We start from the raw sequence: 143,544 nt of genomic DNA, 5'->3' as shown, positions 1-143,544 counted from the left end.
GAATGACCTAAAACAACAGAGATTCACGGCCTCTTATTCGATATCCCTCCTCTTTTGGGCACTGCTGCCCGTGTGAAGCCAGAGACCCCCACACAGAAGGAAAATGCTCTACCAGAGAGCGCCCTCACCAGCCCTCTGTCTTTGTTGGGTTGTTTGTCTTTTTTATAGGTTATTTTATTTGTGTTTATATGTATGTGTTTTATGACTGTATGCCATGTATACAGGTACTCATGGAGGCCAGAGAGGGCATCAGATGCCCCATAGCTGGAGTTATAGGCAGTTGTGAGCCACTTGATATGGATACTGGAAGGTAGGAAGCACTCTTCTTTTTTCTTTTCTTTTTCTTTTTCTTTTTTTTTTTGTTTTGTTTTGTTTTGTTTTGTTTTTTTCCGTGTAGTTTTGGCACCTTTTCTGGAACTCACTCTGTAGCCCAGGCTGGCCTCGAACTCACAGATATCTGCCTGCCTCTGCCTCCCACGTGCTGGGATTAAAGGCGTGCGCCACTACCACGGGGCTCAAAGAGCACTCTTAAATAACTAAGCCACTCCCCTCCCCCACTCCCGCCCCTAGCCCCATACTTTTCGTTTGCTTTTTTTTAACCTTTCTAGAGCTTTATTGGGAGAGGGAGGGAGAGAGGGGAGGAGAGAGGGAGGGGGAGAGGGAGAGGGAGAGGGAGGGAGGGAGGGAGGGGAAGAGAGAGAGACAGAGACAGAGAGAGAGACCTTGCAGAGTTGAGAGAGTTCATTTGCTTTTTATTTACAATTTTATTATTACTGTGTGTATCGTGTGTGTCTGTGTGCGTGTGTCCAATCTCCTCTGAGATTAAAATCTTTCATTTTGGAGGGAAGCTCATTAAGACACACGATGTTGATGCCAAGGAGAAAGCATGGTCCTGTCCCTTGCCATGACGGACTGAGCCGGACAAGGGCACCCAAACGCATGCCGGGCAAGGAGAAAACACAGGCCCACCTGGTGCCTCGGGTAGTCAGGCACTGTTATGGTGAACAAATATATGGAGTGGTGTGGGAGAGAGGGAGACAGACAGACAGAATGGTTCATGTCCTGTGGACAGAGGCTTATCTGAAGAGGTGAAAGTGGTGAGGAGCGGGCTGAGGGAGGTGACTTGATTGCCACCTGGGGCCATGGTGATGTCTGGGCCTGGACTGCTGCGAGGCCCATGCCTGGGATCACAGCTGTGGTCTGTGTTGATGTCCAGGGCTCCTGATACACCGAAGGCCCAGAGGATGGGGTGGACAGAGTTGGCCCCGCCCCCTCCCTGGCTGCAACTCTAGGGAAAACTAGTCCTGCTGCTCACCGGCTGAAACACTCAGGAGAGAGGGTCCTTGTTGGTGGAGGTGCGGGTGAGTCGGCCCTCAGAGCGTGAGAGTGGGATAGCTGGCCACGACCCCCTCATCTGCCCTGTGGTGGTGAGGGCAAGGGAAAGATATCCTGCCCACCTCGCCCCTGCAGCCTCGGGAAAGCAGGTCCTGACCCTATTAACGGGGTGAATCCACCCTGAGAACATGAGCTGGGAAGATCTGGTCCCGCCATATGGTAGTGTTGGAAGGGGGAACTCCCCACCCCCCGCCCCTGCCCCTGACCCCCTGCCCGCTCACCCCTTGCTATCTGTGGTGGATGGGAAAGCTGGCCCTGAGGTCATGAGAGTTGTTCCTGCCCCTCACCAGCTGCAGCACTTGAGAACACAGTAGAGCTGACCCTGAGGGCATGAATGCTGGAGGAACAGGTTCATCCTTGCTCATTACTGCAAGGGGTGATCTAACCAGGCAATGCCCGAGGGGAGTTGGGGGAGACACTGGTGAGCTGACCAACCCTGCAACGATCCAGGCCCAGAACCAGGCTTATGAGTTGGCCCACACATCTGTGATCTGCTGGAGCATGTGAAAGGTCTGGTCCTGAGGATTTAAAGCTGCAGGATCCACGACACAGGGCAACAACAGGATATCCAAGAGGAGCAAGCCCCGGAGAGGACCCAGCATCCATAGTGAGGCAGAAACCAGAGGCCTCGAACCAGACCAATGACTTTTTAATGAACACTGCCGAGTACAGATAGATGGATAAAAGGGTTCACTGCGTGACTCACTGTGTCACACTGCAGCTTCAGTGACGAGATCTTTCTTTCTTTTCTCTTAACTTTTATTTTATTTTGGGGGAGGGGGGGTGGAGTGCAAGGCCAGAGGGTGGATACAAAGGGATGGGGAGATGAATGGAATCGAGATGCATGATGTGAAAGACACAAAGAGTAAATAAAAAAGTAAGTAAAGAAAAATCAAGGACATTAAATTAAGACTATTTTCTGAAAGTCATGTACATTCACAAGCTTAAAAATAACAACAAAATAAATATGGTTAAAAAAAAGACACAAGGTGTTAAAGGGGAGGTAAAACAACAGGCAAGCTAAGGGAAGCGAAACAGACCATCCTGCAGTGACTGATGATCCTCAAGCTCTGAAAGTAAACAACTCAGAACAGCCTCAGGAAGTCCCTGAAACTGAACAGACTGACTAGGCCTGTCCTGTCCCAAGCCTACCTAAATAGTCAGGACTGCGGAGAGACTTCCTCAAACAAGACACGCTGCCAGGCAGAGGCTCTGGTCAGCTGAGCTGCCTGGCAGAGCTAGTCTCCAGTATGTCAGCAAGCTGTGCAGTGTGCGCCAGGTCTCCAGCTTCTGAGAGCTGTCACTCATGCTAGGGGTGGGCTTTCGGTGATGCAGCTATGTGTGAGTCATCTGTGCTCCTGTAAGTAGCCCTAATACAACTCACTGGTTCACCAGGTTGGACTTGGATAGGATCCTCATTTTGGTCTTCTGTTGTTTCCCTATCTGGGGTGAGTAGACCCTGTTTCTCTAGGGATAGTGTCACAACAGTGTGGGTGCTTTATGGAGTCCGTTCTTCTACTGTAGTGTCTTAGTTAGGGTGCTGATGTGCTGAAACACCATGACCAAAAGCAAGCTGGGGAGGAAAGGGTTCATTTGGCTTGCACTTCAGCATTGCTGTTCATCATTGAAGGAAGTCAGGACAAGAGCTCAAACAGGGCAGGATCCTGGAGGCAAGAGCTGATGCACAGGCCTTGGAGGGGTGCTGCTCACTGGCTTGTTTGTCCATGGCTTGTTCAGACTGTTTTTTTATGGAGCCCAGGACCACCAGCCCAGGGATGGCACCACCCACCATGGGGTGTGCTATAGTAGGACTTTTCTATCAGACTTTCTTTGGGGACCACCAGCTCCCAAATAATGACACAGAGACTTTTTTAAAAAATAATTTATTTATTTTCATTTCATTTGCATTAGTGTTTTGCCTACATGTATGGCTGTCTGTGTGAGGGTGTCAGATCTTGGAGTTACAGACAGTTGTTAGCTGCCATGTGGGTGCTGGGAATTGAACTCTGGTTGTCTAGAAGAGTAGTCAGTGCTCTGAACTGCTGAGCTACCTCTCCAGCCCCTGAGACTTCTTATTAATTATGAAAGTTTGTCCTTAGCTTAGGCTTGTTCCCAACTAGCTCTTACAACTTAAATTAACCTGTTTCTATTCATCTACACTCTGCCATGTGGCTCTTTACCTCTCCTCCATTCTGTATGTCCTGGCCCCCATAGGCTTGTAGTCATATCATAAAGCAGAAATGCATTAAGTACAACTTCAAAAGTCCCCATCATCTTTAACAGGCTCGGGACAGTTTAAAATGTCCAAGTTCAATGTCTCATGCAATCTCATGCAATCTCTTAACTGTAATGCTCTGTAAAATAAAAATAAAAACACAGATCACATACTTGAAACATATGCCAGCACTAGGATATACATACCACTCCAAAAGGAAGCATAGTGAGGGAATACTGGACCAAAGCAAGAACAAAAACCAGCTGGGCAAACTCCAAACTCTGGGTCTCCATGTCTGATGTCAAAACGCTCTTCAGATCTCCAACTCCTTCCAGCACTGTTGACTGCAGCACACTTCTTTCCCTTGGGCTGGTTCCACTCCCTGTTAGCAGCTTTCCTAGGCAGGTATCCCATGACTCCGGTATCTCCAACATTTTGGGGTTTCCAAGGCAATCCAGGTTTCACCTTCACAGCTTCATACAATGGCCTCTCTAAGAAAGACTCCATGCAGGGACACCTCTGACACGTGCCTGGCCTCAGCAGCTTTCCTTAGTCCTGGAGGGAAATTCCATAGCCCCTTTCTTCTGTCCTTGCTGCTAAAGCTAGAACCACGTGGTCAAAGTTGCCAAGTTCTGCTGCTTGCTGGGGCTGGAACATGGCCTCTCTTTCAATTACATCTTCACCAGCTTTCTGTTTTCTGTTTCCTTCACTGCCTAAGCTGGTCTGTCCTGAAACTCAATCTGTAGATCAGGCTGGCCTCAAATTCAGAGATCTGCTAGCATGTGCTTCTGGAATGCTGAGATTAAAGGTGAGTTTCACCACACCCTGATCTTAGCTTTTCTTTAATTCCTTTTCACAAGTTGGAAGCTTAGCCAGGTGGGATCTTGCCCTGAGGTCACCGCTCCCTTAATTCCATTTAACTTCAGGTGTTTTCTTTTTATCTTCTCAACCCAGGACTTAGCTCCCTCCACTTACTGGTGCCCTTTTCTCCTTGAACTGTACATTTTGTATTTTTCCTTGCTCAGCTTGCTCCTTTTCATCATAGATCTTCATAGAGTGAACACTAATAACCACACAACTGAGTCTACACTAGGCTGTTTTGACATTTCCTCTGCCAACTCTACTTATCCAAAACTCTTCAGTTTAGCCTCAGGCAGATTTTTTTGGACAAGGGTAGAAAGCCACATTCTTCACCAAAATATCACAAGAATAGTCTCTAAACCACACACTAATATTCTTCTCCTCTGGAACCTCTTAAGCCAGGTCCCCACAGTTGAAATCACCCTTAGTACCACAGTCTTCCATCTTCCTACTAGGATGGCCCATTAAACGGCACATAAAATGTTCAACTACGTTTCTAACCCAAAGTCCCAAACTCTATACATTTCTACAAACAAAAGAATGGTCAGACCTATTACAGCAATACCCCAGTCCCTGGTACCAATTTCTGTCTTAGTTAGGGTTTCCGTTGCTGTGGAGACACCATGACCACGGCAACTCTTATAAAGGAAAACACTTAATTGGGGCTGGCTTACAGTTCAGAGGTTTAGTCCATTATCATTGTGATGCCTGTGTCTCAAGCCCTCCAACCAGACCACCAAGGAGCTGACTTTCGATGCAAAACCAAAAGATTTCTTTATTCAAGCCCAGGCAGGGACCTCTTCCAACACCCAGTTAGAGTGGGTGAGGGGAAAAGGTGCTGAGCACTCACTTCAAGGGGTTTATATAGGGAAGGTTTATGTGCGAAGGGTTACATATCTTGGGATTGGACAAGGAGGCTAGGAGTGAGGTAGTTCTTTGAAGTTACTGGCTGAACTATAAGCATGAGGTTACGAATGGCTAACAGGATGCAGGGTATCTACAGAGACATAAATTTTTTGCTCCCTATATCCTGTTTTTGCTGAGCCCAGGATATATACATTCAGATTTGTTGTTCCAGTCCTATTTTCCCATGAGTTCAATCTCTGGTCAGTTGAGTCCATTAACTCCCCATATCCTGTTTTGCCGAGTCCAGGATATATAGATTTATTGTTCCAGCCTTATCTTCACACCAATTCAATCTCTGGTCAGCTCTAAAACTGCTGGTCAGCAAATACCTTTTTTGCAGGGAAAGCATCTCTCAAGAGGGTTACTGATTTTTCCCTTTCAATCATTATGGCAGGATTCATGGTGGCACACAGGCAGACATGGTGCTGGAGAGGTAGCTGAGAGTTCTATACCTTCGTCTGCAAGCAGCAGGAAGTGACTGAGACACTGGGTGTGGCTTGAACATCTGAAACCTCAAAGCCTGCCCCCAGTGAGTACCTCCTCCAACAAGGCCACACCTCCTCCAACAAGGCCACACCTACTCCAACAAGGCCACACCTACTCCAACAAGGCCACACCTCCTAACAGTGTCATTCTCTATGGACCTACATGGGCCATTTACTTTCAAACCACCATGTAACCTCAACCTGTAATTTTTAGGTTAGACATAAAACAATCCATGTCAAAGAGAAAAGAGAAAGTGGAGGCAGGGGGGTCAGGAGTTCAAAGCTAACCTTGGCTATGTAGTCAGTCTGAGGCCTTCATCCTCTGCACCCTACCCCCCCAAAAAGAAATAATGAAAGAAAGTGAAAAAACAATCCATAGAATGGGATATCATGTTTGAAAAATATGTATCTGATAAAGAATTTATGTTAGTCTAGAATATGTAAAGAACTCTCAGAACCCAGTAACAATAGTGTTGATAATTGGGCTGGAGTGTATTCATTGGTAGAGTGTGTGTAGTGTGCAGAGTCAATCCCAACACCAGAGTTGGGTGGACAGTCAACCTAACTTAAAATGAGTCAAAGAGAGGAAGAAGATACATAAGTGGCCCTAAAAGATAAGAAAATATGATTAATATCATCAGCCATTAGGAAAATCCAAATCTAAACCACAATGAGAAACCAGTACACTTCCACTTGGATATCTATAATCAAAGGCAGATCATAATCATAACAAATGCTGGTAAAGATATGAAGAAACAGAAACCCTCATACCTCAAGCCTGGAAATCTGATGGTACACTTGGTTTGGAAAACAATCTGACTTTTCTTCTAAAGGTTGAGCATTGAGTTACCTACTAGCCTGCAATTCCTAGATACATATACAAGGTTTAACAATAACTACAGATATGTCTGGGGTTAGAGAGATGACTCAGATGTTCAGAGTCCTTGCTGCTCTTCCAGAGGACCAGAATTCAGTTCCAGAACCCATGTCAGGCAGCTCATAACCACTGTTATCCCAAGAGATCCAATTCCCTCTTTTGGTCTCAGCAGGCATACATGTAGAATACACAAAAATTAAAAAAAAAAAAACCCTAAAAATAAATATTTTAAAAATTGAGACTAGAGGGTTGGTTTCACAATTAAGAGCACTGGCTACTCTTGTTAGAGGAAGTGTGTCACTAGGGGTGGGCTTTGGAGTTACAAATGCTCATATGAAGCCCATTCTCTCTCTGTCTCTGTCTCTCTGTCTGTCTGTCTGCTTGTCTGTCTGTCTGTCTGTCTGTCTGTCTGTCTCTCTCTCTCTCTCTCTCTCTCTCTCTCTCTCTCTCTCTCTCTCTCCTGCTGCCTGTGGATCTGGATGTGGAACTCTCAACTTCTCCAGCACCAAGTCTGCCTACATGCCACCATGCTCCCCACCATGATGATAATGGACTAAACCTCTGAAACCGTAAGCCAGCCCCATGGTCTTGATGTATCTTCACAGCAATAGAACACTGAGTAAGTAAGACAGAGGTTCATACCTAATCCCAGAACTCCAAGGCTGAGACAGGGTTATCAGTGCATTTTCTTAAGCTAGCCTGTGCTGTGGGATGTTCTGTATGTGCTGTGGGAGCCCGTTCTTGGGTTCCTTGTGACTTTACCCAGCAGGTCCGCATAGAGGATGATTAGGACCACGGGCCTGAGTGCAGGTGTCTGAGATGGTCTGCACTTGGCTGTGCTGTGGGATGGTCTGTATGTCAAATTGCTCGGATTGGTCAATAAATAAAACCTGATTGGCCAGTAGCTAGGCAGGAAGTATAGGCGGGACTAACAGAGAGGAGAAAAGAAAGAACAGGAAGGCAGAAGGAGTCACTGCCAGCCACCACCAGGACAAGTAGCATGTGAAGATGTTGGTAAGCCATGAGCCATGTGGCAAGGTATAGATTTATGGAAATGGATTAATTTAAGATGTAAGAACAGTATAGCAAGAAGCCTGCCATGGCCATACAGTCTGTAAGCAATTAGTCTCTGTGTTTACTTGGTTGGGTCTGAGCGGCTGTGGGACTGGCGGGTGACAGAGATTGGTCCTGACTGTGGGTAAGGCAGGAAAACTCTAGCTACAAGCCTGGGTTACAGAGTGAAATTCTGTCTCAAATCAAACAGGCTGGAAAGATGACTCAGTGGTTAAGAGCACTTACTGTTCTTGCAGAGGTCAAGAGTTCAGTTCTCGCCGGGCAGTGGTGGCGCATGCCTTTAATCCCAGCACTCGGGAGGCAGAGCCAGGCGGATCTCTGTGAGTTCAAGGCCAGCCTGGGCTATGGAGTGAGTTCCAGGAAAGGCGCAAAGCTTACACAGAGAAACCCTGTCTCGAAAAACCAAAAAAAAAAAAAAAAAAAAAAGAGTTCAGTTCTCAGTACCACACCACGCAGCTCAGAATCACTTGTATGTCCATCTCCTGAGGAGCCAATGCCTTCTTCTGGACTAGTCAGGTACCTACACCTCATATGTATGAAAAGACACATGAACATAATATTTAAAAAAACAAAACCAGGGCTGAAAACGTGGAGGCTCAGAACTCGAGGTCACTGGCTGCTCCTGCAGAGGACCCTGGTTCAGTTCTCAGGACCCACATGGTGCCTTACAACCACCCTTAACTCCAGTTCCAGGAGATACAACCCCTCTTCTGACCTCCTTGGGCATCAGGCATGCACGTGGTGCACATACATGCACATGGACAAAACACTCACATACGTAAACAAATGAATAAAAAAAAAAAGAAATAAAAAAAAAACCAACAAAGTACAGCCAGGTGGTGGCGCACACCTTTGATCCCAGCACTCAGGAGGCAGAGGCAGGTGCATCTCTGTGAGTTTGAGGCCAGCCTGGTCTACAAAGCGAGTTCCAGGACATCTAGGGCTACACAGAGAAATCCTGTCTCAAGCAACAACATCAGAAAAAGAAATAACAACAAATTTAAGCTTGGATGGAGATGGCTCAGTAGTTAAGAGCACATACTGCTATTGCAGAAGACCTGAGTTCAGTTCCCAGCCCCTATGTCAGGCCGCTCACAACTTCACAACTGCCTGAAATTTCAGCTCCAGGGGATCCAAAAAGTGTGCGCACACAGTATACTCTCTCTGTCTCTGTCTCTGTCTCTCTGTCTCTCCGTCTCTGTCTCTCTCTGTCTCTGTCTCTCTTTCTCTCTCTCTCTCTCTCTCTCTCTCTCTCTCTCTCTCTCTCTCACACACACACACACACACACACACACTCACACTCACACAGATAAATAAATTACAAAACAAAACAAGCCAGGCAGTGATGGCGCACGCCTTTGATCCCAGCACTCGGGAGGCAGAGGCAGGCAGATCTATGTGAGTGTACACACACACACACACACACACACACACACACCCCACATGTGCCTGGTGCCTGCAGAGGCCAGAAGAGGGATTAGATCCCCTGGAACTGGAGTTACAGATAATAATTAGGAGTCGGCTGTGACGTCGGGAACCTGGGTCCTCTAGAAGAGAGCAGCCAGTGCTCTTAACTCTGAGCCATCGCTCCAGCCTGGGTGTATTTTAAAGTACATTCTCACAATTGTAGGTAGGTAGTCCTGGGAGATGGGTAGTACTAAGGGTTTTTGTGAGGGTCAAAGAGATGGTGGGTTATGAAATATGAAGTTGCATGTTGTGGTACGGTTGTCACCAGGAGGGAACGAACAAGTAAATAGTCTCATTTTATACACAAGAGAACACAGACCCCAGGAAAGGAGTAACCCCTCCAGAATCACACAGGCAGTTGGTGACAGAGCTGGGGCTCCCGCTTCTTGTCCTGTTTCCACTCGACTAGCCTCAGACGTGGAATCTGCTCGGCTTCCGTGTGTCCCATGGCTCTCCCTTGCTGGACCCACTCTGCCTTCACACTGTTTCCAGTCTCCCTGACCACACCTGTAATGATTCATCCCGACGGTTAACTTGATTGGATTGAGAGATACCCAAGAGGTTAGTGGGGAACTGTGGCAGGTCAACGGGTCTGTTCCTTTGACCCCAACCCCTTCTTGTCATCCTCTCCACTTCCTGGCTGCCACGAGGTGACTGGAGCAAGCTCCTCTTCCATGATGCTTTTGCCTTGCCCCAGACCTAAACGCAATGGAACTTGCTGACTGTGGACTAAAAACCTCTGAAGCCATTAGCCAAAATAAATCTTGCTGCCTTTAAATTGTGTCTCTTGGGTATTTGTCAGTAAGGACAAATCTAATGCATGGCCCTCACACAAAGGGCGATCATGAGGGCTGGTTTTGTTCCTAGATGAACAACAATGAACTTGATCAGCCTCAACCCTTTACCACCAACTCCCTTAATGATATATGAACTGGAACCCGGGTTGGGTCTGGCCCTGCAGATGTGGCTGGCTGGGTCCTGTCCCTCCCCAGTGCTGCAGCAGGACTGTCACATGGGGACAGGCAGGACAGCTGTAGCTGCTCCAAACCCTCTGGCATGGTGTCTCTCCACCCTGGACCCAACTGAAAGCTGGATCCTGTGCCCAGTCTATGTCTGCCTCTCTCGCTGCCCTTCTTCCTGCTGGTAGGGGTTTTTACAGCCCATGGTGATAGACACTCGGACTAAAGACTTATGTGATGAGTCACCCTTGCTCACAATGCAGCAGTCACTGTGGATGGCATTTGTTCTGGCTTCTTGGCTGCAGTGACTAACGCCTCCAATCCAAACACCTAAGCATAACATTGAACTGGCTGTTCCTCAGACTGGACCCTTCACCCCCACTGCTCGCCAGAGCCGCATTTCTCCAATCAGTGTGATGCCCAGACACTGCCAGACTCTCTCAGTGAGCAGCATCCACTTTGGGTAGGCCTCTCATACAAGGTGAGAGGAAGGACCCACATCTAACCTCTCATCTCTCATCAGCCCAGGAGAGGAGGGTGCTAGGGCTGAGCAACGAAGAAGGAAAAAGGGTGGAAAGGGGGAGGAAGGAGTTGATATGGAATCATGGTGCCAACACATTAATGGGCCTAACATGTAAGGGTGGGAGGAAGTTTATCCCCCTTCATTAGACAGATGTAGAACTGAGGCCCTGACAAAGGAACCTTTGCAAGATTCTGTAATGACTCTGGAGCAAAAGAAAGGTCTAGTGAGGGGGAACCAGCGCTGAAGGATGGCTTTGGGGCAACGGGAGCAGGCTGTGCAGAACCAGAGGAAGACCCTCCAGACTGGGTCAGGGAGACAGAGGCTAGACCTTTTTCCTAATTCCCAAGTATCCAGCCTGGACTTTGGGTTGGAAGAGGTAGAGAGTCCCCATGTCCTCATCACAGATGCCCAGCAAGTGGATTAGGGCTGGGAGGGGGATGACGTCCAGCCTCACAGAGGCTAGAGATTGAGATCCCTTAGGTGGGGATGAAGTTCAAGGGGGTCATTCACAATACAGGGGTTCCTTTGGTTAACATGATTCTGTGGTGATTTGAATGAGAACAGCCCCCATAGACTCATATATTTGACTGCTTGATCCCCAGTTGGTGGAACACTGGGGATTAGGAGGCGTGGCCTTGTTGGAGGAGGCGTGGCCTTGTTGGAGGAGGTGTGGCCTTGTTGGAGGAGGTGTGGCCTTGTTGGAGGAGGTGTGGCCTTGTTGGAGGAGGTGTGTCATGGGGGTGGCCTTTGAGGTCTCCAAGCCCACACCATTCCCAGCATCACTGTCTCTGCTTCTCCTTTTGGGTGTGAGCACTTGGCTACTGCTCTAGCGCCCTGCCTCTGTGCTGCCATACCCCCCACCATGATGGTGAAGGACTCTAACCCCCTGTAACCGTGAGCTCCAAATTAAACACTATTTTTGTAAGATGCCTTGGTCCCGGTGTCTTAGCACAGCAGTAGAACAGTGGTTAGGACAGGTCCACTCTCCTTCCTGAGTCTTCGTACCCAAAGCAGCTCCCTTGAGTCACCGAATTCTGCAGCAGCCTCCAGCAGGCCATAGTCACTCAGAACGCAGAGGCAACTGTTTCCGGTCAGCATTTGAGTCTGGGAAGAAAGCCAGGAAGAGTGCCACCTTGCTGGGCCACTTATGAGAACCAATGGGTCCAAGTCAATCATGACGGACAGGCGGAAGACTGCTCTTCCTCCAAGCCGAGGGCGATGGGCTGCAGGGTCCAGGTGTAAAGAGGCCCACAGCCTCTTGCATTGGTGCTATTCCCCAATGCTAAGATCTCTGACTCACCCACACCACGAGACAGAGCTTTCTTTGGGAAACTCTAGTGGTCTCTGTCACCCCGGGCCCAGTCTCTCCTCTTTTGGGTTGTTTATGCACCTCTCTGCCACAGTTGGGGCTGGCAGGTCTTTGGACACCAAGGCTGAGAGGGTTGGTTCTCTCAGAAGCCAACTCACTCAGTGGTAGCATGCAGGAAGGCCGTCAGGCAGAGAGGAACTTGGCGTCAAAGCCTGAAGAGAGAAAGAGAGAAAAGGAGGCAGAGGGAGACGGTAAGCTTCATGGGCAGCCCATCTCGAGGCCCAGCTCTTGGCCTCATTGAGAACTATAGATGGGAACTAACCTGTCATGGCCTCCCATGGAGCCTCGACATGCCAGCTAGATTAGGCCTCGGATATGTACTCCCTAGAGAAGAGTGTGAGCTTGAGTCAGACAGGTCCCCTTGCTCAGGCACTCGTGGAGAACTGAGAACTCTTGTTGCCTGGAGGACCAGTCTTCAGCTTTTGAGGAATACACGTAAATGAGCAAATAAGTTACCCCGAAGGAAATATGCTGCCTCACTTCATCTCTCTCCCTCCTCCCCCACACCCTGCCTGTGGCTGTGTAGGGGGTGGGTGGGTGGTGGGGATCAAACATATGCAGGGGTAGGCAAGCACTCTACCACCGAGCTGCATCCTCAGCCCACTCTCCCTACCTATTAAACGAGGAGGGAACCCTCCACTCGCATGCATAATACCAAGTCCACACACATTAAAAAAAAACACCTCCCTATTTCTTTTTCGGTTGACAGCCCGGGGCCGGGACTGGGACCCTAGGGTGGGGAGTGGAGGAGGGGTGAGGTGGGCTTGGCAGTTTGTGGTTGTTGCTTCAGAGAAACCACAGCCACCTCTTACTCAGAGCAGTTAGCCAGGATAGGGGGAAATGGCATGCAGGCGAGGCTGTGGGCACTGACTCACCACCCAGAGGAAAACCACAGCTTTAGGAGCTCAAGACCCAAAGAAGGGAGGCAGGTGTGTTGGGCCTAGAGCTAGTCTGAAGAGTGAAGATTTGGTCAGCCTCCTCATCTCAAGATCCACCCACCCCTCCCTGATCCTCCACTCTACGCACTGGGAAGATGGAGGGCAATCTATTGTTATTTTTAAGAATTTTGCAGTGGCCAGGATCAAATCCACACAGGGCAAATGCTCTACTACTGAGCTGTATTCCTCAGGCTTCTTTCTCTACTTTTCCCTTTGGGACACTGACTTGCTCAAGTTGGCCTTGAACTCACTCTGGAGTCCAGGTAGGGCTTGAAGTTGGGATCCTTCTGCCTCAGCCTCCTGAGTAGCAGGAATTACAGTCTTTGACCACTGGGTTTGGCTCAAGGATGCTTCTTCTATTAAGAAAATGCATGTATAAAAACCCTGGTTGGAATTTGATTTAGAAAACACACATAATGATACCATGATTGAAATCTGACTTAGAAAAAACATGTATGATACTGTCTTAGTTAGGGATTTTATTGCTGTGAAGAGACACCATGGCCATGGCAACTCCTATAGGGGAAACATTTAATTGAGGGGGCTTACAGTTTCAGAGGTTCAGTCCATTATCATCATGACAGAGGGCAGGCATGGCAGCATGCAGGCAGACATGATGCTGGAGGAATAGCTGAGAGTCCTACCGCTTACAGGCAACAGGAAGTTGACTGAGACACTGGGCAGCATCCGGAGCACAGGACACCTCAAAGCCCACCTCCACAGTGACACACTTCCTCCAACGAAGCCACACCTCCCAATGGTGCCACTCCCTGAGGCCAGTGGGGGCCAATGACACTCAAACTACCACAGATGCCATGATGGGAAGACTCAGCTGTGAGATTGCTTATCTCACACCTCAGCCTCCATCCCTTGGAACTGGAGGCAGAAGGCCGTCTCTCTCACTCTGCAGTGCCCCGTTCATCCCGCCAACAATGGTGGAATGTCTTCTTCTGTCACCTCTCTCCTTTCACCTCTGTGGGAAAATGAAAAATTCTGAATTACCAGCTAAATACAATCAATTTTTTTTTTAAAAAAAGTCTCTAAGCTTATTTTACACCTTCTTTTGAAAGACGGTCTCCAGCTTTGGACAACAACAGGAAACAACAATAACAACCCAAGGATGGTAAACCAGTGTGAATTTATACTGTCGTTGCATCGTTCATCCAAGAGGTCTATCCTTCTCACTGTCTGACGATGAGACCCCACTCAAATAACCAGTGATATGCAAAAGGATGTAAATATGAGTGAGTGAGAGAGGCCTTGAAGAACCTGGCTCCCCTGCACACACATGGGATACCAGCTGCTCTCCTGGAGGTACCTTGGCCTCCTCTTAGCATCTCCTCCAGCTGGGGGACCCAGGCCCAAAGGCTGCCTTGCTTCTTTCTAGACACCTACAGAAGTCCTTATCACTGGATCCTCCAGGCTTGGCAGCCACCACCACCCTGCCTCTGTGTAGCCACTTGGCTGTCCCTTATGTAGGCCGGGGACCTCCTAGTGACCACCATGGCCCTGTGGAATCATCCCAGGACAATGCCAATGGGCAGGCCCTGGGCTGCTGGACACCTGGGGCCCCCAGGCCCGTGGCCCACATGAGTTTCTCAGCCAGTCACAATAGGCTTGCAGGCAGGCATGTGGAGAAAGTAAAACTCAAAGCAATACAGCGACATGCCTAAGGAAATCACCAACAGAGCAGGGACCCTAACCCTGCCTGCTGCTCCCCTAGTCAGATTTCTCCTTCCATGTTCAGCCCCTAGGAAACCATGTCTTTCAGAGACAACCTGTGGGGCTGAGTCCAGGAGGCAGCTTACCAGAAGAGATGGCCACGGTACGTGTTCTGTGAGGAAGGAGACACCTGGATGATGGGAGATGCTGTAGCTGAGAGCTCAGGCTTTGGAGTTAGACTGCCTAGGCTCTCGTCTTGGCTTTAAAGCTTGTTACTGTACAGCCCTAGAATGTACCCTAATGTCACTGAGCCTTGGTGTCTTCACCCGTTGGGACAATGGGACGTCGAATCTGTTTTAATTCAAAGGCTTCCACTGGCTCCTTAGGCCCCGAGGGTTTATGGTCAGCGTGGGAGACAGGCACAGAATGTTGAGTGACAGCTGTACTTTTCCAGGCGTGAAGCCTGGGCTGGTGAGTGGCATGGAGTGTCGGGCATTGTGGGGGCCCGGATAATAGGACCTGGAAGTCAGCTGTGCAGCCGGCGCCTCCTGTATTTCCTCAGGATCTGTCCCGTTTTCTCACCCTCCCTCCTCACATCTCGGTTTTTCTCTTCCTCACAGATCCCGCAAACTCATTGTTTCCATTTCCTCAGCTCTGGCTTGCCGGTCATGACCTCAGAGTCCAGACATCCCCAGACCTCCCGGAGCCACACCCTTTCAACTTGGCTCCTACTTCATAAATCTCTCAGAGAGGAACTTGACTCAGTCATGATGGAGTCACCAACTCTAGGTTTCCCTTTCCACGTGAACAACTATAAATCCTGGGCAAATATATAAAATATATACAACATATTCAAAAATATATTGTTTGTAGGTGCTGGCCAGCAGTGAAGACAGCACCATGATCCTTGGGAAGAGGGCTGCACCAGGGCTGAGAAACCACCCAGATTTCTCTCTCAAGACATTTTCTACACTGAGGTACAGGAAGGTGTACCGAGCAGGAAGTGACTGTAGTCTTGTGGGAGGAAAATGAAAAAAGATAGCTGCGATTGGGTTGAAATGCAGGCTATAAATATCTGTGCAAAGGTTGGGTGTGGTGCCCCATGGCTTTAATCCCGGCACTCCCGAAGCAGAGGCAGGCGGATCTCTTTAAATTCTAGGCCAGCCTGGTCTCCAAATCAAGTCACTGACCAACAGGGATTATATAGTGAGACTGTCTCAAAATAAAACCACACACACACACACACACACACACACACACACACACACACACACGTCTTTATTTAATTCCTTACCAGATCACTAATCCATGAACAGCTATTGAGTATCTGGGGAGCTGGGTACAGCCTTCAGAAACCAAGCAGTACAGAAGTATGCAGGGAGGACCTGGAGGTCAGACCCTGAGTGAGACAGAGTTTTACAGATAGCCCTGGGGTTTAGTTCTGAGGCCAAAAGGACAACACCCTAGAAATACAGTTGGCTTTCCATTTCTGCAAATTGTGCATCCAAGGATTCAACCTCCTATGAATAAAAACTTCAGGGGTTGTGTGAGGGCTGGTTATGTTTTAAATTTAAATTACTGTGCTTAAGGGATCTATAAAACAAAATGCCTCCAACCTGTCAGCCCCATTTGCCAAAGGACAGATAACTTCCTGGAATGTTGGGGGCTGTTCACGTAAGATAACAAGCCACAGGTTTTCACTTTTGTAAACAAGATAGGTCGCACCAACTGCATAGGATGTGCTTGTCACTTGTAGGCAGGAAGTATGTCAGGATGTATGCTTGCCCCCGATTGGATGAAGACAGGAAGTACTTGTGGGCTTTGTCTTTATAGTTGCCTTTATAAACACCTGACTAATATAATTCATGGCCATTCTCTGGAGATCCCGGGCATGGACCTGGCCAGAGTCCATCATCCTGGCTAGAGTCTATCATCCTGGCCAGTATTTAATAAAGCTTGCTTCAAATTTGGCTCAAAAATTGTGGTAGAGGTCTTATTCTTGCCCAGTGAGATTAACAGCTGAAAAGATGGCTCACTGGTTAAGAAGTATTTGCTGTGCAGCATGAGGGCCTGAGTTCAAATCCCAGCCAGGGATAATCTCTGGTACATCTTTAACTCTAGCATTGTGTAAGGCAGAAAGAAGAGAATCTCTAGGGTTTACTAACTACCCATGTAGCCAAAGAATGTGAGCTCCAGGTTCAAGGAGAAACCTTGCCTCAAAGGAATAAGGAGAGCAATAGGGAAGAATTCTTAACACCTTCTTCTGGTCTCCATATTTGTTTTTTTGTTTTTTTTCTCGAGACAGGGTTTCTCTGTGTAGCTTTGCGCCTTTCCTGGGACTCGCTTTGTAGCCCAGGCTGGCCTTGAACTCACAGAGATCCACCTGGCTCTGCCTCCCGAGTGCTGGGACTAAAGGCGTGCGCCACCACTGGTCTCCATATTTGTACACACAGGCACACTCATACACACACACACACACACACACACACACACACACACACACACTTTTTTTTTTTAAACAAGGTATCACTGTGTAGCTCCCACTGGCCTAGAACTCAGGGATCTGCCTACCTCTACCTCCTAAGTGCTGGGGTGGAAGATTTGTGCCACCATGCCAGGTTAACAATTTTTTTAATGTAGAAAGTAGGAGCTGAGTGTGGTGGTGCACATCTCCAAATCCAGCACCCAGGAGACATAAAAATTATGAGTTCTAGGCCAATCTGGAATACAGAGTGAGACTGTCTCAGAACAGAACAAAACAAAACTAAAGATGTGTTGACGTTAATGATATTGCATGCAGAGGACCCTGGCTGGTTGGGCCAGAGTATCCCACGGGTGCAGGGAAAGCATGCTGGGCAAATGCAGTGGCGGACAGTCACTCACACCCCGGGTACTACATCCACGTGGAAATAAGTTGATTATAATAGAGAGATGAAGAGTAAGCTAGGGAAAGAGGGAGACAAAAAGAAAGAGAGAGGGAGAGAGAAGGGCAGGAGGAGAGGGGTCAAGGGTGCACACCTTGTGGGAATGGAGAGAGAGAGAGAGTGGGGGGCAGCTTTCTTTTTTAAAGGGGACTTTATGTCAGGACGCTGGGTGGATCTCCAAGGGGCTGGTTTCCAAGAGGCAGGTCAGAATACTAACAATTGGGGTCTATAATGTACATATGCACTGTAATTGTATAGAAGTCTTTATTGTCATTATTACCTAAGCATAGCATAACAATCATATACATAGTGTAAATGAGGGCTCAGTGAAACCACTGAACTAGACTGCTGCATGGGGTAGAAAGATATTTCTCTACTGACACAGTAAGCCTGATCAAGTCTAATTGGAAAAGCATAACAACAGGTTTATTTGAGCAAAGCAACTCCTGGATGGGGTCTCCAGCCCCAGAGATTGAAGCCAGAGAAGCCACACTCAGAAATGAAGCAGGGAGATTTTATAGGTTGTAGGCGAAGGGTGATGACATGTCCACTACAAGCTGGGCCCCCCACATTGATGCCTTTCCTTTGTTTGGAAACTCTCTGAGCACTCAGGGTTTGGGGGGGGGGGAATGGGTCTTCCCTGATCATGTAGGGGTGAGTTGGTGGTTCCAACTAAATAAACGGTTTACCAGGGAACCAAACTGCTAAGGCCATGAGGTAGGGGCAGAAAGGAGAGCAAAATGGTGGGAAAGCAAGCAAATTCTATGTGAGTCAATGGGGCAGGGGTCTTTAAGCTATTGGGATTGCCCAGGAACTAGATACCCTTGTCTGAGGTAGCTGACTTTTGGGGCTGGTTAAGAGAGGTTCCTGGTAAACAGAAACCCACCTTTAGGCTTATTTATCCAATAACAATCCTGTTTGCCAAAGCCCTCTTGTTTAGGACAATGTCACCAGCACTGCCATTTGGAGGGACAGGTTTGAACCTAACATATAGTGTTTAGATTGTGTTAGATATTATAGGGATCTAGAGAGGAGTTACAAGTATACAGGAAGCAGGCTAGATGCCAATACTGCACCGCTTTAGATAAGTAACTCGAGCATCCATAAAACTTGTTATCTTTAGGGATTTCAAACCAATCCCTCGGTGATACTGAGGGGCAATTAAAAAGGCCCTCCCTTGGGAGAAAGAGTAAATGACAATGGTGCTCTCTTCTGTCATCCATGGGTACTGCACACACATGGTACACAGCATACATGCAGGCAAAACAGACGTACATAAAATTAATTGATTAAAAAAATTTAAAGTTCAAATCCAAGCCAGGCGGTGGTGGCACACACCTTTAATCCCAGCACTCAGGAGGCAGAGTCAGGCGGGTCTTTGTGAGTTCAAGGTCAGCCTGGTCTACAGAGCGAGATCCAGGAAAGGCACAAAGCTACACAGAGAAACCCTGTCTTGAAAAAACCAAAAAAAGAAAAAAGAAAAAAAAAAAGAAAGAAAAAAGGAAAAAGTTCTAAAAATCCAAGACCTCAAAAGCCTTAAAATATTATTTCAAGATAGTAAGGGGAAAACTCAGAGGACTCAAGGGGAGTTGGCAGCCCTCGCTGGGCCTAGAAGCAGCAACAGTATTTACACATATACAGAGCAAAGAGGAACAGTTTGAATTGAAGGCTGAATTTAACTAACTTCTAATGGATACCTTCCACATATCCATCAGACTTTATCTTCCTGTTTTGCTCAGCCATCTTCAAAGAAAAGAAAAGACCATAAACACTCTTCCTCTTCCTACATAGTACTCTCCAACCTGCAGAACACAGACAAAGATTCAGTTGCTGCAGCACACCTTTGTTGGCCTTTCTGTTTTTATATTGATCTGAATCTTCCATACTGTCTTCAAGACAAGGACCCAAACACTCGTTTTGTCCATGTGCCACAACAGTACTCTAATCTCAGTACAAGAAGGTCTACTAGCAGCAAGTGCAGAGCATACTGCCGTTTGGATGGCAAGAATTGACTCCTTTGTGGTGCAGGGTCTGAGGATGAGGGTTTACAGCTTTAGTCTTTAGTCTGGCTGGTGCATCCCTTTCCTTACCTGGTGTGTGTACTCAGTGCTCAGTCACCAGCACAGGACAGCCATCTCCCAATACCGTCGTCAGTGTGTCTAATGCCTTCCTATTTTGTAAGACTATTTTCCACATCTGGGTGATATGATAGTTCATCTTCATTGTCAAGGTAACTAGATTTAGAATCACCTAGGAGATGCTTCTGGGTGTGTCCGCGAGAGCATTTCCAGAGAGCTTCACTGAGGATGGAAGATCCAACCTGAATGTGGGGGGCACATCTTGTCGACTGGGGGCCAACTGACTAAAAGGAGAAAGTGGAGCTCAGCATTCATTTCTCTCTGTTTCCTAACTGCAGACACAATGAGGCCAGATGTCTAAGTTAGGGTTTCTATTGCTATGATAAACATCACAACTGTGATAGTTTGAATGTAATTGGTCCCCATAATCTCATAGGGAGTGGCACTATTAGGAGGTGTGGCTTTGTTGGTGTGGGTATGGCCTTGTTGGAAGAAAGTGTGTCACTGTGGGGGTGGGCTTTGAGGTTTCCTACGCTCAGGCTACCACCCAGTGTTTCAGTCGATTTCCTGATGCCTGCAAGATATAGGACTCTCAGCTACTCTTCCAGCACCCATCTGCCTGCACACCACCATGATCCCCACCATGATGATAATGGATTTGAACCTCTGAAACTGTAAGCAAGCCACCCCAATTAAATGTTTTCCTTTATAAGAGTTGCTGTAGTCATGGCGTCTCTTCACAGCAATAGAAACCCTAACTGAGGCAATGACCAAAAACCAACTTAGGGAAGAAAAAACTTAATTCACTTACACGTCCAGGTGAGAGTCCATCAGGACCTCAAACATAGTGTGAATTCAAACAGGCCAATGCAGGGGGCCCCTGCAAGCATCACATCTGAATTCAAAATGAGCCAGGTGAGGTTAAGAATGAAACTCAAGTCAACATGACTTAGCTGGTGCTGGGCCAAAACTTCTGGAGTCTAGCGTTAAGCAATTTCTTACACATCTGAACAGAGTAAAACTTTGGGGGAAAGTTTTCATGTGACAGTTATCACAACAAAGCTTTAGGCAGGGTGACATCAAAACTTCTTTGCAAAGTGCATCTCTATAGCAAAGCACCTGTGACTTTTCCCAGAAGAATGGGTTCTATTGACTGAGAACCAGTGCTCAGGAGTCTGGGCCTAGGGAGGAATAAGAATAATAGCAAACTCTTCTACAAAGTAATGGGACCTACTTCATGAAGATGGGTTCTATTGACTGAAAGACACTGCTCCGGATTCTAGGGGGTTGGGTGAGGGCTGGCTTTATAGAATAGCAAAGATTACCAGGTATTAATACATCCATTCACAGTCTTCTAGATGGAAAACAGGCATCAATTTCTTCTGTTGAAGAAAGAAGTCTGCACGTTTAGCAACTCTGGTTTCTCTGGTGATATCTGTAAGCTATGTCCTCCACAGGGCAGGGACCTGAGGGCACAGACCCGAGGCGGTGGCCATGGAGAAGTGCTGCTTACTTCCTTGGTCCTCATGGCTTGTTCAATCTGCTTACTTATACACCCCAGTACCACCTGCCCAGGGGTGAGACCACCCACAATGGGCTGGGCCCTTCTACATCAATCACTAATTAAGAAAATGCCCTTCAGGCTTGCCTACAGGCCAGTCTGGTGGGAGAATTTTTCAACTGAGGTTCCCTCTTCCCAAATGGCTCTACCTTGTATCAAATTGACACGAAACTAGCCAGCACACCGACTATCTCACATTCCGGCTGTCACACCTTTTCCTCATGATAGACTGATGTCCACTTTCAAACTGAACCAAAATAAACCCTTGATTCTGCTAGTTGCCTTTTGTAAGGTGTTTTGTAATAGTGACGGAAAAAGAGACTGACGCAGAAGACTGTTACTGAGGAGCAGGCCTTTGAAACCGGTCTAGAGGAGGGGTTTGGCAGAGCCTGCATGTGCAGGCAAGAGAAAACCTAGAATGCTGACAGCAGCGTTTAACAGGCCACTCTGGTGGTGGTTTGAAACACAGAATGCTAAGAGAAATGCAAACAAGTTGAGGTTTTGCTCTTGAGGTTTCAGGGAAGAATAAAGATTCCTCTAGAGGCTATAGTCTGACCCCCTAAAAATCTGGCTGTATTCTTCCCACATCCTGCAAATTTGAATGAGGCCAAATTAAAAAGTCATAGACTAAGATGTTTGGCCAAGGAAGTTTCAAGACCACATAATATCCAGGATGTGGCATGGCTATTGCTTGTTGCCATTCATCAGGCTCATATGAGAGAGAATGGGAATATATGAAAAATGTGCTCTTTGGTGAGGAAAGTACAGACAAGTTCAAAGGCAAAGATGAGTGCATAGGGAGCCATGGGTGGAGTTTTCTGTCCCACCAGCCCAGTCCCAAATAACCACACTTACTATTAATTATAAATGCTTGGCTGATAGCCTAGGCTTGTTACTAATTAGCTCTTATAGCTTAAATTAACTCATATTTATTTTTCTACACTCTACCATGTGTCAGTACCTTTTTTTCAGTGTGGCATATTGATCACCTGCTTCCTCTGCATCTGCTGGCAACTCTGCCCTCCTTGTTCCCCAAGCTCTCTCTTTGTCTGCAAGTTCCGCCTAACCTCTACCTGCTCGCTATTGTCCATTTAGCCCTTTATTAAACAAATCTGAGTGACAAATCTTCACATCATACAAAAGGATTATTCCACATCGAGAGCAGCTGGAATTGTTGAAGAGATTAGTACCATTAAAGAGCGACCTTGAACTCCACACTGGGAAAGGAGGGGAGGCTGAGATCTACAACCCACCCATGAAAGACTCCAACTTGTAAAAATGTAAATTAATTTAAAAGGAGAGAACCTGAACAGAGAATGCTGCTAAAAGGGTTCGCTAATTTTTTTAAGGCCTCCTAGGGAGGTGATTTTCCAGGTTAAGCCACCAAAGTGCACAAAGGCCAGACTATACCTCCAGTTGGCAGCAGAACCTGGTAGTACTGTCCATATGGTGTGCAGGCATGCAAAATTCAGGAGTCACAGGTCATGGAGCCTTGCATAGAGGTTCCAGAAAGCCACTGAAGCCTGACGATGCTTGACAGGGTCACATTCCCTGAAAGGAGGAATGGGGTCCCTGAGACCCACTGTATGAAACTGTGAAAGTAAATCTTAAGTTGCAGTGGATGTTGGAGATGTCAGGGCTACTGGGCATACATAAAGAAACCTCCAGAAATAGCGTGGTGCCAGCCCCAGAGAGAGAGGCTGCAGGCAGAAGAACGGAAAGGGAGGGGCCGCCCAAAGCCTTTGGAGCCCAGAGGATGTTATCTGGAGTCCCAGACGGCAGACATGGAGCTTTAGGGTTAGGGTTTTCTGGCTGGGATCCCATCTTGCCTTGGCTTTAATCTTTCCTTGCTCTGCCCCATTCTTTTCCATTGGGATGGAAATGTTCATTCAGGCCGGTTCATAATCAAAGCATGTAACTTTTTTTTTTTATTATTTCATAGTGGATCTCAGTTAAGAGTTTTGTCTTGGGCCATAAAAGAGAGCTTGGATTTAGGACTTCTGCATAGTTTTCAAGTTGTTCAGATTTAGCCGAGTGGTGGTGGTGCACACCTATAATCCCAGCACTTGGGAGGCAGAGGCAGGTGGGTCTCTGTGACTTTGAGGCCAGCATGGGCTACAGAGTGAGTTCCGGGACAGCCAGGGCTACACAGAAAAAACCCTGTCTCGAAAAAAAAAAGTTGTTCAGATCTGAGGGACTCTTGCAGATAAACTAAATGTATTATGAGAGGTCCATGAGCTTTCTTTTTAAGATTTGTTTTTATTTTATGTATATGGGTATTTTGCCTGTATGTATGTCTGTGTACCACATGTGTGCAGGGCCTGCAGAGGCCAGACGAGGACACTGGATTCTGTGGCACTGGAGTTACAGATGGTTGTTAGCCACCATGTGGGTGCTGGGGAATCAAACCTGGGCCCTCTAGAGAAGCAATCAGTGCTCTTAACCACTGAGTAATCTTTTCAGGCCTCTCCCTTACCCTGTCCCAGAACTTTTGAGGACCCGGGATGGAATGCTACTATTTAAAAGGTAAGTGTTTAAGCCAGCCGTAGTGGTACACACCTTTAATACCAGCACTTGGGAGGCAGAGGCAGGCAGATCTCTGTGAGTTCAGGGCTAGCCTGGTCTACAAAGTGAGTTCCAGGACAGCCAGGGCTACACAGTGAAACCCTGTCTCAAAAAAAAAAAAAGAACAAAATGAAACAAAAAGATGTGCTTGGGTGTCAAGCTGACAAGGAGTAGACGCTTCAGTCTTCAATGTAACCTAACTAGATTCCAAATCTCCTAGGAAATAAACTCTGAGGCTCTGAGGGAGTTTCCAGAGAGGGTTGTCAGGGTAAAGACAGACTCGTTCTGAAGGTGGACAGCACCCTTTCAGGGTTGTGTTCCCAGGACGAATGAAAAGGAAAAGTGAAGGGACCAGCATTCTCTGTCTCAGCTTAGACTAAAGACTGACTAAAGACACTGTGTGGCCCGCTGCCTCACACCCCTGCTAACAGGCCCTCTCATAATTAGCACCCTAAAACCATAGCCAAAACAAACGTTTCCCTCCCTTAGTATCCTTTTTGTCAGGCATTCGGTCACAGTGGCAAGAAAAGCAAGCTGCACGGGCAGCTTTTTTGTTCTGAGAGATGTTGCTCTTTGGGTGTTGTTTAAAGCCATTATGGTGTGTGATGCTCAAGTGGACACTCCTGTTTCTACATCTATTATTGCAAGTCGGGGGAAATACAGGTAATGGATAGAACCACCAAGAAGCTTTCTTCCATGAGGAATGTAGTGCTTTAACTGTCCAGATGCTTAGGATATAAGGCAACGTGTCTAAAACATGTGCAGGGATGTATGAGCAAACCCAAGTGCTGTGGGAAGGTCTGTATGTTAAATTGCTCTGATTGGTCAATAAATAAAACACTGATTGGCCAGTGGCTAGGCAGGAAGTATAGGCAGGACAAGGAGAGAGGAGAACTGAGAGAACAGGAAGGCCGAAGGAGACACTGCCAGCTGCCGCCATGACAAGTAGCATGTGAAGATGCCGGTAAGCCATGAGCCACGTGGCAAGGTATAGATTTATAGAAATGGATTAATATAAGATATAAGAACAGTTAGCAAGAAGCCTGCCATGGCCATACAGTCTGTAAGCAGTATAAGTCTCTGTGTGTTTACTTGGTTGGGTCTGAGCTGCTGTGGGACTGGCGGGTTAGAGAGATTTGTCCTGACTATGGGCCAGGCAGGACCAGAAAAACTCTAGCTACAACGTTGTCCTGTCCAGTTACAAGGTAGGTAAGGCCAGCCATGCTGGTCTCAGATCTATGGAGAACCTCATGGTAGAGGGTATATGCCCTTGGTTTGGCTTGGGTTAAAGTAGAATAAAGTAGAAAAGGACCAGTTATTAGACACTGATTTATTGATTTATTTCGTGATCACTTAAAGCACTGCCTGTACTGCCGGTCGGCCAAGCGTGACTTCCCTTGCTCCCTGGAACAGAATGACCTGGAGACATAGTTGAAACAATGGGTCGTTGCCCTTAACAACCGCTGACTGCCACATACGCTTCTGAAAATCTCACTGGCTTGTTCACCACACCCTGTGGTCTGTGAGGACAAAATAAGAATGCAAACTGGACTGAAGCTTTTCAGATCAGCCTTCCAGGTGCTGCTGTCCAGGCTCCGGCTCACCAGTGGCATCGCCTCTCTCCTATCTCACTGGTCACATAGCGCTCATCATGATTTTATGACACAAGATCATAACATGGGATGAGGCAACTCTGTGCAAGGGACCAGGCATGAACTCCACAGTCTTATTAGGTTGACCCACTTACCCTCTACACAATGGGACAGATCCCCATGTTATTCCTTTCCAAACACAGTTATGCCCTAATGGGCAGTATGTATTTATGGATTTCTCTCTCTTTTTATTCAAAGTTTATTTTTTTATTAATTTATCCATGTGTGTGTGCATGGAGATACCACAGCATGCATGAAGAAGTCAGAGGACAACTTGTTGGAGTCAGTTCTTTCCCTGGAGTCAGGTCATCAGGCTTGACCACAAGCACCTTCACCTATTGAACCAGCTCACTGGCCCAGGTTTCTCTTATGATTTGGAAGACTTGCTTCCTGGTAGCGCTTATATGGGCCAGGTACTCTTTTCGGCTCTTCCTCTGTGGGAAGTGACTGGGACCTCTTCTCCTCAGGGGGCTGTTTCCGGAAGTACAGCATTTAACTGTTGGTCCCTTCCCTGTCTTCTCCCATCTTCACCTCTTCACCAAGTCCATTTGCACTTGTTTTCCCGAGATTTGTTTTGAGACAGGATCTTGTGTAGCTCAGGCTAGCATCAAACATGCTGTGTAGCCAAGGATAACCTTGAACTTGTGATCCTCTCACATGCTTGGGTTACAAGCATGCGTCACCATTTCCAGCTCAGGAGAATTTTATTATTATTATTACTTTATGTGTATGTGTGCATAATGCATATATAAAGGGTGGAAGTTAGCATGTTTCCTTGGCAGATGCCTCAGTTTCCCTCAGGAGAGAGGTTGCTCCTTGCTGTGCGTGCTAATAAGTACAGTCTCATCTGTTGACGTCAGACTGGTCTCTTCTGCTTTCTGTCCCTTTACACTACTTCAGAAATCGAACACTCTCAGCTGCTGAGCAGTCTCTCCAACTGATTTCCTTCTGTCCTTCCTTCCTTCCTTCCTTCCTTCCTTCCTTCCTTCCTTCCTTCCTTCCTTCCTTCCTTCCTTCCTTCCTTCCTTTCTCCCTCCCTCCCTCCCTCCCTCCCTCCCTGCCTCCCTTCCTGCCTGTCTTCCTTCTTTCCTTCCTCTCTCTTTCTCTTCTTTTTTGAGACAGGGTCTCACTATGTAACCCTGACTGGCCTGGAAATGGCATGTAGTTCAGGCTAGTCAAGATTTTACAGAGATTTTCCTGCCTCTGCCTACTGAGTGCTAAAATTAAAGGCATGTGTGCCTTAATGGGCCTCTTTCTTTTACATTCTGAGCAAGGCACAGCTCTGCCTTTGGTCTCATTCCTTTCATTCCCGCTCCCCTAAATCTGCTACCATTTGAGCTGTTCTTTAAGCCTGTTGCCCCACCACAGGAAACAGCACAATACCAGAGTCTCACACAGTCAGGGATGTTTTAAGTAAGACAAACTGGAGCCGCTGCCGTCAGGGGAGCACATATAAGACAGTATCTCTCATACCTTGCCGTAAAAGTCATGTTTATTGGGGCAAGGAGGCTGAACATACATTGCATATTTCATATCAATTTCCCTCAGCTGTAACTGTAACTCCTCCATAGATGACCATGTACTCCACCCCTCCCCCACCCTGCCACCCAGCATGGGGATGTCTCCAGCGTAGAGCCAAATCAAATATACCTAACAGTGACAACTAGACATACTAGCAGTGACCCCATGCTTTCCTTACAGCCACCAAGGATAGCCACTGTCTGCCACAGTGGGTTTTGATGGGTTCCAGCCTAATAGCTCCATCCCATTGTGGTGGTATGAATAAGAATGGCCCCTCTAGGCTCATGTATTTGAATGCTTGGTCACCAGGGAGTAGTACTTATTCTGATGGAAGCTCCACCTCAGCCCCTGGCCCCCTGCATCCATGTAGCTGGAGTTTTCTCCAGTCCTGCCTGACCCACGGTCAGGACCAATCTCTCTCACCCCCTAGTCTTGCAGCCACTTAGACCCAACCAAGTAAACACGCAGAGACTTATATTGCTTACAAACTGTATGGCTGCAGCAGGCTTCTTATTATCTAGTTCTTATTTCTTAAATTAACCCATATCTATTAGTCTATAAGTTGCCATGTGGCTCGTGACTTTCTGTTACCTTACATCTTGCTTTTCATGGCAGCAGCTGGCATCGTCTCTCTGACTCAGCCTTCCACTTCCCAGAATTCTCCTCTCTCCTTGGTCCCACCTATACTTCCTGCCAGGCTACTAGCCAATCAGCATTTTATTTATCAATCAATCATCCACAGCACTTCCTCTTTTTCTTTTTTTCAAAAAGGAAGGTTTTAACTTTAACAAAGAGTCTGGCCGGTGGTGGCGCACGCCTTTAATCCCAGCACTCGGGAGGCAGAGCCAGGCGGATCTCTGTGAGTTCCAGGCCAGCCTGGGCTACCAAGTGAGTTCCAGGAAAGGTGCAAAGCTACACAGAGAAACCCTGTCTTGAAAAAACCAAAAAAAAAAAAAAAAAAAAAAAAAGTCTGGAATGTTCTGGTGGATGATCTGCCTCAACTCCCTCCCCCATCTCTTTTCCCAAACCCACACCCTCAAAGCCCGCCAAACATGGCTCCTCCCCCAGAGAGGCTCAAGAACACTCCCACAGAGTATTTAAACTGCACCCCAGAAAACAGACACGTGGTTTTCTTGTCTTTTGTCCCTGTCTCCTCTCTGGGAGGCTGAAGAATCACCCAGGAACGCTTTACCCATTAAACCATGGCTTTTCTAATTCGGTCTGATTTGGTTTGATTTGTTTTGCTGCATCAGAGGAGAGGCTTATTGGGGTGCAAAAACATTTCAGTACTATTTGAAAAGATTAGGAGGCATGGCCTTGTCGGAGGAAATATGTCACTGAGGGTGGGCTTTGAGATCTCAAAAGCTCATGCCAAGCCCAGAGTCTTTCTTTTCCTGCTGCCTACAGACCCAGATACAGAATTCTCAGCTACTTCTCCAGCTGCCTGCTTCCTGCCATACTGACAACGGACTAAACCTCTGAAACTCTAAGCAAGCCCCAATTAAATGTTTGCCTTTATAAGAGTTGTCATGGTAAGCCGGGCGGTGGTGGCGCACGCCTTTAATCCCAGCACTCGGGAGGCAGAGCCAGGTGGATCTCTGTGAGTTCGAGGCCAGCCTGGTCTCCAAATTGAGTTCCAGGAAAGGCGCAAAGCTACACAGAGAAACCCTGTCTCAAAAAAACCAAGAGAGAGAGAGAGAGAGAAAAGAGTTGTCATGGTGTCTCTTCACAGCAATAGAACACTGGGGCTCTAGGCAGCTCAGCGAGGTGTGTAGGACATCAGTCTGGTTGCTGTTCAGGCTTAACCTCTCTGGGCATTCTTTCTGGGTCTTTTACACCATAATGGAAAGGCCCATTTGACCTCTTCTTCAGCCTCTACCTCAGTCTCAATCTGTGGACCCCACCTCCCACACAACCCAACCACAACCTTTACTCTTGGGCTGGATTTAGGTTTTTGTCAGTGTATCTTGCTGTCCCCTGGCACCTCTTTCTAACTCCAGTTCTTTCTGTCGTAATCTATTAGCTCATGAGGAGTGGCCATCTTCGGGTGGGTGGCTCCTCCTCTGAGTCCACACAATAGAGGCTTCGCCACACTTCAGCCGCCATTTTTGTTTTGTTTTGTTTTGTTTTTCCTCTCATTTTCCCATGACCAGTTTATTAGCTGCCTCCATTATGGCTAGCACACTCTCAGGCACTCTTAGGGCATCGCAATAGTCACACATTGGTCCCCCCCACTCACACAGGTCACACAAAACCACACAGTCATCTTAGGTTTGCCTGGAATTTTCCCAACAGAAGCTAGGTGCAGACTGAGTCTGCCAACTTGCTTTATACCGACTGTTCTGACAACCCAAGGTCTCAAAAGCCTTGGGGCCCTCTCTAGTCAGAGGACATTTTGTTACTCATCCAATCTTCAGAGGCCTTCAGCTGGGGGATGCCTACAAATAGCAGTGTTTATACCCATATAGGACAAAGAAAAGCAGGGTCCTAATGCTCAAGTGATGTTAAATAGCTTCTATTGAGTACATTCCACATATCTATCAGACCTATCCTCTTTCTTTGCCCAACCATCTTCAGAGGGAAATGGCCAGTAACCATGCTTCCACATCAGTACTTACAGTCTACAGAATACCTGCCAAGGATAAGGTCCATATGACGGCCACAAACATTGACCCTGGAGTGTCCCACACAGCCTAAAGCCAAGACTCTAGAGATGACAGCAATTCACTGTGGTTCAGATGACTATCACGACAAAACCTCAAGCCAGGTGGTACACTGTATAATTCCAGCTCCTTGAGAGACTGAGGCAGGAGGATTGTAAGTTCTAGGCAAGTCTGGGCTACAGAGTGAGTTCAAGACCAGTCTAGACAACTTGGTGAAATCCTGTCTTGAAATAAAATATAAAAAGAGGGCTGTCATGGGAAGGGGGTGGTAAGATGGCTCATAGGATACAGACACTTGTATGCATCATACACATACCACACACATACAAGCACTCTTACCCACTGAACTATCTCCCCAGTTCCCTAGGTTCCTCTCCTATCTGTTATGTAGCTGATGCTGGCCTTGAACTCCTGAACTCCTGGTCTTCCTACCTTTACATCCCTATTTTTTTCATTATTATTATTATTATTTTTTACATTTTATTTGTGCGGGAATATATCTGTGTGGTAGTTTGTAAGAAAATAGTCCCCAAAGGAAGTGGTATTATTAGGAGGTGTGGCTTTGTTGGAGTGGGTGTGGCCTTGTTGGAGATAGGGCGTCACTGTGGAAACAAGCTTTGAGGTGTCATATATGCTCAAGCCATACCCAATGAGTCAGTCCACTTCCTGTTGCCTTCTAATCAAGATATAGCCAGCACCATGTCTGCCTGCATGCCACCATGCTCCCCGCCATGATGACAATGGACTGAACGTCTGAAACTCTAAGCCACCACCTCAATTAAGTGCTTTCATTTATAAGAGTTGCTATGGTCATGGTGTCTCTTCACAGCAGTAGAAACCATGACTAAGACAGTGTGCTACACATGCTCACATGCTCCAGCATATATGTGGAGGTCAGAGGACCACTTGCAGGGCTTGGTTCTTGCCTTCCATCATGTGAACTCTGGGGATCTTAAGTCATGAGGCTTGGTCACAAGCACTTTTAATGGCTGAGCCATCTAAATGGCCCATCTTTGAGATAGAGCATCAATAAGTTACCCAGGCTGGCTTTGAACTCTCTTCTCTCTTCAGTCCAGGTAGGCCTTAACTTTGTGATCCTCCTACTTCAACTTCCCAAGTAGTGGGATTTCAGGCCCGTACCAACAGGCCTGGCACATCTCTAAGTTCTTTTTTCTTTTTCTTTTTTAATGCATGTTGGTGTTTTGCCTGCATGTATGTCTGTGTACCACACGCATGCCTGGTGTTCATGGAGACCAAGAGAGAGAGTTAGATTTTTCTGGAGCTGGATTACAGGTGATTGTAGCCACCTGTTGTGAGTGCTAGGTACTGGCTCTGGTCCCCTACAGTCATTAATTCTCTAGCTCTTGATCTAGGAGATCCTAGAGGATACATCTATAGCACAACCCCTATACCTAACGCTCAGGGGACACTGCAGAAGAGAGGGCAGGAAGACTCGAAGACCCAGAAGTCTGCTGCAAGAGTGTGTCTTCTAGATATGACAGGGAAGCTATACCCATAAAATCTCAGTAAGACGGCTGCTTAAACAAGACCTGACAAATGACAATACCCGTTAACATGCCCACTTGCCTGGATTTTTATGAGGGGCTGGACATCCAAAGTCAGAGCCTCATGCTTGCACTGAAAGCTTTTTACCAGCTCAGCCTTTTCCCCAGCCTCTGTTTGTTTCTTCTAAGACAGTGTTCTGCTATGTGGCTCCGGCTCACCTTGAACTCATTATGTAGTCTTGTCTAGCCTGGAATTTGTGATCCTCCAGCCTCCCTGCTCAGCACGTGCTGAGATTGTGAGTGCCTATGTCTATGTTCAGTTTAAGTCTCTCTTTGAAAAAGTGAAAGGTTATACAACAGGAAGAGAAATCAGAGTATTTAGTCTCTTTTAGAGAGCAAGGAAACTTTCTTCAAAGTCTCTTTCATGGTTTGAATGTCTGTGTCTCTTCTAAAATATGTGCTGAAACTTAATTCCCCATGCAGCAGTACAGAGGGGTGGGCCCGGAGGAGTGGCGAGGCCACAGGGCTCCACCCACACGGATAGGCCCAGAGTCTGATAAAGGACTAGAGGACATGAGCTACCCTTCTGTCTTCCCATACCTTCTACCCTGTGAGAGCAATGTTCTTCCCCTTCGCAAGCGGCAGTGACAGGTGCCGTCTTGGAAGCACAGATTCAGTCTTGATCAGAAACAAAGCTGTTAATGCCTTGATCTTGGACTCCATAACTTTGAACCATAAACACATCCATTCATAAATGACTCACTCTAAGGTATTTTGTTATAGCATCGAGAACACCTAGACGGTCTCCCTTCCCAACCTTTGTTCAAATTTCATTAACTCATACATGCCAAGTCTTTATTTATTTATTTCACAATGTAGCCTGGCCTGGCCTTGAATTTGCTGCTTTTTTTCCACCTCAACCTCCAGAGTACTAGGATTACAGTTGTGAGTCATCACGGTCATGCGCAGCACATACCAACTCTTTTTATTTATTTCTCTTTTCAGACGGGGTCTCACTATGTGGAACTCACTCTGTAGCCCAGGCTGGCTTCAAACTCACAGAAATCTGCCTGCCTCTGCCTCCCAAATGCTGAGATTAAAGGTGTGCATCACCAAATCGGGGCATGGTGGTGTGCGTCTTTAATCCCAGCACTCGGGAGGCAGAAACAGTCGGATCTCTGTGAGTTTGAGGCCATCCTAGTATACAAAACGAGTTCCAGGACAGCCAGGGCTGTTACATAGAGAAATCCTGTCTCAGGAAAAAAAAAAAAAAAAGTGTGCATCACTACAGCAGGCCACATACCAACTCGAAAGGCAACCTCTGCAAAGTCTAGCCAAATCACCCACGATTTATCCTTTGAGCTGTGTAGGATGAAGTAACTTTCCCAAGTCTTTAGGATGAGTGAGATAATCAAGTAAAGACCTCTACAGCAAGGAATAAACAAGGTATGGACTGGTATTCAACCCTGCAACAACAGATGGTGACTGCCTCCCAGCCAAGATCACCAGAGCATTACAAATGACTGGCATGCAGCCCCTATTCAGGAGGAGAAGCAGTGAGTGAGTCACGATACATGATGTTGCCAGGCTCTAAGGGCACTTTTAGGGAAGGCAAAGGACTGGAAGCTTTGATCTTCATGTTTCCAAGAAGACTGGGCTGGACATATTGGAGGCCTGCAGGTTTAGAGTATGGTCCTTAGACGGCTGTAATGGAAGCTACTAGACAAAGAACAACGTATAGCGCCCACTCTGAGCTCAGGAACCCTTCTCATATTTGTTTAAATATAGTTTTCATTAATCATTTGGAATTTGCATATGTGCATGCAATGTATTTTGGTCGCAGTCACCCCCATACTCCTCTCCACCACTCCCCTCAGATCCACTCTCCATCCCCTCACCCCATCACAACTTCATGACCTCTTTTTTTTTTAATAGCTCACAAAATCCAGTTTTTGCTCCTTGTTTACTCCTGGGTGCCGGGGTCATCAAATGGAGCATGGTTGACATACCAGAGGTCACACTCACTCTTGAAGAAAACTGACTTTCCCTCCCCCAGAAGCTGTCAGCTGTCAGTGGCTCCTCAGCTAGAGCTCGTGAGCTCCTCCTCACTCCATGTGGTAATGTGGACGGGCTTGACCGTATCCTGGCCTCGAGCAGGCAACCACAGAGCTGCGGTGAGTTCATGGACGCAGTCGTCCTGCCCTGATCCGAAGACACTGCTTCACTCCAGTCCTTCCCACCCTTTGGCTCTTACATTCTTTCTGACCCCTCTTCTGTGATGGACCCTGAACCTCGGAGGAGTGTATGTGTGGCACAGATGTCCCATTTGTCACTTACAGACACTTACTCTCTGCACTTTGACCCATTACGAGTTTCTTCAACTAACCACCATCCACCATAAACTTCTCTGAAGAAATCGGAGAGCTGCACTAATCTGTGGGTGTCGATACACACAGTGAGGTGGCAGTTTACAACTATATCCCTTTAGCAAATTAATAGTAGTAGGTTCACCCCTGCAGCCTATGAGTTCCCCAACCATGGGTTCTTAGCCGTGTTACAGTACCAGGACTGTTTCCTTCTGTGGAATAGGCCTTCAGTCCTCCTGGAAAGCACTTGGTTATTCCCCATAACATTTACCCCATGTTGTGCACACAGACATATCTTGGCACACCTGAGTCACGATCACAGCTCGCATGGTTTACAGATGGTTAAACACTGATGACGTTTCTCCCATAGTAGTCTGCACAGTGTCTTCCAGTGCTGTGTGAGGTAGGCAGCAGAGAGGATGATCCCGGTCAGCACCAACTTGACTTCCTCAGGTCCTCTGACTAAAGCTCTAAAAGGTCTTACTAACATGTTCTGGTGGACAAGCGAGAACAGTGGCGATGGACGACTGTTTGAAGTTTCTCTGGAACACCCCAATCCCCATAGTTTTTGAAGTTCTGGTTATTGGGGTTGTCCCCTGGTGCCGAGGGTTGAACCCCGTCCTTGCACAAGTCAGGCAAACACTGCCACTGAGCTCCACGCCCAGCATTCTCAGTTTTTAAATATCTCCTTACATTTTCACAGTGAGCCAATTTAGAAACAATTTTTGAACATCTAGAAAATTTCATTTATAGTTGCTTTATTAAGAATATGATCTAGCCTTTAATCACAGCACTTGGAAGGCAGAGCCAGGTGGATCTCTGTGAGTTCCAGGCCAGCCTGGGCTACAGAGCGAGATCCAGGACATGGAGAAAGCCTGTCTCAAAAAACCTAAATAAATAAATAAAATATGATTCAATCTCTGAGTTTGAGGCCAGCCCGGTCTACAGAGAAAGTTCCAGGCCAGCCAGAGCTACATAGAAAAAACACCTAGCTCAAAAAAAAAAAAAAAAATCTACTTAGGTGAGATAACTCACATTTGTAATCTCAGCACTCAGGAGGCTGAAGCAGGAGGGATGCTGTGAATTTAAGGTCAGCATGGTCTACAGAATAAAACCCTGTTTCAAATAAATAAACAAAGTGACTGATCCAATCTAAGGTATGCATCCTTTTAAAAACAGCTCTAGTGAATTATAATTGACACACAATAAACTGAACAAGAGGCTGGCAGATGGCGCAGTGGGTGAATCCCCTAGACCACACGGTGGGGGAGGACAACACACCCTGGCAAGTTGCTCTCCAATTCCCACACAAATGCACACTGCCAGTGGCCATGTCAGAGGAAACAGCAGGCGGCAATTGACGTTCAAGGTGCCAGCCCACCAGGAGGCGGCCCCGTGATGGATGAATCTTGCCAAGACCCCAGATCCCAGAATGTCTTTGCTTTTGTTGTGCCTTTACCTGTCAGGTGGATGATCAAAGATGGTTAATTCCTTATACCTATTTCTGCCCTCAATCTCCCTATATAAAAAAAAACTACTGATGGATGGGTATGTACCCTAAAGATCTAAAGTACAGCTGACTATTTGCTTTTTATATATAAAAGTTTAGGTTTGTGATTCCTTTAAGATTCCTTATAAGATTAACTTTCAGGCTGGAGAGATGGCTCAGAGGTTAAGAGCACTGACTGCTCTTCCAGAGGTCCTGAGTTCAATTCCCAGCAACCACATGGTGGCTCACAACCATCTGTTATGAGATCTGGTGCCCTCTTCTGGCCTGCAGTCATATATACTGTATACGTGATAAATAAATCTTTGGAAAAAAAAAAGATTAACTTTCAAGATAAATAGTAAAATGATTGATTCTTTCTTTGTAACTGCAATATGCATCCTGCCAACAAAAGAGTTGGATGTGAACAAATACATGTTTTTATCTGTACTCTGTAGGAATTTAGCAGAATCACTGTGTAGGGTAGATATTAGAATGAACAGCTGTTTTTTAGAAGTACCTTGACCTTGAAGAATCCTTGTGGAAAACAATGATTGTTTTGCTGAAGAAGCTTTACAGCCATCCCATAACTTTGGTCACAAGACACCTCAGGCACACCTAAGGCGCTTGTATTATTGTGTATTGCACAGGACACATAATAAAGGACCAGAGTCATGGAGGCATGTGATGCTCTCCTCCAGTAAGACATGAAAATTAAGAGTAGGGACCTTGGTATGAGGAAATACTTTGTGTAACAACCAATAAATATGCCTTTGTACAGCTGTTTGAGGTCCAGTTCAGTTCAGTCAGTCCATCAGAAGAGTCTGGACCTTCCTACTGTCACATAAGCCTTAAAATTTCATCTTGGAGTACCTTCTTTTTTCAACTGACAATGAAGGAACATGAAAAAATAGAGACTAAAAAGAAAACCATTAAGAGAGAGCGTGAGTGTCTTTTCCCCTGAACTCCTCAGAGAGAACAGTCTAGTACCCACTGCCGCTGTGGATTTCCCGTTGAGAATGTGCTGCTTGGAGGCTGGTTCCCCCAGGCAGTGATAGTGCCCACACACAAATAAATAAGATTAGAAAACTTTACCAACCATCAACTAAAGAATTTCAAGTATACAATTTGGTAATTTTGACATATGTGTACATATCATCACAGAGAAGATGATGATCATATTCAGTACCCTTTATCCTCCCTTATGCACTTACTGATTCTTCCTGTTCCCCACAAACCACTGGTTTACATTCCACCAGCACAGTTTGGTCTGCGTTTACTAGAATTTTGTATAATTTGAGTCATATATTACATGGTGTTGGTCTGGCTTCTGGCCTCCTTTGTTTCGACAAGGTCTCACCGTGGAGTGCCATCTGGCCTCAAACTCATGCTCCCCCTACCTCTACCTCTTAAGTGCTGGGATTCTAGGTATGTACATCATGTCCGAACTTTATATCATTTTAGTGAAATTTTAACCAAAGTCCACAGCCAGTGGTCTGACTGATTCCAACAAGTCAGGTTTGGCCACTTGTCCCCAAGAAAGCAAACAAAAGTAATGTTGCGGGCAGTGGTGGCGCACGCCTTTAATCCCAGCACCTGGGAGGCAGAGACAGGTGGATCTCTGTGAGTTCGAGGCCAGCCTGGTCTACAGAGTGAGATCCAGGAAAGGTGCAAAGCTACACAGAGAAACCCTGTCTTGAAAAACCAAAAATAAATAAATAAATAATTTTTTTTAAAAAAAAGTAATGTTGGCAGAAGAGACTTTCAATCAGCATGACTGAATGTTTCAGTCATCTTTGGGACACTGACATGAGCTTTACATTTAAGTAGAAAATGGAGGCATGAGGCCAAAAGTTTGTATGATGAAGCAGTCTTGGTCAAACTGTGGTCTGGCTGACTGGGATCTCAGTTCCTGTTTTGGAAGGTGGCTCCAAGCAGTTCTTGTAGCCTAAGGGGACCATCCAGTTTCCATGAGAAGACTGTATTTATGAGACAGCCAAAACTTCTGTCTTGGTCCCATTCCTAAAGTGATTGGGTCATGGATGATCTTTTGTGAGGCTCTGATGTTTGTGCAGTCTTAGGGTCTGTGGGTCTAAGGCTATGACTCGAAGTGAACTTTCAAGGCTTTAGGAAAGGTTGTGAGGGCGACAGTGAGATGCTTTAGGTAGTTTTATCTTTCTTTACACCTTCAAGCAGTTAGATGAATGTAGAGCGCCTCAAGCTGGAATCACCAGTTTTCAGGCAGACACACACACACACACACACACACACACACACACACACACACACACACACACACGTGGTTAACACACCTACACAGAGTTAAGCAGGAATCTAACTCAAAGGGACAGACTGACGGACGGACGGACGGACGGACGGACGGAGACAAGGCAGAGACGCCTGCTGTTATCTCACTGTGGTTACCCTGCGGGACCAAGTAAGGGGCCCCTGCTTTTTAGCAGAGGCAGCTTCTGAATTTGTGTTATAAAATGTCAATTTATCTCATTTTTATTGGACAATTTTAATTTTTTTTTTCTGTTTTAGTTTTTTTGAGACAGGGTTTCTCTATGTCATCCTGGCTGTTCTGGAACTTGCTCTGTAGACCAGGCTGGCCTCAAACCCAGAGATCCACCTGCCTCTAACTCCTGAGTGCTGGGATTAAAGGCGTGCACCACCACCGCCCAGCTATAAATGTTTTCTTAATGTCCCTGTCTACTGTTCTATCATTTCTGTCCTTTCCCAATCTGCCTCTGTTGATTTATTTCTTCATTAACACGTCATATTTTCCCACTTTTTTTGTATCTTTCAGCTAGACACCAGACACTATAACTTTGTATTTCTCTGGAGGTTTGGGTTTTGGTTAAGTTTTTTTTTTTTTTTTTTAAATTTTATTTTTTGTATGTGTTCGTCTGTATGTATATTTTTAGACCACGAGAATTCTGGTGCCCTTGAAAGTCAGAAGAGGGCATCAGATTTCCAGGAACTGGTTAGTGATGGTTGTGAGCTGCCTTGTGGGTACTTAGAACTGACTCCAGGTCCTCTGCAAGAGCAGCGAATACTTTAACTGCTGAACCATCTCTTCAAGGCCTGTAGAGCTTTTTGTTTTTGAATTTTTGAATTCATTTTGTTTTGTGTTTTGGTCTCGTATTTCGTTTAGTAACTACAGTCTAGGCTGCACTGGGCAACTCCCTTTGGAAATGCATCGCTTGTTTTTCTTGTCACGGTGACTGAATACCTGAGAGAAGCAGCTTTCTCTTGGCTCACTGTTCAGAGTATCTTCTACTATGACAGGGAAGCCACTGTAACCCAACTCAATGAGTTTGTGTCTTGGTGACTGTGAAGCCAAAATATGTTCAGCCAAGACACAAAGGTAGAGAAAGACTCCTCACCTGTACTAGGTGCTGTGTGACTAGATTTTACCTGGGGAGACACAGCATATGCCTTCTCAGCCCAGAGAGGACACCCACGACAGACCAAAGAAAAGATCCACCAAAGCCCAACTTGGTGAATCAATGAGTTTTATTGGGGTTACTTACAGGAATGTGGGTGAGGGATGAAGAGGTTTGAAAGAAAATGGCCCCCATAGGTGTGACTTTGTTGGAGTAGGTGTGGCCTTAATGGAGGAAGTGTGTCACTATGAAGGTGGGCCTTGAGGTCTCCTTTGCTCAAGCTACACCCAGTGACACAGTTCACTTCCTGTTGTCTGCGGATCAAGATGTGGAACTCTCAGCTCCTTCTCCAGCACCATGTCTGCCTGCATGCTGCCATGCTTCCCACCATGATGATAATGGACTAAACTTCTGAAACTGTAAGTCAGCCCCAATGAAATGTTTTCCTTTATAAGAGTTGCCATGGTCATGCTATCTTTTCACAGCAACAGAAACCCCCACTAAGACAGAAATTGGTACCAAGGACTGGGGTATTGCTGTGATAGACCTGACTGGGACAATAAAAGTCATAGAGCCAGCACAGCTGCTTGACAAAGATCCAGCAAAGCTGAGCCACATGATCACTGCCATTCATTTTTGGTTTTGATCTCTACATGTTGCATGCTTGGGAGACTTTTAATATTTATACAACTTGGAGATATTGGATTGATGGGAAATTTCTCATGAATCATTTATGCCTTCTCCTGGGACTACTGCTTCTAAGCTTCCCCAGGAAAGTCCTGAACATACGAATCCTTTCACTTTTAGGGAGATATCCTTATCACTTGAATGTCTTCCTTATGCTTTGGAGGTTGTAACATACATAAAGAAGCCAGAGACTTCTTTATGAGGCTCTGAGATATTCTTGGAATGTCTGTCCCTGTAGTTAACCAGGAATAAGATCATCAGAACAAAGTAAAAGCCTCTTCCTACTATATGCTCAGTCGATTATGTGGCACATTCATCAGCAAAGTTAGATTGGCTGGAGTTACCTCTGTCCTACACAGGGTCGTATATTGATGGGCAAAGAATGGTGTGGAAAGATGATAAAAAGAATGAGGTGTCATTCTTAGAAAAGTTAGCTCATGCAGAGCCACTGTGGTGTCATATGATCAAGGAACAACAGAATGCCAGGGTTAGACATAAATAAATCCTATAAATATATAAAATATAACCATTGTATTACACCAGAAATTGAATAATAACTGCAACAGCTTTGGCCTGTTTTTTCTTGGGTCAACTGGCACTCTGACCATTAAGAGTTAATAAGACACTGCTCAGGACGTGGCACTATATCATCCCAGGCTGACTTGGAGATTTTCTTTCTAGCTTCTTTGAAGCCACAAAAGCTGCCAGCCTGAGAATAGGCTGTCATATGCCTTTAGATTCTTAAAAATTGGGTTATGGAGTTGATGAGTAAAAATGACCGTAAAAGATAACTCTGTTCTGTCATGGTATATCAATGATGACAAAAAGATGAAGTTAAACATGTGTCTGGGAACAAAAAATGATATGATCTATGTTTTGGAACAACATGAATCTATCCCTGCTTACTGACTTTTGTGTAAATAAAGAAGTATTCTGGCTGCCAGTCAGTAAAGCTGCACGATTCTCCAGACCAATGGCCTGACTCAATCCTCCCTTACCTATTCCTTGCCTCCTTTCTGGAACCTGTCAACCATAAGGGCTTCCCCCCCACCCCCCAGCACTTGACTATCCTTTTGATTGAAGGAATATGGACCCTGGGACTGTGAATTAGAAAAGCAATTGAAGTGGGGCAGTGGTGGTACACGCCTTTAATCCCAGCACTCGGGAGGCAGAGTCAGGCAGATCTCTGTGAGTTCGAGGCCAGCCTGGTCTACAGAGCAAGATCCAGGACAGGCACCAAAACTACACAGAGAAACCCTATCTCAAAAAAAAAAAAAAAAAAAAAAAAAAAAAAAACAAAAACAAGAAAGGAAAAGAAAAGCAGTGGACTGCTTTAAGTGCTGCTTTACGGCCCTCCTAGTAGGAGCATGGAAGGCAGTGGTGCTGAGTGTGATCTGATGAAGTGTGGGGCCCTGGCTCAAGAGGTTTCAGAGGAGAAGAATTTTAGTATGTTGTCTAGAGGTCATTCTTGTGATATGTAGAACTCTCAGAGTTGGTACCAGGTACTGAGGTATTTCTGTGATAGGCTTGACCATGTTTTTGTTTAGAGGAATTTGGACTTTGTTACTTTGGGTTAGGAAGGCAGTGGAATGCTTTAAACACTGCTTAATGGGCCATACTAGTAGGAACATGGAAGATTTGAACTGTAGGGGCCTGGGTCAAGAAGTTTCAGAGAAGAAGAATATTAATTTGTGGCCTAGAGATCATTTTTGTGATATTTTGGTGAAGAATGTGGCTGCTTTTTGCCCTTGTTCTAAAAATCTGCCTGAGGCTAAATTGAAGATTTTTTGGATTAATTCTATTGGCAGAGGAAATCTCAAAACAGACTCTGTTATGTGTTTACTAGTGTTAACTCCAATGAAAATTTATAAAGAAAAGGAGTAATCTGAGCAAGGAAAAATACAACATGTAGAGCAATTTGAGGAGAAAAGAAGCACCCAGAAGTGGAATGGAGCTAAATCCTGTGATTAAGATAAACAGATTAAGAATTAATAAAGGGAGTGGTGACTTCAGGGCAAGATCCTACCCAGCTAAGTTTCCAACTTGTGAAAAGGAATTAAAGAAAAGCTTAGAGCCAGGTGTGGTGGTTCACATCTTCAATCCCAGCACTCCAGAGGCAGAGGCAGGCAGAGCTCTGAGGTTGAGGCTAGCCTGGTCTACAGATCCAATTTCAGGACAGCCAAGCTTAGACAGTGAAGGAAGCTGCTGTGGAATAATCCTCTGTACACTGTGGGAATATATGTGGCTATGACTGGTTTAATAAACAAGCTGACTGGCCAATAGCTGAACAGGATAAAGTTAGGCAGGAAAGCCAAACTGAGAATGATGGGATGAGGAAGGGCAGAGTCAGAGGAGTTGCCAGCCAGATACAGAGGAAGGAGGAGTTGAGCTTGCTGTACTGAGAAAAGGTACCAACATATTACAGAGGGTAGATAAGAAATATGGGTTAATTTAGTTGTAAGAGCTAGTTAGCAACAAGCCTAAGCTATTGGTTGAGCATTTATAAGTAATCTTAAGTCTCCATGTTGGCTATTTGGAAACAGGCAGTCAGGACAGAAAAACTTTGCCTACAGGAAACCATTGAAAAAAGAAAGCTGGTGAAGATGTAATTGAATGAGGGGGCATGTTCCAGCCCCAGCAAGCAGCAGAACTTGGCAGCTTTAGCCACATGATTCTGGCTTTAGAGTCAAGGATAGAAGAAGGAAGTTATGGAATCTGCCTCCATGACTAAGGAAAGTCACTGAAGCTAGGTATGTGTCAGGGGTGTCCCTGAATGGAGGCCTAAAGAAGTCATTGCATGAAGCTGTGAAGTTGAAGCCTGGATTATTTGGAGACCCTAAGATGTTGGAGATGTCAGAGCCATGAGATACCTGCTGAGGAGAGCTACTAACAGGGAGTGGAATCAGCCCAAGAGAAAGAAGTGTGTTGCAGCCAACAAAGCTGAACAGAGTTGGAGATCTGAAGAGTGTTTTGACATAAGACATGGAGATGTAGAATTTGGAGTTTGCCCATCTAGTTTTGAACTTGCTTTGTTCCTGTATTTCCTCACTATGCTTCCTTTTGGAATGGTAATGTATATAATGTGACAAAATATGTTGGAAGTATGTGATCTGCTTTTTGATTTTGATTTTACAGGAGATTGCATGCTTCTCAGAAGAAAATTTAGAGTTTTAAATAAGTTTGAGACTGTTAAAGACTCTGAGGACTTTTGAAGTTAGATTGAATGCATTTTTGCATTATGATACGGCTCTAAGCCTTTAGAGGCCAGGGAGTGGAATGTAGTGGTCTGAAAGAAAATGGTCTTTATAGGGAGTGGCACTATTAGAAGGCGTGCCTTTGTTAGAGGAAGTGTGTCACTGTGGGAGTGGGCTTTGAGGACTCCTTTGCTCAAGCTACACTCAGTGTGGTACACAGTTCACTTTCTGTTGCCTGAGGATCAAGATGCGGAACTCTCAGCTCCTTCTCCAGCACCATGTCTGCCTGCATGCTGCCATGCTTCCCACCATGATGACAATGGACTAAACCTCTGAATCTGTGAGCTAGCCCCAACTAAATGTTCTCATTATGAGAGTTGCCAAGAGTGTCTCTTCACAGCAATAGAAACCCAAGACAGAGGCTGAGGAAGGTTTATCTGGGGCCGTGGGCCTGTGCCATGCTGCTTTCTCTTGGTGCCTCAGGAAGCAGAGAGCATTAGTTGAACCAGAAGCAGATATCACCTTCATCCCTGCCTCCTGAGACTCACTTTGGCTAGGCAGGTCATCTTCCCAAAGGGTCCAAAACTTAGCAAAAGAACGTCAGGTGAAGACTTGTAGTTTCCACAAGAACACTTTAGTCAAACACAGGAACACTTTACATTCAGCCACAAGAGAGGGCATCTTTCTACTCTGTTACCAGAAAAAGGAGACATTCCCAGCTCTGTAAATTCAACCTGTCTTCCCTTCCCTAGCATTTTGGGGGGAAATACAGATGTGATGAGGAGTCATCTGACCACTGCAGACTCCTAGGGCTCTCGTCACATCCTCACATCCTTTGCGACTTCAGATTTTTCCAGAATTTGAAAACTTTAGTTACCTTCTTCCTAATTTTTGTTTCCTCAGTTCTGGTATCCATATGTAGACTTTTGTGTAATTAAATTATTTTATTTCTTATGAGTAAATGAGTCAGATTTCTGGATCATATAGTAAATGTATTTTACTTTTTAATTCTTGCCTGGATTTTTATTATTTTGTAATTATAGGTGTTTTACTCTATGTACCATGTGCATGTTGTACCCTTGGAGGCCGGAAGAGAGCATTGGATCCTCTGGGACTGGAGTTACAGATGGTTATGAGCCACAATGTGGGTGCTGAAGATCAAACTTGGTCCTCTGGAAGAGCAGCCAGTGCTCTTAACCACTCAGCCATCTCTCCAGCCCCTGATTTTATGTTATAAGAAACTTCTAAATTGCCTTTCGAGTGGTCACGGTGCAGTTTGGATCCACTCAGCACACTGGCTGCACTCCTGATCAACAATCTCAGTAATATTTAAGGGGTCCAGATCCCACATTTGCTTTCTCTCTACCCCTCCCCCTTGCTCTTCTATTCTTCAGAGGCACGTAGCCCAGGCTGGCCTCAAACTTGCTATATGGTTGAGGCTGATCAGAAACTCCTGATTCTCCTGCCTCAAGCTCCCAAGAGCTTGTGTTACAGCTGTTTGCCATCACACCTGGTTTATGGAGTGTGGGGATCAAACCCAGGACTCTATGCATGTTAGGCAATTACTCTACCTGTTAAGCTACATTCCTAGCTCCCACCCCACTTTTCTTTTCTTTTCTTCTTTGGAGACAAGGCTTTGTTGTATAGACTGGTGTCTCACTCACTGTTCTATTGCTGTGAAGAGACACTGTGACCAAGGCAACTCTCATAAAAGGAAGCTTTTAATTGGGGGCTTGCTTACAGTTTTCAGAGGTCCATTATCATCGCGCCCAGGGAGCATGGCGGCATGCAAGCAAGTGCTGGAGCAGTGACTGAGAGCGACATCTTGATCCTTAGGCAGAGAGGCAGAAAGAGAGAGACTGGGCCTGGCAATGGCCTTTTGAAATCTCAAAGCCCACCCCCAGTGACACACTTCCTCCAACAAAGCCACGCCCCTTAATCCTTCTAAGCCTATGGAAGAGTGACAAAGCATTCCAATGTGTGAGCCTGTGGGGGCCATTCTTATTTAAACCACCACAACTGGGCTCTTCTGAAACTCTCTGCATAGACTGGGCTTGCTTCAGACTTGCATCCCAGCACTTGGGGGACGGTGGCAAGAACTTGACCAATTGCTTTGACCTTGAGGTCAGCCCGAACTATATAATGAGTTTCAACTCAGCCTGGGCTACAAAATAAGATCACCACCACCACCACCACAAAAGAAATGTATTTACTGTCATTCCTATAATTTATGTTTTTCTTGACACTAAAATATTTCGGACACTTTAAACTAGGGTTTTCTCTATCATCACCATTTCTGCTGAGTTCTTTGCAATGTACTAAATAAGCTTGTTTTTTTCTCTTTAGTAAAAAGGGGCAAGGACCAGAAAGATGATTCAGTGGTAAAGAACACTGACTGTTATTGCAGAGGACCAGGGTTTGACCCCTGCACTCACATTGTGGCTCACAAGCATCTCCAGCTCCAGTTCCGTTGATCCAGAGGATCCAACACCCTCTTCTGACTTTGCTGGGCATTGGGCACACACATGGTGCACAGACGGACACACAGGCAGAACACTCTTCACATAAAATGAGATCAATCTGAAAAGAAGGCGGGGCACTGCAAGATGACTCATTAGGCGACAAGTACCTGCCACCAGGCCTGACAACCTGAGTTTGATTTCTGGGACCCACACAAGGAAGGAGAAAACTGACTCCTTCAAGTTGTCCTCTGACCTCCACATGTGTGCCATGACACGAGTGCCCACACATGCCTCCTCCTCCTCCTTCTACTACCACACACACACACACACACACACACACACACACACACACACAATATGTACAATTTAAAGACCTGTTGGAGACAGGCCACATGTAGCTGACCTCAGACCACTACAGGACAAGGCCAGCCTTGAACTGCTTCCATCCTTAAAGCTGAGATTACAAGTATGCACCATCAAAAAAGCCTGGCTTATTCCTGTTCATTATCTTTTGGGTTGTTACCAACTTTAAGTCATTATGAATAATGTTTCTTGATTGTGGGAATCAAGTATTTGTAGAAACACATGTTTTCATTCCTCTGGGGCTGATAACTAGGCATGAGATTGTTGGGTTACTAGGTAAGTGTATATTTAATTTTCCTTGGTTATATAGCTATTTGCCCTTTTACCTACTTTTAAATTGGGTCATTTGGAGAGTGAGCGATGTCATGCACGTGCTGAGTATTGAACTCATGGCTTTGAGCATGCTAAACCTACACTATCACTGAGCTACACCTCATCCTCCTTGCTTTACTATTGAGCTGTAGCAGTTCATTTTCACTTTCTCTCCTGTTTTTTTCCCCCCCCCCCCTTGAGACAGGGTTTCTCTGTGTAGTTTTGGTTCCTGTCCTGAATCTCACTCTGTAGACCAGGCTGGACTCAAACTCACAGAGATCCCAAGTGCTGGGATTAAAGGCATACTCCACTGCTGCCCGGTGCTTTCTTTCTCTCTCTCTCTCTCTCTCTCTCTCTCTCTCTCTCTCTCTCTCTCTCTCTCTCTCGGAAGGTTCTACATTTTATTACTGGACAAACTACTCCCCCAACTTAAAACACAACCGAGTCTTCAGGTTAAAATGTTGAACTCCACGTGGTAGGATTGCTTGATGACCTACAATTCATCATAAACCGTCTTGCCATTGTGTGAATCCTTACAGACCCAGCTTTGTTCTCTTCCAGTGTCTTCTCTTGGAGTTGTACCTTATTTTGTTACCAGTTTTCATCTGAATCCACTGAAGAATAGGACGATTTTGCTCTTGTTTCTTGGCCAGGAATTGCTTGATTCCAAAAGTCTTGTGAGAAGACATGGTGAGAAGCCAAGTCAGGAGTCCACCGCATGATGGAGGAGGGAAGGAGAAGAGCAGGTGCTTTCTCCCTTTTTAAGTCAGGGTTTTATTATGCAAACCAGGCTGGCCATGAGCCTACAGAAATCCTTCTGATCTGGCCTTTCTAGTGCTGGGATTGTAGGCATGAACCGCCACACCCAACTTTAAGACTCAATCCACGTTCTACATAACAGTCCATTAACGGATACAAGATGTGCCAATGTTTTCTTTCAGCTTGGGATTAATATTTCATTTCTTCCTGAAGATCTTTTTAAGTTTTTTGAGACAGTGTCTTGCTGTGTAGCCAAGGCTGGCCTGAAATTTGTGACAATCCTTCTGCTTCAGCCACGTAAGTGCTGGGATTATAGCTGTGAATCATCACATCTGCTGGATCTCTCTCTCTCTCTCTCTTTTTTTTTTGTCATATCTAAGATATATTTGATCAAAACTAATTTTCCTAATTTTTTAGGTGATTTGTTATACTGATTATTTACTTCAGATCTGTGATTTTTTTTTTTTTTTATCTCATTGCTGTACACAATGAGAGGGGGACTGTCTACATTTAAAGATTGGTATGAGGCTATTTCTTAGTATATTTATTTATTATTTTTGGTATATAGATAAGTTGTCCTGATACTATTTGTTTAAAAAAAAAAAAAAAAAAAAAAAAAAAAAAAGGACTTTCAGGGCTGAGGAGACGGCTCAGCCGGCAGAAGTCTTTATTGTGTGAGTCTGTTGCCTGTGTGCAATCCTTGGAATCCAGGTAAAGCCAGATGAGTGAGTACTCATCTACAACCACCTCATGCCTACAGTGAGATGGGAGGGAGGGACGGGCATCTACAACCACATCATGCCTACAGTGAGATGGGAGGGAGGGGCGGGGGAGTCAGATAGAAGGTCTAGAGACAACTAAGCTGTATGCATCACAACAGACACAGGAGAAGAGAGACCCTGCCTCAAAAGCAAGGTGGAAGAAAGAATAGGCTTGTCTTCTGACCTCCACAGAGTGTCCTGACATACAGGCACCCTCCCCCATCTCACACACACACACACACACACACACACACACACACACACACACACGATTTTAAAGGAATTTCTCCTCACTCATTAAATTGCCATTTCCAGCCCCAACCCTCCGAGGAGGAAAAGTTGAAGTGTGGCATCATGATTTATTGTTATTCTGGCTTCCATTTCCCCTTTTTCACGAGTTTGTGCTTTAACATACAAGGTTTTTCTGGACTTGGTGGCACAAGCTTGTCACACCAGCACCGAGAAGGCTGGGACAGGAGGGTCAAAAGTTCAAGGCCAGCCGTGGCAATGGCACAAGCCTTTAATCCCAGCACTCAGGAAACAGAGGCAGGTAGATCTCTATGAGTTCAAGGCCAGCTCAGACTACAGAGTGAGTTCCAGGATAGGCTCCAAAGCTACACAGAGAAACTCTGCCTCGAAAAACAAAAACAAAAACAAAACAAAACAAAAAAAAAAAAAAAAAAAAAAAGGAAGTTCTAAGCTACCTAATGAGACATCCTCTCTCATATAGTAACACACATTTTTTTTTTTCGGGGGTGGGGTGGGGAGGAGACCAAACTTGGAGCCTCACACATGATAGGCAAGTGCTCTACTACTGAATTATATCTCCAGATCAAAGTTTTGCTATTTTATTCAGTATTTGTAAGGAAACTTTTCTCTATTCAGTGAATCTGCCTATTGGTAGATGAAAAACAAGTGACCGTTCTTTTCTGTTTTTTTATTTTATACAATTCCTTATTGACTCTGGAAATTTCATATCATGCACCCCAATCCCACTCACCTCCTAGTCCCTCCATATCTGCCCCACATTCCTACAGCATGTCCACCCCAAATTAATTAAAAACAAAACAAAAAAAAATCCCACCTCAATCCTCCACTTTCTAAAACCTCTTTATTAATCTTAGTGGCTTCAGAGTGTCACTCAGTAGACCCTTTTGTCCAATCAGCTCCACCCACAATATGTCCATTGCAACGAGTCATTGGTCTGGTTCAAGGTCTCTGGCACACTATCATCACTGGGCTCTCATTGAAATCCCTCTCAGATATCCCACCCCAAGTCATGGAGATCCCATGGTTATCATTCTGCAGGACCAGTCCCTTCCCAATTCCAGCAGGCCATAGATGGGGCAGATGCTAAGGAGGGCCAACGCAAGGCCCAGGATGTGGGTCTGGGTGGTAGCTGAGCTGCTTAGTCCAGGCCACTGGGACTGGCCCCTCAGAGCCAGATCTTCTAGGGCCATGCCATAGGGCCCAGCTCTCCCATGCCTGTAGTGAGGGATGGGGCCATCTTTCCTGAGTGTGGGGGCTGGGGTTGGGTGTGGGCACCATGGGCCCTGGCCCCCGATTGTGAGTGGCTGCCGCCTTGCTTGCTGACCTTGAACAGATTTCCTCCCTATTCAGATTCCCTGCCGGTCTCCTTCTCACCTGAGGATCACCAGAGAGCTTACCGGAGGTTCTTTGTTCCTACATCCCGTGTTTGGTGTAAACAACTTAGGTGCATCCTGTATTTGGTGTAAACAACTTAGATGCAAGAATGTAGAACATTGGGTCAAGAATGTACACCATTGGTATCGAACTTCTGCCCTCCGGCGATCCTCCATTTGTGTTGTAAGCCTGTATTTAAGGTTTCTTCCCTCTTTCAATAAACGGCATTCGGCATTCAGCCATGACAAATGACTCGCTGTCTCTTGTCTCTATTTTTAATCCGCAGCCCTTCGCTTGGACATGGTGAATGGGTATCGGTAATGCGGGCGTTACCGCTACAGTTGGGGGTGGAAGGGTCAGTTTTCCCATGGGGGCAGGGCCAGTGAGGTGCAGGGCTGGTAACACCAGCCATGGTCATCAGCCCAGAACCTGGCTGTTGTTGGGCTATGGACCCAGACATGGCCTAAGGCAGTAGTAGCCCAGGCCCAGATGACACCATGGACCTATGTGGCTGCACGGGCCACCCAGATCAACATGGCCCTGGTGGTAGCACATGGCCATTATTTTCAAAATGCTTTATGTGTATTTTAATAGGGTTTCCAAGATTTGCTGAATGTTTTGATTACTTTTCTAGTGCCATGTCAAAACACAATGACCAAGGCAATTTATAGAGGAAAGCACTCAATTTGGGGGTTTTACAGTTTCAGATGGTAACCATGATCATTACTGTGGGGAGCATGGCATCAGGCAGGCAGGCATGGCACTGGAGCAGTAGCTGAGAGCTTACGTTTGATCTGCAAGCCCAGGTCAGAGAGTTAGGAGGGGAGAAAGAGAGACTGGAAAATGATGTGGACTTCTGAAATATCAAAGCTTAGCCTAAGTGACATACCTCCTTCATCAAGACCACACTTTTAATCCTTCTCAAATAGTCCCATCAACTAAAGACTAAACGTTCAAATACCTGACCTTATGGGGGGTATTCTCGTTGAAACCATCACAATGAGTACTGAAATAATTATCCCTTTCTAGAGGTTCTAGAATCCACTCTTACACCTAAGATTTTTGTTTTGTTAAACTCTGTATCTTTGCCCAAGATTTTGTACATTTCTTTTTACGTGTGTGTGTGTGTGTGTGTGTGTGTGTATGTGTCTGTGTGTGTGTGTGTGTGTGTGTGTGAATCTGTAACCCAGGGAACTGGAGCTCACTATGTAGTCTAGGCTGGCATTTGTTGTGAGACAAAGCTCTTCCTGCAGAAACGTAACACGCCCATCTCCTCACCTGAGTAGGATACCAGGTGAGAACAAAGTATGGATTTCACCAAAGTCCAACTTGATGAACCAATGAGTTTTATTGGGGTTACTTACAGGGATATGGGTGAGGGGTTAATTAAAGGAGAAATGACTCACAGTTAAAGAAATGACTCAAAGACAGCTGTGTCACCAAAGCCCGCCACAGCATGGGTGACAGCTCAGGGAACCAGAAGCTCACTGCACAGCCTGCAGGCCGCTCAACCAGTAGAAGAGTGTCCTTTCCAGGTGCCTCAGTTGGTCTAAACCTCTTCCGGGCAGCTGATCTGGTCTCAGAGTCTTTGCAGCTCAACTTCCCTTCCTCTGAGAGGGACTCTTAATAGCTTTTATTGTTTACTCTGGCAGGGAGGGGCCTAGTGAATCTGGTCAGTTTCAGGGACTTCCTGAAGCTATTTTGAGTTGTTTACCTTCCTGCTGAGGGAGCTTCCTGTAGGACGCAATGTTTCAATCTCAGAGGAAACTGTGCCTCAACAGCAGCACCATCATGGTAAGAGGTTGCTTTGTTTTGTGTTCTTTTATTGTACCAGGGCACTTGTCAGACTCACTTCAATTATTTACTTTTGTCTTTCTAAATAAATTTATTGCATTTTATTTGTTTGATTTTGAGACAGGCTTTTGATATGTAGCCCAGCTTGCCCAGAATTCCATATGGAGCTCAAAATGGCCTTATGGCTTGTGATCCTCTTGTCTCAGTCTCCTGAATACAAAGATTACTGGTGAGTGCCTATGAGTGTAACAGCTCGGAAGGGAAAGGCATTCCAGCAGTTAAGGAACTAAGGAAGACCACACTGCAGGACAAATCTGACACAGAGATTTATTGGGAAAGACACAAGAGGGTGGCTCCTCTGCTCAGGTAAGAAGCGGCAGAGAGCTGAGTCGGAGGCAGGCTTTATATAGTTTGTTGGGGGTGGAGCTTTTCAGGGTGGAGATTTCCAGGGTGGGGATTGGTGCAATTTTAAATCCTGAACTTGAGGCGAGCCTGGGGATTGGCGAATTTTCAAGCTCATCCAGGGATTGGTGGGTTTTCGAAGCCCAGAAGTGAACTTGGACTTTTACCCTACAGTGCCAACTCACACAACTGGCTTGTTTACTGTATCATAAAAAGAGCTTTCACTGGAAGCGGTGGTAAATGCTTATAATCTGAGCTACCTGGGAGGCTGAGGAAGAAAGATTGCAAAATCAAGGCCAGTTTGGGCTACAGAACAGGACCATATCTCAAAATACAAATTTAAAGCCAGGCAGTGGTGGCACATACCTTGAATCGCAGCGTTTGGGAGGCAGAAGCAAGCAGATCTCTGAATGTGAAGGTAGCCTGGTCTACAGAGTGAGTTCCAGAACAGCCAGGGCTACACAGAGAAACCCTTTCTCAAAAAGACAAAATAAAATAAAACTTTAACAGGACGTAAAAGTGCAGCTCAGTGGTAGAGTAGTTGCCTTGCATGTGTGAGGACTTGGGTTCAACTCCTAATATCTGCAAAAATTATTTTATTGCATTTTTTTAGTGTGCATGCACATTCGAATGCATGCACACATGCGTACACGTGCTTGTGCATGTGTGGAGGACAACATATGTGAGTCCCTCCTCTCTTTCCACCAGGGATCAAACTCAGGCCATCAGCCTTGGTGCCTTTACCAGCCATCTCCCTGGACCATAATATTTTTTCAAGACAGGGTTTCTCTGTGTAGCCATGGTTGTCCTGGATCTTGCTCTGTACACCAGGCTTGGCACAGCCATATCTGATGGGAACAGCAGAAGTCATAAGGCCAGCACAGCTGCTTGACAAAGATCCAGCAAACCTGAGTCACACAATGGCCACCATGTCACCTTTGGTTTTCATCTCCACCTGTTGCATACTTGGGGGACTTTTAATATTTGTACAATTTGGGGATATTGGATTGATGGGGAATTTCTTATGAATCATTTATGCCTTCTCCCGGGAGTACTGCTTCTAAGCTTCCCTAGGAAAGTCCTGAACTTACTGCCCCTCCTGCTTTTAGGGAGATATCCTTATCTACTTGAAGGTCTTCCTTATGCCTTGGAAGTTATGACACACATAAAGAAACCAGAGGTCTCTTTATGAGGCTTTGAGACAATTTTTAAAACATCTGTCTGTCCCTGTACTTACTCAGGAACAAGATACTCAAAACAAAGTAAACTTAAAAAAGGTCAACAAGATTCAGTGGGCTAGAGGAGTTGGCCACAGATCAGACTACAAGCCTCTTCCCGCTATACACCCAGGCAATTACGTGGCATATACACAGCAACACAGATTAGCTGAAGTTGCCTTTGTGCTACACAGAGACTTAAATTGTTGGGCAAAGAAAGATGTAAAAAGATGATATAAGAATGAGATGTTTGGGGCTGGAGAAATAGCTCAGAGGTTAAGAGCACTGACTGCTCTCCCAGAGGTCCTGAGTTCAATTCCCAGCAACCACATGGTGGCTCACAACCATCTAGAATGAGATCTGGTGCCCTCTTCTGACCTGCAGGGATAAGTGCAGACAGAACACTGTATACATAATAAATAAAATAAACCTTTGGGAAAAAAAAAAAAAGGATGAGATGTTAGGACCTCCCTTTTCTTAGAAAAGTTAGCACATGCAGAGCCACTGTGATGTCATATGACCAAGGAACAACAGAATGCCAGGATTAGACATATAGACAAATTCTGTAAAGATAAAATAAGAACATTGTATTATGCCAAAATTTGAATAATAACTGCAGCAGCTTTGGCCTCAGGATTTTTCCTGGGCACTCTCACCATTAAGAGTTAATAATACATTGCTTGGGACATGGCAATCTGCCTGGGCTGGCTTGAAGATTTCGTTTTGGTCTAATGTCCTTGTAGTCACAAAAGCTACTGGCCTGAGAACAGGCTGTCATATGCCTCTGGATTCTTAAAAATTGGGTTACCGGGTTAATGAGTAAAAATGATAATTCTGTTTATCAATGATGTCAAAATGAAGGAAAATGATTGGAAATGATAACTCTGTCCTATCATGGTTTATCAATGATGACTAAAAGATGAGCAAAAGGAAGTGAAACACATGTCCAAAACCAAAAATGATATGATCTATATTTTGGAACAACATGAATCTATTCCTGCTTACTAAATTCTGTATACATAAAGAAGCACTCTGGCTGTTAGTCAGGCTGCAAGATTCTTACCACCACCATGGCCTGGCTCACCTCTGTCCCCTGCCAGCTCCTTACATCCTCTGCTGGAACCTGTCCACCCTCGGGGATGGCTCCCGGCACAGGCTGCCCTCAAACTCTGGGATCCACCTGCCTGCCTCTGCCTCCCAAGTGCTGGGATTAAAGGCATGCACCACCATCATCTGGTTCTGGATCATAAACTTTTTTAAAAATAAAAGTAACAAAAATGGAGAGACAGATTAGTTGGCAAAGTGCCTGCCACATCAGCATGAAGACCTGAGTTTGGATCCCCAGCACCCCTGGAAGAGCTGGCACAGTGACAAACATCTGTAACCTCAACATTGACAGAGACAAAAGGATCCCTGAAGCTCAGTGGTGAATTCCCAGCATCCACGTGGCTGCTCACAACCACAGGCATCTCCAGTCCCGGGGATCTGATGCCCTCTACCGGCCTCAGCAGGCACCAGGCACACACAGGGTGCACATTCATACATGCCGGCAAAACTCATACATAAAATAAAAATAACTTTTTTTCTTCCACTTCCACCAGGTTTAGCTACCCTGCTAAAGGAGTCAGGAAACTTAAGCACTGTTGACCAGGCCAAAATCCATTCTGAGACAATGCGTGGTCTTCTGAAAGATGGTACAATCAAGGATGTCAAAGACAATAAATCAACTGTGTTCACCTAGGGCTAAAATGATCTACGACTTTGGGTTTTTGACACTCCCTTATTGTTCCCAGATATAAACAATACCCCTCATACATCCACCTTACAATTTTGTTTACAAAAGGAAAAAATCTTTACCTTTAAACCTTGTTGTAAATTACACTCTCTGACAGCTAGTTTAGAAAATCTCAGGATCCTGCACAGCCACTGTAAAGATACCTAAGCTCAACTCTCCTTGGAGAACTACACAACCACACTCGGGTATGTCTCATCTTCTCCGGGGCTCTTTTTCTTAACCACCATGCCTAAAATCTATATTGTAATCTCTTACTAAGTTCCAACTACACTTCTTCATACTGACTTATCCTGACATTCGTTCCTGTGGTAAAGACAAGAATCCTGGGTTTGCCTGAGTGGTGGTCCCTGAAGCGAAAGAGAACTTCTCAGGTTGCTGGGGGCAACAGCACACAGCTGTGTCTCCCTCCCTGCTGCTGCCGTCAGCTGCACTGGAAAGCCGGTCTTTGGAGCTCACCTGAGGCTTAGGGATACAGAGAGGGAGGGCACGCAGTCTGCGTGACTGCGCTGAGATGACTCAGAGGGCACAGGGCTTATCCAGGTGTGACAACTGAACCCAAGTGTCCAGAACCACGCACACCTGTGAGCCCAGTGCTCTAACTAACAGGGTCAGGGAGGAGAGACCAAGGAGTCCTGGAAGCTTGCAGCCAGCAGCAAGAAACAAAGAGACCCTGTCTCACAAGGTGAGGATCCACACCAGATGTGTCCCTGACCTTCACACAAATGCTGTGGCACATATGTGCCCAAACTCACATCCACACATCCACACACACACACACCACACACACACTCTATACACATCATGCATACACAACACATCACACACACATACACATCACACACACATACATAAACACACATCACCTACACATACTTACATACGCATACATACCCACAAACACATCGTACACACACACATATCACATACAGCACATACACACATATACACAGACACATACATACACATAGAACATACGCACACTCATACATGCATCACACACATTACACATATACATCACATACACTTATACACACTCACATACATACATACAAACACACACACATACATACACACATCACACACCGATACACACGTACACATCACCCACACATACATATACATTGTATACATACACCCATACATATCACACCCATCATACACATACCAATCTGTCATTGACCCATCATTCATTGTCTTAACTCCCGTCTCTCCCATCAGGTAGCGTGACAAGTTGTCAGACTACATGAAATCTCTTTGAGAAAGACAAGTTCCCTCCTTTGGCCGGCACCCGGCTTCAACCTTTCCTCCTCCCAGCCTGGGACTCCTAGAACAATTCCAGTTTCTCGGGGTCCATTGTTTCGGCAGTTGGATAGCATAAGGGTGAGGCCCAAGTGTCCCTTTAAAAAAATTCCTGCCAGCATGCTACAGGGCCTGCCAGGGAAGGAAGGTCCCTGCTTTTAGAAGTGGCCAGCCTGCCTCGTGAGGGCCCCTCATACAAGTACAACAGTCTGAGGTCTCCGCTTTGGAGCTTCGTGGTAAGGGTTCTCTATTCAGTAAAAAAAAAAAAAAAAAAAAAAGAATTAAATCAAACTATTTTGGAGCAGTATTTTTGGATTTAAGTATATTACACCAAGTCCAGGCCGTTCCCATAGCCCTCCTAGCCTACACGCATGTGTAAGCTCTGACACTCCCTGATTTTCAACTCTGTGTTCTAGACTTGGCTCTGGACCAGGTCCACCACTGCCTCAAGCACCTGCAGCTCGGTGAAGGGTACGGTGAAGGGTACGGTGAAGGGTACGGTGAAGGGTACGGTGAAGGGTACGGTGAAGGGTACGGTGAAGGGTACAGACCAGCCCGGGGCAGTGGGGTGGGAGTGGGCTACTCTCGGATAGAGGTGAGTGAGCTCAGGCTGCCAAGGCCTGCGGGGCTCCTCCTGAGGGTGTTCTGGATGGTCAGATTCTTGTCTTAGTTCGCTTCCTGTCGCTGTGACTGACACCATAACCAAAGCCACTGGGGGAGGAAAGCGTTTATGTCATCTTAGGCTTTCCCTCACAGGCCATCACCGAGGGAAGTCGGGGCAGGAACTCACGGCAGCAGCCTGGGGCAGAGACCTTGGAAGGACATGGCTTATTGACTAGCTGCCTCTGGCTCTTGCTCATCCAGCTTTCTGATACTGCCCAGGACAGCCAGCCCAGGGGTGGCGCCACCCACAGTGAGAGGGGCCCTCCTACACCAATCAACAGTCAAGAGAGTTTCCTACCTGCATGGCCATTGGCCAATCCCTCAGTTGACACTCCCTCTTCCCACGTGATGTTTGTTGTCTCTAGTTGACAGTAAAAGCTAACTAGGACAATTCTGAAGGAGCTAAAGATGTTAGCTAAGAAAACAATGAGGGCAGGAAAGCTCCCCCCGCCCGTGTGTGTGTGTGTGTGTGTGTGTGTGTGTGTGTGTGTGTGTGTGTGTGTGTGTGTGTACCGGCCAGACAGCACGTCACACCCAAGGTCTCTGTCTGACTTTGGACCTTTAGCAAGTGACCTCTCCCAGCTTCAGTCTACTCACCGGGGAAAGCGACTGGTAACAGGACCCACCTCACAGAGTGACAGATGAACTCCAGCGCCATGTGTGAAGCAGAAGATGAGCCTGAACATTTCCAGTCAACGCTGTGCTATATGCAAGGTGGCGCGGGGATGGGTGGGGTGGGGGATGGGGGTGGGCTTCTGGAGGATCTGAAAGGAGAGTTCTGAGTCAGGCAGAATGCAGTGGGGAGGAAGAAACGGTGAGCAGAAGCCCAGTGAGGCAAGGACTGGGGGCTGTGGAGAGACCAATGAGAGCGTCTTCTCCTCCCATGAACTCAGAGAACCACACAGGACCCAAGTCTTCCTCTGGGTACATTAGCCCCACCGTAGCTTCCAGGGAGTAGGAGGTGACTGACTGGTCCTTCTGGCTCAGCTTCAATGGAAGGGTTGTGACTCTTTGGAGACCTTGCTGAAAGAAAAGAAAGAAAGCTGTGGGGCAGCCGGAGATTCGCGGTGGTAGCAACACATATACATACGCAAAACATAAAATAAATCTATTTTAAAATAAATAACTGAAGTCAAGGGCCAGCAAAGTGGCTTCCTGAGTAAAGGCACTTACTGCTAAGCCTCAGTTCAGTAACGGGGACCTACGTGGTAGAAGGAAAGAACCTTCTGACCTTTGAGCTACACACGGAGGCTGTGGCACACATATGATATACAAATTAAAAGAAAGCAAAAAATTAAAGTAAAAAAATAAAAAATAAAAAGAAAGCTTTTTCTAAAAATCATTTTTGTTTTGCCTACATGTATGTATGTGCACCATAAGTGTGCAGTACACACAAAGGCCAGAAGAGGGCATCAGATCCTCTGGGACTGTAGTTATTAGATGGCTGTGGGCTGGCAGTGGGTGCTGAAGTCAAATCCAGGTGCTCTGCAAGAACAGCAAGTGCTCTTAACCACTGAGCCATCGCTCCAGTGTTTTTTTTTTTTTTTAAGTGAAAATGTATTTTTTTAAAGAAATAGGGTGGAGAAAGATAGTGGAAGACACTCCGTGTCCTAGTCACTGTTCCATTGCTGTGAAGAGACACTGAGACCACGGCAATCCTTGCGAAAGAAAGCATTTAGTTGGCAGCTTGCTTACAGTTTCAGAAGTTTAGTCCATTATCATGGTGGGGAGCACAGTGGTGTGCAGGCAGGTGCTGGAGCAGTAGCTGAGAGTTCTGCATCCTGATCCTTAGACAGAGAGGCACACACACACACACACACACAGAGAGAGAGAGAGAGAGAGAGAGAGAGAGAGAGAGAGAGAGAGAGAGAGAGAGAGAGACCGGACCTGACATGGGCTTTTGAAACCTCAAAGCTCATCCCCAGTGACACACTTCCTCCAAAAAGCTCACATCTACTCCAACAAGGCCACACCCCTAATTCTTCTAATGCTTTCTAATAGGGCTCCCTGGTGACTAAGCATTCAAATCTATGAGCCTATGGGGATCATTCTTATTAAACCACTACACCCAATCTTGACCTCTGGCCTCCAAATGTACATACAAGAGAAGACGCTCTCTCTCTTTCTCTGTCTGTCTGTCTGTCTGTCTCTCTCTGTGCACATGCACACACACACACACACACACACACACACACACACACACACAGGGAAAGATTTAGAGGGAGAGACAGGTAAAAGAATACCCTTTCTTAAGTATTCAGCCTTTAATCAGCGATTCCAGAAGCAACTCTAGAATAGGGCAGCTTTTGTTACTGAAAGCTAGCCTCTCTAACCACACCTACGCCGCCAATGTTAAGGAAGGGATTGATGGAGATTTGGAAAGTCCCCAGAGAACCTGTGAATGGCGGTGCTGGCTGCCATGGCAACCGCCCTTGTGTTCTGAGGGCTGAAACACACTGCCCCACCTCTGGTTTGGGAAGAGGGCCTGAAGGGTTGACTTGACTACACGAGTGGCCAATGATTTAATCAACATGCAGCTCAAGAAGACTGGGTCCTCAGAGTTCAGGCGCTAGCCCTTCCTTCCTTCCTTCCTTCCTTCCTTCCTTCCTTCCTTCCTTCCTTCCTTCCTTCCTCCCCTCCTTCCTTCTCCCTCCCTCCCTTCCTCTCTCCTTCCTTCCTTCTTTCCTCCCTCCTTCTCTCCCTCCCTCCCTCCCTCCCTCTTTTCTTCATTCCTTCCTCCCTTCCTTCCTTTTTGTTTCTTTTTTTGAGATAGGCTCTCTCAATATAGCCCTGGCTGATCTGGAACTCTCTATGTAGATCAGGCTGGCCTCAAACTCACAGAGATGTGCCTGAGATTAAAGGCATATACCACAATCCTTGGCCACTTCTCTAAGTTTGCTGGATCAGAGTCCTTCTCGGATTTTTTTTTCCTTTGAAAGCCAAGTTAAGCCAGCCTCCTGGGCTTAGCTAGGCAAAGAGGAGGACTCAGTGGCAGAAGATGCGTACGTTGGCACTCTGTTTACATTGCATGTCAAAGTGACCGAAGGGGAAGTGGGGCCATTTTCCTCCTCTGGAAAACCCTGTTCAGATGCCTTTGTTTCTTACAGGCTAGTCAGAGTCGTGCCATTTTGTAAGTTCCTCCATTTTGGTTGAACCGTGACAATTCCAGTAGCTACAGTGATCTGCTTTCTGGAACTAAAGTAACTTGTTCCTCTAGATTCTTGTCTTCCCTGCTCCTCCGACCCCAAATGCCCGCCAGCCAGGAAAGATGTTATCAATCATCTAACATTCTTTAACTGAGCACTTACTGGCTACACCTAGCAACGGCCAGCAGCAAACCAAAAAAAGACCTGTCTCAATCTACTTTCCGCTCCATCCTTCCTGCGGCTCTTACCCCGGGCTGCAGGCAGCCATGCCGTGCTCCCCGTCATGATGCTCATGGACTGTCTCTGAAACTGTAAGCCAGCCCCCTGTTAAATGCTTTCTTCTATAAAAGTTGCCTTGGTCGGGGTGTCTCTTCACAGCAATAGAACCGTAGTTGAAGACAGGCTTTGCTTTGTTTTCTGGAAGCAGTTGACATTGTCATTCTGTGGCCACTTTGGTGGGAAGGAAAATGTTTTAAAGAGAGACGCTGACACCCTTCCCTTTGGCTATCAGACTACTGAAACAATGGACCCCTAAGGAATTGGAATTGCCCAGGAGTCTAAGGCTGGGAGAAGAGACAGATTTCAGCCAGTGCCGTCCAGAGGAAGACTTGCCTTGTCCTGAAAGAGGTCGCGCACAGTCCGGCTGCCTTGTCAGACCACCTTGCAGGGAAGACTGGAGCTGGGTGAACACTGGTGGGACAGCAGCCTGGCCAGGACTGCACATCTGCACACCTGTCACCTGCTATTTAATCCAAACCCAACGCCAGGTCCAAAGACGGCCTGGGTGGAGTCACCGGCCCTGTCCTCCTCAGTGTGCCCACATCCCCTGCATTTCACTGGTATGTGTCTCTCTGATTAGCCTATTGGAGATGGGTGTCCCCTACACCATGCTCCTCTCCAGCCCCTACAGGACAATAAAATCTGCGGTCAGCCCCTCTCAGCTCAGGCCCGGCCTGTGTGAGCACCAGGATCCACTCCTCCTCTCCCAAGAGTGAGTGGCTGGGTTTGCTTTATGGTTCTGTTACCAGGCTCAGATCCACAATCCACTACCTAGCTTCCCTGTATCCCAAATAAATTAGAAAACAGACATCACTAACAGAAAATAAGTTTCGGTACAGTTTGCCCAAAGTCGAGAGATACAGATCCCCATTTCCCCCCCACCATGCCCCACGGCAGTCTTATAAGTCGTGGAAAATCAGGAGACAAAAGCCAGATGATACGTAGATTTCGCCGTGAGTCAATTGACTACTTTCTTTCCTGGAAAAAGATGACTTGGGTCGTCTCCATCCTCCGCATGGAGGGGCTGCGTGTGAGACTGCAGGGGTGCAGGACTCCCTTTGAGAACCTCAGATTCTTACCTGGAAAAATGGGGTCAACAAGGCTTATCTTGAAGGATGGTTGGGAGGCGTGAGCAAACAGTCTGCCACAGGCCAGGTGCCAGATAAGCCTGAGTTCCCTTCTGGCCCTTTCTTCCCCTTTCCCCCCATGATGTTAGTTTCCTCATCGCAGCTCTGCTTCTGCTCCTCCAGGAGAATGGTTTCTCAATAAATTCAAGTGACGGGAAATCCCAAGCCCGGACTTGACCATGATCTCTCCCAAGTGCGAGAAGCGACCTTGGCCCCACTCTTAGCTTGTACTGCAGGCCCTGGGGTGCCCTTGCCTCTCCTTGCATGTGCCCATCCGTTTCTGCCCAACACTGGCTGACTTAAAGTCCAACATGGCATCTGGGAACCTCTTACTGCTCCCTTGTTGAGCCCACCTAGATGGGAGGCACCTTTGAACTCTCGCTCTTCTAGGAATCTGGAGGGACTAAAGGGATCCTTTGGGCCTCCAGTGCCCAGGAACTTGATATCTGGGCTAGCAGGTAAAAGGTCACCAGCTAATCTCAGCAGATAGCACCACCCTAAGAATAGCCCATTGCAGCAAGGGGTGGCGGACTCCCAGGTCACACCTGCATCAGCTGTGAGTCTCCCAAAGGCTCAGATTTCCCATTGGCCGGTTGCCCTCACACCCACCTGGTAGCAACATTCCTCCGCTAGGAGACACTGGCAGTTCTTCTGGCCAATCCTTTCGTGCCTTTGCTTTGCCCCAGGTGGTAACAAGCATGGCTAGATTATCGGAGACTACACAGTCCATCATGACGCTGTCAGTGCATACAACCTTCCGGTCCCTGGGGTCTGACTCCAAGGTTCTTTGTTTCAAAGGGACTGCATTTTGGGGTTTGAGGTTGCCCTCCAAACTATATTTTTGTGAAGGAAACTACGGAAGGAAAGGTAATGAAGGAGCTAGTAAGTCAAGACCGAAAAAGCAGGTGTCTAGAGGTGTCCATGTGCAGGTGGAGGGGATGCTCCAGGTGATCCCAGGAGAATGCTAAGGACAGGTTTCCTTTGCAAGAGCATGCTGGGAGGCAGCTGTAAGGCAGGAAGAGAAGCCTGCCTCACCAGAAGGACATGCGCTCACCTTCTCGCTATAAGACAGAGTTCTATAAGCCCCTTGACTATCCAGAGCCGCATTGGGAAGGCAGTAAAGTGAGACCAGGGAAACCCTTAGTCACACAGACCACATACGCCTGTATAATCTGGAGCTCCATGTAACAGGAATCTTAAAATGGTCTTTTAATAAACAGCCCAGAGCCAGATACTGGGGTAAAAGCTGAAAGGTCAGAGGGACAAAGGAACAAGCCAGTGCTATCTATGTCTTACCTCTAGGACTCCTCAGCCTGAAAAGGCTTCCTCAGTCGAAAAGCTTTTTGTTCTTGTCTCCTCACACCTTATATACCTTTCTCCACCTACCCATATCACTTCCTTCCTAGTGCTGGGATTAAAGGCGTGTGTGTTTCCCACAATACTAACAGCAAAGGCATGAGATCTCAAGTGCAAAGATTAAAGGTGTGTGACTTCCAAATACTGGGATTAAAGGTGTGTGCCACCACTGCCTGGCTCTGTTTCTCTCCTAGACTGAGTCAATCTCATGTAGTCCAGGGTGGCTTTGAACTCACAGAGATCCAGACAGATCTCTGCCTCCCAAGTGCTAGGATTAAAGGTGTGTGCCACCACTGCCTGGCATCTATGTTTAATCCAGTGGCTTGTTCTGTTCTCTGATCTTCAGATACATTTTATTAGGGTACACAATATATCACCACAGCTCCCAGAATCACACGCTGACCAAGGAAGTATATAAAGTGAGTCCAGCCCACAGTTCTCAGCAAGATTTCTTAAAAACTCCTTCATTCCCTACCCATCTACAGAAACCCTGTTAAGATACCCCCCCCCAGCTGTCCTGCCCAGCTCTGAGACTGCCAACGTACTCAGACTCCCTCAGATCTCTTGCAGTTAACTGAGTCTCTTTGTTCCTTGCTTTAATTTCTTTTCCCTTTACCCACTGACAGAATTTGCCATGACAAAAGAAACCTGGACACATCCAGACAGCAAGGCTCGTTTCTCTTTCTTCCCATCTTCCTGTTCTGTGTCCTAATCTGTTTTTCTAATGCCACACCTCAAAATTCCTACGAACACAATGACAGACCATGCGGTCCTGAGGGTCAGGAGAAAGGGAAAAAATGCAGGTAGCAAAGCAAAGTTCTTATTAACGGATGTGGACTGTGAATAAATTTTGCACCAGCAAAACTGTCATTAAGGCCGGGTGGTGGTGGCCACGCCTTTAATCCCAGCACTCGGGAGGCAGAGCCAGGCGGATCTCTGTGAGTTCGAGGCCAGCCTGGGCTACCAAGTGAGCTCCAGGAAAGGCGCAAAGCTACACAGAGAAACCCTGTCTCGAAAAACCAAAAAAAAAAAAAAAAAACAAAAAAACCTGTCATTAAGTTCCCTCTCTCCCACCCTAACTTGCCACAAAAATGCTAGGTTTTCTTTTCTTTTCTGTTATTATTACTTGTCTTTTTTTTTTCTTTTTCTTTTTTTCTTTCTGGCTGGCCTTGAATGTTCCTCCTACATGCTAAGCTCCTTGAGAGCAGGTAATAGGTTTTCTCTCCCCTCCTCCCCATAACAGGTTTCTCCACCAATGCCGTAAACCAGATCAAGCTGAACTGAAAAAGCAGAACAGGTTTATTTGAGCAAAGCAACTCCCAGATGGGTTCTCCAGTCCCAGAGACGGAGGCTGGAGAAGCCGCAGGCCCAAAATAAAGCAGGGAGATTATATAGGTTGTAGGCGAGGGGTGATGACGTGTCCTCCACAGCTGGGTTTGGTCAAAAGCTGAGCACTTTAGGCAGGGACTTGGGCTGCTGTCAACTTCAGGGGAGGAGCTGCAGTAGCTTCCAAGAATGCAGAACTGGGCTTTTTGGCACCTTTCCTTTGCTCAGAGACCCCCTGAGCAGGCGGGGTTTGGAGAGAGAAAGGCAGGAATGAGGCTTTCTGGATCAAGCAGGAGTGAGCCGGAGGTTCCAATTGAACATCAGAGACCGCAAAGGCTGGCTAGGAGTACTCAGGGAAGTCATGTGGCAAGAAAAGTAGGCCCATTTCTACTCCAAAGTCCTTGATGAAATCTCCTCTGCCCCTACCAAGCCTTCTCCCTGCTTTCACTTGAATTAACTCTCTGCCAAGTAATTCTTAAGAATGTCTGGACAAAGGGCAGATAAACCATTTATTTAACATTACTATGATTTGTGTGTATGTGCGTGTGTGTGTGTGTGTGTGTGTGTGTGTGTGTGTGTGTGTGTGATACAACACACACACATATGTAATGTTGCAAAGCAAGCCCACCTGAGACCACCACATGGACACTCAAAGTCAAAAAGAAAAGCTTTATTGACGGCTGGCAGCTACATGGGGAACTTGCCCAAATCATGCAGCCCTCAGCCATACAGCCCTTTGTCTTTTATGCACAAAAAAACACATCCTGGTTGTCACACTTCAGTTAGCAGGAAGCAGAAACTATAGAAGCCAAAAAGCAAGATTCATGCATTTAGGAACTTTCCTGAAACTACGGACCAGTCTTTGATGAGTTAGGTCTTTGTTCCCGCTTTGGCAGGTGTTGGTGGAGCCTACACGCTGGATTTTAAGGTCAGAATGGTGCCTATAACATGGCATCAGTGGTACTAAGGTCTGGGAGCCTGTACAGTAGAGGTCAGAGGTTCTATTGGGGAGTCAGTGTGAAACCAAAACAGGAACAATATACCTTGCAAGTTAAGGGTTCTGTTTGAGGTTAAGACAGTTAAGTTCCTGTTTGTCCTGTTCCGGTTAAGGTTTCTGCCTGTAGTTAAAGATAACTTCCTGTTTGTCCTGTGTTATGTACCTGCAAGTTAAGATTTCCATTTGTAATTAAGAATAAGTTCCTGTTTCTTAGATGTGATGTAAAATGAGGAACATATTTTCAACCTACACTAAACTTGTGACCCCATTCACATGATATATATCTTTCCCCTTGTATTTTTTTCTAACAGTGTGTAACAGCCAGCTCTCTCGCCCCTGTGGACACCTTCTCTCTCCTATTAAAAAGACCTCAAGAGGCTGGTAGGGGCTACGCCCACAAATCCTGACTTAGGGTGAGACAGCCGGTTAGCCAGTCCCAGGTACACCCCAAAACATAGCTTGCTTTAGTTGGACAATCATGGATTTGGTCTTTTTTCCTCATGATTCTGAGGTTTAACAATTTTTTCTTTCCACCTTTGCATAGGTCCCAGGGGTCAAACTCCAGTTACCAGACTTGTCTGACAAATGCCTTTACATAGTGAGCCACCCGACTGACCCTATTTACTTTGGAGTCCTGTAACCCAGGTTGGCCTCAACTCCTGATCACTCTGCCTCTATCTCCTAAGTGTTAAGACTGCAGGTGTGTGTCATCATACTTAGCTAAGAATGCTTTTTAATTTTTGATTAATTATTTTTAAAAGAAAAGTAGGCCAGCTGAGCATGGTAGTACATGACCAGAACCCCAGAACTTCCGGAGGCAGAGGCATGAGGTTCCTTACAAATTTGAGACCAATCTGGTCAGCAAAGCAAGTTCCAAGTTCCAAGCCATCCAGGCTACATAGTTAGACCCTGTAGTGGTGTGAAAGAAAATGGCTCCCAAAGGGAATGGCTCTATAAGGAGGTGTGGCCTTCTTGGAATAGTCCTGTTGGAGGAAGTGTGTCACTGTGGAGGTGGGCTTTGAGGTCTCCTTTGCTCAGCTTCACCCAGTATTTCAGTTTACTTCCTGTCTGCCTGCACAATGTAGAATTCTCAGCACCTCTCCAGCACCATGCCTGCCTGCACAATGAATTCTCAGCTATCTCTCCAGCACCATGCCTGCCTGCACGGCACCACACTCCCAGCCACCACGCTCCCCTGCCATGATGATAATGGACTAAACCTCTGAAACTGTAAGCCATGCCTCAATTCAATGTTTTCCTTTATAACAGTTGCTGTGGCCTGGTGGCGGTGGCACATGCCTTTAATCCCAGCACTTGGAGGCAGAGCCAGGTGGATCTCTGTGAGTTCGAGGCCAGCCTGGTCTACAGAGCAAGATCCAGGACAGGCACCAAAACTATACAGAGAAACCCTGTTTTGAAAAAAATAAAAACAAAAAGAGTTGCCATGATCATGGTGTCTCTTCACAGCAATAAAAACCCTAAGACAGACCCTGTCTCAATAAACATAAAATGAGAAGAAAGAAAGAGAGGAGGAGGAGGAAGAGGAGGAGGAGGAGGAGGAGGAGGAGAAGGAAAAGGCATACTGTCACATGCAGTGCCTCATCTGGATGTATGGGAAGTCTTGGGAGTGTAACTCTCTTACATTCCCCTACTAATGGACCCTGAGTATCGCCACCTGGGGGACCAGTCTCCAGGCAGCTCAGGGCTCAAAGGGAAATCCACAACATCAGCATGTACTTGACTTTTCTGTTTTTTGTTTTGGTTTTTGGTTTTTGGTTTTTCGAGACAGGGTTTCTCTGCGTAGCTTTGCGCCTGTCCTGGAGCTCACTTGGTAGCCCAGGCTGGCCTCGAACTCACAGAGATCTGCCTGCCTCTGCCTCCCGAGTGCTGGGATTAAAGGCGTGCGCCACCACTGCCCGGCTGTACTCGACTTTTCTATCTGAGGGGGTTAGGGAAAAAGACACTCATGAGCTCTCTTGATGGTTTTCTTCTTTCTTCTTCTTTTGCATTCTCTATTCCTTCCCTCATTCCAGATGTTTTCATTCTATCTTTATTCTTGATGTTTCCCTTCTAGTTCTCTCATTCCAGATGTTTTCCGTCTAACTCATTTTAACTCTCTCATTCTTTTTTTTCCTCCTTTGGAGCTGAGGACCAAACCCAGGGCCTTGTGCTTGCTAGGCAAATGCTCTACCATTGAGCTAAATCCCCAGCCCCAACTCTCTCATTCTTGATGTTTTCATTCTAACTCATTTTAACTCTCTCATTCTTGATATTTTCCTTCTAGCTCATTTTAACTCTCTCTCTGTTCTTCCTCTTACAGCTTATATACCCCAGAGAAATCTTTCAGGCAATATAAAAATTACAATGTGGTTACACTCTGTTTTTCAAGTGAATGATTACAATGAATACAAAACAAATAGTAAAAAACCAGCATGTTTTCCATATTCTTTACATGATTAAATATTTTACATATTACAGGTGAAAAACAAATTATCCCAAGAACCCACATACATTCATACCCAAGCAACTTGTTATAGATTAACCATGTGGGCAAGCAAGGTATTCTTCTCAGTCAGGTCTTTTACTGGCAGGCTACATTTTGCAGTTAAAAGGAAAGGGCCAATTACTTTATTACTTATCTTGAAAAGTAAACTTACAAAGAATCCTAAAGGAATCACAAACCTAAACTTTTATATATGGAAAAAGAATCAGTCAGCTCTACTTTAAATCTTTAGCATATATACCCACTCATCAATAGTTTTTTTTTTAATATCGGGAGACTGAGGGCAAAAATGGGTATAAGGAATTAATCATCACCTTTGGTCATCAATCAATCCTAGCAAGAAAAGTGTGTCAGCTAATGATAATTGGGCTGCTTTGTTCTTGTTCCCTGACCTTAAAGAATTCCACATTCTATGTGCCTTTCTTTTTTTTCTTTCTTTTTTTCTTTTTTTTGGTTTTTTTCAAGACAGGGTTTCTCTGTGTAGCTTTGTGCCTTTCCTGGAACTTGCTTTGGAGACCAGGCTGGCCTCGAACTCACAAAGATCTGCATGCCTCTGCCTCCTGAGTGCTGGGATTATAGGCGTGCACCACCACCGCCCGGCTCTATGTGCCTTTCTAAAACTTTAGATTGATCTTGAGTTTTTTGCCTCAAACCTATTTAGCAAAAATATCTTAGTCTAACTTTATGTTATTTTTAAAGCTTTGTTTCAGCTATTATGCACTCTGAAACCTTCAAACACATCTCCCAACATTAAGGTTAAAAGAATTTAAGCTAGTTGGGCTCCTGGGACTCAACTGTTTTTCTTAATCATTAACCTAAGCTACAGTCTATATGGCTCCTCAATAGAAACTCATGTGTTCTAGCTGTGTGACACTTCCTTGTATTTATTTTTATTCATCAAAATTCTGTATAAACTAACATTATTATTATCAATGAGACAGTACAGCTTAGGAAGAAATCATCTTCATAATAATCCACAGGTAAAAATGCCCAGTAGAAAAGGATGTTTCCACGAGATAAACACACTACATTACAGGCAGTGGGGATCTCCCCACACCTATTCACACCATGCCAGACACCAGAGAAAGACAGCAGCAGCAAACATATAAAGGTACAGCAGAAGCAAAAGACATTCCAGAGTCTGTGGTCTTGGGGCCTTGCCTGTCTGAGATTTCCTCCTGGTGGGCTGACACCTTGAACTTCAACTGCCACTTGCTGCTCCTCTGACATGGCCACTGGCATCTGAGGGCTTATTTGGAGGTTCTGGCAAGGACACATAGCTACTCAGATCCCCTTGACCCAAGAATGGTCCTCCTCTATTGGGGAAGATCACTGTCTTCCACGGCATGCAGCTCTGAGAGGAACTCACATGAATAGTGAAGGAGGAAGGGGACACTTGCCTAACCATCCTGTGATGCTTAAATGTGGTTGCCAACTCGACTACTATCTGGAATGAGCTAAAGCTCGAGCAGCCGGGCACACCTGTGAGGGATTCTCTTGACCAGGTCATTTGATGTGGAAGACCACTCTAACTCTGGGCCACACCTTCTGGTGGCAGCCCACATAAAAGAAAATGAAGGAACTTTGCTTCTTGTCTGCTTGCCTTAGTTCTTGCTGGCAAGTTCATCTGTCCTGTTGCCGAGGCATCCCTTCATTGTTATTAGGGCCTCCTTCTTCAGGATTCTGAACTGGACTGAAGACTAGCAGCTCTCAGGGAATCCTCTGGGACTCTAGCACCAGATTGGGACTGCTGAGATATCCAGTCTTGTGGACTGAACAACTACTAGATTCTTGTCCTTTCCAACAGGAGACAGCCATTGTTGGACTAGGTGGACTACAAACTGAAAGCCACTCAAATAAATCATATCTATACATATACACATATGTTCTATCAGTTCTGTTCCTTTAGTGAACCCTGACTAAACACTGCCAGATCAGTTGACTCAATCCTAGAGGTAACAAATGTGGCAGGACCTTTTAAAAATTTTACTAGTTTTTGAGGCAGATAATATGTTCATCTGGCACAAGATTTTAAATGAAGTCTGCTTCTCACTGCTGCTGCTCCGCCTCTCCAGTAGATATTTGCTTCATAGAAAACCAATACAAATCTATCCCCCACCCATTTTTATACATAAGCTATCATGCCATATACATTTTTTTCTGGACTTTGCCTCAGAAATCTTCCCAAATCAGGAGTTTCCCTAATACTGTGTTTGTGTCTGTGTGGTGTTCCAGCAGATGGACTCCAATTTATTGAGTCAATCTCTAGTTGTTTCAAGTGAAGGGTTTCCAGTCTTTTATTGATTCCCCTAGTTTGCCTTCTACGGATGGATAAACACCATGACCAAAAGCAGCTTGGAGAGAAGAGGGTTTATTTGAGCTTACAATTGCAGTCTGTCATGAAGGGAAGTCAGGGCAGGAACTCAAGGCTGGAACCTGGAGACAGGAACTGAAACAGAGACTATACATAATTTGTGGGAGATATTTCTAGATGATTCCTAGAAAGATTGCATCAATCTATAGTTCCTACCAGCAAAGTATGAGGTTTCTGGTTTTCCACACATTGCTAATCTAAGAGCAAAACCTTAACTTTGAATGTAATTTGACTGATATCATTCTCATCACAAAAGTGGACAAGCAGTTTATGCACAATTTATGTGGTTGTTTTGTTTTCATTGAGGGGTGTAGACCAGGCTGGCCTTGAACTCACAGAGATTCACCTGCCTCTGCCTCTCAAGTGCTGGGATTAAAGGCGTGCACCACCATCTCTCAGTTGTGTGGCTGTTTTTTATGTAAACTTTTTTTAAAAGCCAAAGTGTGTGTATGAAGGTCAGAGGATAACTTGTGGAAGTCAGTTCTCCCCTCCCATCATGTGGGCCAGTGATCAGGCTTGGCCACAAGGGCCTTTACCATTTAGCCATCACATCAACTCCCTAGACTTTTGTTTTTGAGGCAGCGTCTCAAAAACAACAGCTTTGGCTGTTCTGGAACTCACTATGTAGAGCAGGGCGGTCTCGAACTCACAGAGATCCGCCTGCCTCTGCCTCCCGAGTGCTGGGATTAAAGGAGTGCCCCACCACAACAAGCTCCTAGGTTTGTTTTTAAGACACAGTCTCATGTAGTCTGGGCTGACCTTAAATTCACTGTGTAGCTGAGAAAGCCTCTGAACTGATGTCCCTGCCTCCACTCCCAAGTACGGGGTCATAGGTGTGCACCATTATCATGGTTTACACGAACTCTTTGCCTTCTTATCACTTTCCTTTGTGCTTTTGGTCTGTTTCTAGTAAATGAACAGTTCTTCATACTTTAAATATGGAATACTCTAGACAGGAATACTTTAAATAGGATGGTGGCTCCATCCTGTAGCACTTATCTGGCATATGTAAGACCCTATCATAGAGACAAAAGCCAAAATGAGAGCTGAATTCCAATAATCAGGCCATAGCCATCTGGAGTTTGATCTCTGGTAACTTATATCTTATACAGACATCTGTATGAGGACTTAACCCAAATGACTATCCTCAAGAAAAACTTCGGCTGTAAGGTTTACTATTTACTACTTAACAAGATAACCAGAGGACAGGCTATCCTCTCAGCAATGAGCCCACACACAAGTCCCATGGTGATAAGACCAAGTAACTTGGGGCTGGAGAGCTGGATCGGTGGTTAAGAGCACCTACTCTGATTCCTAGTATGCATATGGCAGCTCATAACCATATGCAACTCCAGTCTAGGAGATAAGGTGCCCTCTTCTGGCCTCCTCAGGCACTGCACATGTATGGTGCACAGACACACATGTAGGTGTTTACCTGCACATATAAAACACAACATAAAGGAAAAAAATTAAAAGACCAAGTAACTTCCCCCTCAACTGTTCTAAAAGAACTTCTGCTTGTCCCGCCTGAGCCCTCCTCCCCAAGAACTTGTCAGCTGCTCCCTTGCAGGATTTCCAATAAATCCTCTCTGTACCTACATTAGTAAATTCTTTTTAATGCCCCATCACAGACCTTTCATTCTTTGCTTCCTAGCACTGGATATGATCCTCAGCAGCACAAAAACAGAAAGCTGGGTGTTGTGGTGCATGCCTGCAATCCCAGAACTTGGGATGCTTAAAGTAGGAGGGTCTCAAGTTCAAAGTCAGCCTGGGCTACATAGTTAGACCTTGCCTCAAACAAACACACATAGCAATGAAAGATCCTGTATATTAGGGAACTTCTCCTTCCATTGTAAGAGTTGCAGGTGATTTTCCAAGTTTGTCTTTTAATCTTGCCTTTGGGTTTCTGTTCTGTCAACCTGTTTGTTTTTCTATAGTCAAACTTATCAGTCTTTGCTTCTTAGGATTCCTAGGTTTTCAGTCTTGCTCAGGAACAGGATCTGACCTACCCACCCATTCACTGCATATACACATCTGACAGTGCAATAAGCTTGGGATGATTTGCTGGGTTCTGTAAGGCACAAGACAACTGTTACTTTACAAGAGAGCCCAAATGCCAGAGGGACACAAAGAAAACAGACAGCAGGCAGTGGTGCACATGCTTTTAATTCCTTTAAGCACTTGGAGGGCAGAGGCAAGTGGATCTCTGTGAGTTCTAGGCCAGCCTGGTCTATAGAGCAAGTTCCAGGACAGCCACGACTACATAGAGAAACCCTATCTTGAAAAACAAAACAAACAAACATACAAGGACCTGGGTAAAGATCCCTTAATCCAGTCCAAGTGGGCCAGAGAAGGCTTTGGAAAGGTGACCTACGGTTTCCTGGGGCAGCACAGAGAGGTGACGGATGTTTTCAGTACAGGCAGCATCATATGCAAAGCTAAGTGGCAGGAAAGAGCATGCTTGTCAACGCTGGCAGAGGACAGGAAGGCCTGCAGGGTTGGCTCTTGGTCCAGGGAAGAGCTAGAAGAGCAGGGATCGGGGCCTGGCTTGGGGCAGTGAGAGCAGCTGAGGAACCCGGTGAGTTATGGGAAGTAGCCCATAGTAGCAGAGCAGCTTCAGCCTCTTGACCAGCGGCAGCCACAGAAGCCTAGAAAGATGCAAGGCAGCCTCCCACACAACATCACAAATTTCAGACCCAAATGTTTTGTTCTGCCACACTTGCAGAATTCTGAAGATACTAGGCGACTAGAAAATTCTCCGAAGAACATATTTCTACCCAAGATGATTTCAAAAACACGGCGCCTCAGTGGAAGGGGCTGTCACAACCACCACAGCACCCCATCTGTTACATGTTCTGCCTTTCCTGGTTACGGTCAGCTCAGACGTGCAGGACTGCCTTGAATCGGAGTAGTAAACCCCAGGGCTGGGGCCTCTAGCTGGCTCCTGTCCGTAGGGACATCCATTTCCCTTTAGCCAAGGGCGAGTCACTGCTCTCTGAGTGACAGGGCAAGGCACTTGGGAGCTCTCTGCTCTCATAGCTTGCTGGTTTGGCACAGGCTCTCTCTCTGTGTAGCTCTGGCTGGGCCAGAACTGAGATCTGCCTGCCTGTGCCTCGGGAGTGCCGGGATTAACAGCATGAGCCATGGTCCCTGGCCTCCCACCATTGTTATTTGAGACAGAGTCTTACTGTGTAGCCCTGGCTGGCCTGGAACTTGCTACACAGACCAGGCTGGCCTTGAACTCAAAGGATCTTCCTGCCTCTGCCTCCTGAGTACTGGGATTAGAGGCATGTGCCATTATACCTGGCTCTTCCATAGCCTTTTAAATAGCACTTTATAGTTTGTGCTGGCTAGTTTTATGTCAACTTGACACAAACCTATAGTCATTTGGGAAGAGGGGCCCTCAATTGAGAAAATGACCGTCCTGGATTGGCCTGTGATAAACCTTTGGTACATTTTCTTTTTTTTTTTTTTAAGTTTAATTTATTATGTATATAATCTTCTGTCTGCATATATGCCTGCACACCAGAGGAGGGCACCAGGTCTCATTACAGATGGTTGTGAGCCACCATGTGGTTGCTGGGAATTGAACTCAGGACCTCTGGAAGAGCAGCCAGTGCTCTTAACCTCTGAGCCATCTCTCCAGCCCATAGTCCATTTTCTTGATTGATAATTGCTGTAGGAGGCCCAGCTCCCTGTGGATGGTGCCACCCCTTGGCTGGTGGTCCTGAGTGCTATAAGAAAGTAGGTTGAGCAAGCCAGGAGACAACCAGGAAGCAGCATTCCCATGCTACAGTTCTGGCCTCCAGATTCCTGCCTGAGTGTCTGCTCTGACCTCCCTCAGCGATAATTATAAACTGGGATAGACTCTTTCCTCACCACACTGTGTTTGGTCATGGCGTTTATCACATCAATAGAAACCCTAAAACATAGCTAATCTGGGTTACTTCTATTGGGAAGACCTTTGCCACTTAGCTGTCTCCTACACTAGAGGCAACCAGAGGCCACCTTTGGGAACTGCTTTCCCTAAAGTGCCCAGCACAGAGCCTTACCCACAACAAGCACTGAGCAGACAGTCGTTTCTCTTAAGTCAGTCTTATCATCCATGAGCAGGGTTCTGAGGTCAAGGGTGAGGTGACCGGAGGGAACTATCTAACGAGCTCTTGGAATGCGGTGTGGTAGGCTCTCCTCCCCACATTCTGACTCTGAAACCTGTCAGAGGCGAAAGGTGAGAAAAGGTCTCATTGTGGAGCTCGGGCTGGCATGGAACTCACTTTTCAGCCTAGACAGGACTCAAACTCGACGTTGAGAAGTTTCTGGTTTTGTTTACCATCAAGGGCCATGCACATGCTAGGCAGCAAGCACTCTTCCATTACTACATCCCAGGATGGTGGGGTTGTTTAATAGTTCCTTATTTATTTTGTATATATGTGGGTTTGCATGTTATTGTATCCATGTGGAAGTCAGAGAACAACTTCCAGGAACTGGTTCTCTCCTTCCATCCTGTGGGTCCCGGGGATCGAACTTGGGTTAACAGGCATCTTTTACCTGCTGACCCATCTTGTTGACCCTAAGGTTCATTCTTAACCCTATTAAGGTTACATTTTCTTTACTGCCCTAAGGCAATTTTATTCCAAAAGGTCACTTATTAATTTAAGATAGAAGGGCTCTTGGAGGCTACTGGAGACCACGGTTCTGGTACATCACTACCTGTGCGTACCCACAATACTTTCAGGACACTGCTTTTCCAGGAGCCAGAGCAGAAAGCAGCCCCCACTTCAGCTGCAAATACACAGAGGGCCTCACAACAGCCACATCAGAGTCACTAGGTCAAAAGTGAGACAGCAAGAGGTTTCTAGGCCAAAGTTTCTCTTGAGACCAGTTCTCTGGGCCACATGCACCATAAACAGGGCAGGCATCTCCAGGCAAGTGCAACAGGCTGAAAGGATGGGGATTAGAAGGGCCAACATGGAGAGTAGGAGGCAAGAGAGAGGCGTGGACTGCAGGGAGGCTGCAGCCCGGCCGATGGCTTACCTGTCGCCTCCGTAAAGGACCGTGCCAGCTTGGGATTTGGGGCTTATGTCCCTAAACAAGAGATGGGCTATTTCAGTAAATGTTAGGGAAGTTCCTGCCACATGTGTGCACTTCTGAGATTGTGCATACAGTTTCAACGCTCATTTATTTGACATTTACTAAGTTCTAGGCATTCAGCAGAGTGGCCACGGAAGTCTCCACTTATCTGCAAAGTTGCTTTCTGTTACCTACAGTCAATTATAGTCTTAAATATGAAAGTTTATTAAAACAATTCTTAGTTTAAAGTCACATACTGGCTGGGCGGTGGTAGCGCACTGTGGTGGTATTGCGTTCCCTGAAATATTGTGCACCCTAATAAACTTATCTGGGGTCAGAGACAGAACAGCCACAATATTAAACATAGAGGACAGGCAGTGGTAGCATATGCCTTTAATCCCAGCACTTGGGAGGCAGAGCTAGGCAGAAATCCATGTGTTCAAGGATACAGCCAAGCATGGTGACACATGCCTTTAATCTCAGGGAGTTGTGGTAGAAGGCAAAAAGGTATATAAGGCGTGAGGACCAGGAACTAGAAGCATTTGGCCTGGTTAAGCTTTTAGTTGGTTAAGCTTCAGGCTTTCTAGCAGCAGTTCAGCTGAGAGCCATTGGGATGAGGACACAGAAGCTTCCAGTCTGAGGAAACAAGACCAGCTGAGAAGTTGGCCAGGTGAGGTTAGCTGTGGCTTGTTTTGGTTCTCTGATCTCCCAGTTCACCCCAACACCTGACTCAGGTTTGATTTTATTAATAAGACTCTTTAAGATTCATGTTACAGCACACTCCTTTAATCCCAGCACTTGGGAGGCAGAAGCAGGTGGATCACTGTGAGTTCAAGGCCAGTCAGGTCTACAGAGTGAGTTCCAGGACAGGCTCCAAAGCTATACAGAGAAACCCTATCTCAAAAAACCAAGAAATAAAATAAAGTCACATACTGTGCTGAGGAACATGAACTATCACATCTCTTGCTCCATCCCAACCTAGACATCATTTAGTCCAGTGTGTCCATATTGTATATGACTGACAGTCAGCTACTACTGTTATCAGATCAACCACCTTAGTATCGAAATATCAGTGTTTGTGCTCAGATAGCCCTTATCTCAATAACAGCCCCAAAGCACAAGAATAATAATGCCAACAATTCAGAAAAGCCAGAGAAGCATCAAGTGCTTCCTTATGTGAAAAGGTCCAGTCCTGGGCCAAGCATGATGGTGCATACCATTAAGCTCAGCATTTGGGAGGCAGAGGCAGGTGGATCTCTGTGAGTTGGAGGCCAGCCTGGTCTACACAGTGAGTTCCTGGACAGCCAGGGCTACAAAGAAAAAAGAAAACCCCTGTCTAAAAACACAATAACAAAGTCTATGTTTTTGACTTACTACAATTTTAAAATTGTATATTGAAGTTGCTAAATTACCATGTTCACACAGGTTTGATAATCGTATTTTAAATTACAGTATTTATTTTGTGTGTGTGTGTGTGTGCATGTGTAAATAGTACATGTGCCACAGTGTGAGAATGGAGGTCGGAGAACAACTTTCAGAAGTCAGTTCTCACCTTCCACTATGTGGAAGTCCCAGGGACCAAATTCAAGTAGTGAGGCTTGGTGGCAAGCACCTTTATGAATTGAGCCATCTTGCCAGCCCCTATTATATTTTTAATTGTTCTTTTTTTTTTTTTTCCAGCATGGAAAATAGTTTATTACAGAACAAAGTGAATACCTGTTCTATTTTGTTATTTTTGCTAATCTCTCACTGGGCCTAACTTATAAATTAGAACTTGTCATAGGTTATGTACGTCTAGGAAGACATCATACGTCTAGAGTTCTGTATTGTGGTTTCAGGAATCTGCTGGGAACCATGAGAGACAAACCCTCTCAACAGCTCTATGATGGAAGAGTGGTTATCCAGATGGGAAATGAGGGTCAGGCAAGGCCCACAGCTGGTTAGTGGTAGGACTGATCTTGAATCCGAGCATCTGCTTCAGGAGCACTGTCCTTAACCACCTATGTTGCATAGGAATGTGGGAATGCTAGTCAGTTGTCAGCTCAGAACCTTCTCTGGCCTTACTTGGCCATGCACCCAACCTCTGAGGCTATAGACAGGATGTCAATAAGGACAGAGTCTCCTAAAAGGTCACTTTTCTTTATTTCCCAGGACCATCCCTGCCCCCACTCTCAGTAGTCTGTGGGAAATGTGAAGTCTTGCCTCCTCACAGACTTCTTGACTTTGTGTGACACCTGGAAGCTTCCAAGGCCTACCTGATCAGGAGCCTGCTGTGTCAGGGATCTTGAGCTAGGTTTCTTCTTGTTGCTTTTGTTTTGAAATAGGCTGTCACACTCACAGGCCTGCCTCACTATGCAGCCCGAGTCAACTTCAAAGTTGGGGCAATCTTACCTCAGCCTTCTGAGTGTTCGGATTACAGACGTGAGCCACCACACCCAGCTTCAGCCATGGTGTTTCTAAAAGCAATTTCCAGGCAGAAGGTCCCTCAGTCATTCAATTATCCTTCTGGTAACAGCCTGTTTGCCTGGTTTGCTGGGCCTATCCCAGAAAGAAATGGGAGGGCCTCTGGAAAGCAGGTATCTCCTGGTTAAAAGAAGGAAGGACTTGGGTCTGTAGTTGTTTAACTTGAAGAGGGTTAGACCCCAGGGAAGCTCTGAGAAGGTGCTAGCCAGCCCCTCCTCAGCAAACACAGGCTCTTCATACTGTGCTGGTGTCCTTCTTCAAAAGCTCAAGTTGAACTCACTAGGTGCAGGAACACCATGACATACTCCCAGTTCAACTCTGCTGGACGCCACCATGCTGGAAGAGCACTTCTTTCACTTTATCCACAATGGTCTCCACCTCAGCCATGGCTCCTAGACCTGGAAGCAAAGTTCATCTGTGGTAAAGAGCCGCCATGTGAGCTAACCTTGCCTGTGGCTACACTCAGATCTCCTCTGGGCCCTTCACCCACATCCTCGTCCTGGGGAGCCCAAGTTCAGCTCAGCATGAGCTAGATCCACCATATCTCTTCGAAGCTAGCCCAGGACAGGCCCTGGGGGTCACTCATTACCAGGGACTCCACCAGACACTTCACACACCTGTCTCACTTCAGCCAAATGATCCTGAGAAACAAGAATTAGCACTCTATCCATTGCCAGATGAGAGCTGAGCTCAGCAAACAGTTCTGTCCAAGGTCACGATGGGCCAGAGAACCACTGGACCACAGAACCCAAAGGTGACCCCAAACAGAGCTCTCTACAGCTCTGGGCTGAGCATGGCAAGAAGCCCACCTTGGTCTCCACACACCAGCTTCTTGCTCACACAGGGAATCTCCACGTAGCCGAAGGCCTTGAGCTGGCCCACCTGCTGTGCGGTGAGAGGGTGCTTCCACATGGCCGTGTTCATGGCAGGGCAGAAGAGGAGGGGCTTGCTGAGGTCCCAGGCCCGGATGACACAGGTCTGTGAAGAAGTGGAGGAGAGGTGCTGATGCTCTGTCTACCACCCCTCCTCAGTACCCCCAAGTTCCCCTTACTGTCCTCCAGCCATAGTCAGCAAAACAGCTGTTGACGAGGGATGGCTGGGTGTCACACATCTACAGAGATCTGTTCTTGCATCCTTAAGCGGGGAGGGGCAGTCTCTTCATCCCTCATCATCTCCGCTTAGGCTCTGGCATGGTCCAAGACACAGGAGACACTCAATCAGCACCCACAATGCCCCAGATGCCTCCCTCCACAGATCTCCACTCTGTGTGCAGTCTCTCCGCCTGCCCGCCTGAGCCTTCACACAGCTCACACCTGCAGGGCTGGGCAGCAAGCCTAGGGACAGGGCTAGCTTCACTGTTCATTGAAGGCGAGAAGCCAGAGTGCTCATGTTCTACTCAGCAACAGCTCTACTTCTAGGTCGAATAAACCCTGAGAACGAGAACATCCAACACACGATACCTTTTCTCATCCATTATCTCAAGAACCCTACTGTAACCCTGTAAGGAAAGTACTGTCCCTTGTTCACACATGAGCAAGCTGCAACTCCCTGACTGATTAATAGTTGTCCAAGATCACACTTAGATACAAACATGGTCCTGAATAACCACCCACTGGACTGGGCGGTCTCCCCTCCTCCCAAAGCTAGACCATATCCAGGTCACACAGCAGAGCAGCTATAAAAGGGCTTGACCAATTCAGATCCTCCATCCCTCCTTCCTTCCTTCCCTCCCTCCCTCCCTTCTTTCCTTTCCTCCCTCCCTCCCTCCCTCCCTTCTTCTTTCCTTCCTTCCTCCCTCCCTCCCTCCCTCCCTCCCTTCCTTCCTTCCTTCCTTATTTTCCAACTCAGAGTCTTAAGATTGTGAACTCTAAAGTTATACAAGCTTGAAATCAAATCATGAATGCTGGTGTGGTGGCATATGCCTGTCATCCCAGCCCCTCTGGAGGCTGAGGGGAGAGAATCTCAAGTTCAGGGCCAGCCTGGAATATATACCAGGACTCTTTATTTTATTTTATTTTATTTTATTTTAAAAAGAAAGAGCTGCCAGGCAATGGTGGTGCACACCTTTAATCCCAGCACTCAGGGAGGCAGAGGCAGGCAGATCTCTGAGTTCGAGGTCAGCCTGGTCTAAAGAGCAAGTTCCAGGACAGCCAGGGCTACAGAGAAACCCTGTCTGAAAAAAAAAAAAAGAAAAGAAAAAGGGAGGGAGAGAGGAAGGGAGGGAGGGAAGAAAGAGAGAGAGACAGAGACGGAAAGAGAGACAGAGAGAGACAGAGACAGAGAGAGCACGAGTGAGCTGGGCATGGTAGTATACTCCTTTAATCCTAGCCCAAGAGAGGCAGAGGCATGCTGATCTCTCTGAGTTTAAAGCCAGCCTGGCCTACATAGCAAGTTCCAGGCCAGCAAGGGCTGCATAGACCTTGTCTCAAAAAATAAAATAAATAAAAATAAGAAAGAATGTGAGTGCTTTTGATGGTAACATTAGGTATGCCAGTAGTTTTTTGAGGCGGAGTCTCTTGTAGTCCAGGTTGGCCTCTGAACTGACTATGTAGCAGCTGACCTTCAACTCTTGGCTCCCTGCTTTGCTAGGTGGTGGAATTAGAGGTGGGTGCCCCAGATGCCAGTCAAAGTGTGAAAGCTCTTAGCTGAGGGCCTAGCACTCAGAACGGGCTCCACAACAAAGGCACAGGCTCAGGAGGCCAGGGAGAGCCTCCCGAAGAGATCAGCTCCTGTGCTCTGACCACCCCAGACACCTCCTCCTGAAAGCTCCTGGGGAGACAGCAATTGTGACACCCCTCCCAGAGATAGAGTCCTTTTGGGAAAGGAGGAGAGAGCAGAGAACAGTGCAACCCAGAGCCAGAGCCAGAGCCAGAGCCTGTCCCTCAGTGCCATTACCCTCTCCTGGGACAGCCAGCAGACAGCCTCAGAATCCGACTGCTTGCGTCACCCCAGACACCAGAGCTGGTTTCCCACCAAGTCCTCTCGATGTGACAAGCTGGCTGTGAGTGGACAATTTCAGTCCCCCTTCCTCTTGGCTCTGTGCCACCTGCTGCTTTTGCGGGAGTTGTAAGCAAACCTAGGAGGGGCCCTTGGTGATGTCTGGTGTAGGGATGGGGCTGGGCGGGCTCTAAATACTTCCAAAGCAGAGCACACTGACCACAGCAAAAACCCAGCCCGTCTGCCCTCGGCAGGCCGCTTCCCCAGCGTCGGACTCAGAGGACAGCGCTTCCTGGACAAACCACAGCTTCTCTGAAGCAAGTAGTGGTAGGAAAGGGAGAGGAGGACGTGGTTCCCACAGCCAAGTGGCTGGCACCATGCTCAGTGCCTCGGCCTTGCCCCTGGGAACCCGCTCAGGCAGGGCAGAAGGCTGGATCCCAGTCAAGAGACTAGCGCTGAGCCAGACTGTCAACCCTGGGGAGTGGGGGGTCACTCCCTCTTTCTGGACCTGACAGTTTAGCACAGAGAGGCCAGTGCAGACAGAGACAGCCATCCCCAGGCTGAAGGCCTGGAGACCAGGAATGCAGGACAAGATCTAGCATGCTGCTCTCCAGCACCTTTCCAATGGAGACAGGACAGTCTAGAAAGGAAAGCAGGCTGAGCTTCCTTTCAGGATTCTAAGAAGACACGTACTGAGCAGAAGGTAGCCCCACAACCAAGGAAGCTTACAGTTCAAACCATAATACCGGACATTGTCTGAAATGTATTCAGGTGAGACTGAGGAAAGCAGTTAGTTCAGGGGCATGCTCCACTGTTCATAATACTGGAGACTGTCTGAAACGTGTTCAGGTGAAACTGAGGAAAGTAGTTAGTTCAGGGCATGCTCCACTGCTCAGGCAATCTGAAGAAGAGACCTCAAAAATAGGGAGTGTGGCCGCTTAGGGGAAAAAAAGCCAGGCCCTCAGGCCACAGCAAAACCATCACTTGGGAAGGGGAAGCAAGAGGATCAGGATTTCAAGGCCAGTGGCTCTCTGAGACTATATTTGTTTTATATGTGTGTGGGTATTCTGACTGCATGTATGTCCGTACACCACATGTATGCCTGCTGTCCATGAAGGCCAAAAGAAGGTGTCAGATCCCCTGAGACTGGAGTTACAGACAGTTGTGAACCACCATGTAGGTGCTGGGAATCAAACCTGGATCCTCTGGAAGACCATCCTTTGCTCTTAACCACTGAGCCATCTCTCCAGCTTAGCTATAGGCTCTATTTAAAAAAGGGCTTAGCATATGATTATAATAATAATAATAACAACAACAAAAAGGAGGGAGACCTGAGTTTTCAGAGGATGGGAAGAACCCTCAGAGAGCTGGCCGGGGTGTGTTCTACCACATCAGCTGCTGTTAACCTGCTAACAGGAGCCCAGGGATTTGGGGGTACACAGCTGAGCATCACAGCCCTCCTGGGCAGCGAGGACCATGCTGTACCTGGCTCTGCTTCTCTGTCCTACCCAGTCTGCTTCTGGCCACAGCATCAGGGTGGTGTTCCTCCCATCCTAAGTTCTTAGTCTAACGATGTTTAAGTCACCAGCAGCTTCCCAGGAGAGGAGCTTAGAGTCTCCTAACAAGCAGACAAGGATTGAATGAACCCAGGTTTCACACTCAATACACAAGCATCCTGCCACTGAGCTACATCTTCAGCCCTCTTTTTACTTTCAGAGAACTGTGCTGCAGCCTACACAGGCCTTGAACTTTTGATCCTCTTGCCTCAGCCTCTCAGTTGCCAGGATTACAGGCTTATGCCACCAGGCCCAGATGACAGGACATTAATTTCATATGTGATCTCCTAAAGCTCCTGATGCATCTTCCATATTCAGTTCTTCACCATTTTCAACTCTAACAATGAGCTGAGTGTAGTAATACACACCTGTAATGCCAGTATTGAGAGGGCAGAGGCAGGACTGCCGAAGTTTGAGAGGAGCCTGCATATTCTCCCCCCCCACTCCACTCTGTCTGTCTTCTCACACACACACAAATAAATTCACACAAAAATATTTATGAAAAAATTACTTCCTACACATACAAGCAGTACTAGTAAATGCCTACTTAGTGCCCAGCACTAAGCATGCTCCACAGGCTGATGGGGTCATTTAAGTCTATAGTACTCAGCAGGGAGTACTCCTCCTGCCTGCATGGGTGATCACAAATCTCTCCCTGTATCCTCAGTATAAGCCCTCAGAACACGGGAGGTGAAAGGTCAAGAAACGGAGGGAGGGGGTCCATAAGACCTCCTCAGGATGATCACGTAAACAAAGACAGTCGCTCTTCATGGGAGCAGCTCCCCAGAGGTCTTGGGTATAAGCCAACCCGGCCGGCAATCACTTCTCACCTGGTTTTCCCCCCTTCCCCTCCAAGCTTCCTCTGATAGATGTGACAATTGATTGGGGTTTCGCTTTGGGGCCGAAATGACTCTAGAGAAGTGAGCATGTGAGCCGCATGAGGACCCAGACACCCTCATCAGGGGCTTCATGTGTGTTTCTAGGTTCTTGGGGGGAGGTAGATCTGATGGAGAAGCAGTAAAGGACGGGAAATCCATGGGGGTGCGTACAGAGGGCAGCCTGCGGGAAGAAGGTGGAAGAGCCGGGGGCTGAGGCTGGGGCACCTGGCTGATCACCGATGACAGGAGAGAGGGGGACACTCCCTGACAGCACTGGCAAAGCCAGACGATCCATCAGACTAAAGAGACAAGGGCAGGGGGCTGCTCCACAGACCTGCACCCCACAGCTGCAGACTGACTGGTCCAGTGAAATCTGCAGCTCGGCAAACTGGGGGCAAGGCTGGCGAGGGAGGACAGAGGAGGCACTCACAAGTAAGTTGTCACAGATGCCACTGGCCACCTTCCCCAGAGTGTTGGCATCGAGGGGAGCCACTAGCATGAGGTCAGCCCACCTTCGCAGGTCAATGTGGAGAACTGGGTCGGAGCGGCGCTTCCACATCTGCCAAAGGAAAGAAACGGGGGCCGTCAACCCAGTCATTCTCGGTATGTGTGTCGGGGGGGATGACGGCCAAACAGGCCAGGTACAATAAGTTGAGAAGGCCAAGGAAACCACCTAGCTCTCCCTCAAAGTCGTCCACTGTCCCCTCTCCCAGCGAAGCTGGCAAGCCCTGGCCATGGAGCCAGCAGGCTGACAGAAACCAGGCCCGGGGAAACAAACGCTCCTTGTCTCTCTGAGCTTATTCCCTTTATGGTTTGGTTTTCAAGAGAACTGACATCTGGCAGGGAACTCCTGGCCTGTCTGCTTGAGGCGGATGCTTGGGTTGTCCAAGCCAGTAGAAGGGCTCTGGGGCGGTGAGAAATGAAGGGGGAGGGGAGGGAGGGGAGGGAGGGGAGGGCAAACCAGCCAGAAATGTTCGGGACTGAGAATGTTTTAAAAGGCCTGGCAGGGCAGCCCTGTGAGGCCCACACTGTGCGCCTGGCAAGTCGGCTGGTGCCCACCCCTCGGCAGGAGGGCGGAGGCATGGCCGGCGGCCGTGGGAAGTGCAGCACTCGGGATAGCCTTGACGCTGAGAGCCACATGGACAAGGGTGGTGGGAACAGAGCTCCTCTGTGGTTTCATCGGCCCAGATAAGTACAAGGACACTCAACCCCAGGCACTGGGCCAAAGCTGAGCTCTGCCTGAGGAAGGCGGGACTACGGGCCTCCCGCAGGCCAGAAGCTAGACAGATGTTTTCCTCATTGCCTCTGCCCAGATGGCCCTGACCACTGACTTGAGCCCAGGCTGTGTGCTCCAGCGGCCAGGACCACAGGCTGCAGGGAAGAGAGCTCTGTCCTGCTCGAAGGAAAGCAATGGGCCCGGCACTGACCTCCCATTCATCGGCGTCGCTGTAGAGGGTGACAGGAACATCCTGGGGACTATAGAAATGTTTGGCTCTCTCAGTTGTTACCACTGTGACTTCCAGCTGTCACCAAGGAAGTGGAGGGAAGGGAGAAAGAAATAAAAAAGTTACTAGAGCCACAGGCGTAGAGGCCACAAGAGGGCCAGTACAGGCAGATGCTCTCTTCAGCCTGGTGGTGAACAGGACTTCCCCTCAGCAATGAGCTCATGTTTACACAGCTACTTCCGCTGTCACTCAAAGGTCAGGCCCTGCCAGGTGTACACATTTCACTTCCCTATTTAAGGGGCTGCTGAGAAATGAGTCACCAACTGCCTCAGTATATAAAGCAGCAGCCTCTTGCCACTCAGGCAGTAGAGTGAGTCTGGAGGCAGGGGTAGGCAGACAATGGGAGAAAACTCCAGCCTACCATAGGCAGGAGAGACTCACAGGACCAAGCTCTATGGCAACAGCTTGCTTGCTACGGGCCAAGGCGTTGACAGCTGGTGTGTGCATCCGATGTCAGTCTCCATGCTCCAGTGAGAGAGCAGAGTCCCTCACCTACTTCAGGAGCAAGGCCTGGGTGTGGGACAGGGCCTCAGGCTACAGACAGGCTCTGGGAAAATGAAGTCTGTGCCCTCCTAAGGGGAGAACGAGTGTGTCTTCACCTTGTCAATGACAGCTCTGAGAAAGCGCTGATGCAACCCAAACGGTGTTTAGTCTGTGTGACAGAACATGGCCTGGAGAAACAGTCCAGGAGGAAGTCACTGCGTGAGGCAGGGAGCAGAAAGCCACCCTTGGGAGAAACCACTGAGGCAGGAAAGGACACTCATTAGGGGGACAGAGCACCACTGACAACCAGGGCTTTGTGCAAAGACCACAGTGTCTGAGCAGAGCTGGCCCTTAGCCTGGACAGGGTTCTAGGCAGTTCTAGCCCATGTGTAAGTTGGAAGATTTCACACAAACTCCAGTCTCCTGCCTGCTAGGGAAACCCTGAACGCTCCGATGCTGTTGGACCCGAATTCCTGCTTGATAAGAACTGGCGGTGTCCAGTCAAGGCCGCCTCTTTGCACACAGTCTAGTTGACACTCCTTCCCACCAAGAACCTTTCTCCCTTGCACAGAGCAGGGGGTACCATGCTCTGTGAGGACAAAGCTGGAGACAAAAGCAGACATCTGGGAGAGGGAGACTGAGGAGGGGCTGCAGGTCTCGGGTCCCCAGCATCACTGACCTGTCCACTCCATCTCACTTTTTCTACCTATCATCCCTAGTCCCACACAAAACCTCAGGGATATTTTTAGATATCCTTTAGACCAAACCATCACTGAGAGCTGAAGGCCTCTCTAAGACACCTACGAACAAGCCTGCCAGTTCTAAGCAATGGCAAATGAACAGAGCTGGCCTGTCCCTCCACGGAAACCAGCCATGGAGTACAGCTTGGACCCACCAAGGCAGGGAGAGCAGAAGAGTGAGGAGACCATGCTAAGGGGCTTCATGTTTTCATAGCAAAGACACAAGATATTGAAAAGGCCAACTACGGGCTTAATAAGTTACACCATGAAAAGAACGATAGGCAACCTCAATCATGTATACCTTTCCAACCAGGAGAAGGAATGTCAGTCTACACAATAAGGGAAAGATAAGGAAAAACAGCAGAGAGAAGACACACTAGGTAGAAAGTACTAGATCAAACGACAGAGGTAGCCACAGGTGGGGCACATACCTGCAATCTCAGCACTCAAAAGGCAAAGGCAGCGGGATTATGAGTTCAAGGCCAGCCTGGGCTACATAGAGAGACTCTACAGAGGACTGGGCATGTAGCTCAGTTGGTAGAGTGCTTGTCTAACTTGCACAAAGTCCTAAGTTTGATCCCCACATGGCATAAAGCCAGGCATGATGGCACACACCTATAATCCTCCACTCAGGAGGTGGAGACAGGAGATCAGAAATTCAAGGTACTTTTGGCAATAGTGATATAGAGTTCCAGGCCATCCAGGGATACATGAGGCTATATTAAGTTTAAAAAAAAAAGAGGGAGGTTGGGGAAAGAAGGGTTAGGGAGTAGGCTCAGTAGTAGAGGCCCTGGGTTCAATTTCCAACACTGAAAAAATACAGATGACAGAATTAAGTCCAAGTGTGATAAATATAAATACATAATAGCCTACACTTCTGATGAAAATACACATTTTCTCAGCTGGCGGGATGGCTCAGTAGGTAAAGGCACTTGCCACTAAACCTAGACGTGAGTTCAATCCCTGGGATCCGATATTGGAAAAAGAGAACTGACTCCCTCAAGTTATCCTCTCATCTCCACATATGTGCAGTGCATGTACACAGACGAGATAAATACATAAAAACGTAAAAAAAAAAAAAAAATCAGATTCTCATTCAAACTGGGTGCAGTGGCACCCGCTCAGAACCCCAGCTTTTCAGAAGACCACGGCAGGAGGCTAAGAAGTCTGCCTCAAAATAAGATGGTAAAGGGCTGGCGATGTAGCTCGGCGGTAAAGAGTTGGCCCAGCATGTGTGAGCCCTTTGTTTGATATTCAATACTGCAAATAAAATAATAATAAAATAAGCTTCCAGCCAAGTGAAGTAAATTAAACTCTCAAGAACAGAGGAGGAAATGGCAGCAGTTGAGACTTGTCAACACACTTCTGGAAAACTAGAGTGGAAGGAAACATTAGCAGATGAGATTAGAAGACCAAACACCAAGAGCCCACAACACGCCGCAAACAAGCCCACCAGAGGAAAGGAGGAGGCAGCTGGGGCCAGAGGCGTGGGGTGGGTACCTTGGAGGGCAGGCAGGAAGCAGAGCTGAATGCAGGACTGTTCCACCACCTACCGGCAGTTAAACCTCCCAGCCTCCATCCCAAGGCAGGCAGCAGCCAGACATTCACAGCCGTCAAAGCTGTCAAACAGAGGCCAAACAGCCCCAGGCTAGAAGTGCTTCTACAGAATGCCCAGACGCTGGGAGACTCTTCTCCACCTGAGCCCTCAACACTGGCTCTACAGGTGGAGGCCAGACTTGTGAGGGCTTTTCTGGAAAACACAAATGACCCTGGGACTACTAGGGGGTGCAGGGAAGGAAGTTTTGAGGTATTAAATTCTGAGGACTCCCCCAACAGAATCATTCATTCCCAGCTGAGTCCTGGCAATGGACTCAGAAGTTTCCAGCCAGCTTTTCAAAGCTGAGTAAGTATAGCCAAAGAACAGCAGACATTTAAAGAAAGCCCTCCAGGTCAGGGAACAAGATTAAACAACTGAACAGAAAACAGAAACTCATAGACAATGCAGGCAGAAGACTCAGCTGAGGAATGCACCCAAGAAACAAGAGCATAGTGCTGTTTTTTTTTTCTCTTTATGTATATGGGTGTTTTGCCTGTATATATATCCATGTACCATGTGCATGCAATGACTTCAAAGGCTAGAAAAGAGCATCAGATGCCCTAGGACTGGAGTTACAGACTGCTGTGAGCTGCTGTGTGGGTGCTGGGAATTGGAACCAGGTCCTCTGTAAGAGCAGACAGTGTCTTAACTGATGAGCCATCTCTCCAACCCCACAGTGCTATTTTTTGTAAAGAACTATTTAGGGAACAAAAATAACTCTGGCAAATTAAATTCACAGTGAAGTAAAAAATTCAGTGCACGGGCATGGCAGCTCACATCTTTTATTTTTGTTTTTGTTTTGTTTTTTTGAGACAGGGTTTCTCTGTGTAGCTTTGCACCTTTCCTGGAACTGGCTTTGGAGACCAGGCTGGCCTCGAACTCACAGAGATCTACCTGGCTCTGCCTCCCGAGTGCTGGGACTAAAGGCATGCACCACCACCGCCCGGCCACAGCTCACATCTTTAACATCAGCGCTGGGTGGTAGAAGCAGTATGATCTGAGAGATCAAGGCCAGCCTGATCTATAACGAGTTCCCACCCAGTTTACATAGTGAGACTGTCTCAAAGAGCCCAAAAGTAAATCTTACAATTTTTTAATTCAATGCAAAGCTAGGAATGGTAGTATATACTTGAACAAAAATATAAAACTATGAAAACAATCAGGGCAATACAGGGGGGCTAAATCTGACCAGTAAATTTCACAAGGAAATAACAGAAAAGGGAGAGGGGGAAAAACCCCTGTTTAATTAAGCCTAGAATCCCAGCACTTGGAAAGCTGAGGCAGGAGAACATGACTCTGAGGCTAGCTTGTGGCACACAGTGAGACCCTGGCTCAAAAAAAAAGGGGAGGAGGGGAGAGAAGGGAGGAAGGAGAGAGGAGGAGGAGCAGGAGGAAGAAAGAAAATGAATGTACTCAGGAAGCTGAGGCAGGAGGATCATGAGTTCCAGGAAAACCTGAGATACAGAGAAACCCTGTCTCAAAAACAAATGCACAACAACAAAACACAACCCCCAAGTGCCTCCTCTTGCAGCCATGATTCCCACCAATGTGTACGGGGTTTTCAATCAGCCAAAACTCACCAAGTCCTCATCCATGCTACTACTACGGCCACCCCCAGGCTTGTAATCCCTCAGGGTTGTCTCCTAAGTCCCCACACTTACCAGAGTTGGCTCACTGTTTGCTTGGTCTACGGCAGCTCCTAAAACCTTACTCCTGCTGCTCCTCACAGCCTACTCTCAGCCTGTGCCCCATCAGTAGCCCCCAAAGACACTGATGAGAACAAGAGACCTTCCACAAGGTTCACGTGCTAGGGGAAGGGAAAGAGGGATGAAAGAGAATCAAGAGTGGGTCCTTTTGTGTGTGACACAAGGTCTCAAGTACCCCAGGCTGGCCTTGAACTCCCTATGTGGCCAAAGATGAACCTGAACTTCTAATCCTCCCGAATGCTGGGATTATAGAGTTGTACCATCACACACATTTTACGTGGGATCGACAAAGGCCTTTGAGCAGGTTCTCTACCAACTGAGCTACATCCCCTACAAACGAGGACGGCCTCTTTCACTGGTTAGAAACAGTCTGACCGCCAGGTGTTGGAGGAAGATGTCCTTATAGATCTCATGTAGGGCTAGGAGATACGGCCAGTGAGAGAGAGCCTACCTAACAGGTGAGGCCCCAGACCCTAATCCTAGGTCCCAAAGAAACACACACACACACACACACACACACACACACACACACACACACACACACACACACCTTCATCTCAACCCAAAACTACTGTCCCAACTCTCAAACCTAAGATGCAACTGAAGGGCTGAAGAGAGGGTTCGCTGCTCTGGCAGAGGACCCGGGTTCGGCTCCCGGCATCCACACAGCAGCTTGAAACCATCTGCAACTCCAGTTCCACAGGACCCAATGCCCTCTTCTGTACAGGCCCTGCACACACTAAGACGTGGAGTAAAACGGATACTGCCGTGCCTGTTCCCAGTGAGCCTCACAGAACTCACCTCTTTCTTTATTTATTTTATTTTTTATTTGAGACAGTGTCTCACTATGTAGTCCCGGCTGGCCTGGAACTCAGGCACACACCACCTGCCTTGTTTTAAGACAAGATTTCGTGCAGCCCAGATTAGCCTCAAACTTACACAATGCGGTAAGGGGCTTTTAGCTTTCATTTCTAAGAGTTTCCCCCATCCCGAACACCAGGCTCCTCTTTCTCTACTCAGAGGTCTTGGAAAGCTGCCTCTTGAAGTTCTGCGGGCTCCACTCTAACACCCAAGCCTCTTGTGAGCTCTACGGAAAGACTCTGCCTAGGGCTAGCTCAGAAACACTTCCAGATTGGTACTGTCCTTGTTCAGGGGTCCTCTGGCTCTCCGGGATCTTCACTAGGTTTTCTCCCTACCTGCCATTCAATGTTTCAGAGCCTGTATGGTGCCTTCCCACATACCCACCACCTCCTGAGGACCTCCAGCCAGGCGTCCTTTTGGCCTCCTACCCTAAGCAACAACTCTGCTTGAGATCTTTCCTTCACGATGTTGTACTACCTCTTGGCCAGCGCACTCTGGCTACCCTTCCAGGGTGTACAGTCACACTGCTAGGGAGCCTCTGGGAACAATGCATTCACCTAAGAATAATGGGAAGAACACGTGACAGGAAGGTCCTTCCCCATGCCCTTCCCCAAGCCTAGTGTTTTGGACAAGCCCAGGCTAGTTTCTCTGGTTTTAAAGGGATGCCACTTGATCTGACTCATCAGCCATATGGGTTTCGTTATTTCATCTTCATTCACTTAAAAAGGTCCTGAGAACGAAGGGTTGGGTAGGTTCTGGATCAGCACTCTTGCACATGCGCAATAAATGCATCAGGCAATAAATGCCAAGGGGTTCTGGCAGTGTAGAAAATGCCCTAAGGGCAGGAACCCCCAATGCTTTTTCTGAAATCTCTGTGGGTTCTAGTGGAACAGAACTGGGCAGTCAAATTTTCTCCCCCATACTGCATAACTCCTGAGAGCCAGCTCTGTGCTTGGTCCCCTAGAGATCCCTCTTACGATTAGGTTTTGTGTTGAGTATTTTTAACCTGTACTTCTTTGTGTGATGTGACTGAAGCCTGGCCAGACACGATTGCATAAGCTGTCTGCATTTTGTCTAGCATTTATAGAGATTCCTTCCTGAAACCAGTTCACAAGTCTGGTTTCCTTTTCTCTGCTGAATCTGGAATCTGGGGCTCCTAGAGAGTTGCGGGGGGGGGGGGGGGGCTGGGGGGGAGGGACAGGGGTAATGGAGACAGAATTTGCAGTGATACCTCCACCTCTACTTTAGGCCCCTGATCTGGTCCAGGTTATGGCAGAGATCAAGGAAATATGGGTGGAAATACTTCATGGTCATAGCGTGAGAGAAACTCCATGGCCAGAGTGTCCACCTCCATCCTTGTTGTCTACCTGAAGCCAGTAGCCTGACCATCCTTAGTTATGACAACCAAAACCTGTCTCTGTTCCCTAGAGACACAACTGCTCTAATGGAGAACCAGGAACCTACAACATTATCCAGTAAGAACTCAACAGCAATAATGGAAGCGCCTTACCAGTTCTGTCCAGTGTGGTCACCACCAGTTATAGGTGGCCACTGAGTACTTGAAATCTCTGCACAGGCAGAGAGATGAGTGGGTATTTCTAGCACTGCATGTGCGTGTGATGATGTCCCCACAGGAACAAAGGACTTTAAAGAGAAAATGCCTGCTGTATTAGGTACTTTTCTGCTGCTGTGGTAAACCACTATGACCAAGGCAACGTAGAGAAGGAAGGGTTTATTTGAGCTTATGGTCCCAGAGGGATAAGAGTCTATCACCATTACTGTGGGGAAGAGTAGAAGCAGGTAGACACGGCAACTGGAATAGCAAACTGAGAAGGACGTGAATCTTTGAATTCTTAAAGCCTGCCCCCAGTGACATACTTCCTCCAGCAAGACCACGCCTCCTAAACTGACTGAACAGCCCCACCAACTGTGGACCAAATACTCCAGTGCCTGAGAGTATGAGGAACAGTTCATTCAAACAACATCTGCCATGTACTTATCCCGTGATGAGACAATGCATCAGAACTGTAGCTTTGGGCCTCTTGGTTGGGGCATACAGTAAAGGACCCTGACACTGAGTCAACAGATACTAACCCAGCATGTCCTAGATCTGTGCCTATGGTCTAGTGGTCAGACAAGCTGCCACTAACCCAGGGATAAGAGTGACAGATACACCCCAGGAAAAAAGACTCCTGGTGACCAGAGCAGTAGCTGGCACACAGGAGACGGGGCTATGGAAGAGGTGGCCTCATGAACAAAGCCCTGGGTGAGCATGCTGATCTCTCGTAAGGAGAGACGACTCGGCATGTGTTTACCTATTATCATACACAGGCCACAGGGGCCAAAGCCCTCAGTCCAGCTGAGCTGAGCAAGGAGGTGCAGCATATATAATCATGACCATAGAAGAAGACAGGCAGAGGCTAGTTCACAACTTCCTGAGTTCAAGTAGAGAAAACCCATGGTGGAGACCTGAGCTCCCCAAGTTCACTCACAACAGGAATCAGCAAAACCTTGTTTTGCCACCTTATTCACTGAGAGGTCTTGGGCAGGATAGGCTCACCTTACTCACTGAGAGGTCTTGGGCAGGATAAGTTCCTCTCTGACATGGTTTCTGAGGGGGTCTGACAGCTCACTGGGATGACCCAGTCCTTTTATGACCTTTTCCTTTACCCAGCAGGCTCTGCGGGAAAGCCTCTCGCTGGCCTGTTTCACAGTCACACCAGCCCCTCCCTGCAGCCCCAAACCTGCTGTGCCTGTCCCCAAGACAGGAAATCGATAAAGACAAAACCACCTTCTGTATGGGTTTCCACAGACATACTGTCCTGGGCCGGAGATGGCTGCCTCGGACCCTGCCCACGGCGTTCGTTCCTAGAACTGCGGGTGAGAAGCCTGCAGGTAGAGGAAGTAGGGGCCAGCCAAGCCAGCTGAGGCACAAATACAAGTCTCAGAGCTGCCATACCAAGATCACAGGTGGCTGCGTCTAGAAATTAACTAGAAAGAAGAGAGGACCCAAGCCAAGTCTGGTATCTCCTGCTCACCTCTCCTTGACGAATATTTTAAAAAAAAAAAAAAGCAGAACCTCCCGGGACAGTCCTGTCATTCAAGCCATCAATGCCATTCTGAACTCCATAGCAAGAATCTGCCTCGATATATACATGCACACAGACACACACAAATAAATGTAAATTTAAAAAAATTTAAGGAAGAAAAACAAAAAGAATGTTCCATAATATGCCCCACCTCAAATTTCACTGTCCTTTTTTTTTTTTTTTTTTTTTTTGGTTTTTCGAGACAGGGTTTCTCTGTGTAGCTTTGCGCCTTTCCTGGAACTCACTCTGTAGACCAGGCTGGCCTCGAACTCACAAAGATCCGCCTGGCTCTGCCTCCCAAGTGCTGGGATTAAAGGCATGTGCCACCACTGCCCAGCAAATTTCACTGTCTTAAAGAACACAAGTACACACATAGGGTAGAAAACAAAAATTTAACAGAATAATACAAAATGAAGCCCCTCTCCCTCCACAGCTACCTCCAAAGGGAAAAAATTGCAGGTAATCTTAGATATGTAAATACTTGAAGGCATCATATTATATATTTTAAGAGCCAACAAATGTTTTCTAGAATGGGTCAAAGACTCTTTGAACTTCGTCCCAACTGACAAGCTCAGAGGCAGCCACAGGCAATAGGTGGGTATATGCATAGGTCAGTATATGCAATTATGAAAAATAATGCATGAAATATTACAGCTCTTGATTCCAATTCCCTGTCATTTAAAAAATTCTTTATTTATTAGGGTGGAGTGTGCCTTGGTATGTGTGTGGTCAGAGGACTCTTAGGAGTTGGTTCTTTCCTTCCACCTTTTTTTTGGTTTTTTCGAGACAGGGTTTCTCTGTGTAGCTTTGCGCCTTTCCTGGAACTCACTTGGTAGCCCAGGCTGGCCTCAAACTCACAAAGATCCGCCTGCCTCTGCCTCCCAAGTGCTGGGATTAAAGGCGAGCGCCACCACCGCCCGGTTCCTTCCACCTTTATATGAGGATTGAACTCAAGGGATCATCTTGTGTTGCTGGGCCATCTCTCCTGGCCCGACACTTTTTAAATTTTTTGTTTTGTTTTGTTTTTTTCAAGACAGGGTTTCTCTGTGTAGCCCTGGCTGTTCTGGAACTTGCTCTATAGACCTGGCTGGCCACAAACTTGGAGATCCACCTGCTTCTGTCTCCCAAGTGCTGGGATTAAAGGTGTGTGCCACCACCACCCAGCTAAATATTTTATTTTTAAAGTTTTAATTGTTAGGTAGGGCTGGAGAGATGGCTCAGCGGTTAAGAGCACAGGCTGCTCTTCCAGAGGACCTGAGTTCAATTATCAGCAACCACATGGTGGCTCACAACCACCTATAGTGGGAACTGATGCCCTCTTCTGGCCTGCACGCAGATAGAGCACTCATATACATAATATAAATAAATAAACCTTTTTAAAAAAGTTTTAATTGGTGTGTGTGTGTATCTGTGTGTCTGTGTGCCTGTGTGTGTGTGTGTGTGTGTGTGTGAGAGAGAGAGGGAGAGAGAGAGAGAGAGAGAGAGAGAGAGAGAGAGAGAGAGAGAGAGAGGGAGAGAGAGGGAGATGAGAGAGAGAGAGAGAGAGAGAGAGAGAGAGGGAGAGAGAGGGAGATGAGAGAGAGAGAGAGAGAGAGAGAGAGAGAGAGAGAGAGAGAGAGAGAAATGGGGATTCACAGAGGTCTGATCTGATCCCTAGAAGCTGTAGTTACAGGTAGCCGTGAGTCACCCAACATGGAAACCAACTCAGGTTCTCTGGAAGAGCAATCTGCACTCTTAACCACTGAGCCACTGTTAATCCGAAAGATGTGAGGAGAAGGACCACCGACCCAAATCATCATGGCCAAATTAATTAAAGCAAGCAATTAATTAAAGCAAGGTTTTTTATTTGTGTACATGGGCTGCCTCCCCCAAAGGTAGGGTTTGAGAGGTCAGAATTAGATGTGAGGAAGACAAGGTTTTTATAGCTCAGAGGTAGGGGGTTTTCAGTGGAGGATTTGGTGGGCAAAATACATGGGGCGGGGTTACAGGAACAGATTATCATAACAAGTAAGTCCTAACAACCTCCTGAAACAAAGATAAGGTGGCAAGGTGGCCGTAACAACATAATAAGGTAGCCATAGCAATCCTCTGAAACAAAGGCAGGGTTGCAGGTTAACTGGTTATTACCTTTTTGAAACAGAGGCACGATTTCTGTTCCTGGAGCAGGCGGTATATAGAACCATCTAAGGTTACAGGTGGGCATAGCCCATTTGCTCCTCCCATCTTTGGGATGGCCCACATTAGTAGGAAGGAATCACTTCATTGTTCCAATCCACTTGAGAAAACCACTGAGAGGCTGCACTGTGAGTACACCATAGCTCTGTACTGTTGGACTCAGGGTTTGTTTTCAATTGTTTTGAAATCATCAACAATGCTATAATGAGTATTCTTGTACAGGGGTGAACTTTTGCAACCACAAGATTTAATTCTAGGAGTGAAATAAAGGCTATGAGCATTTAAAATTTTTCTGTATACTGACAAACTAACTAGAAAAGCAGAATCTACTTCCTAAGGTCCTCCTTCCTCATCTCCAGCCCTGGGTGTCCTGATGAACGTGCTAGAAACTTATCTTTCTATCAACCCAAGGACTAGCAACTCCCTCCCTCTGGCTCTCAGGCCTGCTGCCACCTGTCCTGAAAGTCACTGTGGTGTCTCTGTTTCTGTTCCTGGGTCAGGTCAGACTTGCCCACCAGGTGCAAATGTTGAGCTGACAAGCTGGATGAAAATGCTGTCCACATAAGTAACAATTATGGAGTTGCACAACCTTCTCCTAGATAGCCTTTGGCCCTAGTCCTGGGGGTCTTGCAACCTGGGCCCAACAGTAACAATTATGGAGTTGCAAAACATTCTCCTAGGTAGCCTTTGGCCCTAGCCCTTTTGCCTTCACATCTAGAATCTTCTAATACCAGAGCCAGAAAGACCCCTGGGGTAGATGACCTGCAAGCCTGCCTCCTGTGCACTGCCCGGATAGTGACTAAGGCTAAGGAAGGAAACAAACCTCAAGCAAACCCGCTCAGAGTCCCGGCAGCAGGACCTCTGTGCCTCTTCCCTTCTCTTTCTTTACTTTTCTTTCTTTTGGGGCAGGGTCTTACATAGGCCAGACTGGCCTCACACTGGTTATGTAGCTAAGGGTGATCTTGAACTTGTGATCTTTCTGCCTCTGCCTCTGTGCTAGGCTTACTGGCTTGCACCACCACTCTTGATTTCGGGTGGTGCTGGGGACAGTTCCAGGACTCTGTGCATGCTAGGCGAGTAGTCACCCAGCTGAGCGACATTTCTAGGCTTTATGATTTTTTTGAGGCAGGGTCTCCTGCAGCTGAGGACAATTCCTGTTCCTCCTGTCTCTACCTCCCAAGTGCTGGGACTACAGGTGTGTGCTACCAGGTCTGGCTCAGATCCTCTCTCCTCCCACCCCTGCTGTCTTACTCTTCAGACTCAAAAAAAGGTGCCTGGCTTTGCTGGTGACGTCCCTCAAGTGTTTATGTGAGGCCAGCAGCTGAGTCCACCACTTACCCCTGCCGACTCCATTGCACAGGCCCTCACATCTCTCTGACCTGCTCTGGGGCGATGGCACAGCTCTCCCAGGACACCTGCACGTGCTGGCATGCCAGGCGAGGATGCAGAACGGCCCAGCTACCTGCAACCCACCCCCAGATGCGTATGTGACTGACTATTCACAAGCTGACTGTCCTCAAGAGAACCGGGGAAGCCCTTCTTCACATGAATGATCAACCCAGCAAAGAGCTGAGGGTGATTACTCAAGAGACCTAGACTGCACTATAAAGGGGCACTGGGAAACTCAGTACCCCCAGGGAAGAAACTGGAGAGAGGCCTGCCGGGAAGGGAGGGAAGGGGCCGCCCCTGGTTACCAACACCTCACAAAGCCCCACGGGCAGAGCTAGCTTTAGCCTGCTGCCAGCCTCCAGGATGAGGACACGGGGACCCTCACGTACAAAAAGGAGCTGTATGTAGTTCCAGGGGCTTTTCCTATGTTGGCGTCTCAACCATCTCAATACCTAAAGCCATTTGTGGCCCAAAGGCTGTGACAGGAAACACACACTGGTAAGTGCTTCCGTGTGCCAACCTCTGAGCCAAGCTGCTGTCAAACTGTCCTCTGCCCTCCCTCCACACCTGGGGAGTGGGCAGGACTCATCCCAACTTTGAAACAAGAAAGGCAGGCTCTTAAGAGTCAAGTGACAGGGAGGCCTCCACAGTTCAGTGCCCTCTGGCTGCCTCACTTGGGCTCCAACCCCAGCCAGAGAAAGAGCGGGCCAAGGCCTGCTCCAGACATAGCCTGTCCTCTCTCCCAAGGGCCCAGGCTAAAGAAGCCTGGGGTGGGTGGAGCCACCACCCAGCAGGCAGCCCTTTCCTCACACCCCCACACATGCGTGGGCTGGGAGGAAGTGGTGGAGTTCCCATCCCTTGTGCTCTGAGGCTGCCCATCTGTTTCCTGGGATAGGCCTCCCTACCCCCATCCTCCGACCCGGAAACTCGCTTGCTCTGGGGCTATGGGAAAAGGAACTATTAGAGTCCCTCTCTCCCCAGGGGGTGGTGACAGACTCAGAACCCCTCTCCAGGACTCCTGCCCTCCAGGCTCTTGCTAATCAGCTCCTGCCAAGAGCTCTGGGCTCCTGATGCAGAGAGCAGCCATAAGATTCTCCCTTTTCCTGACTGTGGCATGGTTGGCATCTTCTTCACCTATTTCAGCCTGTGGGAGGGAGGGACTTGGAGAGAGGAGGCAACATTCTGGGTAGAAGTTAGTAGAAAGTAAAGAAACAAGTCTTTCCAGTCCCCCACTGGAAGGCCCCACAACGGTCATTTGTGTGAGCGGAGCGCCCTCTGCTGGACATGCAAGATACAGCCACTAGGGGGCCCCCAGCTCAGGGGTTCTGCGGACACAGGGAAATGAATCTCTCCCTGTCTTAACAATGTCTGCCCCACAGAACCAGTGGTGGGTTCACCAGGTGGTGCCCAGTGCAGCCTACGGTCCTATGTCCTAGGAGTTGGAAAGGAGAGTAAAACCACCCAGGCTGGGACAGGCAGGGAAGGTGTAGAGTGTAGACTTGAAAGGTGAAGAGAAGGGCAGTTATAGGCAGGGGCCAACCCAAAGCAGTGGGACACAGGAGCAGCAGGAGGCCACATGACCACAGGGATTCTGGGGAAGGGAGACATCTACCTGCTGGAGCTAGCAATATTTCAGTCTTTGAACTTCCGTTCCTGAATCCTAAGATACAAAACTAGTCAAAGTGGAGGTGGCTCTGCCCACACAATCTCATTTAATCTAGCTTTTGCTTATCTTGTACACTAGTCTGTCTCCTGTGCGCCCCACACACCAGCACACATAGACGCCTTCCAACTTCCTGCTTACACACCAGGAATAAGGAAAAGAGCAGCCTGTTCACTGCAGAAGTGGTTTGGCCCAGGAGCACTGACTCCCTAGGCCAGAAGCCACTGCACTCGCTCGTCTTGAAAGGATACTCACCCCAGGAATGTCCAAAAGCTTTGACACCAGAAGAGGCAGCTTCAGGGCAGCCACGCTTCCAGTGACGCCCACAAGAACATGGAACTTTCTCTCCACTGAGGATATGGCAGCTGGGGATGGGGACCTCGGTTCCATGTGGGGTCTGGTGGCTTTCTGGGAGCCCGGAAAGCCTGGGTTTAGAATCTAAAACGGAAAAAAGGGGTATCATCTTCATTCACAGTCACACGACAAGCAGCCAGCGGAACGCCCTAGACCATCCAGATGCTGGGGCTGCTGTGGGTTTCAACAGTCCCAGTTTCTGGGAGAAGAGAGTGTAATGATCAAGTCAGGCCTCCTCTCTATACAATGCTGTAAGCGCCATACCTGTGCCATGGCTGCCCAGTGACTCTCCCAGAGATTATGTCACATAAAGATGTCAATCAGGCTGAGTCCTGAAGGATGAGCACTTTTTTGGACAGGAGGAAATTACTTCAAAAGGAGAATGGCAGGTCTGGGGAACAAGGTGTAATTTAAGAGAGAAGCTGAAGAGTCATGAGGGGGTTGGGAAGGGCCAGTCAGGCTGCACGACCAGATCTGTACCAGAATGTCAAGGGTGGTGAGCACCTGGTGCTTTGCTGTAAGAAAGAGGGTCCTGGAGCTGGCAATGTGTGGAGGGGCCATGGGGAGTGTAGAGACTGAGGAGCTACTACAGAGGGCCTGGCTGGCCAGTGAAGAGGACAGAAAGAGAGGATGAGGTCCAAGGATGCTGTGACACAGAACCATAGGCAAGAAGGGGCTTCTGCAGCTAAGAGACTTGCCTGGAACTCTGTCCCGTATCTGTGGACCAGGCTGAGCTCCAAACTACAGACTGACTCCTACGAGCCAAACGCAAAGCAGTAGACCACCCCACAGGAACAGCGGGTTGGCTTCCTCTTCTGGCAAGTGCATCAAAGCCTCTACTCCGGCAGCTGGGCCAGCACACCTCCCTCCACCAGCCACAGTCACTGAGGATTGACTCTGGCAGAGAACTGTGGAGGATACCTGTCTTAGAGACTCTGGGGATGAGTCTGAGACGGCCCTTTTCTAGAATGAACCTATCTAGTGATTTCTCACTCCGTTTATACATCAGTTTCCTTTGCCTCCCCCCTACCAGCCATTTCCCTAAATGAGCAGATGAATCACCAACCACCACTCCCTCACTCTGACAGTCCTAAACATCCCATGAATGAATAAATTATGTACAGACAGCTGTCCCGTGAAGCAGGAGTCCTGGGTCCTGTCCAAGATTGTACTCCTGACCTGGTATATGACCTTGGGTCAAAATCATTCCCTCCCCAAAACTCTTTGTTCATGTGAAAAACACAGGGTTAGGAAGAGCTGATTTCTGAAGCCTCCTCCAGTACAACCTGAGTCAACACAAAAGACAGGGTAAGTGTCTCTTTCTACAAGACGGAAAACCCTAGAAGATGTACTCCAAAAGGTCATGATCGCCATGGAAGGAGAACCTAGTAGCTCCCTCCATGCCTGGGTACCCAAAGGAGCCTCTGTTTGGCATTTGCCTGTAACATTGAGGCATATACCAAAAGAGCTGAGGGGATGCTCAATTCCCAAAGGAATTAAGCACAGACTGGTTCCCTGGGCACGGTTCTCACCCCTAAAGTTCAACTTGCCAACACTTCCTAAAGAGTTGTTTTATTTATATATTTATTGTTTATGTGTGTTTTGTTACTGTTAGGTGTTTTGACTACATGCATGTCTGTGCATCAGCTGTATGCAATGCCCACAGAGGCCAGAAGAGGATGTCAGATCACATGGAACTGGAGTTACAGCTGGTTATGAGTTGCCAAGTGAGTCTAGGGAATCAAACCCAGGTCCTCTGCCAGAGAAGTATGTGCTCTCTTAATCACCGAGGCTTTTCTCTATCCCCCCCCTCCACCCCCCGCCGACAGTACTTTGAATCTTTTCTGTAACTGGAGCCTGAACCAGGACCAGGCTTGTTCGAGAACCGGGTGCTCCCAAAAGCCTGGGGAGCACTGCTGACAAGGACCACGGGGCCTCCTGGCCAGCTTCCCAGAGCACATCGCCAGCAGGTGAGGGAGACGTTTGGGGTTTTGTTGTGGTTGTTAAATCATTTTATTTTTACTTTTGTGTCTGTACGTGACTTTGCACTTGAGTGCAGGTGCTCTCAGAGGCCAGAGGCACCCAATCACCTTGGAGGTGGAGTTTTGTGAGCTGCCCGACACGGGTGTGCACGAAGGTGACTGGACTGGAACCCGGGTCATCTGCAAGAGCAGGACGTGCTCTTAACCACCGAGCCATCTCTCCGGTTCCATGAGAAGCACCTTCTTGATTCTGCAGCAACACTTACCTGCCAGTCCTCAGGCCGTGACCCTGCCCTGCGTCAGTCAAACGGTGCAAGAACAGGAAGAGTCCTGCAAAACAGAAACACAGCTTCATCTCTGCAGTCCCTGAGCCCAAGGATCATGGGACAGAAAGCTGGCTGTCCACTAAACTGGAGACAGGACTCTGCCTTGCTCGGTCCAACTGTCCCCACAGCAGGCACTGTGGCCCAAGACACACTGCTTCATCTGCTAGCCAAGCTCTGCCCAGGACCAAAGCCATTCTTCTAAGATGGGGGTGGTGTGTATGTGTGTGTGTGTGTGTGTGTGTGTGTGTGTGTGTGTGTGTGTGTGTAGGGGAGGATAGTTGAAAAATAGGAACTAGATTATTTAACCAATATTTGGAAGCGAGGTCAAGTATGTTCAACCTGAGAGTCCCAGGGGGGAGTGGCAGTTAGCAAGAGTTTGCTTTCCAAGATCAAATTGCAAGTCTCTTCCTCCACCCAGATCCTATTAAAGACTTTTAAAATTTTTATTTATTGACAGTCGGGGTGACTATGGGCAGCATCTCACTTCCCTGGCTCCTGCCACTCACAGGAACTGTGAGCAGCAGAGGAGAGTGGACAAGCAGGCAGCAGGTCACAACTGAAAGTCTGATTCCCGAGCTCAGGGACCAGGGCAACCAGCCATGCAGGGGAGAGCCACAGGCAGATAGATAACTGCACTTTCTCTATCCTTCAGAAAGATGGGAAGATCCCTTGCTTACACAATAAACATAACCTCCAAAACACAGTACAAGAGAGAAACTCTTTTCTACACTTTAAAATGCTTCATATTTGTGTTTCTTCCTAGCTGGTTAATGATGTACCTTCTGATGCTTTGGAGCACAAGTTTTCCAGCACAATTCCTTTGGTTCTGGAGGGCGGTTAGGATAGCTAACCCTCCATCCTAAACACGGAGTTCACTGGTTTGAACGGATGAATCAGTACATGTCTGTGTTCCCTGATCTATGTGACATGCTTGTCCAGGTATGTCCAGGAACTGAATATCATAATATCTAATTCTCTCCCACCACTACTGACCGCCCTCCCAAGAAAAAACTCAAAAGACAAGATTGTTTTACCATATAATTCAAGGTTCCCCTTAAACTTTCAGAGTCAAACTTGAGTTACTCTTGGCTGGCCTTGAAGTTAGGGTTAATTCTTCTTTCCACCCCTCATAGGCTGAGGTACAGGTACAGGTACAGGGAGACGCCTATATCACCAATGTCCTGGCTACCTCATTTGCTAGACCAGATTTTATTTTAAGTGGCATATGCAGAAAACACATTTTTTTTTCATATTTTTACTTGACCTGTACTATAACCACAGAACTTACACTTACTCTTATATTCAAGAAAAAGTGGGGTTTGATGGCACATGCCTTTAATCCCAGCACTTGTGAAGAAGCGGATTTCCATGAGTTCAAGATCAATGTGGTCTACATAGTAAGTTCTGGGCTAGTCAAGGATACAGAGAGACTCTGTCTTGAACAGAGAAAAAAAGGGAAAAGAAAAAGAATTTAAGATAGTGAGAGAACACACACACACACACACACACACACACACACACACACCAGAGAAAAAGGCCTGTGTGTAACATGTTAAGTCTCCTCTGCGTTGAATCAAGGTCAAAGTTTAAAGTTTCAGTTTCAAAACGGGCAAGAATGTAGCCAGGAAAATGTCACCACCCTACACCAAAATCCATACCACCCAGCACCTAAACCCGTTTCATGGTAGTAGGAAGAGTAAGGAATGCTCGTTCAGTCAAAAGGCTTGGCATTCTAATGGACTTCCCTCAAACCAGAAGTAGGCATGTTTAGGTCCAAAGCTCCTGCAAGTTTCATTTTGGAACCTCTTGAGGACACGTGTTGGAGGGGAACCCCCAGCTCCCAAGCACCCATCACTTCCCGAAGCTGGGGATCTCTCCTGCCTCTCATATTCCAATGGTTCAGTGACCAGGAAATTTTTTTCAGACAAAAACTGCCCCAACTCTAATTTTTAAATGCTGCTCAGCACATTCAGGGATTAAGCAGCTAAACACTCCCAGGGCTTTCCTTTCCCTAGTTTATTCATTTAAAGTACAGTTTGAGGCGAGTTGGCTCGGTAAGGTAGCTTGCAGCCGAGTCTGAGGCCCTGAATATGAGTGACGGGACTTACAGGGTGGAACTGAGTCCCGCAAAGCTGTCCTATGACCTCCACCGCACGCCGTGACAGCACCCCCCTCCTTCAAAATAAATGTAACTTTAAAAAGTTTGCACTTCGGGACGCTCCTAGATCTTTTTGACGGCAGCTTATGCCGCAGTTTTTCAAAGGTAAGCGTCAAGTGTGGGTGGCCTGCTTGCGCCGCCTTTAAACGAGATTCGACAGCTCTGGTCCAGGACAGAGCACACTGTCAGCCGGCACAGGGGCAGCTGCTAACCCCCAGCTCTGAGTTCGAGGCCACGCCCGGAGCCTCACATCACACACATAACACATCGACCCTCCCTCGAGCCCACAGCTCGAGGGGCTTCTCCCACCGCCACACCACGCGGGACCCAGGGACAGAGCTTCCCTGCCCTTTCCACGGCTCACCCGCGCCAGCCGTGCAAGTATCGCGGTACCTAGGCGCCCTTGCCCTCCAAGTCTAAATGGCGCGCGAGAAAGCTGCGAGATCGCATGGCCTTCTGGGAGTCGTAGTCTACTTCTCTGCTTTCTGGGAGTTGTAGTCACCGGAGCTCCCAGCGCTTTGTACATCCCTGGCGCTCGCGACGGTAATTGTGTTGATTCTCCCCCGCGCACCTGTTCAGAACTCAGGCACTTAATACTATTTTACCACGCCTGTTCTAAGAGCCAGCTCTGCTCTTGAGACAAACAGGAATACAGAAAATTAGAGGCTAAGAATAAAGAAGCTGCAGGATCTAAGCCACAACTCTTAAGCATGTCATTGAAGCGATCGCTTTGAGAATTTGGGGGGGGGGGGGCGGTTAATTGGCTGGTCTGGAACGCAGAAATCTGCCTGCCCCTGCCTCTGTCTCTTAAATACTGGGATTAAAGGAGAGTGCTACTGCAACCACGGCTACTTGAGAGGTATCTTGAGGGGTGACCAGCACAGAGGATCTAGACAGCACTCTTCGTGGGCACACCTTTGGCAAAGTCTTGGCATATTGGAATAATTGTCGTCACCCTGCAGCAATCATAGGTCTCAAGAACCTGTGTTCATTGAAGCTACTGAATTAGCTTCGGATGACCCACCATGGGAGCAGAGGAGGGGCCTGTGTTCCAGTCCTACCACTGTGGGCCATCAACCATCAGGACCTCACTCGCTGTTACAGACTACGTCTATTTCTTCTTCTTAACTGGTAGTCACGGCATTTACCTCATGGCCTACGCAAGGCTGCTTTAGGGAAAGGATTACAGAGAAGTATATGGTTTTTGGCACCACAGAACGCCAGGCCACAGATCCCCTCAACCCAACCCTACACCCTGCCTCACATCCCACATCAATGCTTCATAAAGATCCACATGAAGACAAGTAACACAGCAGAACAGACACAGGGTCAAACGATCCCTTTTATTATGGTTCATCCAGTTACCACAGATAGACACATTGGCTCAGGCAGGTCAACTGCCAGCTAGGGAATAGTTTGTGTCTCTCAGAAACAAGGGGCAGTGGGCACCAGGAGAATGCAAAAGCAGGTCACTGGCTGGCAACAGACAGGAGGACCCCCAGAACCAACTGGGCCCTCCTCCCACCCCCAAACCAAACCGTCTGTGCCCAGCCCCATTTCTCAGCCTGGTTCCCTCCTCATGAAAGTGCATAGTTGCCTGGAGATGCAGCATTCCAGGGCCTGAGCAGCTGGACCAGACACCAGTAACAGGCTTTCCCAAGGGCAGCGCCAGGCATGGCCAATAGGTCTGAGCCAGGAAAGAGGAAAGGCAGATAGGGCAGGAAATTGACTGGAGGTAACATCCAAGAGCTTGTGGATGCTAGGCTGGCAGCTAGATCACAGCCCTCCTGGAACTACCAGAGGACTAAGAGAAAGGGAGCCAGAAGTTGGGGGTCAGGAGGAGGGAAGAGGAAGGGCTTAGCCCCATGGTCTCCTAGGATACCCAGAGCTATGACAACTGTTCTCCAGAGAGGAAACAGTAAGGGGGAGAATTCACTAAGCCTAAGGGGTCATTAGGAAGGGAACTTTCCAGAGACTCTTGGCTTCTCTTACAAGAAGCTGGAAATCAAAGCTCAAGGTGGCCTGAAACCAGGTCTTAGGTCCCAAGGCCAACCAGCTGGGGATGGCTGAGTGTAGTCTGGTTCTCCAGTCTACCCAGCCCAGGTGAGTTTCTGTTGGAAGGAGGTGAGAAACAGGCAGCTGCTCCTTGGTAAGGCCTACCCACCTCAGGCCTCACACACAGTCAGATCCTCCACCAGGCAATGTCACCCACTGCTTGGAAGAGACAGTCCCGGGGACTGAGATCAGTTATGAAAGGGAAGGGGGTTCTAACAGAACTAAGAAAAGGCCAGGAACCAAGTCCTGTTGTTCTCAAGAGAATGGAAGAGGAGGGAGGGGCAAAATTCACTAAACTCAAAACTCAAGGCAGAGTCCTTCTTCCCTCCCCGCCAACCAGGAATCCTACTCAGGACATTGTGCTTGCAGCCTGGACTGGGACTGGGAGCATCTCCACAGAATCTGTCCGGCAGCCAAGGGCAAGTGGGACTGGAGAGGCAAGCTACCCTCTCATCCGGCTTCTATTCGACTTCTCTTCTGAGCCCCCACTTCAGGCCTGGCCCTGTGAGCTCCATCCATTCTGCCATACTCAAATAGAACAGCTACCCAGGAATCCAATGGTCACTCTGAGATAACTAGAAGCCCTTGTGGGCTGGCACCTCCCCCAGGGGCCAACAGTGAGTTCCATGCCCGCCCTTCTCCCAGTGCCTTTACAGCTAACAAGTCACAACTCAGCTCAGCAGGAAATGCAGAGGAGCTGGAGGAGGATGGGGAGAAGAGGGAAGCCAGAGAGGGAAGAGCGGCCTGCCTCTGCAGACCAGGCTTTTGGAGCCAAGGAAATAGGCCTGCATTTCCAATCCCTGGGTGCCAAGTACCAAATGTGCTCTCCATCTCCAAGCTGTGTGCCCCGTTCACATCAGGGCTGGTTCAGCCCCCACGTCAGCTTCCTGGAACCGGGAAGCAGATCAGATTTGGGGATCTGTGCAGTCTTGGAAGCAGACATAATGGGGACACTCAGCCTTAGGAAGACAAAGAAAAGCTTCATGGGGAGGAGAAAGATCCCAGGAGAGCCGCTAGGGAAGAGAGCACAGAGTCTAACGGTGAGGCAGAAACACGGGGGGGGGGGGGGGGGGGGGGGGGTGTTCCAGGGAGCAAGGAAACATCCTCTCCGCCCCACCCTCCAGAACGGATTATCACCATGAATGCTAAATACTGTTGCTTCCCAATGGGACCAAAGGTGGAAATAGCTTCGGCTCATAACTCTACACAGGGTGCCAGGCTCTCTGCTAGGCCTCCCCCTGCCCCATGAGGAGTCCCTGGGCCAGGGCCAGAGGGGGCAGCCTGGTGGATGGGGTGGAGGGGAGCTGGTTTAGTTCTAAACACACATGTAGCACCACGACAAGAGATCTCCACTGCACGTTATTTCACAAGGGGACATGGACTCAGCTACCAGTGCACAGGGCCAATCTTTGTGCAGCCCACGGCTCTTGGGGTGCCAAGAGCAGGACCCAGAAGGTGGGGGGCAGGGAATAGACATATACATATACATATACACACACATATATATATATAACTCTGATTCTTTGTACAAAGTCGGGAGGGAGAAAGGGGAAGGGGGAACCCTGCTTGGTCACCACACAGATGATGTGGCATGAGCCCCCTGTCCCACTGGCCCCCAGCCCCGCCTCCTGGTCGGCTTGGCTGGCTCACATCTCATTAGAGTACGTGTAGTTGGGGGTGGCAGAGTACTGAGTCTGCGGCTGATTCATGGCGCCCTGCGCGGCCCCCATGGCTGCGTTCTGGGCTGCCTGTTGCACGTGTGGGTTCTTCCAGGCTCCGGTGGTCCATTCCTCCTGAGCTTTGCTGAAGCTGCCCCCGCTGCCCCGGTAGAATTTATGAACCTGTGAGAAGGAAAGCGTAAGGAAGGGCTAGTCAGAGAGGAGAGCACGCAGGGTGTTGCAGGCCTACAGTCCCCGAAGAGGCAGGAGAATCACGAGTCAAAAGGCTGTCTAAAAAATAAAAACAAAAAAGCCCGGAGAGTGGCACCTGCCTGTAACCCGAGCCCTTGGGAGATGGAGGTGGGAAGATCAGGAGTCCATGGTTATTCTTCGATACATCTTGAGTTTGAGGCCTGCCTAGATGTCATACAGCCCTATCTCAAAAATTGATGAATGTTTTAATTAATTAATTAAAGTGGAGCATGGTGGTGTGCACCTTTAATCCCAGCACTCAGGAGGCAGAGGCAGGCGGATCTCTGAGTTCAAGGCCAGCCTAGTCTACAGAGAGGGTTCCAGGACACCCAGGACTACAAAGAAACTCTGTCTCAAAAAGCCAATAATGAATTTTTTTTTTTTTTTTTAAATGGGGTAGGCAGCTGTTCAGGAAACAGATGGGATCCTTCTGTGAAAAATAAGCCCTCAGAGTAAGTAAGTCAGAAGACTTCTGGGTCCTCCTTTTTTTAAAAAAGTATGTGCCTGTGTGTGTGTGTGTGTGTGTGTGTGTGTGTGTCACACACACACACTTGTTCATGTGACTTCAGGTGTCAGAGGACAAACTCCAGTGTCAGTTCTTACCTTCCACCTCGTGTGAGAGGAGGTTTCTTCTTGTTTTGTGTGCCTCAGGCTAGACGGCCCAGTGTCTCCTGTCTCCACTTCCCACCTTGCCTAGGAGTGCTGGGATTACGGATGCTCATAGTGCCTGGCTGTACATGGGTTCCTAGTTTTCACACTCAGACCCTCACACTGGGACAGCAAGTGTTATTTTACCCGCTGAGGTATGGCCTCGGAACATCACTTGTGTGTGTTGGATGCCAACGCAGGAGGGGTGCATTTGCATGTACCTGTGGAGGTCAGAGGTCAACGTCAGCTAGCTTCTTCCATTGCTCTCTACCTCATGTTTGGAAAATGCCCCTGTGGTGATATTGTGTTCCCCAAAATATTGTGCACCCTAATAAACTTATCTGGGGTCAGAGAACAGAACAGCCACTAGATACAGAGGCCAGAAAATGGTGGCACTCACACTTTTAATCCTAGCATTCCTAAGGCAGAGATCCACCTGGATTTCTGTGAGTTTAAAGCCACACTGGAAACAGCTTTAATCCCAGGAAGTGAGCCTTTAATCCCAGGAAGTGATGGCAGAAAGCAGAAAGGTATATAAGGCATGAAAACCAGGAACTAGAGCTGGTTAAGCTTTTTAGGTCAGTTAAGCTTTTAGGATTTTGAGCAGCACAGTTCAGCTGAGATTTGTTCTGGATGAAGACTCAGAGGCTTCCAGTCTGAAGGAAACAGGATCCTCTGAGGAACTGGCGAGGTGAGGTAGCTGTGGCTTGTTCTGCTTCTCTGGTCTTCCAGCATTCACTCCAATAACTGGGCTCAGGTTTGATTTCATTAATAAGACCTCTCTCTGAATCTGAAGCTTGACTGGCTGGCCTTTCGACCTGGAATCTGCCTGTTTCTGCTCTGCTCACAGCTCTAGGGTTGCAACCATTTGCCACCATGTCAGGCTGTGGATTCTGGAATCTAAACCCAGGTCCTCATGTTTATACAACAAGTACTTCACCCACCAGCTCCCCAACCTCCTGAATCCTCTCCTTTGTTGTTGTTGTTGTTGTTGTTTGTTTGTTTTAGAGACAGGGTTTCTCTCTGTAACATCCCTGGCTGTCCTGGAACTCATATATGTATATGGCGTTGTAAACCAGACTGACCTCAAACTCACTGAGATCCGCCTGCCTCTGCCTCTGCTGCCGCTGCCGCTGCCACCACCACCACCCCCCAGCACCTGAATCCTCTTGTAACTTGGAGGAAAGGTGGTTTCAGATCACAGTCCCCTCCCCCAAAGCCACCCCCTCACCCTTGAGGCTTACACATACCATGCTAAGGGCGATGAAGGAAAAGACAGCCACAACTGTAAACATGATCGTGGGGATGAGCATCACCACCGCTGAGCCAATGTTTGTCCCGAAGAAGGAGATGGTGGCGATCCAGCCACTGTAGGAAGAAGCCAGCTGTGGGATATGGATGTAGGAAAAGGGGCCCCAGGAACCACCCCAGGGATCATCTCATTGACACAGGGAGGAACTATACCTTTAGCCACAGAAGGACCCTATGACTGATACTCCAGAGCCTATGCGCCCAGAGCTCCTGAGCTAGAAAGCTTCTCCTCCTCAGCTTTCACACCAAGTCTGACTCTCCTTGGCCACCCAGACACCCCTCCCCAGTTCTCTGTCCCCTATAATCCTATGGTGAACACTACTCCACTACCCCCAAACCTCCTTCTACCCATAACAAGCCACTTGGTGCCCTTAAAAGCAAATCATCTTAGTACACAGGTAAACAAAAACTCAAATGCTACTCCTACTAGCCTCAGATCAGCCCTTTGCCTCTTACCAGACACCCCAGCCTGGAATTCCCACAGCCTGGATGATGCTGATGACCAACTGCGCCATGAAGGTGAAGAAGAAGGCCATGAAGCTGAAGGAGCTGTCTGTCCTGTGGCAGAGAGGATGGTTTGTCACCTGGGCAGAAGCGCTGGGCTTCCCTGCACTCAGGAACCCAAGGCTCCTGGGGCATAAGTGACAAGACATTTAAAGGCTTTAAATGAGGGTCTAAATGGGATGGGCTTCATCCACCGATCTTTAAAGGTTTCCATGAGTTACACCTGTGTACAAGAAAGGGATGTCCTCGCCAGGCAGCGGTGGCACACGCCTTCAATCCCAGCACTCCAGAGGCAGAGCCAGGCAGATCTCTGTGAGCTCGAGGCCAGCCTGGTCTACAGAGTGAGATCCAGGACAGGCACCAAAAAACTACACAGAGAAAACCTGTCTCAAAAAACCAAAAAGAAAAAAAAAAAAAAAGAAGAAGAAGAAAGAAAAGGATGTCCTCATGAAAGGACCACCCATGACACATGTATCAATGATCTTAAATAGAGACAGATGATTCCATTGTGGGAAAAATAAATAGCTCCATTATCAAGGGACTGGAACAGGGATGGATGGCTCTTCAGAAACAGAAAACCTCAGTGGTACCAGTATAGATACCTTATTGGCACCACAACAGTAGCTAATTGGCACATAATGGTTAGTCCCATTGACAAAGAGATTTAAGGCCCCATTGGCACTGAAATGCATAGTCTGCTGGCATAAGGACAGCCTTGTTGCTATGCACAGTCCTAATGGCACCAAAATTGAAAATCCCAGTTGGCACTAGGTGGACACTCCCTGGCACCAAGACAGCTAGCCCCATCAATACATAGATAGGTATTCCCTTTGGCACAGAACTGGATGGCATCATTGGCACATGAAGAGTGTCAGTGGCTCTTGGATGGCTGGTTCCAGTGTCACATGAATAGGGATCTTCTGGGTACCAAATCAGTCATTCCCCACTGGTACAGGGATGGACAGCTCCACCAAGACCCCATAGGCAAAATTTGACAAGCAGGAGAGACTGAAAGGGAAGGAAATAAGGAGGGTCCCACTCCCAACCCTCTCAACCCAGCCTGGACCTCCCAGGAAGCCCAAGCTCCGCCTGACAGTCCCAGTCAAAGGTGGATAAGGAAAACAGCAGACAGAGTTTGGGGGACAGCAGACAGAGGGAAGCAGGGGGAGCAGCTGGGGTCAGCACCAACCACTTACTTGAAGGCCTTGTAAATGGGCCGAAACCAGCAGACGTAGGAGCAAGGTGTGAAGAGGATGAGCCAGAGGAAGGCGAGGCCAAAGTTGGTGGCTCCCCCGCCTCCGATCAGCCACGCGAGACAGCCCACCAGGTTCACGGCCAGCGTGACGCTGTTCACTGCAGACCCAGAAGCACATGCACACACAGAGATAGACACCAGATACACACAGACAGATAGACACCAGATACACACACAGAGACACCAAAGTCCATACAGAGATGTGAGTATCCAAACATGGAGGCACATACCCAGGGTTCCATATAGATGCACAACCAAATACACGGCAACAACACATACAAGTGTGCACGTGCGCGCGCGCACACACACACACACACAGGACCCGCATGCCATACCAATAAACACACAAAGACACAAACACATACACAGGTGACCCACACGCCATACCAATAAACACACAAAGACACAAACACATACACAGGTGACCCACACGCCATACCAATGAATACACAAAGACACACACACACACACACACACACACACACAGAGGGAGTACAGACTGTAAGAAAGAAAGCTGGGAGCTTGGGTCAACCCCTCCCCAAATTCACCCCTAAGGATCTGAGAAATCCCAACAACCAAGAGTCTCTAGAACCCAGAGCTTCTACCCAGAAAGCCCCCTGAAAGGATCTCCAAGTCTTGGGGTCCTGTCCTTGTAAGAAAGACCTCTGGGGTGGGGGGGGAGGTAGCTCAGTGTTAGAATTGAGCTTAGCGTGCAAGAGGCCGGGATCCACCCCCAAGACCACAACTCAGTCCTTGGTCCTCCCAGACCCACAGCAATCACCAACCCCAAGGCAAGAGATTCATTTTATATATTTTCTTACAAAGCAAGGACATGAAAGCAGGGAAGAAAAAGCATTCTGGAAGCATCTCTTCAAGCCACTGGGCCACCTGCCTGGCGTGTCAGTGAGAGTAGACAACAGTGGCTGGACGCTCAGTCCTTATCTAATCCATTCCTCAGACTCCCATTGTTCTTCTTCCTCCAAGATGTCTTCCTTACCCATCTCACTTTCCTGTGACCTGCAGATCTGGACTGGTGTGCAGTTCCCCAAATAAAATTCCAGTCCATCATCCAGACTAGAAATTCCTCAGTGGTGAGATCCTGACTCCTCTTCCCCTTTCTCACCTCACCTAGAAGATCCTAGGACTCATGGCATCAATGAGTCACAGCTGGCAGAGGTCTAAAGACTCTTTACAGATTCAGAAACAGACACCGGCATTAACATACACCTAGGGCTTCAGCCCTGAGACGACTCCTTTGAACCCTGGGCTGAGTCCCCAAAGACCTGCTGAGTTAACAAGGGAAGGTGGGCTCAATCCTGGCCTCAAACAAACAGTCTGGCTCCTACGCTCATCTTCTGAATCTCAAGGCTTAGATACATTGTTTCAGGACCAAAGCACCTGACAGGCACCTAGTAAGGACTTAAGGAAGTATTTATAGCCCTTAAATCCAGCTTCTGGGCCAGATCTTCTCATAAGGCGGAGTTCCAGGAGCCTAGGGCCAGGCAGAAGGCTCCCCTAAGCCCGACCTGGCCTGATAACTATATCAACTGTGCAGCTACACCCACCTCGGTCCTCCCCACATGACAAGTATGGACACTTCTTGTGTATTTCAGGTGTTTCCTCCATTCCTGTTCATTGCTTCAAAGTTTCCTACAGCTTTCTGTTCTTACTGATTTTGTTTGTTCTCTAAAAAACATATGGGGTGGTGTGTGTGTGTGTGTGTGTGTGTGTGTGTGTGTGTGTGTGTCCCTGTCATCTGTCTTTGCCATGGCACATACGTGGAAGTAAGAGGACAATGTGCAACCCTAACCCTGAGTTGGTTCTCTCCTTCCACTATGTGACTCGAGAGCTCAAACTCAAGGTTGTCAAGACTCCATGGCAAGCCCCTTACCTCTGAACTATCCTGTTGGCCTGTATTTGCTTTACACACAGAAAAGACAGCCCCCACTATCACACTGGCTAGCATCACTCTCCCAGGCTCAGCCATCTCCAGCTCACTTGCTCTAGTGTTTCTATTGCAATCCTCCTCTCTGTCTTTGGGATGGACACCCCCTGACTCAGCCGTGCTTCTCCAGCCATGAGGCAGTCTCTGTCTTTACTCTTCTCCCTGTCCAGCTCAGAGTATACAGTTCTTTGTTATACTTTCTTCCTCCTTTTCTTTCGAGACAGGTTCTCACTGTATGACCCTGGTTGACCTAGAACTTACTATGCAGACCAGGCTGGCCTCAAACTCACAGAGATCCATGTGCCTCTGCCTTCTAAGTCTGGAATTAAAGGTGTGCACTGACCCAGAATGACCATAACACACACCTTTGCCTGAGCTGAATGTCCCTAAGAAAAAAGGTTGCCACTGGGAAGCCTGGAAGGACTAGAAACTCACGGCAACCACCCTCAGATGACCCTGTGCATGCCCGGCTTTCACATCCTCATCTGCTATGAACATGGACACCCACCTTCCCCAAAGCCCCCACCTCTATCCTTCTCTATATATTTCTTTTTAAAATTTATTTTATTTTATTTTACAATATCTTTTTAAATTTTAACCTTTATTATTATTATTATTTATGTGCAGGGTGTTCTAACTGCATGTGTATCTGTGCACCATATGCATACAGTGCCTGTGGAGGCCAGAAGAGGGCATCAGATCCCCTGGAACTGGAGTTACAAGCAGTTGTGAGCCTCCCATGTGAGTGCTGGGAATTGAACCCAGGTCCTCTGGAAGAGTAGACAGTGCTCGTAACCACTGAGCCATCTCTCCAGCCCCCTCCTCCTTATTAATTGGGAAAAGCAGAAGCCATCAAGGGCAATCTTGTTTTCCTTCCAACATCTACAGGCTATCCATACCTGTCCAACTCCTCATCTTATGTTACAGGGCAGGACACCCTTCTCTGAACATAGGCCAAGGCAGGTCCTAGAACAGTCTAAGAGCCTGAGCCTCTGCTACTACTGCCCCAGGAAGGGCCTATTGTAAAGATGGTGATTTTTGTTTGTTTGCTTTTTACTCTGTGTGTGTGTGTGTGTGTGTGTGTGTTGTGATGTGTCTGAGTCTGTTTGTGTGTGTTGTGATGTGATGTGTCTGAGTCTGTGTGTGTGGTGTATATCTGTGTGTGTGTGGTTTGTCTTTGAGTCTCTCTCTCTCGTGTGTGTGTGTGTGTGTGTGTGTGGTATGATGTGTCTGAGTCTGTGTGTATATGTGGTATGTGTATATAGTTTATCTATGTCTGAATGTGTGTGTGTGTGTGTGTGTGTGTGTGTGTGTGTGTGTGGTATGATGTGTCTGAGTCTGTGTGTATATGTGGTATGTGTATATAGTTTGTCTATGTCTGAGTGTGTGTGTGTTGTGATGTGTCTGAGTCTGTTTGTGTGTGTTGTGATGTGATGTGTCTGAGTCTGTGTGTGTGGTGTATATCTGTGTATGTGTGTGGTTTGTCTTTGAGTCTCTCTCTCGTGTGTGTGTGTGTGGTGTGATGTGTCTGAGTCTGTGTGTATATGTGGTATGTGTATATAGTTTATCTATGTCTGAATGTGTGTGTGTGTGTGTGTGTGTGTTGTGATGTGATGTGTCTGAGTCTGTGTGTGTGGTGTATATCTGTGTATGTGTGTGGTTTGTCTTTGAGTCTCTCTCTCTCGTGTGTGTGTGTGTGTGTGTGTGGTGTGTGTTGTGTGTGTGTTGTGTGTGGTGTGTCTGTCTAGTTTGCCATAGTGCACAACGACAACACAGGACAACCTTCAGGAGCCATTATTTTCCGTCTCCCTTGTTAAAGCAGGGTCTCTCTTGTGTCTGCCCTTTGTACCCCAAACTCCGCTAGCCTTCCCAGCTTCCAGGTGCCAGTCTCCTGCCTGTGCCTCCCACCGCGCCCTGTACTGGGTCTCCAGGCATTAGCCACCACACCCAACATTTTACATGGGTTCCAGGTATTGAACCCAGGCTATCGGGCTTACGGGGCAAGCACGCTGACTCCACATTCACAAACTGAGATACCTCGCTCGCCCAAAACAGCAGCATTCTTTACTACCTTCGCGACACGACTGAGTGCAGGCCTGAGCCAAGGCAGTGACACCTGTGACAGAGGCCCACTGTAGTCCCACCACAGCCTGCCCTCCCCTCACGTGCCTGAGCAGTGCCTTCTGACTGCCCTGAGCAAAGTCAAGTCCACGCCCCTCACGATGACACCATTCCATCGTGGTGGCTGCCACAGAGCAGCAGAAACAGCACCTCTAAATCCTCGGCCTTAAATCCTTAAAGCATTAGAACCCTCGGCCACACAGCTACCTGGGATGGCAGCTGTCCGTGAGCCCCACTCTTTCTACAACAGAGAACCCACTGTTTGGGAACTAGAGCGGAAAAACCAGATTCCACGTCTCCTAACTCCCAGCGGAACGCTCTTCTCTTTGAGCAAGGCAACAAGAAACATGAGGCTTTAAAGGAAGGCTTCTTCTCCAAAGCCAGAATCTTGGCAGTCACCACGGCTTCCCTGGAAAAGGACTCCAGGGGAATGGGGTAGAGAAGCCAAAAGAAAAATAACACTGCAGAAAGAAACCCTGCTCAGAGGCTCTGCGAACGAGGGAGAGCAACGAGGGGAAGAAGAAAAGAGGCCAAATGAGAGAATCTGAGGCCCAGCTGTGGAACCGGCCAGCAGGAGTGAGCTTGCCTGGGAGCGGCAGGGGAAAGACTCCCCAGACCATGCAGATGCTACAGTTGGAAAGCGGGATGCGCAAGCACCCCTCCCCGGGGCCAGCACCTCCCCTCATCCCCACAGCACTCACACATCCAGAGGTAGTAGAGGCGCTTGGTCAAGCTGAGATGCTGAGGAGGGATGTCTGCCTCGAAGTCTTGGTAGAAACATGGCTTCAGCGGGATGAATTTGGGCAATGGTGGGAAGTTGTTCACTTTCTCTGTGGGCGAGATACACTGCAGGGCATCACCTTGGATGTCTCTTCTGGCCCTCCCTTCTTGGTCCTATAGGTTCTATATGCTTTCCCCCCACCCCGGGCTGGGCTGCCTATAGATCCTATATACTCCTGACCCCGCTCCCTCCCCCGGGCTGGGCTGCCTATAGATCCTATATACTCCTGACCCCGCTCCCTTCCCCCGGCTGGGCTGCCTATAGATCCTATATACTCCTGACCCCGCTCCCTCCCCCCAGCTGGGCTGCCTATAGATCCTATATACTCCTGACCCGCTCCCTCCCCCCCCCGGCTGGGCTGCCTATAGATCCTATATACTCCTGACCCCGCTCCCTCCCCCCCCGCTAGGCTGCCTATAGATCCTATATACTCCTGACCCCGCCCCTCCCCCCCGCTGGGCTGCCTATAGATCCTATATGCTCCTGACCCTGCTCCCTCCCCCCGCTGGGCTGCCTATAGATCCTATATACTCCTGACCCTGCCCCCTGGCGACTTTGCCATCCCCACCCAACTGTCTATTTCCTGAATCTGCCAAGATGGTCCCAAAGAAATCAAAGATGCTAAAACAGCATCTCTCAAAAGAACACAAAAATAATAAAAGCTGCCATCAGGGTGAGGTGCTCTCCACACAGAGCAAGTTCCACGGCAAGGATGAGAGTCTGGAGATGTGGGTCCTAGCCTCTACTCCATCATTCAATTCACTGGCCCTCTCCAGACCTCGGTTGTTCCGTGGAGCGGAATCTGGGCTACATGGTCCTTAAAGTTCCCTCCAGCTTTGACACTACGGACCTCTGGGCCTTTAGAAACCAGAGGGAAAAGTCTGAGTACAATGGTAATACCAGGGACAGGGATAGGCCACCCATGCTGCCACTTTGTCAGCTGGAAGGTAAGACAGGGCCATCAAGATGCTCAACTCAGGTCCCCAGGCTCAAAATCTGACACAGGACTAGATGGTGCTATGAAGTTCTCAGACAGCCAAAGCCACAATGGGGGGCAGGGACGCATACAGAATGAGCAGGCCTCTGACAAGGGCCAGCTACTTTACACTTCTTTTCATGTCCACCCCATAGGACCCACTTCTCCTTACCCGCCATGATGGACCAGCCAGCCCAGAAGCCTGCTCACACCTTTGTCCTGAACTGGAAGGAAAGAAAGACTAGATAAGAATGAGGATCAGAACACCATCTAACGCAGCTCCCCCCAAATCCAGCTGTGCATCACACTCCAGCTGTGCGTCACACTCCAGCTGTGCATCACGCTCTCTGAGGCAGGACAGGCTCCTATTCTGACTGTGGCATGAACCCAAGTGGGGCAGCTCTTCACCCTGAGGAGCCACCACAGCATCATCCACATCCTTCCAGCTGTTTCCACTACCGCTAGTTAGTTTGAAATGTCAACTTGTCACCATCTAGAATCACCTGAGAAGACAGCTCCAATTGAGAAGTTGCCTAGATCAAGTTGGTCTACAAGCATGTCTGTGGGGGACTGTCTTGACTGTTAATGTGGGAAGACCCAGAACACTGCTGGAGGCATCATTCCCTGGGCAGGTGATCCTGGACTATATAAGTGATGAAAACTCGCTGAACATAAGCTAGTAAGCAAGCAGCATCCATGTGCTTCCTTCTTTCTGCTCTTGACTATGGATGGTAAACCAGCTGTTTAGTGCTGTGGATATCACTCTATATAAATAAAACACTGATGGCCAGTGACCAGGCAGGAAGTATAGGCGGGACAAGGAGAGAGGAGAATTGGGGAAACAGGAAGGAGGAGGAGAGACACTGCAGCCACCGCCAGGACAAGCAGCATGTAAAGACGCCGGTAAGCCACCAGTCACGTGGCAAGGTATAGATTTATAAAAATGGGTTAATTTAAGATATAAGAACAGTTAGCAAGAAGCCTGCCACGGCCATACAGTTTGTAAGTAATATAAGCGTCTGAGTGATTATTTTATTCGTCGATTGTGGGACTGTGGGGCTTGGTGGAACCTGGAGAGAAGCCCTCCAGCGACAGTTTAGGATCCTGCTTGACTGTGGACGGTAAAGTAGCTGTTTAAGATCCTGCTTGAGTGTGAATGGTAAGTAACTAGCTGTTTAAGACCCTGGTTGACTTCCCCTCAGTGATGGACTATAACCTGGAACTATAAGCATCACAAACTCTTCCCTCCCTTAAGTCACTTTTGGCCAGTGTGTTTGTTTTGTTTTGAGAAAGGGTCTCACTATGCAGCCTTGGCTGGCCTGGTACCCACCATGTAGAATAGGCTGGTCTCGAACTCATAGAGATCCACCTGCCTCTGCCTCCTGAATACTGAGATTAAAGGTGTGCGCCACCAAACCCAGCTGATCGGGGTGTTTTAATAACAGCAGCAGGAATGAAACTGGAACCACCTTTTGTCTCAAGGCCCAAAGTCTATCCTCAGAAAACCCCATCCAGGGCGAGTGCAATAACTCAGCTGGGGAAAAGCTGCACACGTCTGGTGACTTCAGTTAGAGCCCTGGAACCCACAGTGGGAAAAGACAGCCGACTTGCAAATCGTGTCCTCTGACCACATGTAGCACACACAATAGTAAATAAATAAATAAAAACAGAAAGAAAGAAAACCCACAGAAGGTAGGAAAGGACAACCCATTCTCTGATCCTCATAGGCTAAGCTGGCCTCCCTCCTGCCATATGTTCACTTTTTAGGACTTCATTATCTGCCAGGTACCAAGGAAAGAGACTGAGCAAGACAGAAATGGCCTGTGCTTCACATGAAGCATCCACAGCCCCTGCAGTCAGTCACACAAGGGAAACAAGACTGCTATGTTGGTATACACTTTGCAGCCCCAGGTTGGTACAGGATAATCACAGGTTCAAGGCCAATCTGGCCACAACAGTGAGACTGGGATTCCTAAGGATATTAAGAGGTCAGTTGCCTCGGGGAGGAATAAGAGGAAAGAAGCAAACAGGCAGGCTCTCAGCCACTCAGAGCACTGGGCAAATGATGATGGCCAACCACCAGAAGCACGTGTGAGGAGAGATACAGAAGCTCAGGAGGACAAGCTGTGTTGTAGGCACGGTGGGAAGACTGCAGGCAGGGCTTCGTGCCGGCATCTGGAGCACACAGGGTCAGAAACTCAGCAGAAGTCTTGCTGGCACACACATGAAGTCATCACTGATGACAAACGGCCAGGGAAGCCACTGTGCAATCCCCTGCTAGAACAGCACCCTTAGTGGATATTTATGTGACCAGGACCGGAAAAATGGTCAAGGGCAACGGCAATGTACCATTTTCAAAGCTTGGCTGACATTGATCTACGGTTTCGTTTTTTTGTTTTTGTCTTTGTTTTTTTTAACTTTTTTTTTTAACATTTATTTATTTATTATGTACACAGAAGAGGGTGCCAGATCTCATTACAGATGGTTGTGAGCCACCATGTGGGTGCTGGGAATTGAACTCAGGACCTCTGGAAGAGCGGCCGGTGCTCTTAACCTCTGAGCCATCTCTCCAGCCCTCGTTTTGTTTTGTTTTTAAGCAAAACTAATCTATGACATTAGAAGTGAGGACATAGGGCTTAGTGAGGCTGGGTGGTGGTGGCGGCAGCGGCGCACGCCTGTAATCCCAGGACTCAGGAGACAGAGGCTGGTGGATCTCTGAGCTCAAGGCCAGCCTGGTCTACACGGTGAGTTCCAGAACAGCCAGGGCTACACAGAGAGACCCTATCTAGAAACCTATCCCCCAACCAAAATAAAAATAAAAATAAAAAGTCTCAGCAGATGAAAGCAGCTGCCACCAAGCCCAATTACAGAGCAAATGTTAACAATGAATCCATCTGAGTAGAGAGACATGGTGCCCTGAACCACCCTTGCAACTTTATAGTTAGGTTTGGAGGTTTCCAGATAAAAATTTAGAAGGAAATATAAATATTGTCAATAATGGATTTAAAACAGTGAGGAAAAAGGTGCACGTGCCTTATGTCATCTCAGCACTCAAGACGCGGAGGCAGGAAGAGCACAAGGTGAGAGCTAGCTTGGGGTACAGGGTTAAACGGGAAGAAATGAAGGGACCTTCGATAAAGCTCAGTGGTAGATCGCATGATCAGAATGTACAAGGCTTGGGCAGGCAGGTTGGCTCAGTGGGTAAAGCGCCTGAGACCAGGCCCAATGACCCGAGTTCGGTCCCTAGGTCCCACACGGTAGAAGGAGAGAACTGACCCCCACAGCTCATTCTCTAACTTCCACAAGTACTCCATGAGGCTCGCATGCCTGTGTGCCTGCACACACACTAAATAAACGTAAAAATTGTAAAGGGGGGTCAGGAGATGGCTCAGTGGTTAAGAGCACTGGTTTCTCTTGCAGAAAACCAGGTTTGGTTCCCAGCACCCACACATCACAGCTCAAAGCAGTTTGTAACTCCAGTTCCCAGGGGTTCAATGTCCTCCTGACCTCCGTCAGTACCAGGCAGGCACATGGTACACAGTACACATGCATACATGCAGGCAAATCATCTAGACCCATAAACTAAAACTAAATCTTTCTTTGAAATAAATAAATAGGATGTGCAAGGCCCTGGGTCTAATCATCAGCACTTTTAAAAAGTCCCTTTGTTCTTCTTTTTTTAGGTGTATTATTTTATGTGTCTCAGGGTTTTGCCTGAATGTATGTCTGTGCACCGTGTGTATGTAGTGCCTGAACAGGTGTTGGATCCCCTGGGACTAGAGTTACAGATGGTTGTGAACTGCCATGTAGATGCTGGGAATGAAACCCAGGTCCCCTGGAAGAATAGCCAGCACTTCAACCCAGAGTCATTTTGAGAAAGCAGAAGGAAGGACAGAAGTCTTCAAAATCACCATTCAGTGGCTTTCTGTGCAAACATGAGAGACTTGAATTTGAACCCCCAGTACCTAAATAAAAAGCTGGATGTGACTACATGCACCTGTAACCCATCGCTGTTGGCATCAGAGACTACAGGATCACCGGGGCTTGCCAGCCTGCCTAGCCCAAAACAGCCACCTCCAGGTAAGAGATCTTGTCTCAAGGGAATAAGGAGATAGAGCAGGACACCTGACCTTCTCCTCTGACCTCCGCACGAGCTCACATGAGCACACACACGGGTAAGGACACACACCAATATACTACACGAACACACAACTCTCTACTCTGCAGCCCCTGCACACCCCGGGGTGGGCAGGGCTTCCTTGGCTGCCAACACCACTGTGTGGAGGCTGCTATGGAAGAGCAGCAGCGTGAGAGTCACATTCCAGACTGCTTATGACTCTTGAGAGAGAAAAGACATTCCTAAATGAAAGAATCTGGCAGACCAGAAGATCCAGCTTAGCATTCATGGTAACAGGATAAAAAGGCAATGTGTGCACAGAAGGACACACACAGTCTCCTGCGTGATATCGTTGCCAAAAACTATTTAATCTGAACGTATAGGCCAAGCATGGTAAAGAGATGGAATCAGTAGGATCGGGAGTTCAAGGTCAACCTGAACAACCAAAGGACCTATCTCACAAGGTGGGGGTGAGGGGGAGGGGGGGAGCTACTTATTAAAAAAGAAAAACAACTGTTCACAAAATAGAGCTCCCTTATGGGTCTATTTACACAAGATACCGAGTCAAATGCACAAAAATAGGAAAAAAAATTAAAGAAGGTAATAATCGATGGAGGAGGAACCTAAAAGGTGAGATTCTGAGGGACTCTGGCGTAAGTAGGTGAGGAAAGCCGTGAACTCAGTAGGTGAAGAGGAGCAGCTGCAGGCAGATGTGGGGCACTGGAATACAGCAGGGTCAGCCTCGTACTCCCCGTGATACCGTACAGGGCAAGTTGGAATGAGAGGGAGGAGGCAAGAGCAGAGCTCTCAGTTAATGGCAATCACAACACAACCTAAGCTCTGTGACAGCAAACACGGAAAGCTGTGGGAAACGACACCTCCCGGTCCCTGCCGATGCGGCCAATAAGGGCTCCACAGAGGAAGCAGCACCAGATCTGACCGGGCAAAGGTCAAGTGGGAGTCAGCTGGGCCAAAGGCATGAAGGAAACAGGAGCCGAAAGAGCAGTGCATCCCTGTCCAGGGATGCGGAGGCAGACTGGGCAGAAAGCTTGAAGTGGGAGGAGGAAAGGGAAAGCAAAAGGTGGCCAGGGGCTGGAGAGATGGCTCAGTGGTGAAGAACACTTCCTGCTGCTGGAGAGGACCCAAGCTGCACTCCCAGGCAGCTCACAAACACCTGGAACTCCAGGAGATCTGACACCTTATTCTGGTCTCCTTGGGCACATGTACCCACATGCACACATCCATACATAGACACACACGTACACATAATTAAAATATTATTAAAAGGTGGGGAGGGGTGCAAAATAAACGGGCTTATCCCTTCCCTGAAGGCCATGGGCAAGGTCTGGTTTTGCACTTAAAACCATGGGACATAGTGAAGGATTTCATCCTAACAACAACAACAACAAAACTCCTCAGACTACTTTGGGTTTGTTTGTTCGGCTGGTTGCCTGGTTTGACACACGGCCTCACACTGTATCCAAGGGTGGCCCAGAACTCTACGTATCCTAGGCTAGCCTCAAACTCATGACCATCTTGCCTCAATCTCACGTGTGATAACAGACATTCACTAACAGGCCCAACTCAGACATTTGTTTCACAAAGCTAAAATGTTTATCATAATAAGTAAGTAAAGCTTTGAGGGCTGAGGAGACGACTCAGTGGGGTGAAGGCACCAGCCACACAACCCTGAAGACCCAAGTTCAATCCCTGGGTCCCTGACAGCCAGATTTGATGGCTCACACTTGTGATCCCCTTAGAGCAAGATGGGAACTAGAGACAGGAGACTGTAGAAAGCCTGAAGCCCAGCTGGCCCAAAGTGGGCGGAGCAGAAAAAGCAGGAGACGACACCCTGTCTCAAAAACCAGGTGGATGCCAGGTGTAGTGAGGCAGAGGCAGGCGGATCTCTGTGAGTCTGAGGCCAGCCTGGGCTACAGAGTGAGTTCCAGGACAGCCAGAGCTATGCAGAGAGACCCTGTCTCAACAACAACAAAAGGAGGAAGATGAAAAGTGACTCCCAAAAGGGTCCTCTACCTCCACATAGGCACTGTGACATGCGTGCACCTGCTCCTGCTTACCTGCCCCCGCTCCTCTTCCCCCCACTTTTCTCTTGCTCACACACAAATTCTAGAAGTTGTCCTTTGACACTCATATACACAACACACATGCACACACACACACAGATGGATGGATGGATGGATGGATGGATAGGTAAGTTAAAAAAAAAAAAAGCCAGGCAGTGGTGTCACATACTTTTAACCTCAGCACTCAGGGAGGCAGAGGCAGGCAGATCTCTGTGAGTTCAAGGCCAGCCTGGTCTACAGAGCGAGTTCCAGGACAGCCAAGTCTGCACAAAGAAACCCTGTCCCGAAAAACCAACATAAATAAATAAATGTAAAAGAAACTGAGCTTGAAAAACAAACAACCCTGCAGGGCTGGGGAGGTGCTCAGTAGCTGAAGCACTTGCTGGGAAGCCTGAGAATCGGAGTTCAGCTCTCTATCAACCATGCAAGCACCAGGCAGAAGTGGTAGCCTACCTGCTTTTCCAGCTCTCCCGCAGCAGAGAAGGGATCCCCAGAGCAGGCTGGCTCGTGAGACCAGCCAAACGAGGAAGCTCTGAGTTCAAGCAAAAGACCTCGATACATAGAGTGGAGAACGATCCAGGAGCACACCTGATGCCAACCTCTGCCTCCGCATGCATACATGTGTGTTCCCACACAGGGATAGACAGATACATACATACATACACACACACACACACACACACACACACACACACACACACACACGCCAAAACATTAGTAATGGTAACAACAATAATACTTGGAGCTGGGTACAGTGGTACAGGCCTGTAATCCCAGGATTTGGGAAGCTCAGGCAGGTGGAATACAGGAATACAGTCTCCCAGGATTTGGGAGGCTCAGGAGGCTACAGGCCAGCCTGGAATACATATTAAGATACTGTCCTCTAAGCCGGGCGGTGGTGGCGCACGCCTTTAATCCCAGCACTTGGGAGGCAGAGCCAGGCGGATCTCTGTGAGTTCAAGGCCAGCCTGGGCTACCAAGTGAGCTCCAGGAAAGGCGCAAAGCTACGCAGAGAAACCCTGTCTTGAAACCCCCCCCCCAAAAAAAAAGATACTGTCCTCTCATCCCTTCCAAAAAATAAAGATAAAAATCTTGAAGCTACTACAAAGTGAGTTCCAGGAAAGGCGCAAAGCTACACAGAGAAACCTTGTCTCGAAAAACCAAAAAAAAAAAAAAAAAAAAAAAAATCTTGAAGCTAGAGGGATGGCTTCATGGATGAAGTACTTGCCACACAGGCATAAGGAAAGGGGTTTGGGTCCCCAACACCCATGCAGAAGCAGGCTGGATAAGGGGACGTGCACATAATTCCAGAACTGGGAGGCTGTGACAGGCTATCCCCAGTGCAAGCTGGATAACTACCCTAGCCAAGTTGGCAACACCCTGACCTAAGTTTGATTCTCCACATCCATACCAGGAGGCTTAGAACCCTGTGTAAATCCAGAAGTCCAGAAGTCTGGCACCTCTGGCCTCCAAAGGCATTGATGCTCACATTCATATATCCCGAGGATTTGGACCCAGCTTCTTCGGTCATTGAACAACCAAGTGAGCAAAACACCCAAGATGCACCACTGTCCATACCGCCCTCGCAGCTGGTTCAACCCATACATACATAAGCTCCCCTGCCACACTGAGAGGATTCTCACTGAAGAGGAACAAAATGTTCCTAAGCCAGGAAAGGAAGCAAAAAAGTCTTCCTGAAGAAACAAAACTTTGCTGCATGGGAACAATTCAATGTAAAATACAAAGGCCAGGCGGCAGTGGCGCACGCCTTTAATCCCAGCACTTGAGAGGCAGAGCCAGACGGATCTCTGTGAATTCGAGGCCAGCCTGGTCTACAGAGCGAGATCCAGGACAGGCACCAAAACAACACAGAGAAGCCCTGTCTCAAAAAACAAACAAACAGACAAAAAAGAAGGTAAATAAATACAGATCCTAACTTTGTTTCCAAAAGAAGGAGAAGAAGGAAGAAAGGAAGGGAGGCAGGGAAGGAAGGAAGAAAGGAAAAAGGAAAGGAAAGGGAAAAAGAGAAGGAAAGAAAGAAGGAAAAAAGAGGTTTGACATGCTCGGTGGATAAAGGCACTTGCCACCAAGCCTGACGACCTGAGCTCCCCGGGACTCACACGATAGAAGGAATAAACTGGTTCCTACAAGTTGACCTCTGACCTCCGTAAGGATGCTGCAGCACATATGTGCACACACAATAAGTAAATAAATAAAAAAAATTATTTCAAAAGACTTATTTAATGTGTTTGGGTGTTTTGCCTGCTTGTGTGTCTGTGTACCATGTGTACAGTGCCTGGGGAGGCTGAAGGAGTATCAGACCCCCTGGAACAAGGGTTACAGATGACAGTAAGGCACCAGGTGGGTGCTGGGAGCTGATTTGCCTGCAGGTGTGTAGATATGCCACATGCATGCTTGGTACCTTCCATAGTCAGAAGGCGGCACTGGAACCCCTGGAACTGGAGTTACAGATGGCTGTGAGCCACTGTGTGGGTGCTGGGAACCGAATCCAGGTCCTCTGGAAGAGCAGTCAGTGTTCTTAACTGCTAAGCCTCCTCTCCAGGCCCAAGAAAAAATATTTTTAAAGAAGGAAAGAAAAACTTTCCTATTAATGAGTACAGATCTATCTTAATCTTTTTAATGACTGGCCAACTAGGTCAACAATGACCAGGGCCATGGAGCAGTCAAGTGTGACATGGGCTGACCAAACAGTCAGAAGGTCACAGCTTCAAGGAAGTGGCAGAGTAAAAGCCACGCTGCCAAGAAACTAGGAAAAGACGAGTGAGAAGAAGAATTAAGTCTGGCAGCTGAAGGGCTGACTTGGTGGTTAAGGGTACATCATGTGGCTTACAACCGGTAGCTCCAGCTCCAGGGGATCTAACACCTCTGACCTCCCCAGGCACCTGCACTCAGGAGCCCATGCCCACATGCAGATACACACACCAACACATAATCAAAAGTAACATCTTAAAAGAAAAATATATATATATATCCAGGCTGGACGGTGCATGCCTACCACAGCAACACTTGGGAGGAGAAACCAGGAGGCCAGCCTGGGCTACAGAGCAAGACCCCACATCAGAACCAAACAAGACAAGGGTTGGGGCTGCAGCTCTTGGTCTGCAGGCACAAGGGCCAGAGTCCAATCTCCAGCACCCTACAAAATGGGTGCGGCGGAACACACCTGCAACTCTAGCACTTGGCAGGTAAAGACAAGAGGATCAGTTCTAGCTCACTGTCAGACACACAGTGAGTTACAGGCCATCCTGGGCTACATGAGACCATCCTTATAAACCCCCATGACCTGCAAAAAAAGAGGCTAAGTTCAGCCTGGGCTACAGCGTGAGACCCTGTTTCAATAAACGAACAAAACTGCAGCAGGATACAACACCGGGCTAGAAAGCTTTTTCTCCAGGCCGGGAAACTTATCTACATTTACAAACCAGGAGGAAGACGTCAAAGAAAGCAGGAGAGAGGCTCAAGATGGAGAGGAAGAGAAGAGCTGATGGGCAGTGGTACTTTGGGAGACACAAAGGGTCAGTATCCCTAATACAGAGTAGGGCTTCCCACAAGGACGTGCCTTACTGGAATTCAAGAGATGCATGAGGGCGGTGGTGGCGCACACCTTTAGTCCCAGCACTGGGGAGGCAGAGACAGGTGGATCTCTGTGAGTTCGAGGCTAGCCTGGGCTACAGAGTGAGTTCCAGGACAGCTAGGGCTACACAGAGAAACCCTGTCTTAGAAAGACAGAGAGAGAGAGAGACAGACAGACAGAGAGATAGAGAGGCATGAAAAATGCCCAGCGTGGTAGCATGTTTATAATCCCAGCACTTGAAAGCTGAAGAAGGAAGATCAACATGTGTAGGACAGCAGCCTGGGCTACATGACGAAACCCTGTCTCAAAAGAAAGAAAAAAAAAAGGAGAGAAAGAAAAAGCAAAAGAAAGGGCTGGAGAGATGATGCAGATGTTAAGAGCACTGGCTGCTCTTCCAGAGGACCAGGTTCAATCCCCAGCACCCACATGGCAGCTCACAAGTGTCTGTAACTCCAGTTTAGGGGATGCAAGGCCCTCTTCTGGCCTCCGCAGGCACCAGGCATGTATGTGGCACACGGATACATCTGCAGACAAAACACTCACATACATAAAATAAAAATACAACTCGAAAGCTCTTATTTTAAAAAAGAACAAGTGGGCAGGAACACAGGTATGGCTCTGCCTCCCTTAGCACATCCTGATCACCCTCTCTCTACCTGAAAAAAAGGACTTTGGGGAAACAGTCCAGGTTGGAATGGTCCTCCCATGGAACAGACTGCAGAGCAGATGAGAACAAGGGAAGAGTTTCGAGGCTCTTTAGATGACACAGGGAGATGACTGAGACAGGACACTCTGCTGGAAGCAGAGTCAGACTGCCCTGGTCTGATGGTCTGCACAAGTTCTCCTCATCCTGAGTGTAGAACCCAGAACTGGGATCTGCTGCTGGGTAGGGTATGTAGGCAAAATGGCCCAGTGATTGAGGGCATGGAGCCGGAGGATGCAGAGGGACATTGCTCATGCAATAGAGAAATCAGAGATGTTAGAAAACAGTAGGTCCTGTCTCTAGCCCTGAAGGCCACAGCAGGTAAGTCCCTGAGGTCAGGGAGGAATTCAAAACTGCATAAGTGACCATATGCCAAGGATAACAAGACAGGGGTGGTGGGGGGGAATAGACTAAAGGAGGCGCTGCCTTCCCCAAACAGAATGGGATATGGGATGAGAGCCTGCTTCCACAACGTCCTCCAGAAAAAAACCGAGGAAGGCAAGCAGGAAAGGAAGGTTAAAAACTAAATTATAGGAACCTCAAGGGAGGAGGAGGCTCCTCTAATTCTGGCTCCAGCCCAACCCTTACCACAGACCCCAGGTTGTTTCTCAAAGGTGAGCTCACGGTGACAGAGAAGTCAAAAAGTCACACAAGAATGATCTAGGGCGGAAGTCTGGTTTGTTGCTGAGGGTAAAAGCAGAGGTAATTTAGGGCTCAGAAAGGTTACAAGAGGCTGAAATCACAGAAATGGAAGTCTGCAGGGTTCTTTCTCCTTAGGACAAGGCTACCTTTTTCTTGAGGAAGGGGGTGATATAAGAGATGAAAAAAAGGCTGGCTTTTGTAACCAAAATTCTTACTTGAAGAAGTAGCAATTTGTTCCTCAAGTGAGACTCTTTTGTAACTGGGAGCATGTTACATTGTTCCTGAAAAAAATACAGGCTTAATAAAACATCTTATTATCAAATAAGATACAAAGTATAATCTGAAAATTTGTTTTAGTTTGCTTTGGCACAGGCTCTTACTAGGTAGCCCTGACTGGCCCGAAACTCGCTTGAAATTCCAGCCATCCTACTTCAGCCTCCCAGCTGCTGGGATTCCAGGTGCACACCACTACCCCTGACTCAATATAACCTAGAGGGTAATTTATTCAAAAAGTCCTTAGTGTGACTGGTCCTGCAATAGTAAAAATAAGGTGCACGGTGGATATAAAGAAGTCAGGCCTGGCTTCAGGTCCAGCCAGGGGCCTGAGGCTACTTACTTCTAAGTGCTCTCAGCTTACCAGGAAGAGCCCCTCATCTACTGGCACAAAAACGGTCATTCTTCTATTTCCCACAGCCTATTGGCTAAGATGGAAGTTTCCACTTCCTGACCCCCTTATCCTTATCTGTAGTCTATCTAATCCCATCTGTAGTCCTGAAGCCCTGAAACTGTGAATCACCCTCAGAAAAAAGCACTCGCCTGGCCCTGTTACCATGCCGCCGATGATGCTGTGTAGTAGCCGCCTACAGATCCTGTACCTGGCATTCGAAGTTTTATGCCAATCAGCTACAAATACTCCCTCCCTGATACCCTGTTTCTCTACCATAGGCTGACCAGTTTCTATACACCCAACTTTATGCAGAATATCATGTCTGGGCACCTCAGTGACCCCGAACCAGCAGCCCAGCCCTATCACCTGCTCCAACACTTCTCACACCTCTTCTGTGAAGCCTTCCTAGACAGTCCTGCTCTGCAGCCCACTGCGTAAGTCCTAAAGCAGTCACTGGGTGCTTAGCTTACTCATCCAGTCTCTTCCTCCATCCCTCACAGATGAAGGCTGTTCTGTTTTTGATACAGAGCCTTGCTCAGGAGCCCAGGCTGACCTTGAATCCCCACAATCTTCCTGCCTCAGCCCCCCAACTGTGGGATTACAGGCATGCGCCCTTCTACTGCGTCCCATGCAGTCTGGAGGTGGAAGCCAGATGGTGATCTGCCCCACTCCTTAGTGTGGAGTCGGTGGGGACAGGTCCTGCAGTAGAGAAGATCAGGTCCACGGTGGGGAGGAGCTTTCAGATCGGGCCAGAAAGACCCACACAGAGCACAGTCAATCCATAGTCAGTACTTAAGACTTGGACCGCCTCCCAAGGTATGGGAGTGGGAAGATTAATGCCTTCTCCTAAACAGGCTAAGGCCAGCACTTCTGTTAACCCAGCTACATCACACTTCCTTCAGGAAACTCAGACTCCAGACTGACAGCGAGGCAGGAAGTGTGGCATGGAGAGGAAATCTGGTGGGGAGGAGGCCAGAGAGGCAGAGAGAAGAGGGAAAAGGAAGAATTCAGAGGGTGCCTCTAAAAAAGAACAAAACACCTCCTCAATCTCAGTCCAGTTATTTTGTTCCTAGAGTAAGTGTTGGCAGAAAGATACATAGAGGGGGGAATCGAATTGTTCAGCAGGGACCATGCAGACAGGAGGCTAAAGAAGCAGCCACCCTGGGGCTGGAGAGGGGGCCCAGCAGTTAAAATCACTGGCTGCTCTTCCAGAGGACCCAAGTTCAATTCCCAGTACCCATAAAGCAGCTCACATCACAACTGTCTGTAATTCTAGTCCCAGGGGATCCAATGCTGGCTTCTGAAGTACACACACAGTGCACATACATGCAGGCAAAACACCCATACATATAAAATAAATACAACTTCAGGGAGGTGGTGGCGCATGCCTTTAATCCCAGCACTCGGGAGGCAGAGACAGGCAGGCAGATCTTTGTGAGTTCGAGGCCAGCCTGGGCTACAGAGCGAGATCCAGGAAAGGCAAAAAGCTACACAGAGAAACTCTGTCTCGAAAAACCAAAAATAAAAAATAAATACAACTTTTAAAAAACTTAAAAGAGAAAGAGCAAGCCACAAAGCCCAGGACTCCTAATACTGAGTTTCCTCCACTAACACTCCATTTTCTGTGGCCCATTCATGACATGGTCTTCCCCCAGCAATACAGAGTTGGCTCCCCGTCTTTCCAAGTTCCCGCAGAACCTAAACTAGCAACCCCAAGCAAAATCTCTCAGTCGCCCCGCGCCCCTGCCAGAATCACTTCCCTCTTTCCCAGTCCTGACGGTGAAGGCATCATGGGTAAGGCACGGGTTGCAAATTTCTCTCGACCACCCCTCCCCCAGACACACCACAGACAGGCTGGGTGGAGCAGCTAGCTGTGCTGCGTTCCCACCTCTGGACTTTGCCCATACCACCACCCTGAGGTGCCCGGTCTTGCCTCTGCCTCCTTCCAAATCCCACCTCCAGATAGTCTCCTGGGGGACAGCTCCTGCCTCTCCTCCCTGTCTCCCGCCCAGGCCTTCGCTGCTCTCCTCAAGCTGGGACATCGCAGGTTTAAGGGGCCTTGGACAGCCAGTTTTTACTCTTTCTTGACTCCCGGGGCCTCCAGATCAGGCGAACCCCAAGGCAAGGACAGAGGTTGGTTCCTACACTTCTCCCCTCCTTCCTCGTGACCGACTGGTGACAACGTTGGATGCGCTACGTCCAGCATCCCTATCCCACGACCCAAACCCCAGGTGGTATCCGGGCCCTAGCCAGTGCACCCATCCCCCGCTCCTCCGAAAATCAGGCTGCTCAGACCCGCGGTACAAAGATCGGCCGCCCAGGGGTGAGTACAACTTGGGTCCACCTGCAGGCGCCTTTAGTGATACCACGGTCACCCGATTCCAGTCGCCCCCCCTTCCCCGGCCACATGCGCCATCCCAAAAGGAGGCCGGTTTCCAGGGAATGCCAGGTGGAACTGGGGGGGTTGTTGGGTGGCAGGCCCAGGCTCAGGCTCCAGCATTGAAGGGTCTGACGTCACCCAAATCCCGGGCTCCCTATGCGGGGACAGAGGATGACAGGGGTTGGAGAGGAGGGTTTAGGGGCGCCCAGGGAGCTCTTCACCGCCCCGAACAGGGAAGGTCACCCCCGACTCCCCACTTCTCCAGCACCTCGGCCTGCCCCCTCGAATGCAAAGGGTCGCTTTGAAGGCAGGAAACTGGAGCCGCTGACGCCTCTCCAGCCCAGCTCGCAGCTTCCCTGCAGAGCCCTCCTCGTGTCCCCAGGCCCAGGACTTACCAGCCCCGACCGCTCAGCTGCAGAAAGGCAGTCGCGCTGCACCGCGCTGAGCTGCGCTGCACCTGGGGAGGAGGCGCGGAGCCGGCCGCCAGCGGCTCCCGGATTGGGGGCGGGGAGTGCGCGCGCGCGTCCGAGGCGGGCCCTGCGCGCTCCCGCGCCGCTGGGCCTGCTGCAACCACTCTCGCGAGACTCCCACTCGGCTCCTAGGGCCATTCCACTGGAGCTCGCGAGAAGAAAGACGCCAGTCGTCGTCGCTGTCCCCCCCCCCCAACCACACACCCCGCCCCCCATCACCTTGCAGGAGCTGTCCAAGGTGCTAGATCCTCGGCCATGCCTTGTTCAGGTTGTAGGTGAGCACCTTGGAGAACAAGAGCATAGCGAGACCCAGAGATGGGAGCCTGGGACCAGCAACCAATGCCTCACCTTCCAAATCTGTAAAGTGGGGAGAATAACCCCATACCAATCGCAGGGGCCTCTGGGATGTACTAGGAAGGAGTAAGAGACAGCTTGATGAAGGGCTGCAGAGATGGCTCAGGAGTTAAAAGTACTTGTGCTCTTGCAAAAGATTAGGGTTCCATTCCCGGCACCTATAGGACGGCTCCATAACCCCAGTTCCAGGGAATCCAACAGGCATGCACGTGGTGCACACACATGGATGCAGGCAAAACATTCATACACATAAAATAAATGAATTTTAAAAAAAAGAGCTAGATAGTTTGATGAAATAAGAAATAGAGATAGAGCCGGACATGGTGGTGCATGCCTTTAATCCCAACACTTGAGAGCCAGAGACAGGCCAGTCGCTGTGAGTCTGACGGCAGCCTAATCTACACGGTGAGTTCCAGGACATTTGGAGCTACATAGTCAGGTCTTGTCTCAAAAAAAAAAGAAAGAAAGGGGGTGAGTATAGAAAGGTACATAAAGAAACAGGAAGAACGCAGGTGTGTTGATTGACACCTAGAATCTAGCCCTTGCAAGACAGGGGCAATGGGATCAATGAAGTTCAAAGCCAGTTTTATCTACACAGCAAGTTCCAGGCTACCAGGGATACACAGTGAGCGGCTGTCTCAAAATAAATAAATGAATAAATAGGAATAGAAAAATAGGAAATAGCTTTGAAAAAAGCCAGAAAAAAAAAGAAAGAGATAATAATATACAGACGTGAACAGCAAGAATGAAGAAAGACCAAGGCAAATGCTTAAGAGCACAGAACTTGGGTGGCTCTGAGACTCTTTGGAGACATGGAGCTGGGGGAGTAGGAAGACAGGCAGTCATTGTGAGTGGTGTTTACATAGCAAACCCCTGTAGGCTCTCCACAGCCAAGGCCATTCCCCTGTCCTGCCAGCCAATGGCTTCTGCCCCTCACCCACACCACCCCAGGCCTGGAAGAGGGCTTTCTGTGGGTGGGATACACTGCAGGGATTCATTGCCCAGAATAAGGGTCCATTGTCTGGTTCTAGGCTGCCAGAGCCCGGGCCTCACTCCCACAGCTGGCATGACGGGAGGGATCGAAGGGAAGCAGACAAGAGCAAGTGCAGGAGAGGCGAGGAAGGCTGAAAGAGGCTGAGCAGGAAGAACACGAGCCCCCAGGCCAACCAGAAGGAAGAGCCCTGGGTGACAGGTGGGACAACTGAGTTCTCTCCTCAGTCCACCCACATGGTCCCTTATTCTGTATAAATGTGCTGAATTTCTAGGCAGTTGTTGGGATGTCTCCATCAAAGCACACAGGTACCCATTCCAGCTTCTCTGTATGGGTGTCTGTCATTTCTTCATTCCCCAGAGACCCACTTAGGTCAGTCTTTAAGCTGTGAAGGTCATGACACATATAAATAAAAATAACAAAAATAAGTATTTTTTTAAGGAAGGTAATTCCCCACAGGTATGCCCAGAGGGCCATTTCCCAGTGAATTCTTGATTCTCCCAAGCTGACATGAACACTAACCATTACACACATGTAGACATACGTTACGTATGAGACAGTGTCTGGTACATAATAAACATTCAGTGAATATTTAACTCCTACAGCAGTCGGTATTTCTGTTTCTTATTGACAGAGTGGGAGAGCCTGAGCCAAACCATGTAATAGCATTAACATTTCAAGCTTGAAGGATGCCACATCTGCTCCCATGCCTTTACTCAAAGCATGTCATAAAGGTAATCCCAAAATAGGTCTAGAGAGGAAAGCTTCCCATATAGGATGATGAGGAAAGTCACATGACAAATGGCAGTGTTTAATCCCATTGTAGGGAGATACAAATGACTGAGTGCAGTAACCTAGTCAGTCACCCACAGAGCCAGTTCCAAGCTGTTTGTGTTCCCTGTCAAGCTATGGCCAAATGAGGCATGTCCACCCAAGGATCTCCAGGACAACATCTACATTACAGGTCAATAAACAAGTGAAAATATTAGCTTTTACTGAACTTTTGACTCATCAAAGGAAATGCTAAGTCTTATGAAGCAACCACTATTATCCTCATTTATAAATGAAGCAAGAGAGCATCAGAGATGTAATCAATCCACCCAAGGAAATAGAATGGATGGATCTAAGAAATGGATGATCTATTATCTGTTTAAGATCTATTTATTTTACTGTATGTATGTTTTTCCTGCATGTATATCTGTGGTGGTAATCTAATTGTACTGAAATGTGATTTTGATTGTATGTTAATAAATAAAGTTGCCCGGGGGTCAGAGCTATTAGAGCCATAGCCAGAGTGTGGCGGTGGTGGCACACGCCTTTAATCCCATAGATCTCTGTGTGTTCAGGGATACAGCCAGCATTGGAGACATACGCCTTTAAGACCTAGGGGGCTGTACATACAGACAGTGACGAGGCAGTCACGTGTTTGGGTTTACAAACAATGAGAAGGCAGAACAAAATACTATAAAGAGAGAACAGACAGGATATAGCTCTCTTTCGGGAGCTGGGACACAGCAGGAGGAAGGGTGAGATTTTAGCTCTGAGCTCTGACCTCTTGGCTTTCTCTTTTACATTGTTTCTGTGTTTCTTATTTAATAAGACGGTTGGTTACATCTACATATATCTATGTACCACGTGTGCCTAGTGCTCTTGAAGACCAGAAGAGGACATCAGATGCCTTGAAACTCGAGTTACAGATGGTTGTGAGCCACCATATGGGTGCTGAAAATCAAACCAGGTTCCTCTGGAAGAGTACCCAGGGCTCTTAACCTCTGAGCCATCTCTCTGACCCTAAGATCTTTAGGCTGGGTGTAATAGTGTTAATTATCAACCTGGCATGGTCTAGAATCACCCAAGAAGGGAGTCTCAATGAACAATTGTCTAGAGTAGGTTGGTCTATAGTCATATCCATGGAGGGATATCTTGATTTTGTTAATTGAAGTGGGAAAACCCATACACTTTGGCATCATTCCCTAGGCTGAACTATATAAGAGTGGAGAGAGGCAGCCAAGCGGTAGCATGCATGCATTAATTTGTTGCTTGCTGCTCTTGAGTGTAATGTGAATAACTGTCTCCCTTAAACTGCTTCTGTCATGGTATTTTATCACAGCAACCGGAAACGAAACTCCGAGGCTGGGTTTTCCCAGAGGCAGACTGCGGTAAGGGAGTAAATACAAATGATCTGATTTAAATGAAACAAGGGAATGAAGGGAAACAATGTAGGAAAGAATAACGAGCGTGTTACTAATGTGAGCAACCAAAGCTTGACCCTACTGGGGTATTCAGTACAGAAGACAATTAGGGCCTCCCACCAAAGGAGTCCACTCCTGGCACTTCTCAACAGAGAATGCTCTCGGGCGGAAAGTACCAGGAACTTGCAGTAAAGAATCACAAGGAGCAGAGTGGTGGTGGCTCACACCTTTAATCCCAGCAGAGGTAAGCGGATCTCTGTGAGTTTGAGGCCAGCCTGGTCTACAGAGGACAGGACAGGCTCCAAAAGCTACACAGAGAAATTCCATCTTGAAATAAACCAAATCATCATCATCATCATCATCATCATCATCATCATCATCACAAGAAATGACTAAGCCTATGTATCCTGAATAATGGACGTTAACAGCTTAGATGCAAGATTGTAAAACATCTGTAGCGAACTTCTGCCCTCCAGGGTTTTCCCATTGTGTTGTAAGCCTGTATTCAAGACCTCCTCCCTCCTTCAATAAACGGCATTCGGCATTACAAAAATAATAATAGGGGCTGGAGAGATGGCTCAGAGGTTAAGAGCACTGACTGCTCTTCCAGAGGTCCTGAGTTCAATTCCCAGCAACGATGTAGTCGCTCACAACCATCTGTAATGAGATCTGGTGCCCTCTTCTGGCCTGCAGACATACATGCTGTATACATAATAAATAAATAAATCTAAAAATAATAATAATAATAATAATAATAAAGTTTTTTTTTAAAAAAAAAAAAGAAGAAGAAATGACTAAGGGTTTGGAGAGGGCACTCCACTGCCTCCGTGACAACGCTTGAAAACCAGCTATTACCCATACCCTTGGGTATTTGCACTACGCTCTCTCTCGCTCTCTCTCTGTCTTTCTCTGCAGTGGGAAGGAGGATGGGGAGAACTCAGAACCTTTTGTATTCAAAGGAGAAGACTCCAAGGTTTGGAAATGTAGTTCAGTGATAGATCTCCGGTCCTTGGAGTCTCCTTTCTTCCTTTTTTTTTTTTTTTTTTTTTTTTGTGTGTGTGTGTGTGTGTGTCTGTCTGTCTGTCTGTCTGTCTGTCTGTGAATGGGTTTGTACAAGTGAATACAGTGCTCAAGGAGGCTCAGGTAGGATATCAGAAGTGTAAGGAAGGCCTAAGTAACACAGTGAATTCAGGGCCAATCTGAGCAACTTAATGAGATCCTGTCTCAAAATAGAAAGTGAAAAGAGGTGGGCTGGAGAGGTGGCTCAGCTAAGAGCACTTTGTTGTTCTTGCAGAGGACCTGGGTTCGGTTCTCAGCACTCATACGGCGGCTTACAACTCTCTGTAATTTCAATTCCAAGGGATCCTATGCCACCTGCTGACCTCTGACCTTTGGTGGCACCAGCATGCATGTGGTTCATATACATACATGCAGGCAAAAACACTCATTCACATAAAATAAAATAAATAAATCTAAAAATCTCTTTAAAAAGTGAAAAGAGGACTGCCAATATAGCTCAGTGGTGGAGCACTTGTCGAATACACACAAGGTCCTAGGTTTAATCCCAAGCACCCTAGTAAAGTAGGTGGTTAACTAATTAAAATGGGCAAATAAGGGGCCTGAGGATGTTGCCTAGGTAACCCAAGGCCTTTAGGTCAATTCCCAGCACTACATAAAACTAGGTGTGGTGGTTCAGGCTTGCAATTCTAACACTTGAGAGGTGGCAGCAAGTCAATCAGAAACTGAAGAACATCCTCAATACTACATAGCATGTTCCAGGCTAGAGTACATAAGATCTGACTCGAGACAATAGAATAGGAGTAGTGCTGGAGATGTACCTTAGTGGTAGAACACTTGCCTGGCATATTCAAGGCCTTGAATTAAATCCCCAGAAATGGGGTGTCAGGAACAAATAATCCAAGTAATTGGCATAAAAACCTCTCCAAAGAAGATACAGGAATGGCCAATAGCCATATAAAATACATGCTCAATGTAATTAGTCATCGAGTACATGTGTGCCAACTCACACTCACTGGCGTGGCGCTGACTTAAAGCCATGTGAGTTTTGGTGGGGAATGGAGCAACCACACTACTGCAGGGCTGGCAGGAGCGTAAGTGATGTCACCACTTTGGAAAATTGTTGCTCTAATCCTTAAATTTAATTGATTTTTTGTGATGCTAAGGATATAACCCAGGGTCTGGTGCATGCCAAATACACGCTTTAGCACTGAGCTACCCTCCCAGACTACCCCCAAAAATGTAACATAAGGTCAGATATGGTGGTGCACACCTGTAATTCCAGTACCTGGAGACCAAGGCAGGAGGATCGTCAGTTTGAAGTCTGTCTCAGCTCTATAGGAAAACCCTGTCTCAAGAAAGGAAGAAAGAACAAAAGGAAATCATTTGATCTACCCCTATAGGGTATAATGCCAAGAGAAATGAAAACACAGACATAATGATCATAATAATCATCACAAATTTTTAAATAATATTTAAAAACCAGAAACAACTATTAATAAAAGAATAAATTGCCATCTATTATTTAAAATATGAGCTTGCCAAGGACCCAGCTTCGATTCCCAGCGCCCATATGGTGGTCACAACCATCCATAACTCCAGTTCCAAAGCATCTGATGCCTTACTCTGACCTCTCAGGCATCAGGCACACATAGTGCACTTATATACATGAAGGCAAAACACTCATATACATAAAATAAAATAAAAAATCTAAATAAAATCAAATATAGACCAGGTATGGTGGCTACTGCCTTTAATCCCAGCACTTGGAAGGCAGAGGCAGGTGGATCTCTGTAAGTTCAAGGCCATTCTGGTTTACATAGTGAGTTTCAGGACATCCAGGGATACATAGTGAGATGCAGTCTCAAAAATAAAAATAGGACAGTGGTGGCACACACCTTTAATCCCAGCACTTGGGAGGCAGAGGCAGGAGGATTTCTGAGTTCTGGTCTGCAGAGTGAATTCCAGGACAGCCAAGGCTACACAGAGAAATCCTGTCTCAAAAAAACGAACAAACAAATAAATAATAAAATAAAAATAGCCTGTCGGTAGTGGCGCACGCCTTTAATCCCAGCACTCGGGAGGCAGAGCCAGGCGGATCTCTCTGAGTTCGAGGCCAGCCTGGGCTACCAAGTGAGCTCCAGGAAAGGCACAAAGCTACACAGAGAAACTCTGTCTCGGAAAAAAACCAAAATAAATAAATAAATAAAATAATAATATATTATTGAACAATAGAATTCAATAAACAACTGACACAAAATATAGCTGAATTACAAAACCAAGTTAGACAAAATAAGCCAAATCATAAAAAAAAGGGATGAAGAGATGAAGCTTAATGGCAGGGCCCTTGTCTAGCACATGCAAGGCCCAGGGTTCCGTGCCTAGCACTGAAAAAAAAAAAAATAGAAGGGATAACTCTGCAATGGCAGATACCTGGAATTCCAGCTATTGGGGAGGCTGAAGCAGGAAGATTACAAGTTCTGGGACAATCTAGGCTACATATGAGATCTCATCTCAAAAAGAAAAGAAGAGAAAGAAAAGGAGGCTGGGACTGCGGCTCACTTAGCACAGCACCTGGCTAATATGCAAGAGGCCCTGAGTCCTATCCCAAACACTGTATAAACCAGGCATGGTAGTGCCTGCCTGTAATTCCAGTTCTCAGAGGTGGACGGAGGAGAGTCAGAGGCCGTCCATCCTTGGCTGTGGGAGTCCTAAGCCAAGCCAGGCTGTATAAAACCCTCACTCAAAAACAAACAAACAAAAAAAGATGTGTGTTTTACTGTATATTAACTAACTGCTGTAAAGCTGCTATAAACACACACACACACACACACACACACACACACACACAAAGTGTGGTCTCTGAACAGCAGGAATCTAGGAAACAAGAACAACCCCGGTCCTACCTCCCTGCTCAACCGCCACCGTGCCTCCCTCGACTAGCAGTGCCCACAGTGGACCACTTGGGGGCATGCAAGCCTACAGTGATCAAGGCTGGCAGCGCTAATTCTCCACTACCAAGTCTACTCGGCCCTAACCAGAAGTGCACGGTGCAAGGCAGCATTCCGGCTTCCACACAACCAACCACAACCACCATCACGTTTAGCCAGCAGCTCTGACCATGGAATCCAGAGCACAGCCTGCTGTTCACACATTCAGTTAGAACAGGAATCTTGCAGCTAGCAGGGTCCATCCCAGCCTGTTCCTACAAACGCCCCAGCAAGAAAGAATGCCCTCTACACGTCCTACCCTTCCCTGGTAAGCACCAACCTCGGCCACCAGCCTGGCCCCCAGAGGTCAAAACCACAAGATACATCCTGCTCTTCACCGCATTCTATTGCCCTTCCCAGCCTGACATCCTCTGCCCTGGGTGCTGCCTCACCGGGTCCTCAGAGTCCTCAGCAGACCCCAGCCCTGTCCCTCTCTCCAGAAAGTCTCACTTTTCATCCTTTAACAATATGTTTGCATTTATTGATTGATTGATTGATTGATTGATTGATTGGGAGGTGGTGAGTGTACCACAGGATGGACGCTTGTGGACGTCAGAGGACAGCTTGAGGAGTCCATTCTCTCCTCCCACCTTGTGGGTTCCAGGGACCAAACTCAGGTCCCCAGGCTTGGCAGCAATCACCCTTGCCCAAGAGCCATCTTGCCAGCCCACGTCTTACTTTTCTTTTAGGAACAGTGTGCCAATACCCTCAGGAGCAGGGGCTACTTCTCTACCTTCCTGTTAGGAGCTAAGATGGATGCTGACCACTGTCCTCAGGGACAGCAGGTCCTGGTTTTGTTTGTTTTTACTGTTGTTTTGAGTGTCCTCTTTTTTTGTTTTGTTTTGTCAACTTGACACAGCTGGCATCATCTTGGAAGAGGAAACTTAAACTGAGAAAAATGCCTCCTTCAGATTAGCCTATAAGGGAGCTTATCGGTGGTGGTGGTGGTGGTGGTGGTGGTGGTGGTGGTGGTGGTGGTACACACCTTTAATCCCAGCAATCGGGAGGCAAAGGCAGGTGGATCTCTGTGAGTTCGAGGCCTGCCTGATCTACAAAGTGAGTTCCATGACAGCCAGGACTGTTACACAGAGAAACTGTGTCTCAAAAAACAACAACAACAACAAAAATTATCCCATTTACCTTTTGCCTCTGGGCTTTTTTCTTTTCTTACTTCTGTAATCTTACTTTTACTCTTACTCCCTGGCTGGCTGGGTGGCTGGGTGGCTGGGTGGCTGGCCCCTGGTGTCCTCCTCTTCTTGTTCTCTTGCTCCTTCTTTCTCTCCCAGATTTCTCCTTCTATTTATTTTCTGCCTGCCAGCCCCGTCTATCCTTTCTCCTGCCTCGCTATTGGCTGTTCAGCTCCTTATTAGACCATCAGGTGTTTTAGAAAGGCACAGTAACACAGCTTCACAGAGTTAAACAAATGCGACATAAACAAAAGTGACACACCTTAAAATAACATTCCACAGCAGGCCACTGTGTTTATCACAGCAAGAGAGAAAACACACTAGGACTCTTCTGTACTTCAATTTTACTCATAACAACTGGACCTTTGTGCATGTTTTTCCTAAGGCTGGCTGATCTTTGAGTGTCTACATTGGTTTTCTTTCTCTGCATTTCCCCCTGGATTAGCCAGGTGCCATTGCTTGAACTGAATGCCTGCCCTCCTGTCTACCCAGCACCATGACTTCAGAGTTCCTTGAGTTTAGAATCAGGCCTGAGGCTCAGCCCACATCAATATCATTCTCAGTCACAATGCTAGTCTCAAACAAAGGGAATCATGGCCATGGAATGTTGGTAAATGTCCAAATCAGTTAAAGGGAAAATTTACTGTACATAGATATATGTATATGTGTTGTTAATCTTCCTGATACAAAAACATTTAAGGCTGGGAATGTAGTATATGCAAAACCCTGAGTGTGGGAGATGTGTGTGTGTGTGTTGTGTGTGTGTGTACCCCAGATACTGTGATTACAGGCATGTGCCACCATACCTGGTTTGTTTACCAAGTTTTATAATTAATACAAACAGTATCTTGCTTATTAAGTGTTGTGTTTCCTTTTTCTTTCTTTTTTGGGGGTTAGGGGGTGACAAGGTCTCATTATGTAGTCCTGGCTGGCCTAGAACTCACTATATAGACAAGGCTCACCTCAAACTCAGAGATCTGCCTGCCTGTGCCTCCCAAGTACTGGGATTAAAAGTTTGTTTTTTTCTTGTTCCTTGTTTTCTAAACAAGGTCTTATGTAGCAAGCTTCCTTGCTATACAACTGAGATTGACCTTGAACTTCTGATCCTCTTGTTTCGAGCTTCTGAGAGCTAGGGATTATAGGTGTATGGACATCCAGTTTGGGGGCTTTTACTAATCTCTTCCACTACAGCTGACTTTTAGCTAGCAGAGTGATGTCACTGAGTGCAGAGCTGGGCAGAGATATGCCATGCCATTGTGGAATATTTTCTCCACTGGGATGCAAGAAACAAAGTAACATCAGGCGGTGGTGGCACACACCTTTAATCCCAACACTCAGGAGGCAGAGGCCGGCAGATCTTTGAGTTAGAGGCCAGCCTGGTCTCCAAAATGAGTTCCAGGAAAGTCCCAAGCTACACAAAGAAACCCTGTCTCGAGAAAAAGAAAGAAAGAAAGAAAGAAAGGAAGGAAGGAAGGAAGGAAGGAAGGAAGGAAGGAAGGAAGGAAGGAAGGAAGGAAGGAAGAAAGAAAGAAAGAAATTTCAAGAGAATGAATAATGGTAACATGTGGGCCTGAGATGTAACTCAGTTGATAGAGTACTTGCCTAGCACACACAGTGCTCTGAATTTGAGCCCCAGCATCAAATAAAAACAAGAGTGATGGTGCATACCTGTAATGACAGCACTCTGGAGGTAGAATCCAGATGATCGGAAGTTCAAGGTCATTGGCTATATAGCTAACTCTAGGCCAGTCTGGTTGGTATAAAGGAGACCCTGCCTTAAAAAAAAAGTAAAAATGAAAGTAAGAAAGTTATTAGTATGATGAGTCTCAAATATTCACTTATTAAACTTTGAATATTTATTTTAATACACTTTATTTATTGTAAGCCAATATAATTAAGATTTTAATAATGGCTGTGTTTAACAATCAGCTCATAAAATTAAACATTTAACAGTTAATTCTCCTGGGTCATCATGAGCTGCTGAAAACATACCACAGCTTGGTCCCAAGCCCAGGTTCTTTTCTAAGCCTAATTGTACTGACAGCTCAAGAGATCCTATTTTTCTTTTCTTCCCCCCCCCCCCCGCCCCGTTTTTCGAGACAGGGTTTCTCTGTGTAGCTTTGTACCTTTCCTGGAACTCACTTAGTAGCCCAGGCTGGCCTCGAACTCACAGAGATCTGCCTGGCTCTGCCTCCCGAGTACTGGGATTAAAGGCATGCACCACCACTGCCTGGCTTGAGATCCTATTTTTCAAATACAAATTTATTTTATTTTTAGATAGGATCTCACGTTTCTCAACCTAGTCTCAAACTAGCTATGTATCCAAGGATGACTTTGAACTCGTGTTTTTCCTGCCTGTGGTGGTTTGAATGAAAATGGTCCCTGTAGCCTCATTGGGAGCGACACTATTAGGGGGTGTGGCCTTGTTGGAGGAAATGTGTCGCTGGGGGTGGGCTTTAATGTTTCAAATGCTCAAGCCAGACCCAGTGTCTCTCTCTTCCTGCTTTCTGCAAAGCCAGATGGAGAAATCTCACTACTTCTCCAGCATCATGTCTGCCTGCACATGGCCATGCCTCCCGCCATGATGATAATAGACTAAACCTCTGAGCCTGGCTCTCACTGCAATAGAAACACTCACTAAGATGCTGCCTTCACCTCCTTTTTTTTTTTTTTTGGTTTTTCGAGACAGGGTTTCTCTGTGTAGCTTTGCACCTTTCCTGGAACTCACTTGGTAGCACAGGCTGGCCTCGAACTCACAGAGATCCTCCTGACTCTACCTCCCGAGTGCTGGTATTAAAGGCGTGCGCCACTACCGCCCAGCGGCTGCCTTTACCTCCTAAGTACAGGAATTACAGGCTTGTAAATCCTGAAATCACGCGGCCAGTTTATGTGATTGGCCATCAAACCCAGGGCTTCACGCATGCTCGGCAAACTCTACCAACTGAGCTATACCCTCAGCCCTCAAGAGATTTTTGTCATTGGATAACTACACAATACCTTGGGTTTATGATTTTTCTTTAACTCCAGTGGTCTTTGTCTCTCTGCATGACCTCAGCTTCTCCCCCAACCTCTCTGTAGTCTTATCACTGGAACCTGTTTCACCTAAGAGTCTAAGTCCTGTACACTCATGTTAGACTCTGGCCTCCTCTCTGCCCAGCCTTTGAGTAACGCCATGTGTGTCTATGAAGAACACCATTCCCCGAGCACTCACTTAGCCTCCTGGTCCCTGAAACATCCATCTTCCCGGCTTGTCCTTCTGCTAGAATGGCATTCAAGACGTTCCCCCTGGACAGAGAGTAACTGCAGAGTGAAGCAATTTATGTTTACTAGTATCATTTTGTTATCATTGTTTATGTGTATGTGTATTTTACCAGCAATGTATGTGTACTACATGTATGCAGTGCCAAAGATGGCCAGAAGAGGGCTTTTGGATCCACTGGGACTGGAGCCACAGGCAGTTCTTGAGGCATCTCGTAGGTGCAAGGGATCAAACCCAGGTTCTCTGTAAGAGCAGCTGGTGCTTTTCACTACTGAACTATCGCCTCAGCCTCACTAATATTATTTCAGTAGATGCCCTCTTAACTGGTGCAGTTGAAGCAGAAGTTGGTCAATTAAACAAAAAAGGAAGTTTAATTTCTTTTTTTGGGGGGGAGGGAGGTCAGTTTCGAGACAGGGTTTCTCTGTGTTGTTTTTGGTGCCTGTGCTGGATCTCACTCTGTAGACCAAGCTGGCCTCGAACTCACAGAGATCCGCCTGTCTCTGCCTCTCGAGTACTGGGATTAGCAGAAGTTTAATTTAAGATTTACTTTTATTTTTTATTTATGTGTATATGTGGGGGGTTGTATACAAGAGAATGAAGTTCAGGTGTCCTCAGAGTCTAGAAGAAGGCATCAAATCCCCTGAAGCTGGAATTATGGGTGGTTGTGAGCTAACCAATGTGGGTGCTTGCAACCTAATTCAGTTCCTCTGCAAGAGCAGTATGCTCTCTTATCCACTGTCCTAGTTAGGGTTACTATTCCTATGACGAAACACCACATCCAAAGCAAGTTGGGACGAAGAGGATTATTTGGCCTGCACATCACAGTCTGTTAAGGGAAGCCAGGCAGGAACTCCAACAGGGCAGGAACCTGGAAAGAGAAGCTGATACAGAGGCCATGGAGGGGTGCTGTTCACTGGAGTGTTTGCTCATCATGGCTTGCTCAGCTTCTTTGTTATAGAACCCAGGACCACCAGCTCCAGGAGGCATCACTCACAATAGGCTGGGCCTTCCCATGTCAATCATTAATTAAGAAAATGACCTACATTAATTAAGAAAATGACCTACAGCCTGACCTTATGGAAGCATTTTCTTAATTGAGGTTCCTCCTCTCAAATGACTTTAGCTTGTGACAAGTTGACATAAAACTAGTGAGCACAACCACTGAGCCATCTGTATAGCCCGGCAAAAACGTAAGTTTAAAAAGATCATTTGAAAAACTATGTGTATTTGGGAGTCACCCATGGTGGCCTCCAGCACTCAGGGACTGAAGCAGCAGCGTTACCAATGACTGGTGAACGGGCCAAACATTCCAGGCGCTTGGCCACTTGGCTGAGTAATTGAAAATAAGGGCTCACACTGACTTGCAAAAGCAGCATGATAACTTTACTTGGAGTGAAGCAATAGTACAACTAGAGACGGACAACTGGACAGCATGAGGAAGAGTGTTCAAGGCCCCGGGCTACACCCTGAAGTCTCCTTAGTGGGTCTAAAGGAAAGAGGGGCTGGTTACTTAAGGGAAGTAGTTTGGTTGGTTTCCTACTTCAGCTGACAGGTCAC

The 143,544-nt window shown here is 47.5% G+C and overlaps 3 protein-coding genes across 7 annotated transcripts; all 3 read right to left on the bottom strand.

The window, feature by feature from the left end:
* Window positions 1-45,926: 45,926 nt before the first annotated feature.
* LOC114690378 (putative 60S ribosomal protein L39-like 5) lies at window positions 45,927-46,148 on the bottom strand. Its single transcript, XM_028865135.2, has one exon. It carries the CDS (start codon window positions 46,146-46,148, stop codon window positions 45,993-45,995), a length of 156 nt encoding a protein of 51 aa, XP_028720968.1. The 3' UTR covers window positions 45,927-45,992.
* A 29,946-nt stretch (window positions 46,149-76,094) lies between these two features.
* Window positions 76,095-102,342, bottom strand: Ppcdc (phosphopantothenoylcysteine decarboxylase). 4 transcript variants are annotated; one of them, XM_028865066.2, is made up of 7 exons: window positions 102,198-102,342; window positions 99,616-99,679; window positions 97,269-97,451; window positions 83,233-83,328; window positions 82,236-82,364; window positions 77,244-77,412; window positions 76,095-76,832 (listed from the first exon to the last, which is right to left on the bottom strand). In XM_028865066.2, exons 3-7 carry the CDS (start codon window positions 97,401-97,403, stop codon window positions 76,747-76,749), a joined length of 615 nt encoding a protein of 204 aa, XP_028720899.1. In that variant the 5' UTR covers window positions 97,404-97,451; window positions 99,616-99,679; window positions 102,198-102,342; the 3' UTR covers window positions 76,095-76,746. The 4 variants fall into 4 exon arrangements, with proteins under 4 accessions (XP_028720899.1, XP_028720901.1, XP_028720900.1 ...); XM_028865068.2 differs by lacking the exon at window positions 102,198-102,342 and adding an exon at window positions 101,784-102,189; XM_028865067.2 differs by lacking the exon at window positions 102,198-102,342 and adding an exon at window positions 100,970-101,066.
* Window positions 102,343-103,157: 815 nt separating this feature from the next.
* On the bottom strand, window positions 103,158-130,049 carry Scamp5 (secretory carrier membrane protein 5). Of its 2 annotated transcripts, XM_028865091.2 has the most exons (7): window positions 129,923-130,047; window positions 115,512-115,563; window positions 114,284-114,412; window positions 109,458-109,614; window positions 108,214-108,315; window positions 107,697-107,814; window positions 103,158-105,729 (listed from the first exon to the last, which is right to left on the bottom strand). In XM_028865091.2, exons 2-7 carry the CDS (start codon window positions 115,516-115,518, stop codon window positions 105,535-105,537), a joined length of 708 nt encoding a protein of 235 aa, XP_028720924.1. In that variant the 5' UTR covers window positions 115,519-115,563; window positions 129,923-130,047; the 3' UTR covers window positions 103,158-105,534. The 2 variants fall into 2 exon arrangements, with proteins under 2 accessions (XP_028720924.1, XP_037063373.1); XM_037207478.1 differs by lacking the exon at window positions 109,458-109,614 and having other exon boundaries at window positions 105,523-105,729; window positions 129,923-130,049.
* Between the last annotated feature and the right edge of the window lie 13,495 nt (window positions 130,050-143,544).

The sequence above is a fragment of the Peromyscus leucopus genome, chromosome 7 (assembly GCF_004664715.2).
Source record: "Peromyscus leucopus breed LL Stock chromosome 7, UCI_PerLeu_2.1, whole genome shotgun sequence".
NCBI lineage: Eukaryota > Metazoa > Chordata > Mammalia > Rodentia > Cricetidae > Peromyscus > Peromyscus leucopus.
The sequence above is the reverse complement of the archived record's forward strand: the minus strand, read 5'-3'. Positions and strand labels throughout refer to the sequence as shown.

Coding starts and splice junctions, on each gene's coding strand:
- LOC114690378 (XM_028865135.2), bottom strand. CDS start 46,148: ATGTCTTCTCACAAGACTTTTGGAATCAAGCAATTCCTGGCCAAGAAA.
- Scamp5 (XM_028865091.2), bottom strand. Junction 108,316..109,457: donor CCCATTTACAAGGCCTTCAA/GTAAGTGGTTGG, acceptor TCTCTGCCACAG/GACAGACAGCTCCTTCAGCT. Junction 107,815..108,213: donor ATTCCAGGCTGGGGTGTCTG/GTAAGAGGCAAA, acceptor TTCTTCCTACAG/TGGCTGGATCGCCACCATCT.
- Ppcdc (XM_028865066.2), bottom strand. CDS start 97,403: ATGGAACCGAGGTCCCCATCCCCAGCTGCCATATCCTCAGTGGAGAGA. Junction 82,365..83,232: donor GCGACGCCGATGAATGGGAG/GTCAGTGCCGGG, acceptor TTCCTTTGGCAG/ATGTGGAAGCGCCGCTCCGA. Junction 76,833..77,243: donor GCTGGTGTGTGGAGACCAAG/GTGGGCTTCTTG, acceptor CTTTGCTTCCAG/GTCTAGGAGCCATGGCTGAG.